At 44.5% G+C, this 144,179-nt stretch overlaps 2 protein-coding genes across 2 annotated transcripts; one reads left to right on the forward strand and one right to left on the reverse strand.

Moving 5' to 3' along the window:
• Positions 1 to 14,679: 14,679 nt before the first annotated feature.
• On the reverse strand, positions 14,680 to 66,976 carry Cdc40 (cell division cycle 40). Its single transcript, XM_032889177.1, has 15 exons — positions 66,521 to 66,976; positions 52,578 to 52,664; positions 43,238 to 43,367; positions 35,074 to 35,157; positions 33,456 to 33,595; positions 32,211 to 32,307; positions 30,481 to 30,620; positions 29,702 to 29,776; positions 27,729 to 27,774; positions 25,766 to 25,867; positions 23,574 to 23,689; positions 22,425 to 22,558; positions 18,999 to 19,075; positions 16,954 to 17,098; positions 14,680 to 16,193 (listed from the first exon to the last, which is right to left on the reverse strand). The coding sequence occupies exons 1-15, from the start codon at positions 66,707 to 66,709 to the stop codon at positions 16,016 to 16,018; spliced, it is 1,740 nt and encodes a 579-aa protein (XP_032745068.1). The 5' UTR covers positions 66,710 to 66,976; the 3' UTR covers positions 14,680 to 16,015.
• A 626-nt stretch (positions 66,977 to 67,602) lies between these two features.
• Positions 67,603 to 118,449, forward strand: Wasf1 (WASP family member 1). The gene is made up of 9 exons (XM_032889178.1): positions 67,603 to 67,706; positions 101,361 to 101,521; positions 106,187 to 106,321; positions 110,377 to 110,530; positions 111,891 to 112,008; positions 113,147 to 113,319; positions 114,654 to 114,833; positions 115,881 to 116,509; positions 117,529 to 118,449. Exons 2-9 carry the CDS (start codon positions 101,389 to 101,391, stop codon positions 117,684 to 117,686), a joined length of 1,680 nt encoding a protein of 559 aa, XP_032745069.1. The 5' UTR covers positions 67,603 to 67,706; positions 101,361 to 101,388; the 3' UTR covers positions 117,687 to 118,449.
• The last annotated feature ends 25,730 nt before the right edge of the window (positions 118,450 to 144,179 follow it).

Here is a 144,179-nt window from a genome sequence, read left to right on the forward strand (position 1 = left end):
AGGGTGACCTGAACACTGTAAGCTGAGATAAACTCCTTCCTTCCCGAGCTGCTTTTAAGGTAGGAGTAATTCTTTTATACTAGCTGATTGCTCGCACTTTCTAGTGCACCTGAACTTTATGCCGCCACCACCCAGAGATTCAGTAAATCCTTAAAACTGACTCGATCTGCAGGTTATTTAAAAAATTGGAATACTGTTTACAATATTTGCGTTCTTAAGAAAACTAAATCGAGCATGCCTAATGCCATACTTCACGTTCAGAGTGCTAGGGGGAAAATGCTACATTATCCGTGGATTAAGAAAGAAATTCTTGGAGATGGGGGATGTTAGAAGCACATGTCTACGTCGGCACCTGCGCTCACACGCCCACACCCCACACAGTCACATAAATAAAAAGATAAAAATAAATCTTAAAGAAATGATGTTTAAAAAACCAATGGACTCCTATTTGTCTCATGTAAAGTTTCTTTCTTTTCTTTCTTTCTTTCTTTTTTTTTTTTCGGAGCTGGGGACCGAACCCAGGGCCTTGTGCTTGCTAGGCAAGTGCTCTACCACTGAGCTAAATCCCCAACCCCGTAAAGTTTCTCAATAGCTTGTTTGTAAGAGTAAGGAATTATACTTGGCAAACTTAAATTCAGATACATGAGGTCATAGTGTAACACAGGATGATATCTCATTACTGTGAACCAGTGGAAGAGATCCGTTGTACACATGCACTTACACATACACACACACACTTACACACACACTTACACACACACCTACACACACCTACACACACACCTACACACACACACACACTTACACACACATACACATACATACACCTACACACACACTTACACAGACACACACACACTTACACACACCTACACACACACTTACACAGACACACACGCACACACATTTACACACACTCACACACTTACACACAATACACCTATACACACACAGACACACATGCACACACTTACACACACTCACACACTTACACACATGCACACATACATTCGTATATACATATATATGTATATACATATATGCATATTATTTCAGTCCCCTATCCCTGATAGAAAGGATGTGTATACACACACGTACATGCACATGCACACATATTCTCAGTCTCCATCCTTGATAGAAAAGCTTCCTTTCCTTCTCTCACTCAATAACTAAAAGTCTCTCTGCACAAGTCTGAGCTGCATGCACTGTATGGCAGTTTACATCCAATGAGGGACCAGGAGGAAGACCGGGGTGACTGTCCCAATACTGAGATGGATTGTCTAATAACTGAGCCTTCATTATCACCATATCCCTTCATTTCAGTCATTAATTAGCTCTCGCTTCCCCAGGGTCAAGGCTAAGAAGACCTCCAGGTTAGGGCCCGTCAATCAGGAGTGAAAACCACAAAGTCAGTATAATAAACAAAGGACAACTCCATCAACTGTAAAGTAACCACGTAAAAGAATAGTAACTCAGCTGATTTCTAAAAGCGATTTAAATATTTTTACCGACAGAAAACTTCAATAAGAAACGATGTAATAATTTTTAATAATTTTACAGGAAAATTCTATTTGTAAGAACATTTAAAATTTACACCCAAAGAATAGCTAATGAACAGGTTCCTAGCAGGCTCCGTGGTAGGCACTGGGTGGGGCCTTAGGCTGCGGATGTGGCCCTTACATGGAGCATAGAGACTTCTGGAAAAGACAGACGTCATCCAGCAGAGTAAAGGCAGAGAGCAGTGAACGGAGTGAGGAACCTGGAGACCTTGCCTAGGGGTAAGTGCCTCCTGGATCCCACCTCGGTCCTTCGGAAATCCGTCATATGCACTTACAAACACTTCAGTTACTGTATAACTTGTGGTTTCTCAGTAAGGCTACAGAGTACACTTGGTCTCTCATTGTTTACATATGTCCACCCCAGGGTGGCTATCTACTGATATGCCTGATACTCAGTCACAAGTAACACAGAAGACAAACAGAAGAGAAGCAAGCCGCAGGGTCAAGGCGAGTCCTGGAGGCTGCCTGCCTGCCCTAACTGGGCAGCAACCTGTCCGTGCCCCTTGATGAGGAAGCTGAGGCATTCCACCCTAGGAGAAAAATCCCTTGGACCTCAGGACGGCAGTCTAACCACGTGAGCTCTCTAGGAAACTAGATTTTGCTTGCTTGTTTGGTTTTGTATAAGTATGTTTGGAATATTTCATGGAATATTCCACGTTTAAGTTAATAAATAAAATAATCTGCACTTACTGTGCACGAGAATCTTTGGTATACAGAAGCTCTGTGGAATGACTAAGCCTAGCCTCTTCCATTGTCTCCCAATCCTCCTTTCGCTGTGTCGTTTCAGATGATAATATTTAAAGTTTATTTCCAGTACCTTTTATACATATGTAATTTTAATGATTCAGGAGACACTGTTTCCAAAAGGTGAAATGAGTAATAAAGACAAGAGTTAAGAGTCAAATTCAAGGCAGGAAAGGCATTCTATATTTTCAAGACTGACGTACAAGCCAAGGAAATGGCTCTGTGGGCAGAGGAACTGGTGGAGGCTTCCTCTAATGTAAGGGGCTCTGAGAATCAGACTCTAGGGACAGCCTCTCTCACTAAGAAGGATAATCATACGCTGTTTATTTATTTAGTGCTTGTTTCAGACCTGTGTCACGGGTGACATCAGAGGTCAGAGGTCAACTTTTACTTCTTTCCTCCCAGCGTGTGCTGGGGTCAATGGGATTGCCCTCAGGCTTGGTTCTAAGTGTTCTTAGCTGTGGAGTAGAGAGCAAGATGAAATCGAAGATTTGGACGTACGTCTTAGTTTTACGACATTCATGTAAGTGAGGAGGCAGACGGCAGGGCCAAGGGAACAACGAGACCCAGACATTGCTGCTAGCTTCTGCTTCTCGTCTTGCTGGGACAGCTCACTATTTTGTCTCCATGATTAGGTGACATGGTTGGGTGACTGTGATCATGTTCCTGCTGGGTCTGAACGTCCTTCTAAGCTTACCCTGAAAGCTAATAATCCGTGCCCTGGAGTTAAAGGCAAGGCATGGGAGGAGGCGAGTAGGTAAAGAAGGTGGAGCCTTCATGATTGGAATCCGGGTACTTTAAAAAGAGGCCTGAGGGGAGACGGCTTCCTCTTCCACTCTGAAGATTCAGCCGGCAGGAGCTGTGTGAGGCAGTGATCCCATCTCAGACACTCACTCGCTCTGCTCGTTCTCAAACATCTCAGCTTCTACCACGGCGAGCGATACATCTGCTGTTTATGAATTATTCAGCCTAATGCATTTTGTTACAGAAGCTTGTCCACTTGCCAGGAAAGGAAGTTATAGGATTATAATAGTTTATTCATTTAAAAAGAAAGGCCAGGTAAGAGGGGACCCCATTCTCATGGCTCTCCAGAAGGCAGAAGTGCTCGCAGGAGAAATGCTTGTCTGGGTCACACAAGGTCAAAGTCAAGGTCCTGAGACCAGAACTCAGGCTCCCCTGTCCCAACGCATGGCAGCATGCTAAACAGAACTGCGGACAGCCCTGAAGATTCTTCCATGGGCGCACAAGCATATGTGCATTTGTGTAGGAGGTGTGAGTGTGGAGTGGGTGTGGCTGCATGTTCAAGAACAGAGATGGGGCAGGACCTGAGACCAGTCACACCTTAGGACTTTAGTGTCTGTGACAGGAGAGGCGGAGGGCAGTCGAGATGAACCTGGGGTGGGAAGAGGAGCACGTTCTTGGAGGGCACGACTTTAAGGAAAAAATACTCACACGATCTTACGCCCATCAGCACCAGGAAGCTTACTTTGTGCCGGGGCTGAGGGTGAACAGAAGCGTCTCTCACATGCTGTGCAAGGACTGCAGCAGTGGAATTTATTTTAATCACGAAGGAACACAACTGTAAGCTGAAGGGTTATGATAACTGCTTGGTTCTAGAGGGGACATCCTCTGGGGGACACAGCGAAACTGGATGCAAACACTTTGAAGGGACTCCTCACCAATCCAGGCTACTAAGAGTTTCCTCAGACAGACAGACACAGAGAGACAGACAGACAGACAGACACGCAGACACACGGAATTTTAGCCTCGGTACTTGAGATAACTGGACAGCATTCCCTTTTGGAGGAACCGCAGAGGGGGATGGGACAAGGTATTGTCTCTCCCAGGTGCTTCTTAACCTGCAGCCGAGGACGGGCAGAGTCTGCTCCTTCTGTAACATTTTCAAGCATGTAGAATATGGGGCTGGAGAGACGGCTCAGAGAACCTGAGTTCAGGTCAAAGCATCCACACAGCGCAGACCACAGCTACCTGGACACATGCTGCACGCATGCACACAAACACATGAATAAAAATACATTAAAAAATATAAATTGTCCATGACTGAAGTCATAAAAGACTATATAAACCTTAGGAAATCAAGTCTATGGAAATACCAAAAAACCCAGACATATATACAAGAGCTGAAAGGAGAATTATACGAATTCTAGGTTTGGAGATACAAAATTAAAAGAATAAACTCCAAAAAACCACAAACTCAGGGCTAAGCCCTGCCGCCAGGAATAGCAGGCCATAAAGATAAAGAAAAGGAATGCAAAAACCAGCTCAGGCTATCGAGGACTGACCCATAAACCATCCAAAGACATCCCCCCAGCTTACTCAGAGTCATACTTTAACCAGATGTCCTCCAGACCCTGATAAGCCCCTACTTGTGCTTTTCAGCCATTGTGTCCTGCAGAGAGCATTCCAGGAAACCGGGCAGCCCAAGCCTAACCAGAGGTGTTTCAAATACAAATGCTTCATCAATTTTAACAAACTTTTAAAAATAATGAGGACCTAAAGACCCTGCCGTTCTCCTGATTTAATAGCTCTGTTCCAGGAACCAGGGGCCATAAAACCTTCTGGTGTCCCCTTATCTCCTGGAGCCATAAAACAATCCTGTAACTTGTGGTGCATCCCCCTTTGACATCCCCCCCATCCCCTGGGCTCACAGCCTCTGCCTTTAAATGCTCTTTCTCCCAGCCTCTCGGGGCCGACATCTCTGTCTCCTGCGTGGGATACATGTCGGCCCGGAGATCTCTGTAATAGGTCTCCGTAATAAACCTCGCCTTTGCTTATTACATCCAAAATGGTCTCTCTGTGTCTGGGGTCCGCGATTTCCCAAGACTTGAGTAAGGGTCTCTCTGCGTGGGATCTTTCATAAATGGGGGCTCGTCCGGGATCTCCGCGACCACCCCAGACTCCGAAGACCCCTTGGAGGTGAGTTAGATGTTTGTCTGAGTGTTTCTGTGTGAGCGGCGCCGCATTTGTCAGTCTGTGTCTGTCTCAGTTTTGGTTCCACCGTGTGTGTATATGTGTGTGTCTCGGTACCGGTGGAGTCTCACTCTGGTCTAGCTGGATTGTTTTCGATTCGGAACGAATCGAACCGGTTTTTGTTTCCAGCAGAGTCACTTTTGGATAGGGACGACTTGGTCCAACTCCTATTTCAGTAGTTTCTGGTCCGAGGGACTTGGATCGGTTTTCCAGGCAGCTGTTACGGAGGCCCGTGAGGGCACCGTGACCGCAGGGGACAGACGTGTCCGGCACTGCAGGCTGTCACTCTCGGGGGACGCCTTGAGGGTGAAGGGGGCCCAGAAGGTACTGGGTGCCTCCTTTCGGTTCACGGAGAGGAGATTAGACTTCTAGAAGTAAAGCCGCGGAGAACTCTGCGGAGTTACCTGGCTTTCGGTTTCCTGTAGAAAAGTCGCAGAAGGCGACCAGTATTAAGTATTCTTGTCCCTCTTGTTGTGTTAGTCTTCTGTGTTGAGTGTTTGTCAGACTTTGTAGACGAAATGGGACAGACGGTGACAACCCCCCTTTCCCTGACTCTTGATCTTGGACTGACGACTGTGTTTAAAATCTTGGACTGACGACTGTGTTTGAAATCATGAAACTGTTTGCTTTGTTCGTCAAAGAGTTTTACTTGGTCCTCTCGGTTCTTAAGTTAAAAGTTAAAAATAATTTGCTTGAGAGAAATTGTTTTCTGCCAGGGAGTTTTGTCTTTCTCTCTTGAGCCTCCTCCCCAGGAGAGAGGCTCCTCCCTTTGCTCCCTTGATCAGCCTAGCTGCTGTTAACAGTTGTGTAAACAGACATTAACAAAAACCTTGAGGAAGAAACCGCTCGTAAATAAAAAAGTTCCCCAGATTAGGCCGCTGGCTATTGAACAAGTATAGTGAGTAAAAAAACTTAATTTTATGGACCCCGCTCTAGTGGCGGTGTGTTGGTTGATAGCCACCGTTAATTTTTAAAACATAGTGTTTTTTTATCTGTGCTTGTGCTCGCAGCACACAGTAGGGGGGGAGCGAAACTAGCTGCGGAGCTGCTACAGTGAGCATGGGGACTTCTCAAGTCTCACCCAATTTTTCTGGCTCTTCAGGAGCTGTTTAAAAGAAAAAGGCTTAGGATAAAAAGAAACACTACAGAGAGATTTCTTAGTGAATTGCTACACCTTGGTTTGCGATCTCTGGGAATCTTATGGTGGGCAGCTGAGATAAGCTGAGAAAAGATTTAAATTTTGCTTGAGAACAAAGAATCTTAAAGGCGGAGTTTCAGCCGGTATGGCACTTAGTGCGTAGCTGCCTAAAAGATCAGAAATGCTGTCAACAGGCTATAAAAAAAAAAAAAAAAAAAAGGGACAGGCTGTGTTAAAAATGCTACATGAAGAATGATCTAAAAAGGCTAAAGGTGAGGTGGGAGAGGACTCTAAAGAAAACAAGAACAAGAAAGGAATTTCTGCTTTTAGTGGCCAGACCTTCAACTCTTGCTCACAGAAAGAGGGTGCTCATTAGGAGAAGTTCTTTAAGAAGCCTGCCTTATCTGCTGGCCCTATTCCAAGAGAGGAGTCAGTCTCCAGCATTAAATTACTTTTCTCACTGGTCATCATTAACATAGAGAATGCCTTTGATCCTATCCCCACAGCAGCCAGTTCCTGCCCCTGTGGTCGAAATGTCCCAGGTTGGGGGGACAGAGAAGCCCCTAAAATAGTTTCAAAGAATCTACAACAAACTGTGAAGAACTTTGTTTTGCCAGTCAGAATTTAGAATTCAGGCTTTGGCTGTGGCCAAGGTCAGGATTAATGTTTTCTTTTCCATGGGCCCTTAGCCCACTGAGACAGTTTGGTGAAGGACTACTACTGCAGTCCTGATATTCAGAGACATGGAGAGAGCTATAGTTTTTTTTTATTAAAGGTTGATACTATAGTATTAACAATCTCTTTATTAGATGTAAGACACACGAAGCCCCAGGTGAACTGGTTACAATTCTTTTGTCAGCTGCTTAGTATATAACACCCAGGTTCTAACGTCTCTCCATCCTTTTGTTATTAGGTCTTACTAGAAGCTTAGTGCCATTTAGAGGCTGGGTCTCTTGAACAATAAAGCCACTGAGCTGACACTAAGGGAGGTACTCCTTAAGGGAAAATCTAAGTCCAGAGAGACAGCCGGTTACAGATAGGCTGCCCCTCCGCTCACTTTTCTGTTTCACAGACACAAGGTCTTTTTGTCCCAAGAAAGCCTCCTGGCTTAGCTGTGTGACTAAATGCTGTTTGCCCTCTTCAGTGGACCTCTATTCTCGAGATTCCCTTGTTTTCTCACCATCCCATTTGAGATGCTTGTTAGTAACTGTTACAGGTTTTCTTTACCACTGAGGAAAGACGGAATCCTACTGGAGGCCAGGAAAAAATGTTCCAGACATGGATAGAAGGCCCTCACTTTTGCCTGCTCTCTTCAGACGCCTGAAGGTAGGGAGTGCTCCAGGTCTGCCGCCAGGCTCCAAGGGTGGGTCTCTGAGGGGCTAGAAAGTGCCCCACCAATCTGGCTAAGATAAAAAAAGGATATGAAGAAAAAGTTACAGAAATTTAAAGGGTTAAGTTAAGTTGCTGAGAGTTAATATAAGTTACAGAGAAAGAGGTAAAAAGAACAGGAAGCAAGAGAAGAGAAGAGACAAAAAGTTAAGAAGAGAAAGTTAGAGAGCTAAAAAAAAAATAAAAGATGAGAGAGGAACATATACTGGCCACAGTAGTTAGGAAACCTAGGAAGATAGTACCTGGCAACAGAAGAGAATTCCTGGCTAAAGATCAGTGTGCCTAATACAAAGAAAAAGGACATTGGGTCAGGGACTGCCCCAAAAAGAACAAGAGGGGCCACTGGAGAGCCTCTCGGTCCTAGAGTGCTGGCTATACACAGAGATAGAAGGGAAGCCTGCCCAGTTGTTTTGTGGATACAGGGACCCAATGCTCTGTGCTCCTATGCCCCCCAGTGGGCCAATATCCAAAGACCTTGAGTGCAAGGGGCTACTGACAACGAACAATACTTATGGACTGCCCGAAGAACAGTGGACCTTGGCGTGGGCCGGGTAACCCACCCACTAGTTCATGGTCATCCCTGACTGCCCCTATCCCTTGCTCATGAGAAAATTGCTCTCCAAAATGGCTTGCGTGGGCTAAAATGGCTGGGTGAGGCCATGTGTATACATATCTACAGACTGTGAATGTAGAGCTTAAGACCTGTCTCAGTGCACCAGTACCTGATGCTGGGAGATGTGTGGCTCAGTGCTTTTCTGCCTGGAACACATCACTCCTGCCAGCCGGGCACTAACAATTATCACCCAATCCAGGACTTAAACTGTGATAGAGTAGCTGATGTCTTGCCTTTGAATAGAGTGTCCCAAAAGATGGGACCACTGGTCAGCTGCCATGGACTAGATTCTCCACCGGTTGGGGACAATCTGGTCACCTTGCTGCCCAATCCTGACCTGGAGCCACCACAGCACGAGTGTCAAACACTGACAGAAGCCCATGGGTGGAGGAAAGACCTCTGCGACTGGCTGATCAACACCTGCTGAAAGCCGAGGACCTTGTCCACAGACGGGAACAGTTCTCTTCATGAATGAAGGTCAGAGACAAGTGGGTACTGCCATGGTGGACAACACGATGTCATCTGGGATGGCTGAACTTCTACCCCACCCCCCCAGCACATCAGCACTTCAGATGCCTTTACCATCTCTTGGATGCCCTGGTGAAGCCAACAACTGTGAGTATATCAGGAGAGAAGAGATTCAGTGACATGGGACAGTAACAAAACAGATAAAGTGGCTCGGGAAATGGCTATACAGGAGCCTATCCTGGTTGCAGGCCTACAAGAGACAGCCACTGAGAACTAGGATCGGACTAAGGGATGGCCTCACTTAGAAAAGGCCCAAATTGCTTAAACGAAAAAAAAAAAAAAGACAATGACGCACTTGAGGGGAAAGCTATACTTCCCAGAGAACAAAGAAAAGATTCACTTTGCCAAATACAAAAATGGACTCATTTAAGAGATAAGAAGTTTGTCCAAATAGTTAAGGTATATATAATAGACTTTAAGATTTTAGCCAGAGAGACAGTAAAAAGTATAAGGTATGTCAATAAGTGAATGCTTAACAAACAAACAGGACAAAGAGACCTAGAGAGTTTAATAAAAAGTCGAAGTAAACTTCACTGAGATAAAACCAAAAAAATATGATCACAAATATCTCATAGTGCTTGTAGATACTTTTTCAGGAATAGATAGAAGTTTTCCTCACCAAATGAGAGACGGCCTCCGTAGTCATCAAGAAGATACTAGAAGAAATCTTCCCCCGGTCTGGAATGCCCAAGGTAATCTGGTCAGAAAACGGCCCTACTTTCGTTGCCAAGGTAAGCCAGGGTGTGGCCAAATATTTAGAGGTCGATTAAAAATTACATTATATTTACAGACCTCAAAGTTCAGGACAGATAGAGTAAATAAATAAAACTCTAAAAGAGACCCTAAACAAATTGACCATGGAGACTGGCGCAGACTGGGTGACACTCCTTTCCTCTTGCTCTCTTCAGAGCAAGAAATACCCCTTCCAGATTCAGCCTTACCCCCTTTGAGATCTTATATGGGGCCTCAGCTCCTCTGACTGTATTAGATGATGTTACTGAATCAACATGTCATAGTGCCATAGTAATAATGATTTGTGTGCCAGGCTAAAAGACCTACAGGTGATACAGAAAGAAATCTGCTCACAGCTGACAGCAGCCTATGCTCCGGAGACCCCTGAGACATCTCATCAGTCATCAGTTCCAGGAGACTGCAGCTACACTGAGCCCAGACACTCGAGCCTCGCTGGAAAGGACTGTACCTGGTGCTGCTGACCACCCTGACAGCTGTCAATTCTCAGCCCTCATCAACCGTGTACTAGCTGTTGGGGCTGAGCTGGGACCCTAGAAGGAAATTCAGTCATGTTTGTCCTGGGTTCCATCGGGATAGGTGTAAAAATAGGCTTGATTTCTATTACAAATGATGTAACATTACATATGTTAGTACTCCTAACACTTCTTGGGACTGTGCCTCACGGATCACAACCTGTATAAGTTTAGAAGTTCTGAAAGACAGTCATGACCTTGGTGTATAGGTTCAGATAGTGTCCAGATTAAAATCCTGATGCTAAAGACTTAATAGGACACAAAAAGATAGAGACACTTAACAAGGTTGGTTTGAGTCTTAGTTCACTCGGTCTCCCTAGATGACTACCCTACTCTCTGCTACAGCTGGGCCATTACTAATAATTTTCTTGGTTTTAGTTTTTGGCCCCTGCGTGACAAACAGGTTAATTACTTTTGTTAAAAAATCAGTGGGTGCTGTGCGGTTTTTGATGGTTCTGAGACAACAGTACCAGTCAGTTAAGACAACTGGTGAGACCAAATACAAGACTTGATATCAAAATTCTAAGATTAGAATTATTTAGTAGAAGAAGAGGGAATGAAAGGAGAATTATAGGAATTCTAGGTTTGGAGATACAAAATTAAAAGAATAAACTCCAAAAAACCACAAACTCAGGGCTAAGCCCTGCCGCCAGGAATAGCAGGCCATAAAGATAAAGAAAAGGAATGCAAAAACCAGCTCAGGCTATCGAGGACTGACCCATAAACCATCCAAAGACATCCCCCCAGCTTACTCAGAGTCATACTTTAACCAGATGTCCTCCAGACCCTGATAAGCCCCTACTTGTGCTTTTCAGCCATTGTGTCCTGCAGAGAGCATTCCAGGAAACCGGGCAGCCCAAGCCTAACCAGAGGTGTTTCAAATACAAATGCTTCATCAATTTTGACAAACTTTTAAAAATAATGAGGACCTGAAGACCCTGCCCTTCTCCTGATTTAATAGCTCTGTTCCAGGAACCAGGGGGCCATAAAACCTTCTGGCGTCCCCTTATCTCCTGGAGCCATAAAACAATCCTGTAACTTGTGGTGCATCCCCCTTTGACATCCCCCCCATCCCCTGGGCTCACAGCCTCTGCCTTTAAATGCTCTTTCTCCCAGCCTCTCGGGGCCGACACCTCTGTCTCCTGCGTGGGATACATGTCGGCCCGGAGATCTCTGTAATAGGTCTCCGTAATAAACCTCGCCTTTGCTTATTACATCCAAAATGGTCTCTCTGTGTCTGGGGTCCGCGATTTCCCAAGACTTGAGTAAGGGTCTCTCTGCGTGGGATCTTTCAGAGCAAATAGTCCTCCCAGAAGAGGAAAACAGTGAATTGACAAACTTAATGGATTAAAAAGATTAGACAGAACGGACGAGAATTTAAAGTTATCTGGACATAGATCTGAGGAAGACACCTCAGTATAACACAGGGCAGGACAGTATGAACGTCGAATTGTCACATGAATTCTGTCATGAGCAATATGGACCTTAGGACATCTTTTAGAAGATGAGGCAGCAACACTGGATACCTGAACTCTTCTTATAGGAAAAACAAAATGGTCCTAGGGCCCTACTGTGCAGTCCGGTCCCCCGGCCCCTCCATGATCACTGTTTGAGTCACAGATGCTAGGGCATAGAAACAGCTTAAACGCCTGGTTCGGCTGATGAATGAACATGTGGTTCTGTAAACAACAGAATTCTGTTCAGCTATTATGAAAAACGAAATTATGAGACTTGTAAATAGATGGAGTTGGGAAACATGCCAAGTCAAATAACCCAGACCCCGGAGGATTAGCCAGATCACAAGGTCTTACTTACAGGCTATCACAGTGTTGAATTCTCAGATTTGTGTTGACTCGGAATACCTACAGAACCCAGGGGAGCAGAGAGACTATTGGTGAGAGGGGGAAGAGAGATCTTAGGGGTAAGGGTGGGGCATGGGGCTGAGCAGAGCACAGGTGAGGTAAAGAGGAAATAACGCAGCAGAAGGTTACGTTCAGAGAGGGATGAGGGTAGGGCAGAGAGGAGCGGGTCAGAAAAGCGGTAACTGACCCTAAAGATGCTTGGAACACAAGAAGCAGCTGTGTAGGGAGCCTGAGGAGTCTCCTCACCCCAAATGTGGGCAGCACCTTCTAACAGCAGCCCAGATAAAAGGGGATTAGCAGCGGGGGATTATTGGCCTGTTAGTGGTTTGGCCTTGCTTCTTACTGCTAAGGGAGTGTATCTTGTACTGCTACTTCTTTGCTGATATCAAAACCAGTGTTGCTGGCATCCATGGGTGACTGAGGACCAGCATCTTTCCAGAAACCTTTAAGGTCCTAGGTGAGCTGTGGACTGCTGAGGCCCCGGACCTCAAAGACCAAGCAAGTACATGGTTCTCAGTCTCCGGAGCGCGTTTCAGCTGTTGCTACCATTTCAAAGCTGACTTAACAGAGTCTTTTACCACATACATTTGTCCTATTGGTTCTGTGCCTCTAGTTGAAGTAGTTCTTAGTCTGTGGGTTGCAACCTCCTTTGTGAGTTGAGTGAGCCTTTCACAGGGTTTGCCCCAGGACCAGTGAAAAACACAGATATTTACATTATGATTTGTAACAGTAGCAACATTAGTTATGAAGTAGCAACAAAGATAATGATATGGTTGGGGACACCACAACATGAGGCACTGTATTGAAGGGTGGCAGCATTGGGAGGGTTGAGAACCACTGCTCTAGAGAAAGCTGGCTAACACACTTCTCTTTGATTTGTTGGCCAGGGGTGTCCTAGAGCCCAACAGAACTTGATGGTACGACCCGATTGCTGAAAACACCACATATTTTGGTCATAGGACATTGAGACTTGAGGATGGTACTGACAGGGAAACAATACGCCTGCTGATTGGCTCTCACAGCAATGTAAGGTGGCTAATGTAGCTTGCTGGAGGTGGGGGAAAGTCATCAACAGCCATTCTCAGCTGTGACCAACGACGGCCAATGTGCAATTGGGGTGCACATTGTCACTGCTGTAGTGACAACCACCCAATTCCTGCTTGGATCTAAGATCTGATCCCCAGGAGAAAAAAGAATGGTTAGTACTGTAAATCTTGCCGAGAACACATGGGTGGGGGGATTCATAAGTCTCTGCTTCTATTATTTTGCTAAATGGACACGAATCACATTGCTTCCTAAATTTATATCTCCATACTCATAAAACAGTGCAGCCCTTGGACCCCATTAGGGAAGTTTCTTTGTGCAATGGAGTAGTTAATGCAGAAATTCACAAACGGCCAGAGGGTAGCACGTCAGTGGACTCTACGGCTTTTCCCTGTAAATGCCGCCCTGAGCTGATTCTGCGCACTTACTCGCTGACCGTGTACATCACAATGTGGATTTGATCCAATGCTTGTGACAGGGACCTTCCAACCCCTGGCTCCTCTCCTGGCGCCTCTGTCCTTGGCTTTCTCTATTACGTCATGACTCACTAAGAATGGACGCTGCCAGTGAATCTGAGGTAGCGCACAGCTTTCAACCAGAGCCTTATCCCGAGACACGGAAGTGTGAACGTGGTGTACCTGATGAAATAAGGCGGCTGTGTTCCCTAGGTCTCATGCCGGGATCCACATTTAAGGGGGTGGCGTTTAACATTCCTTTCTGACACCAGAACACGCTTGGGCTCCCACCACACTCTCTGCTGTCCTTTCTGCCCTCTGTATCACGGCAAACACAGTCAAACTGTGCAGTTCAGTCAGCTGAGCTTCAAGGCGCTTCTGCAATTGTTGGGGTATTAGGATCTTCCTGGCCGCCGCTCAAAGACGCATGCTTCAGTGACATTACTCTCTTGTAGGCAGTTTATATGCATTTGACAGTTAGTGGCCAGCCCCATAATCTGGTTCTCAGGAGCCAGTTCCTGCCAGGTGTGGGTTGGCCCAGGCCTATAATCCCAGCGTTTGGGAGGCCAAGGCAGGAGAATCAATTCTAAACGAGACTGTCTCAAAACATACAGAGCGTAAACTGTTTCTGCTCAGAAAGAGCTTGTGTGCCCCTCCTTCATGGTCTTTGTCTTAACATTGGTCCCTTACTTACGGCAACAGTCCAGCTTCTGCTTTGGTGTTTTAATATTAATTCAATTCGGTTGGACCTTTTACATCAGCTCAACCGGTCTAACTGTTTGGGAAGAACTCTGTCCTGGGTCTGACCAGAAGCTTGCAGTGAGGAGAAGGCAGAGGCAAGCACTCACACTGAGCAATGCTTTTAGGGTTTCTAGAATGGGAAGGAACCTGCCTGCCTGCGCACCCCAAATGCTTCAGGAATGCTGACTCGGTTTGATCATGTGATTAGAATAACTTCACCAGCGTTCTGAACACACCCTCCCACCTCCCAACAGCACGTCTTTCTATGCGACCCGTTTAAGTCTGAGGGTGGTTTGCTGGTGTCGTCACAGACTTAGGACAGAAGGACACAGGGAACATCTCAGCAGCACTTTCTATAAAAAGAATGCTTTATTCAAAAATAGGATCTTTTCAAAAAGGAGAAAACTTTTATGTACAGTTATTCTGTTTAGAAACAGTCAAAAACACAGTAAGAGAAATCGAGATCTTGAAATTATGATTCGTTAACATGCAATACTGTTGTTGAAGTCTTTCTCTTACTACACTCCAGTAATTCACATTTGTTAAGATGTGCTGGGACGACAGAGAGCTTTTGTATGAATTCTTTCCTCCTGTATGCCACCCTTCCTGGAAGACACAGAAATGGCAAGGGCCAGGCAGTGCAATGGTCAGCACGTGATTTAAAAAGAAAACTCCCCACGGTTACGGCTTTCCAACAGGGGCTACAGGCATTTTCTGATAGTGTCAATGGCTTTTCAAAGATCTGAAAAGAAATTTAATTTTTTCTAACATTCAAAAGTTTTACTCTTTATATTCACAAACAAAATCAGAGTGATTTTAAGGACAAAACTGTGACTTTGAAGAAATTCCAAGTGGTAGTTTGGACTCTGCCATAGGCTGGCCAGAGGTAACTCATTATCATTCGTCCCAGTGGCGAGGCAGAGGCCGCGGCCCTGGTTTGTGAGAGCACGGCCAGGGCCTTAGACAGTGATTTCAGGTAACGTTCCCAGCCCTGGCTTGCTCCCTGCTCCCCCAGTGCCAGCTTCAGCGACAACCTCGCTTTCTGCTTAGGTCGCACAGCCCCGGCTCTGAGATGGGGAAGATTAGGAAACGAACCGCAGACTGCTTTTTAATTTTACATGGCTTCATAGTCAGAGGAAAGCTGCAGCCCCTGGTCACTGATTTACAAGTAAAAACAGACCACGCCGGCCATACAAAATAACGGAACGCGAGGAAGAACTTGATTCAATGGGCGGTAATTGCCGGGTGGTTCCGCCTTTGTTCCTGCCACCCTGGTTGCCTGGATTGGACAGTGTCTGGCGCCTTTATGAGCCGTTAGCTACGCCATTTTCCATAGGATCTCATATCCAATAGGCATTTTTTTTCTTGACTCCAAAAACGACAAACGACCCTTTCAGTGACATCACAGGGACAAACGCAGCTGCCTGCCAACAGTGACTACCTGTCGGACATACCGGTTGTCACTCATATGAATGACGTATACGTCTACAGAGAACAAAATGAAGCTGCTAAGAACTTGGCTGAGGCAAATTTACAAAGCTCTTAAAACAATAGGCCAACCTCATAAGGCCATGTAAGAACAGATTACCTATAAATCAAACTGTCACCCAACACGTTTTAATAATTAAATAGTTAAATAGGACACTGGATCAAGAACGATCCCAGACAGTGAAAGGACTACTCCCACTAATCCCACAGCTTGATGAGGCCGTCCCAGCCGCACGTGATGACCTTGGATGTCTCGTGAGGGTGCCACACGGCGCCGATGCAGACTTTATCATGGGCTTTGAAGCGACTGTAGAGTTTTGTAGTCTTCCAGTCCCAAATGTTTAATTTCCCATTTCCATCTCCCGAAATCACATAGCTGCAATGCAATGAAAACACAGCCTGGTTACTCAGCCACCTCAAACTGGTGAAACGGACAGGAGGCAGCCCCTTCGCCACCTCAGACACGGACGTAAGGCGCTCAGAAGAACCTGCATGCAGCGGTCTGCACTGACACATCCGCAGCTCTCCCTCCGCCATGCTGCCCGTCTACGCGGTGGGAAGTCTCTAGAGAGGCAGAGTGAGCGCAGAGCCGGTCTCACAGGCAGGGTGAGCACCAGACTCTGTCCTGCAGTTCTGAGCACCCTCAGCTTCCACACGCTCTGACTCAAAGACGAGCCCGAGCTAGGAAGCTGGGGCCTCATTACCACACTGAATATGAACACCGCAGGCCTGTCTGAATTCTGTACACCTATATATTTTTAACTAAGAGTTGGGAAGTGAACGCAGAAGTTTCACTAATTGTGACCTAGAAACATCCAAAGGCTGCATTTCCGTTCCAGTGTGGACAATTCCATAGGTAAGATGGCACCCTGTTCAACGCTACCCATCCAACCACAGTGACGTGGAACAGCAGAGGGAAAACCGTCATGGCGACATAGACAGGGGTTACTAGGGAGCTTAAGGGCACGGATCTATGCAATGTCAGAAAACACACTGAGGAAGACACCACAGAAAAGCCCATCTCAGTGCTACAGCTCAGTTCTGCCTTTATGCCTGCCATTTTGAAAGATTACACAGTGATTTGTGAAATACACTCTACACATATACGTCGTAAGTGAATATGGAGACAAACTTACCTCATGTCTGGTGAGAAGTCCACCTGACAAGCATAGCCTGCTACCATGTGGCCCTTAAAAATTTTCTTCTTATTCAATCTGAACCTGTTCTGTGCTCCAAATATTAAGATTTGGTTATCCATGGACTGGCATGCTAGCCATTTCCCTGTAAAATGCAAAAGTGGCATATTTTACAGAAAGATTTAAACATTTTTTAGAAGTTTATTGAAAAAAAATATTAGCTTTCCTTACACTTTTGTTCCAAAATACGTTATAAGACCAGAAAAGCAAGTTCCCATGGCATCTGCAGTTAGAGATCAGCCATTGGCAGGAGGATTCCTTTATCTAACGTAACGGACCCCACTGCTGCATGGACTCTACTGCCCTCGAGTTCTCCTCAGAGCAGAGCTGCTCACTTTGTAACACTAAGGAGACAACTCCCAAGCCCAGTGTCAACATAAACCAGTTATGGATGGAGCGTGCTAAGTGGAATTAGTTTATAGTAAGTCCAGCAATAGAGCTAGAGAAGGGAACTATTAATGAGCAGCTCCATGATAAACAAAGAATTATTAAATAAAACTGCACCAAAAAGGAGGCCTACAAGCATATCGAGTATTTCTTAAAAGTTACACTGCTTTTATCTACCCGGGAGTCAGCAGAACCCTGGCCCTGCATACAGTATTTACTCACATCTGATACTTGTAAGAATGGCCCAGAAAACAACCCCACCAGTGCCTACGTGAGGAGAAGGCTCTGTTCAGGTAGGGCTAACAGATGGCTAAAACCCAACATGAAGTCTTGAATCCTGACGACAAAGGGTGTAACACGGTGACTGTCAAAATGGTGCCTACTCGCTGCTTTCCTAAGAATGACAGGGCTCCTGCCAGCTGTCACTGAGCTGCACAGAAAGGCAGATGGAGAGCATCTTCTCCCTTCCCTCCATGTCCTCTTCCACCTCAGAACGCCTCTGAAAACATCCCCCTCACACCCTCATGAGAGACTGACCTTATCGGTGTGCCTGAAGCACAATTTCCTATTACTTAAAGGGTTATCTCACCAATTACGAAACTACTGATTTTTTTGTTTTGTTTTGCTGAAGGAAATCTTTTGGAGATGTAACTCCCTCTCACAATCCTCTGCACCTCTTCTTTTCAACTTGGGCCCTGCAAAATGGCTCCCACAGAGAAGCGGGGAGAGAAGGCCCTCTGCCATCAACAAGAATAGAGCATTAGGGCTGGAGAGGTGGCCCAAGCACTGGTTAAGCGCACTCTTCCAGGGGTCCAGAGTTCATTTCTCAGCATCAAAGAATCCGACAGCCTTATACAGACAGACATGCAGGCAAAACGCCTATGCACATAAAAATGTCACGCCATTAACACTCCCACGTGCGACTACGCCATGAGTGGGCTGCACAAAGCATGGCCTTTGGCACTCAAAGACAGACAGGATCCTCCAGAAAGGAGATGAGACTCCAGATGTGAGTGCTGACACCAGCTCAACAAGCTGTGTGGGCCGGAGGACTCAAGTCCCACCTCATATCGGCATGGCGGTCCATAAAATGTAGCGAGGATGAGGGTCCACCAGCAAGCTGAGCGGTGTGACCTCGCCCCATCACCACAGCCAAACATCTAAAGAAAATGTGCGTGAGAACCAACTTCTCAGTGTAAATGGGGTGCAAAGCTGCATTAGAAAACCCTTTACATGTAAACTGCTAAAATGCTCTCATTCTGAAGGATTTTCTATTCCCTTGAAAGAAAAGCACTTCTTAAATGCTTTATTGAACCCGATTTGTGTTGGAAGGAAAATTATTAAAAACTAAGAAATAAAAAACAACGTAAGCAATCCTTGACATTAACTATAAACCACCGATTCTTCTATTCTTCAAAACAAGAGAGTGGGCGAAGCGATTCACACATGAGAACCAGTAATTACTCCTCATTCTGAAAAGGTTTCGCTCCACAGGGATGGGGACACGCGGACTCCCTAGACGCAGGGCCCGCTCCTGTGGCTCCAGCAGCTCCTGTGTCTTGGACGCTCACTTGAAACGAGTTCTGTGATGGACTCACCATTTGGAGACAAAGTCACTGCCGGCATTGAGTGCATGCTGGGCTCTGCTATGTACTTGAAGTCCACAGGGATATCCCTAAAATCCAAGATAAATGGCATCTTAGAACCGGTACTCACGAAGGCACACTGGGAAGAGTGACCCAAACGCGAGCCACTGCCTTTCCCTCGAGCTGCCAGGATGGTTTGATTACTGAAAAGCTCTTCTGTTAGAACTGCCTTTCCCTGGAAGCTGTGACAGTGGCAGTGGTTCTGCTTTCTAACTGTTAGACTCTGGCCCTGCTCCTGCCAGACATTCTTAAATGTTGAACCCATCTTGAAAGGCGGCGTGGCCGGCAGAAGCGGGGTGCTTGAGCTGGCTTCTGGGGCACATTACTCACCTGCCAGCCAACCTTGCCCGTCACCCCAGGAGCAAGTGGGGGCACGGCGGCCGAGCCACAGGGGTCTGCACTTGCCAGTCTTATCTGCCCAGAAACAACGACCCAGGCCACAGGAAGTCCCTATGGCCACCGACATGCTTCCAGCTGACTTGCCGGCCACACTCGGTGGCATCTAGCATACCCCACCTCTCCCTCTCAGAGGCGTTAGAGCTTTGCTTGTGCTGCACTGCTAGAGAAAGCCAGCCCCTCGCTGTTTTCCTTTACCGTGTATGGGTGTCAGCGTTCTGTATGTGTGCGTGCGACTGTGGAACTCAGAAGAGGGCATCAGGAAGGCCTCAGACCCCCTGGCTATAACTGGAGTTACACAGACTGCTCTGAGCTGCCGTGTGGGTCCTGGTGCTCTTAACCGCCCAACCGTCGGTTCTTTTCTCCTATCATGGCGCTATGCTGAGGCAGAGGACACATGAGTCTGGAAAACCTCCTCTTACTAAAACCCTGGTGCTGGGACTTCCTGCCCCTGGGCTCGGTCTGCTCTCTCAGTCTTCCTCCCTCCAGAGTCACCAGCGCTCACTCTCAGGAGCAGCTCAGAGAGCCGAGGTCCCGAGTTGGTTTGCCCTCCATTGAGCAGGTCTGAGCTACCTCCTCTGTCTCCATGCAGCCCCATTCACCACCCAAACCAAAAGTTCTGCAACCAGTCTGACCTGCAGTTTGCACTCTGACCATTTCAGGCCCCATGTAACCTCAGGCACATCACTTGAACTGTTTTAGTCTCCTTATATGAAGAGGAAGAGCCCACCACACACAAGACTGCTTTGCACAGGAGATCAGACAGTGCATGTCCTGTGTTTAGCTCAGTGACTGACAAATGGAAGGCACTGGCTCCAGAGCTGGGTCCATCAGTGACGAGCCCAGTGCTGACTCTAAAGACGGGGCTACTAAATGGACACCCCCAGCGTGTCCTCGCGGGAAACAAAACAGCAGTGTGTTGCTCTGGAGTGTTTCTCAGGATCTGATGTAGTCAAAGCCTCTTATTAGTCAAATTCTCCACGAGTGTTTTAAAGTCTTCTAACTGGTACAGCATCTCAATATTAACCACGTTCTTTTATACCATCTACCTTCAAAGATGGGCTCTCAAGACCACCCAAGACACAGACGTCTGGGTGTCACTCAAACCACTAACGCCACACGCACGCACGCACGCACGCACGCACGCACGCACGCACGTACGCATGCCATACCACCCCCCACCCCACGCGCACCTTGGGGAGATGGCTCAGTGAGTAAGGATGCTTGCAGTGCAAGTATGAGGACCTGAGTTCAAATCACCAGCACCTATAAGCATGACTATGAGATAGAGGAAGACACCTGATGTCCTCGTCTGGCCTCTGCATACATGTGGATGGTCATGTACACACCCTCACATGTGTGCACACACTGTATGCTTACACCCAAACCGAACAACAAACCAAACCAAACAAAGACACTCAGTGTCCACATCAGATTCTAGGTAAGAAACGGCCTCTCCTTCTTTCTCTCTTTCCCCCTCCTCCCCACCCTTCTTCCTTTTCCCCCCACTGTGAATGGAACCTGGGGGCCTTGCAGTGCTAGGCCAGCACTGAGCTAAATCTCTAGGCCTAAGAAGTACCTTTTCTGAAGAAGACCTAATCACTGAACAGTGATCAGTAAGCCTGCAGCTAAATAGTAAGGTAAGATACAAAGTCCAGTCAGTGTCCTCGAGATAATCTGGAAGGACAGTGTAGGTGTAGAAATCGCCATTTGCACTGAATCTGAATTGACCTCAATTATCCCGACAATACTGAGGGCCTATTCTGCCTACTTGGCTCTCCCAGGGAGTCAGTCTGAGGAGGCAGCCTCTGGCAGTGGTTCAAGGCTGCCACTTTCTCTTAAACTGCTACTTCTAGGGGAGGGAGGGAGGTGCCCTTTCTAGTCCCAGCCAGGCTGTGTCTTCACTGAGTTCGCTGTTCTGTGTGACTAGAAGTACAAGCCGGGCTCCACCCAAGAACTGATTTTAATTAGAAAGATTACTACGTATTTCCTTCAACTAAATCATAAAAATATCAGGATACTTAATGAAACCAGCTTAAGGATTTACGATTTTGACTTTAGAAAAACAATGTTCTTTGGATAAAAGGAAAAAGTAGTCAATATATTCTGATTATATTCAACAAGCAGGATGTTTAAAGCTGATGATATGAGGCAACTCAGGGCCTGGATGGTTACAAAGCAGGCCAGAAGAAAACGATGTGGTGTTTTCCTTGGATTTGTTCTGAGGCCAGGATCTCTATGTGTGACTCTCACATAACTAAACGTAGCCAAATATCCTATACCTCGCCCGCCATTTTGTAAAGATGAATAAGGTATTAGTGAAGCATGTGAGGGGGGCTTGCGAGATGGCTTGGCGGGTGGAAGAAAGGGCTGCCGTGCAAACCTCAGGACCTGAGTCTGCTCTCTAGAACTCACCACTGGAAACGTGAAACACACACACACACACACACACACTCCCTCTCTCTCTCACACACACACACACTCTCTCTCTCTCCACTCTCTCTCCCTCTCTCACACACACACACACACACTCTCTCACACACACACACACACACTCAATGTAAATCAGGGCTGGAGAGATGGCTCAGCAGTTAAGAGCACTGGCTGTGGTTCAATCCCCAGCACCCACACGGCAGCCCACAACTGTACTCCAGCCCTAGGGGATCTGACACCCTCACACCAATGTACATGGAATAAATCATTTATAATTTATTAAAAAAAGAATGTGAGATGTGACAATTATCATGATCACAAACAACAACAATAATAAACCAAGTTTAAATCCATGTACTCTTGGGAGAGTCTTTAAAGATTGTGAAGGGTAGTTATAAATGTTTAGATTTCAATTTCCAAATTGTCAGTATTTAAATAATTAAAACACTTTAGCTGGAAGACAAGAAAATTGTGGCATATTATCAAGCTTTGGCTATAATTTTTTAATTGCTTGTTTCATAAGTCGGGTTTTTTCTGATGAACACTCACCATTCCCAAACTCGTAGGCTTTTATCATCAGACGTACTCACAAATCTTCGGTTCTCATCCACAAAGACAATCGTGTTGACAGCCCCCAAATGCCGATCGTACTCTTGAACAATCTCCCCACTGCGAATGTCCCACTGTGAGCAACAAGGGAAGGCACACACAGAGGTAGGGGCACTCATGAGGACAGCCAGATACACTTAGGGACAGACTCCTCGTGCTCCGTGTCTAGGCACTGACTCCTCCCACTCCATGCTTAGGGACTGACTCCTCCCACTCCATGCTTAGGGACTGACTCCTCCCACTCCATGCTTAGGGACTGACTCCTCCCACTCCGTGTTTAGGGACTGACTCCTCCCACTCCGTGTTTAGGGACTGACTCCTCCCACTCCATGCTTAGGGACTGACTCCTCCCACTCCATGCTTAGGGACTGACTCCTCCCACTCCATGCTTAGGGACTGACTCCTCCCACTCCATGCTTAGGGACTGACTCCTCCCACCCCATGTTTAGGGACTGACTCCTCCCACTCTGTGTTTAGGGACTGACTCCTCCCACTCCATGTCTAGGGACTGACTCCTCCCATTCTGTATTTAGGGACTGACTCCTCCCACTCCATGTTTAGGGACTGACTCCTCCCACTCCATGTTTAGGGACTGACTCCTCCCACTCCGTGTTTAGGGACTGACTCCTCCCACTCCATGTCTAGGGACTGACTCCTCCCACTCCATGTTTAGGGACTGACTCCTCCCACTCCATGTCTAGGGACTGACTCCTCCCACTCCGTGTTTAGGGACTGACTCCTCCCACTCCGTGTTTAGGGACTGACTCCTCCCACTCCGTGTTTAGGGACTGACTCCTCCCACTCCACGTCTAGGGACTGACTCCTCCCACTCCATGTTTAGGGACTGACTCCTCCCACTCCATGTCTAGGGACTGACTCCTCCCACTCCGTGTTTAGGGACTGACTCCTCCCACTCCGTGTTTAGGGACTGACTCCTCCCACTCCATGTCTAGGGACTGACTGGTACCTTCTGAGCACAGCACAAGTGGATGCTCAAAGTGGCAGGCATCAACAAAATGAACGCTGTTCTCTTTCCTCAGACAACCTAAAGCTCACAAATCCTGACAGATATACTGAAGAAGGACTTACCTGTACAATCTTTTTATCAGACATCCCGGCCACAAAGAGATTCTGCTTATCTTCATCGGGATTGAACTTGACGCAATAGGGTACTTTGCGGTTTGTAAATCTTGATATACACTGTCCTAGACAAAGAGTCAAATTAAACAGAAACGTAAGTCTGACTCCCAGAGGATGGCAGCGGCATGAAGACCTACTGAGTGGTCCTCACTGATTCTGAGGAAGGGCAGCTCGACTCTTAAAACCACCACATGGGTATTTTCCATAGAATTTTTTTTAAATGATTAAAAATATTTTTTTCAGGGGCTGGGGAGATGCTGCAGTTGGTAAGAATGTTTTCTGTGTAAGTGTGAGGACGTGTGTTTGAATCACCAGGCATGGCTGTGCATGTCTGTAAATGCAGCACTGGGGGCAGAGACATGAATCCTGGGAGCTTGCTGGCTAGTCCAGTGAGGCAGGGAGGCAGTGAGGCAGTGAGGAGGCAGTGAGGCAGTGAGGCAGTGAGGCAGGGAGGCAGTGAGCAGTGAGGCAGGGAGGCAGTGAGGCAGTGAGGCAGTGAGGCAGGGAGGCAGTGAGGCAGCGAGCAGTGAGGCAGTGAGGAGGCAGTGAGGCAGAGAGGCAGAGAGGCAGGGAGCAGTGAGGCAGTGAGGCAGTGAGGCAGGGAGGCAGTGAGCAGTGAGGCAGTGAGGCAGGCAGTGAGCAGTGAGGCAGGGAGGCAGGGAGGCAGTGAGCAGGGAGGCAGGGAGGCAGGGAGGCAGGAGGCAGGGAGCAGTGGGGCAGGGAGGCAGTGAGGGCAGTGAGGAGGCAGTGAGGCAGGGAGGCAGTGGGGCAGTGAGCAGTGAGGCAGGAGGAGGCAGTGAGGCAGGAGGCAGGGAGGCAGGAGGCAGGGAGGCAGTGAGGCAGGGTGAGGCAGGGGCAGTGAGCAGGAGGCAGGGAGGCAGGGGGCAGTGAGCCAAAGCTGGGAAGCTTTCAGTTCAGTGAGAAACCCTACCTCAAGGCAATGAAGTGTACACACACACACACACATACACACAGAGACACAGACACACACACACATACACACACAGACACACACACACAGACACAGACACACACACAGACACACACACACAGACACATACACACACAGACACACACACACAGACACACACACACACACACACACACAGACACACACACACACACACACACACACACACACACACACACACACACACACACACACACACACAGACACACACACACAAACAGACACACACACACACACACACACACACACACACACACACACACACACACACACACACAGACACACACACACACACACACAGACACACACACACACACACACAGACACACACACACATACACACACACACACACAGACACACAGACACAGACACACACAGACACAGACACACACACATAGACACACACAGACACAGACACACACACACATTCATATACACACGCCCTAAAACCAGTGTGCCATCCCTTCAGTTCCTGCAGTGGGCTATTTTGAGGACAGAGGCACTCCTGGTACAAGCCGTGAGAGAGCAGCTCACCACGTCAGGATGAGCGATGAGTCAGACACAGAGACAAGATGCCGTGGTTCTACCTACAAGGAGCCTAAGGACAGGCACAGGCTCTGGTGACAGAGCAGTTACTGTGATCCCTGGGATCGGTGCAGACAGGAAAGGGTGCGAGAACCCTACTGCATGCTGGGATGTTCTGTCCTGACCTTGGCGGTGTCTAACAGAGCTGTGTAAGTTTGCTCTATTAGAAACCATCACCAAACGCCCGTGCACTTTATGTGCACCTCGATGCTGAAGATCTGTAGGACGGTTGGCTTTTAGCCTTGGGGACACTGAAATCATGTAAGACAGGAGTTCTTATCAACATTGTCAATTTAGGCAACTGGACTAAATTTACTGTAGTCCAGTTCTGGGTACATGGGGGGAGAGAGAGAAAATCGGATGGTGCCCAGGACAGGCTGTGGCTGTCTGTCCTTCAGTGTTTGCTGTGTAACCATCCAGGTGAGAAGGGTGCTCCCCAGGTTAGACAGAGGAGCTCCAGGGTGCAAACACGCTGGTGCGTACCGCCGATTTCCAATAGTGATAGGTGGCACTGGGAGAAGGCACCCTTTCACCAGGGGACCACTCTTACGAGAACGCCAGCTCGGGAGAGGAAGCCGCACTCACCTGTCTCGGTGTCCCAGAGTTTAAGGTACCGGTCGTAGGCCGCACTGAGGAACTGTGTTCCGGCAGTGTTGAAGCAGATGTCTCTCACAGCTTTGCTGTGACCTGGAGGTAGAGCCAGGAGCTATGGTGAGGACAGGGGCTACCACAAGGGAGGTTAGACAGTGGCCTCAAGGAAGCCCTGCTGCATCTGCCTTCCTGACGCTGGGGCTGGGGAGGGGCTGTTTTTATTCCCGCGGTGGGTGAGGCACAACACTCGGTAAGAACTGAGAGAAGAGCTCGGCCTTTGTTTTCCATCTGTCATGGCGTCTCCTCAGCATGCAGTACACACACTGATGACTGTCTAGCCAGGGATTTACTGAGACCCAAAGTTCTAAGTATTGTCAGTGAAAGGAGTGGAGCGGAGACCTGGGAGGCGGCTCACTGAAGGAAAACCAAAGTGACCCGAACCGAAGTTCAGGAAGTGCAGCCTCCTTCAGCAACTGCTTTCCAGGGACCACATTACTTAATTTCATAGAAATGGATTCAGAGCCATAGCGTTAGCTGGATTTCCCAAAAGATGCTATTCTGACACTAAATTAGTTCCAGGGCGCTGATTCCAGTGTACTTAGACGTCAACCGTGCCAGAGCACGGTTCTGAGGAAAGTGCAGTGCAGCTAAACCGAAGCAGACAAGCCCTCCTCTCACTATGAGCAGGACGCAGATAACTTCCCAAAATGTGCACAGCTCAATCGTCAACCACGGGCGGGCGGGCTGGCTCCTGGAACCACCCCCAGCACAGAATTCCTGTCAGGCGGGTGCCGTGAAGGGGGGTGCCATGGTAACAAGCACGGCAACCAGAAGTCCCTGCTCAGAGTGGCTATTTGCAGAGAATTCCAGTTTCCCCCTGAAGAATACCCTGGCAGTACAGGTGAGGCTGGTGGAGATCAAGTCCACCATATCTGAGTGATATTTTATTCCCCTGGAGATAGTTAACGGTTCCCTAGAAGTCTCTGTGCCGCTGTGGTATCTTGGTATCTACTCACACAGAGGACCCACACGCGCTAACACCGCATGGGAGAACAGGCTCCCACTTTAATCGAAGGACAGTCGCTGTGAGCCACGGCCCTTCGATGCAGTTAAATTTGGAAAAAGTCACAAGCAGCGAGGACAGGGCACCCTTGTCAGAAAGGCCACTGTGGCACAGCCTGTCCTTCCTTTCGTCCACGTATCTTCAAGGTTTCCTCAACCACGTCTCTTAGCTCCAGCGGCCAGGCCCTGACCTTGTTTAAGGCTTCGCTCGTCGCGCCTGCTTACCGGGCACCTTCACAGTTTCTCAGACTCAGCAAGTCCAACCTGTGCCCCTCCCTTGCTAAACACAACGTCTGTTCATCAGCCACCGAGCTTCCGCCCCGTGTCGCTCACGGCCTGTGTCTGAATCTCATTACGTTCTCTCCTCTCACCGTCTCCAGCAGAGACTAATACAAGAACTGTGTGGTTTCCTTTCCTCCTAGGCTTGCCTCTCAGAGTGCCCTGCAGACTGCCACATAATCTCTGCACCCGTCCAATGCCATCACTTTCTAGGAAGGGCAGTTAGTGGCTCTCCAGTGCCATTACAGGACGCAGCCCCTTTTGTTAGCAGCATGACGGCTCTCCATAACCCGGCTCCCTTCTACTTCATCCACACTGCCTCTCCTCTACCCTGGCAGCGGTTACCGCACACGGTCCTAACGCAGCACACGGTCCTAACGCAGCACACGGTCCTAACGCAGCACGCTTTCTCACGGCGCTCTGCCTCCACCGTGCAGGCTCCCTCTCCCTTCCTCGTCCTCCTTGCCTACCTAGAGATTTATTCCTTCACGGCTCAGCTCACGCCTGTGCATACTTTCCTGGACATCAGGGCAGTAAAATTACTGTGGACGATGTTCTCTTTCTTGCAAAAGCATTCCTAAACAGATTTATAGGCAGCGAGAAAAAGAAATATTACCAATAAATGTTCTCAGACAGCGCCGGTCTCCATAAACTTCCCATAGCTGGAGAAAATAAAAAACACATGAAAATATTAACGTTTTCTTTATGGTGTTAGAAACTGGACCTCACGTACACTAAGAATGGGCTTTGCCAGTGAGCACAGCTCTAGCCCTGGGCTTCCATCAAACAACAGCCGTCATTTGCGAGCTATGTGTGTGTACCCATCTTTGTGGGTGGAGTGGATTTAATTACTAAATATCACCTACTTTGCCCGTCCGTGTTACATAACCGGTGCACAGTTATGTACGGAGTATTCTTTACACTTGGGGAGGCTTTTACATCACAGTATCAAGAGAATTTAGCTGCACATGCATTTTATCTGGGGACTTTCATTTTCTTACTGTTTTTTTCCCTATATTTTATGTATTTTTCTATAAGGAACAGTTTTTACTTTTGTAACAAACTAATTTTTAAAGTAATGAAATGTTACTAGGACTGCTGTTGTGTAACACTTTAATACTGAAAAGTGTCTTTACAAATATTTTCTGGGTAACATGTGAAGAATCTCTGTGAAAATAATATCTATGGTCTCCCAATTCTAATCATATCGAAAACATATAAATACAAAGGTTTCAAAGCTACATCATGCTGTCTACATCACAGTCGTCCTTGACAATGTTGCTAGTGCTCTAAGATAGAGAGCATTTCTGACCACTAATGCTCACCGGATAGAAGCCTCAGTCCCTGCACAAGCCAGGCAAGGCCCTCGGGGCCTGCTCCTTGCTGGGGACAATTATTTTCCTCCTCTTCTAGTTTATGCTCTGACAACCACGAAGCTGTTGTAGTTCCAGCATACATTGAATCAGCACTGGATCTCCTCATTCTCCCCAGCAGGCTCTGCTCTCCCTGCCCCTCCCCTTCCTTGGCCTGCCTATCCCATGCTTCCTCTAAGGCTAGAACTTGCCCCTGTGCTTGTCTATGTTGCGGTGAATTACATCGAGATGCAGTGATCAGTCCCAGGAACAGTGTGCATTTCAAACCTTTGATATTATAACCCTCTGCATATAACAGCTTCCTAATGAATGTCTACAGATGTCAGCTAGAGTCAGCTTTGTCTTGTTCCTTGATTCAACGGCCGATTGTAATCTCAATGGATAAAGTGAAAGTTAAAGAAAATTAGAGATTTACCGAGAAACTGTTTTAATCAGAGACAAACGGTTTCTATCACAAATGCCTGAAAGGCCGCTCCCATTAAAAGCAGGGGCTTTATATACCGATCGTACTCATCAATATTTAAAAAGGATAAAGCCTTAACGATCTGACTCTCCAAGCCACAAGGATACTATAGAGTTGGTATTTATGGAGCTGTCACAATGACCTGGACGCAGAAGAGACACAAAGATACCAACTATTCTTTAAAACTTAAGGTTTCAAAGAACGTTATTTATCGAGTTGACAAGAGTGACAGCTTGCTTCTCCTGCCTCACTGCGGCAGGCCGGGAGGAAGGTTCAGATGGCACCCGCTTCCTGAGAGCACCAAGAGCGGGAGAGGGCTGAGGGACTGCTGGTTGGTGTCCCAGTGCTCAGAAGGAAAGGATAAAAGGAACTGTACTGTCTACCTCTGGATGTGGGTTTCCACATGTCTCTTCTTCCTCAGCCGGTCTGAGGAACAAACTCAGTTACATATCCATAACCTCTATAAAAAATGCATTATTCCTGATTCAATATTTATGTGCCCAATGCCAAAGTGATTGGATTCCATCCTAATCAGCTGTCTGAGCTTTAGAAAGAGTCTAGCCAATTGGGCCGCAGAGCCATGTCTGACTCTACGCGTTTGGAAGCTGTCCACAACAGATACATCCATAGGGAGTAACAGAGAATAATTAGCCTCTAATTGCCTAACAACCCCACATTTATTTATGATGAATCAAGCAGACTTAACCAAGGCACTGGCTTTGGGGCATTCTCTCGGGGTGAACGAAAACTCACCTTAATTTTACAGTCCATGGAGCAAGACAGCAACAAATGTCCGGAAAGAGGAAACAGCCTGACAGCACTGACGCCCTAGACAAAGCACACACTGTCACTCGGAATCACGCTAGGGACAGCATCCATGCTAGGGACAGCATCGCGGGCAACCCTACATGCTGTTTCTCTTTATTCCAACCGTCATGGCCTGGACTAGGCGTCGTCAGCGTTCTCAGAGGCCTCATCTCGACACTGACTAGGGAAGGCTTCAGATGCTCGAGTCCCCCTCTGAGCCCCACGTCCCTTTCCCTTCCCTTTTCTGTAGTCCCCTGTTCTTGGCACAGATCTGGACGTTAACAGCTGGAACAGTGCACATGACAAAGAATCTCAGCCTCTAACATCTGCAAATATCTGCATTATTTTAAACTTTACCTCGCATTTGACAGCAAAGAACATCTACTCTCTGGCGTGAATTAACCCGGAACCGCAGCACTGTTACCGCGGCCGAGCAGCAGGCTCGGTACCATCTGCCCATTACTCACCGAGTGGTGCCAAGAGGGAGCAGATGGCAGCAGGAACTTGTGGGGAAAGGGACGGGCACCAATACGGGGGTGGACACTGACCCATAAAGCTTACACCACAGCCAACCTGGATGGCCTTGGAGACTGGAACCGCCAAAGCCTGCCTCATAGTCACCTTGAATCGGCTGCTCCTACTCTGCCTGCTTGCCCCGTGTCAGCAGCTGAAGCTTTGAGCTGGCTTCTCTTTGGGCTGCATAACGACAACGTTCAGTGCCTTACCTTTGTGTGTCCGGACCACACGTGGATTTGTTTTTTGGGAAGGTAACATTTCTCAGGCGGCACAGATGAGCGCAGGTTAACACCAACATCCTGAGGGATGTGGAGGTAGGACCTGCCTTGATAGTCATACATTTCTTTAACTAAAAGAAAACGGGGAGAGAAAGCCATAAATAAACATAAACCCTAGTCATGAACTCTGTATTCTTAAAATAGTAACACAGTCCCAGGTCTACTGTCCACGTCGACTCAGGCGGATGAGGCTAAACGTCAACACCGTGGGTTGGCTAAAATTAAGCTCTTGGAGCTCTTTCTATCACTATGCTGGAAGGTAGTAGTTTAGAATTTCTAAATGCCCAAGAGGTAAGAGGCCTTAAATAAGATCTGCAGTTCTCTCACTCAAGCTCACACGGTCGTGACAAAGACTTCACTGCGATACAATTACGAGGGAAGGAAAGATAATATTTAGGTCTCTGAGTCTCTGTTACACAACTCACAAAGGCGAGTGTGAACGCCCCTTTCTCCACCTTTCCACTTTCTACCTCTCGGCATCCTTTACAGCTGTCTGCCTTTCCCCATTTTAGGAAATGTCACACGGGGGTCAGGGGGTCAGGGGGTCAGTCCGTCACTCCTGCAACATGAACCCTGCTTACAGAAGCCTCCACTGAGACCATGTCGCATGCTGCACCCTGTGGTGCTGTCTGTACAATGCTGTGTGTAGTTCTAGACACATAATGGTTTCAGTTTGGAAAACAAAGTCTTTCAATTTTCCTCCCGAATTCCTCAGCGTGTACACATCCAGGCAGTATACCTCTGGATTGTGTCTGTTTGGTTCAAAAAGCAGCCGTTAGAGTGGTTGGTTTGAGCTTCATTGAAAATCACTAAATGAGTTCTGCTTGGAATTAGGACAGATTTTCCAACAACTTCTCAAAGAGCCCTAAATATTCGTCTGCCATTTTGTACTACGGATTCATGCAAAAGTGATGACTGTAAAATCAAAATATTGATCAAGTCTGAAGAACATTAAATGCTCTCTCCCTCCCACAGCACCAAACGTTCCCAAGATTTGGTTCTTATGTAAAAATCAATAAGAACGTCCATTTCATTAGGATGAAGGTTCACTTTCGTTTTTGCTGGTTTCTGCTTACGGAGCTATAGTTTTGAGCACCATGGCACTAACCAGGTGCCTTGGAAATAAGACTGAAGCTTGGGAAACCATTTGGTCTCCTGCAGCCTAAGGACTTGATGTGACAAAGTACCACGCCATCGGTACTGAACCATTCATCGTCTCAGCTTCCTAACTGTAACGATTCTTAACGAATGTCACACCGCAGTCCATTCGAACACCTAGTAAGCTCTACTCTGTTCACACGCAAACAGCTTTTCCTTCAGAAGTGGCTGCACGAGATGATGATCCCTGAGGATTTGGCTTGGATTAAAAATGAATAACTGACGCACGTAAGGAATCTATTTCAGGAAAGAACTTATGGACCATTCAAGATTCTTCTTTACTCGTTTTTAAAAATCCACTGATTCTTAAACAAAAAGTCTGTGCTTATCTTTAATCACACTACACCTCCCTTTCAGTCACATAAAAAGGTCTGTGGTGACTTCTGTAGGACGCATCAAAACAATGCTTACACAACGGCGGCCACCAGTACGTGCAACTGGTGTTATAGGGAGGGAGAAACACAACAGATTTTCATGACAATAAAGATGTTGAAAGCCACTACCATGTAGGATGGTCTTCTCCTCCCCAGGCTTCTCTTCCTCCTGTTTGCCTTTCTTCTGCCTCTTTGCTGTGATTTCATCCAACTCCTTTTGTTCTTCCTAAGGAAACAGTGAACCTAAAGTGAGTGCCCGACATCTCACCAGGCCCCACCACTGCTGGGGACACCTTCACAGCGAGGGCCACAAATACGTCTCCTAGGACAGCTACGGCAACTCTGCCACAACAGAGACGGTCACCTCTTACATAGACCGCAGACGATATTAAACACATGCTCGACAATAGTGTTAAATTCACACACACGCACACAGACACACACACACACACACAGACACACATACACATACGGTCACACAGATATACACAGACACACACACACTGACACATACAGACACACACACTCACTCACTCTTTTGGAATGCCTAGAAATAAATTAATCATGTGCTAGTCATGCAAATGACAGCCATCAGAAAATGTGGCCTCGGAGGACACAGAGCCGAGAGCACAACGCTGTTTTCCTGTTTTCGTTGCGTTGCTTTTACATTGCCAAGACAATGAAATCCAGCAATTACCGATTTGAGACCAACTTTACTGAGGAGATCTGGGAGGGAAGACAGGGAAACGGCAAATCCGTATCTATCATAAACAAGTCCAGGCATGCTATCTAAAGGAAGACAGCAGCATGTGCGTGCTCCAACGTCAACAGATGTGGAAGAGCTGGAGCTAAGGACAAAATTATCTCGGGTAGCACTGTGCTTCAGAACCTGGAACAGCGCCTTGCTCTCAGAGACACCGGGTTACAGAGGTGGGCCAGGATTCTGTAGTTTTATTTTATAAACTTCACAAGGATCTTTTAAAAATAATATAGATAAAACAAGATTTTCAAAGTAAATTAGTAAGTAAGGTCACTGCCGATCCCACTGTGAGAGCAAGGCTGACTCTAGTAACAAGGTCAGGGATCGGAAGGCCAGCAGGCAGGGGAACCCCTGAGGGATAGAAACTGTAATTCTACTAAAAACTGGTTCCGAATTATATATAACTCAAAGAGCATAGGAGACAATGTGACAGGAAAAAGGCAAATACAATTTTTGCAAAGAAAAGCAAAGAAATTGTTATATTTTCTCAGTCAGCTAAGGCTGAGAAATTCTGATGAGTCATGGTTCTCAAGGGAAATCTCACATCTGTCCACACAGGCACGACTGGTAGAGACACACACAGTGGAACCGACGAGGAAAACATCAAAGCTCACTTCTGAAGGCTTGGCCACATCTTTTTCATCCACGTATTTTGCCCATGGTCCCAAGAAACCATCAATATTAGATGCATCGTTTTCTTTGAACTTTTTCCTCTTTTCTGTTTTCTTCTGACCAGTTTCAAAAACAGTTAAGCCTGCATTAACAACAAACACAAACGGAGTGAGTGCACCGATTCTCTTTAGAAATATCAGCACATATGATTTTATATAGTTACGGTAGATCTAAACAATCAAATCCAAATGTCTGACTGCCACACAGACCCACGCGTGCTGACAAAAAGAAATTACTACTACTACACCACTACTACTACTACTACTACTACTACTACTACTACTACTACTACTTCTACTACTTCTACTTCTTCTTCTTTCTCTTCTTCTTCTTTCCTCCTCATTATTATTATTATTATTATTATTAAAGTTATTATTAGCTTAAGAAGGGGGAGAACAGCCACTGCTTGGCAGGAGACCGAGGAAGTAAGCTGTCACCAGTTTGCTAGCCTAGGCTTCTTAAAGACTCATGACAGAAGCCGGGGAGGTGTGGGGAAGGGAGGAGCTGCTCAGTCCAGGTGCCTTCTTAATGAATCAAAAACCAGTATGGTGGGACTTTTGCTTTGCTTTCAGAAACAGAGTCTCACGGTGCCTGAGCTGGGATTCTAGGTGTGTACTGTCATGTCCAGCAAGATATCAGCAACTCTGGAAACAAGATAAACTAATTTATGATTTAAAAGTGGAGTTAAACTCCAGCTAACGGTTACTAATTTCCTCTTACTCCCTGTGTATACATCAACACAAATCAAACCGGGTTTCACAGACTCTGATATTACTGCCATGTAATGTCAATCTAAACTTGGCCTCCAGTGTCATCGGCTTTAAAAAGATTGACAAAAGATGATGGTTTTGAAGGCTGCATACTGTCTGCAGCCACTCAACTCAAAGACTTAGAGCATCACAATCACAAGCTAAGAACAGAAAAACAGACCATGGAATGGAATGGAAAGAAAAGAAGCTCATTTATGTAAACACAAAGCAGTGCTCATGTTACGACAAAGCAACTACAATTCCATTTCGATATTACTTCCCACAGACGTGTAAGACAGCTTCGTAATAAAGGTCATCCTTGTACAACCATCACATTTTATTTTAGAGTGTTTTATAAATAAGTGCTCTGATGCGTCTTGAACAAAGGTGGCATTTGGGCTACGAGGGTTTGTCTCATTCCACGTACTAAGTGAATATGAACAGAAATATGCTTTAAAAGACACTGAAAATCTGCTATTACAGCAATTTTCTAAATTATTTTAAGAGGCACCTAGCATAGCATTTCTCTGTTGAGAGAGCCCAACTGCCAAAGTTACCTATATGTTAGCTGTAAGGCAATGATCTGTGGAGGGTGGCGTGGTGTCAAGTACTCAGGACCACCGAAGGCGATGGTGCCTGCCCAACACTGGCTGTTCTAAGTTCTACTGCTCTAGCCTGGGTCACTCGTCTCTTCAACTTAAATACATCCAGGAGCTAAACAAAATGCTAGTTTTCCCTGCCGACCGAGGCCTGCAAGGCACTGCGGCTGTCGACCCCAAGGCACTGCGGCTGTCTACCCCAAGCACATTACCTTGGTTCTTCTCAGCCTCTTCCACAGAACCGATGTACTTGGCAGACACTTGATGATTATCTAGTGAAGGGTCCAGTGCATAGCCTGAAAGCAAACAGGTACAGATGACTGAGCCCTCTTACGGCGCCCATTACTGCCCGCAAACACCCGTTTCGTACTTTCCTCTCCAGATAGCTACAAGTGTTTCATTCACACTGCTTAGCCCACATGTCAGGCTGGAGCACGAGCGACTGAGAGGAGAAAGCAGCATTTCTCAGGATGAGCCTCATGAGCAACCATCGCAGCACTAAGAACCTTGCTAGCTGTGAATTCACAGTTCAGTTCAAATTATCTCGGAGCTTAAAAATATAGGTGCGTAATGTTCAGAAAGCCAGAAGCTATCTCCTTGTCCTTCCTGTTAATGGGTGTTAATTATTAAACTGAAAAAGAAATTGAATGAGAAGTTACATATGAGAGACAGCTATTGCATGGGAATGTCCTTCCCATAAGGGCCGTTCCTATGTTTCTGCAGTGAAGAAGTAAGGCTATCTGCTGGCCCTCGAGTACAGTCCCTCAGACACTCACACTCACACAGCTGCATGTATCTGTGGTCTTCACCGACCAAGGGAACTGAGGAATTCTCAAGTGGATGTGCTGTTACAGTAGAGTTTGATGAGCCAGATCACCAGTCTGTGTCCTACAGCCCCACGTCAACTGTCATGAAGGCCACCACTGCCCTTCTTAAAGGGCACGTACCAGAGGACAGGTTTAACCTTCATTTTTCACAGTTGAAGTTTGAAATGAATTTCTTTGGGGAAACATAAAAAAGATTCGGTCTGCACTATCGCTTTAAACCGGGCCAAGAATGCAGGAGTTCAAGTCGTCCTAATACCAGACTAGAACCAACCATCTGGATATTAGCTCCTCTGCACAGCTTCCTCTTCTCCACCTTTAAAGATGTTCTTAGACAGAGGGCAGATCTTGACTGCCAATGACTCTGGCTTTGGCATCTGTGTGGGTAAACTGAGGCAGGAAGCTGTTGGGGGTCAGTGCTTAGAGCTGCTGACCGGGTGGACCCAGATGTTACAGGGGCGGCCGCCAAAGGCAGCCAGCGATGAGAGAAGCTGCTCAGCTGACTCTTTCCTGAGGGAACAGAGCTCATGTTACTGGGGCTGGCATGTTCTGCAGCCAGCAGGAAAACTATGAACTCTTAACACCATGGGGCTGGCGAGAAAGAGAAGGAAAGAGAGAAAATTCACATGTTCTCTCTCTCTCTCTCTCTCTCTCTCTCTCTCTCTCTCTCTCTCTCACTCTCTCTCTTTCTCTCTCTCTCTCTCTGGGTAAAACAAAAGGCAGAGTCTAGTAACTTCATACACACAAGCATACATGCATACCGACACATATACATACATGTATACAAACCTACTGATACGCATACACATATTCACAAATAGAATAGTTAGAGCAAAGCTCCAACAAGCAGGCTTTAAGTATTCCTTCCATCCATCCATCCATCCATCCATCCATCCATCCATACATACATACATACATACACATACATACATACACACACATACATACATACACACACATACATACATACATATATACATAAATACACACAATTAGTGGATAGAAGGATCAATGTGCCAACCCCTTTTGTACAAACTTTACAAATACACACAAAGTCGATGGATGGAAGAGACAATGTTTCAGTCATACCACACCATACCATACCACACCATACCATACAATACCACACCACACCACACCATCCCACACCATACCATACCACACCATACCACACCACACCATACCATAACACACCACACCATACCATACCAAACCACACACCACACCACACCACACCATACCACACCATACCACACCACACCATACCACACCACACCACACCATACCACACCACACCATACCACACCACACCACACCACACCACACCACACCACACCACACCACACCACACCACACCATACCATACCACACCATACCACACCATACCACACCACACCACACCACACCATACCACACCACACCACACCACACCACACCACACCATACCATACCACACCACACCATACCACACCACATACCACACCACACACACCATACCACACCACACCACATACCACACACACACACACCACACCACACCACACCACACCACACCACACCACACCACACCACACCACACCACACCACACCACACCACACCACACCACACCACACCACACCACACCACACCACACCACACCACACCACACCACACCACACCACACCATACCACACCACACCACACCACACCACACCATACCACACCACACCACCACATCATATCACACCACACCATACCACACCACACCATACCACACCACACCATACCACACCACACCATACCACACCATACCACATACCATACCACACCATACCATACCACACCATACCACACCATACCACACCATACCATACCACACCATACCACACCACACCATACCATACCACACCATACCACACCACACCATACCACACCATACCAATACCACACCATACCAATACCACACCACACCATTTCACGCCACGCCACGCCACACCACACCATTCTTTATTTTATTCTTCCTTCCATAGCTTATATATCCCAGCAAAATCTCTCAAGCAGTATACAATTACAGTGTGATTATATGTTAATTTTATTCTAGTAAACGATTATGAAAAAAACAATGTTTTCCAATATCTCTACAAGAAATAACATTACTTTAGCACAGGTAAAGAAACTAAATGATCCTCAAAAGCCCACGTACATACATAACTAAGCACCTTGATATGGATGAACAGAGTGTAAGCAAGGGAGTTTCCTCAGCCAGCTTCTCTCACTGCCGGGCAGCAATTTGCAATCACAAAGAAAGAAGTAATTATTTTACCACTTATCTTAAAAAGTAATCTTGTAAGAATCTTAAAAGAATCACAAATCTAAACTTGTTTATAAAAATCAGTCACATCTACCTTAAATGCTCAAAACGCACATCTATTCACCAGCCATTCGTAATAAGTCCTGTTGGGAAGCTGAGGGCAGAGATGGGCAGAAGAAACCAATCCTCACCAGTCCTGCTCAGTGAGAGTCCGTCAGTCAGTGCTGCCATTGTTCTTGTTCCCGACCATAAAGGTCCTAGCTTAACTCCTAAGAGTGGCCTTTCTGAACTTCACGTTGTTCCCTAAGATTTCCTACATCACAGCCAGGAGTGAAAACATCGAAACCCAGCTTCACTGACAACTTCTTTATTTTTCCAAACCTTTTCTAAGGGTGGTGGTCATTGCTGACAATCTACACCTCTAAGTTCTTCTCTAGGGGGGTGACAGAGTGGCTAATCTGCTCCAGGAGCAAGGCCTGAAAGAAATGAAGAATTAGTGCTCTGAATGCCGGAGACGCTGTCCAGTGTGGGACTGGAAGCCCCCTCAGCGTTTTCATATAATTCTTAGATTAAGATGGATGTGAGGGCAGCGGGCAGGGCAGAACTCTGTAACGGCCTGAAGTCCTCGGGACACATGGTCCTCTCCTCTGGGTTGTGTCACACTGAGGCCCACCCACGTGGCATGGTAACCTGTGGGCAGCATTCCGTGAGTCCTAAAGTCATTTGCTGTTCGTCCTGCATGGCCTGTGGCACTTGATGTCAGAAAAGTTGCTTTGGCATGGACTCTGAAACCGCAGGCTCAAACGCCAGGAGTTACTTTTTGTATATTAATTTACCTGAATTACAATAGAGGCTTCTCTGTCATCTCTGACATAGAAAAAGACTGTGAGTCACACTGAGCGCTGGTCTGCCGTCTTCTATGAACACGCTCGGTTACTGTGAGGCCTGGCTTTTCCAGGCACTCATTGGGTGTGGACCTGGGAAGACCAATGAGAGTGCACGGGGAGATGTCCTTTCCCTGGGTTCCCTGGGAGCACTGAAGAGCACAGTTACACACAGCACATCATGCACTTGGTGACGTGTGACATGCAGGTGTGCTACACATGAATCTCCTGGCTGGGAGTCTTCCCCTTTAACCGAGCCATTTCTCCAGCCCTGGACCTGCATTGTTCTAATGAGGCTTATGCAGAATCCAGACCAATAGTCTGAGTTTAAAAACTCCCACTTCACGCATAAAAGTCTATCCAGAGTTAGTGGGAATGAGATTTACGTTTCTATGAATGGCTCCACATGGTGTGGCAGGGGAACCGGGTGCTCCTGGTCATCCTTGTTCTGTGCCAGCCCCAGTCCCCTGTTCATCCCTCCAGTCTTGGGTCTGAGGAAAAGCACTTGGTCAGCACTTCCACCGTCCTGAGTGGGCCCCACTCTCTTCCTTTCACAAACACGGAGAGCAGAGCATGGCGACACCTCCTACCACAAGTCACGGGTGATACAGACAGCCCGACTAGCTTTCTATTAAACACCGAGCCCGACTACTTTCTAACACTACGGGACCTCAGCCCGACTAGCTTTCTATTAAACACTACGCCCGGACCTCAGCACGACTAGCTTTCTATTAAACACTACGGGACCTCAGCCCGACTAGCTTTCTATTAAATACTACAGGACCTCAGCCCGACTAGCTTTCCATTAAACACTACGGGACCTCAGCCCGACTAGCTTTCTATTAAACACTACGGGACCTCAGCCCGACTAGCTTTCTATTAAACACTACGGGACCTCAGCCCGACTAGCTTTCTATTAAACACTATAGGACCTCAGCCCGACTACTTTCTACTATAGGACCTCAGCCCGACTAGCTTTCTATAATCCGTGTCTCAGAGATCAATGCGCCTTCCTTGTTAATGCTCATGCATCTTTCTGAAGCTTATTTTGCATTTTGCCTTTCTAATAGAGTTGATATTAACTTTGTTTCCTTTTGGTAGTCATACTTGAAATGCCCATAACATTAATTTTATTATTACGCCCTCACAATTATAAAAAAAATTAATATTATAGGTGACTCAAAAGGAACTATAGATGATCTGCAAAGAATTACTTGTAAGTATACAGAAAACTCTTCAATCTCATGAGTAGTCCAGAAAATCAAATCGCAACAGCCTTACTATTTTGATTATAATAGGACAGAGGAAAGAGCGATCCCTGGGTCCTGGGTAGAAGCGCAGTGTTCACACGTGGCCTTCCATGCATCACGGGGTGGAGTAAGCTGGACAAATTCTTTCAGAAAGCAACTTAATGTACCACATTAAGAACAGTTTTTGATCTACTTTGGAAATTTATTTAAGAAAACAATAATAGATTATAAGGTTTTATGCATAGGAATAGTTCGTGCTATATTTTAAAAGGCATCTTACTGTATAACGCACAAATTGAAAATTTAATATTAAAAACTAGAACCAATTTGAAATCTAATACTTCAAGGATTTCTTACAGAAATTATCCTAAGAGACTTTAATTTTTGAAAATGTTAATTGCTGCTAATATTGAAGTTAATAATGACTCTGATGAGACTAATGCAATTGACTTAAAATCCTACTTTCCCATCGAAAGACTGATGAAGAGGAGCTCCGGGATGAAAGCTGAGCAGTGGGAAGAGAACAGCCCCTCTCTCTCTCTCTCTCTCTCTCTCTCTCTCTCTCTCACACACACACACACACTCCCACACGCACCCACAGACCCTAACACACCCCACACAGACACACCACACACACCACACACACACACCCTAACACACACACTTACACACACACACCACACACACACACACACACACACACCCCACACCCTAACACACACACACACACACACACACACAGACAGACAGACAGACAGACAGACACACACACACACACCACACACCCCAACACACACACAGACAGACACACACACACACCACACTCACACACACCCCACACCCACACACACACACACCACACACACAGACAGACACAGACAGACACATACAGACACACAGACACACACACACACACACACACACACACACACACACACACACACACACACAGGACCAGACAACAGGAGAAATACCAACAGCGGGCTAACAGCTACACTGTACGTTGATAATGGGTTTCTAGAGTAAATGAGACTGGTTTCACTGATAATCACGACTCTATGGGTTGGATCTAACATAATCTAAATGTCCTGCGGAGTATAAATCCATCCCCGCCATTTACTGAGACGGTAGGACTAAGCTGTTCTGTACCTCAGTTAGGACTTGATACTCAGGTAAAACTGAATTAGGGGCCATCTTCTTAGCCCTGCCTCACAGTTAGTGTACAGGAAGTGAGGAAGGCCCTCTCTAGTACTTTCCAGACGAGGGGCAGTGTCTGAAGCTTGGATTTGTTCTTTGTATGTGAGTGAAACATTAGGCACACGCCTAGGAGTCACTACCTGAAGTCAGGCAAGCAGGACACACCTCCCTTAGTCTCCAGGCTGTTCCATACACTCTAGCTGCACACATTTTTTATGTCTTAACCCCCCCCCCAAAAAAAAAGCCACCCAGCACAGCCTCTGCCCCAGCCCACTGCTGCCTCCCAGGAGAGGCAGAACTCAAAGGCTCCTTTCTTTTTTTTAAATATTTATTTTATTGAGACAGGGTCTCTATAGCTCTTGCTGTCCTGGAACTCATGATGTAGACCAGGCTGTCCTTGAACTCACAGAGATCCACCTGCCTCCCTCCCAAGAGCTGAGATTACAGGCGCGTTCACACTGCAATGGCTGTTCATTTTCAAATAAGTCCATTCCCAAACCAAAGCAAACTTAATGGCTGTAAATGCTGCTCTTGCTATAAAGTAATTTGAAAGGTAGATGTCAATATAATTTATTATTATTATTATTATTATTATTATTATTATTATTATTATTATCATCATCATCATTAAATCTTTGCTTTAAGGAGACTTAAGCTATCTAAATTATTACATATGGCTTCCTTCTAAAATCTATGAAAACAAAAACTGGTGTAGCTTAGAATATGTAAATCATGAGTTAAGTTTTTGTTTTCATTTTGTATACGGGTGCTTTGCCTGCCTGCATGGCTAATGCCATAGAAGCAGGAGGGCTTAGGGTCCCCTGGAACTAGAGTTACAGGCAGTTGTGAGCCACCATGTGGGTGCTAGGAATTGAGCTCAGTCCCTGGAAGCGCAGTCAGTATCCTTACCTGAGCCATCTCCCAATCCTTCGCCCCAGCCCACTGCTGCCAACCAGGAGACAAAAACTCAATGGCTCCCTTTTTATTTTTAATTTCTTTTACCTTATTTTATGTGTCTGAGGCAGGGTCTCTATAGGTTAGTTATAAAAGTGTCACACATCACTGTAGGCTTACAATGGACTCCTTACAGGAGCAATGGGTACGAGGTGTCAAGGAACTCTTTTAGGGTTATTTTGGTAATATGCAGGCCGTTCGGTTGTTGTTTGCTTTTGAGACAGGAGCTCATGTAGCCCAGGTTGGCCTAAACTCCTATGTACCAAGGATGGCCCTGAATTCTGGAATACCTGAATTCCACCCTACCACGTCAGCTGAGTTACTCTGCACTGGAGACTGAACCCAGGGCTTGGACTGCTGGGCCAGCAGTCTGTCAGCTGAGCTCCACTGCTAGCTGGTACGCAGGTCTCACTGTGACTGCGTACTTGCCGTGGGTATACATGACGCACAATGTAGGACAAATCCTTTCCAGAGCCACTTTTCACTCTGCTTAACTTAAAATAATGTCACCACTGAGAGAATATAGCTATTCTATACTGTGAATTTGTTACTGCTGTACTGGCTAATATCCTTAGTAATTAAGAGAAAATATTTAAGAAATACGATTTGAGAAACAGAACAAAGTAATTTATAAGATAATGAATGTTATATTTTCATTAACTTAATAATCGGCATGTGATAGAGATCTAATAACAAATGTTCATTACCAAGTACAATACCAAGGAACACTCTGGTTTTAGGACTGCAGATTATTTTCGGCACTGAGAAGATCACAGAGGATTTAAAATCACAGCTCAATATTTGAGATCACTTCCCATTCAGTATTTGTAGGTGAGCATAGGAAGGTACCCAGCTCCTTTGATGAAAGCTGGATGAATACATTTAAAAAGCCAGAAGACAGAATCAGCGAAGGCACACGTCACTCATTCTGAACGAAGCCGCACTGACCACTGTGTGAGTCTCGTCGTCGTCTTACCGTATGTGGCAAATGTCCTTCTTTGCTGTTCGAACATGAAGTCGTTGATGTGTGCTGGCTCTGCATACCCAGAAAGCATATTTCGAGGGGCAGCCATTTGCTGTGTTCGAAAGGGATTTTCTGGTCCAAACTGCAACGTTAAAAGGAAGGAAAAGTAGGTTACTGAAATTACAGTGTTTTCACCTCTAATCCACCACGGCGCACACGGCTCCGTGTGATCAGGCAATGGCTGGTCAGCCCCTGGGACTGGAGAAGACAGCATGTAAAGGGCTATGCGTTCCTACTGCAGGAAGTCTTATTTGAAGGCACTTCTCTGGACAACTGAGAGCTACTACAGATTTTTCTAACTCCTGACTTGGGGACTTGCGGTGACCTTTTGTCAGTGACAGCACTGAAATACACTTTTGTTTTAAAAGCCACATTTTCATCTACTACTTCTGAGTTCCTCGAAGGCAGACACTCGGAAGCCTTTACATTCAAATCAGTGTGTGCAAACAGAAAATACAGACATCACTAATCAAAAACCAATCAGAATCCTAGTGGAGGTACAGGGCAGGAAACAAACTGAAGGAGTGCTTGAAACAGACTCTAAGAAGACAGATCATAATGTAAATAAAACTTATCCAGTCTGAGAATTCACATTCACAAACTAAACAGTGGACTGTGTGGTTTATGGCATTGTGAAGTTAGACAGGTGACCTCCCTGCCGTACATGAGAAGCCCATGAACGTGAGGTGTTTCACCTGCTCCTGGGCCAAGTTTTACCGCTTATAAAGACCAAAGCCACAACAAACATGAGTCTTACCACTTAAACCACTCCCTGAATGTGCAACATAAAGTCTACCCTGTAAGACACTTGGCTAGGAAACTCCACACCGTGCTAGGCCAGCCCTATTAAATAAAGCTATTAGAAAAGACCCCGGGAAAGCCACTCTCTGAGACAGGGCCTCAGTCTTTAACCCAAGCCGCCCTCGGATTCCTGGTAACCTTTCCACCTTGAATTCTTAATTTCTTATTTGTTTTTATGAAGAGTAAAATGAGTGTCCACATTTAGAAAGAGCGAACTTAATGTTTTTACCTTTTTTTATTATTGTTATTTTGTTTTGTTTCACAATAAGCCAACGGTGGCTTAGAACTTACTATGGGGCCCACTCTGGTTTCAAGTTAGCAATCCTCCTGTCCTCATGTCCTGAGTGCTGTAACTATAGGCACACACCATTATACCTGGCACATAACGGTATTTATTTGAACACGGGAACACCCATTGTTCCTGATGAAATATGTTGATGTTAGGACAACTCAGATTACTACTTTAGGAGCGTCTTTTCTGTGACACATTTCCAAAGCCACAAATATAAATTCCTGTTCCTAACCAGCACTGTGCCTTCTCTAGGTTCATTGCAGCATGCGTGGAAAATTAAATTTAGCTGTCAGATTATTTACCTAATATACTTTTGCGTTAGAGAAAAATAAACCACTACAAGGCTGTTGTAGACTGATAACTTGCATTTCTGCTTAAAACACCCAATTTTCTACAAAGTTTTTAGTTGCTACTCATTCCAAATTATAAAGGACACAGCAGGACTTTGTAGCCCACATCTGCTACATCTGCTATTGGTGGAACACAGGAAAAAACAGCAGACACGACTTATTTACTCATGAATGTTATTACAGGAACAGAGACAGCTACAGAATTAGATATGGAAATGGCTGAAAGTGTCTGAGATGCGGACCTGGGCTCTCACATAGCACCTCGAAGCAGCGGGTGGTGCTTCTCGAGTGGGGAGCCGAGAGGGAACCTACGACAGACTGCCCCTGCCCTTGGCATCCTCCTAGCACTGTAGAGACTACCCCAGTGCTTTCAGGGGTTATGTGCTCAGGGAGGGAGCAGCTAATCATAAGAGGTGGACGGCTCCGTAGGCGGGACGCTTCCCTCACTCCACTCTAACAGACGGTCCTCAGTATCAAGAACATTCAGTTCTACATAGAAACATATTTACGAAAGCTAACCGATGGTCCTCAGTATCAAGAATACTCAGTTCTATATAGAAACATATTTACGAAAGCTACGTGTATTTTACACACGGCGCTGTGCCTGCAGCAGTCTAAAAATCTAAATGTCTTATAGGTATGTGAGGGCAGACAACAACAAAATCTAGAAATAATGACGCTGGAGTGGAGGAGGGTCCATGGCTTTGGGCCATCCTAACCGCCTGTTAACTGCCAACAATTGAAGCTGACATGAAACACAGACACACACACACACACACACACACAGACACACACACACGCACACACACACACACACACACACACACACACACACACACACACACACACACACACACAGACACACATACACACACACACACACACACACACACACACACACACACACACAGACACACACACACGACACACACACACACACACACACACACACACACACACACACACACAGACACACACACACACACACACACACACACACACAGACACACACACACACACACACACACACACACAGACACAGACACACACACACAGACACACACACACACAGACACACAGACACACACACACACACACACACACACACACACACACACACAGACACACACACAGATACACAGACACACACACAGATACACAGACACACACACAGATACACAGACACACACACAGACACACACACAGACACACACACGCACACACAGACACACACACAGATACACAGACACACACACACACACACACACGCACACACACACACACACACACACACACACACACACACACACGCACACACACACACACACATACACAGACACACACACAGACAGACACACACACACACATACACACAGATACACACACACACACAGATACACACACACAGACACACATACACACGGATACACACACAGACACACACACAGACACACACACAGATACACGCACACACACACACACAGACACACACATACACACACAGACATACACACACACAGACACAGACAGACACACACAGAGACACACACACGGAGTGGAGGAGGGTCCATCCACTTCAGGCCATCCTAACTGCCGGAGGCAGAGAGCACTGTTATGCAGGGAGGGCCCTGTTCTATGATGTCCTGCTCTCTGTGAATATGCAACTCTTTTAATTCTGGGGTGGCCATTTTAAAAAATGTATAAAAGAATAGAAAGCAATTTCAAGTTTTCTTTTCAAGTTTCAGTAGCTAAGTGTTAAGCTTTGGATATGAGGTATCAGGCCTCCCCCCAACAAAGACTCCTATGTTGGAGACTTAGCTCCTGGCTGGCAGTGCTCTCTTAGGGGGCTCTAGAAACTTTCTTGGGTGGGACCAAGCTGCAGAGTGTTACTGGGCACAGGGAGATTCTAGAGGGTTTTTTTGCCCTGGCATCCTGCTGGGGTCCCCTACCTGCCGTGGCCCAGTGAGATGAGGAAGCTTTTCTACCATACAGTCCTGAGACCACGAGTTCTGTTCAGGTCTACAGTGCCAAACAACCACGGAATCAGTTGAAATCATGAGTAAAAAAAAAAAAATATTTCGAGGGCTGGAGAGATAACTCGGTGGTTAGGAGCACTATGTGCTCTTACAGAGGACCTGGGTTCGATTCCCAGCACCCACATGGTGGCTCACAGCCATCTTTAACTCCCGTTCCAGGGAATCCCATGCCCTCTTCTGACCTCCACTGGTACCAGACACATAAGTGGCCACACTAACACACATGCAGGCAAAACACCCACAAAACCCAAAAAACCAAAACCCACCAACCCCCCTGAACCCCTCCCTTACGCTGTCTATATCAGAATTTTTGGTCACACAGATGAAAAGCTAACCTATATGGTGGGGTTAAGAGCTAACACATTCAAGTGACTTACTGCAATTTATACCAATTTATTAGTGAAGACATAGCGAGCGTCTGTACACGGATATATAACGTATTCACATAGCCAGGAAATTAACCTTGAGAATTCAGCTTTCAGTTAAAATCACATTGGAGAAAACTACAGTTAGCTGCAATTGTCCCTATAGAACATTTAAATGTAAGCGAGAAACCATTCATATTTGCAAACCATATACTGTAAGGGGTTACCAATCCAAATGTAGAAAAATTTCAAATAGATCAATAGCAAGGGAACAAGTAACGAAATAGACAAAGGACCATAACAGCCATTTTTAAACAAGACATAACCAGTAGGTAGATAAGAAAATCATCAGTAATCAGAGAAACCTAAATGCAATTCTCAGTGAAGAAGCACTTCACCTGTTAGAACAGCCTTTGTGTATCACGGACAAAAGCCAATGGATGTTGGTAAAGTCATTCACGCCCACTGTGGAAGGGAGTGTCCATTAGCACCGGATCCTATGGGGCGCAACATGGAGGGTCTCAAAGGTGAAACCCAGAGCTGTCATGTGAGCTAGCGAGGCTATTTCAGGTACGTATGTTCTCAGAGAAACGAATGACGTGTGTACTCCCATGCTCACCGAGGGAGTATGTACAATGGCCGGAGTGTGGAAGCATCTGAAGGGTCTATCGACTAAGACATGCGAAGGGAAAACTGAGGAACTAGGCAGTCAGGAGGCAGAGGCAGAAAAATTATAAGCTTGGGGCCTCTTTAATCTAAGTAGTGAGTTCCAGACCAACCAGTTATACAGTGACACCCCCATCTAACCACCCCTCAAACAAAACAAGAGAAGAAAATGTATCTATGCAGAGTAGAAAACAATGCAACCTTTAAAAAGAATGCCATTTGTGACAGACAGCACGGACTAACCTGGAGGACACTATGTTAAATGGGATAAGCCTGGACCAGAAAGACAACTACTGGATGACCTCACTAGTATGTGGAACTGAAAATTGCATGTTATAGTAGTCAGAGTTCTCTAGAGGAAGAGAACACAAAGTGAATATATCTAGAATATATATCCTAGGATATAATATTTATTATACATATTTATTAGAATGGCTTATAGGTTGTGATCAAACTAGTTCAACAACGGTTGTCTACCAATGGGAGGCCCAGGAGTCCTACAGTTGTTTATTCCAGGAGACCAGATGTCTCAGCGGGTCTTCACTACACCAGGATCCCAGAGAAGCAGGTTCCAGTGCCAGTGGAGGAATGGTCTTGCCAGTGAGAGCAAGGGCAGGTAGGCAGAGCATCCTTCCTTCTTACCGTCACTTATACAGGCCGCCATTAGAAGGCGTGACCAGATTAAAGGTGGATCTTATCACCTCAAATAGTTTAAAAAAAAAAAATCCCTGACAGGTGTACTCAGCTGCTTGGATTTTGGTTAATTCCAGATGTAGTTAGGTCAACAACCAAAACCAGCCACCAAACAGGTGGAAGAACCATAAGCAGGGGGCGCACCGGGTTCCCGTGGGTGCCACTGCTCAAAGGGTCAGCTTCAGCGAGAAGGGAGGAGCTCAAGGACGCTGCAGAGCTTTCTGAATAACAATGGCTTCTCTGAGAAGCAGCCTGAAGGTTTCAACTGTGAAGTGGTGATTTATGTAGAGTGGGAGGAACATTTTTATATGTGAAGATTCTCACACTAGGTCACAGAGATCTGCTTCTTATAAGAGGTTCTCAAGCTGGGCTTCCGTGGTGCTCTCTCTCCTTTAACCCCACACTTAGGAGGCAGAGACAGCTGGATCTCTCAGTTCAAGGCCAGATTAAAACAGAATTCCAGGACGGTCAGAGCTGTGCAGAAAAACCCTGTCTCAGAAATCACCACCACCACCCACCACCAACCACCCCTGACACCAACTACCACCACCACCGACACCAACCACAACCATCACCACCACCACCGACACCAACCACTGACACCAACCACAACCACCACCACCACCACCACCACCGACAACCACCACCACCACCACCACCACCACCACCCCTAACAACAACAACAAAGAAAGCAAAGCAGAGGTTCTCAGAAGCTGAGGTTCTGAGAAGTCTTCAGTATCTCAGCAGTGAAGCATAACATCATTGGAATTAAGAAAATGTATGCTGGTGGAACAGGTTACACGAAATCACAACTGTAAGTTTATATACAAGGAAAACCCACAGTGGTGAGAACTAATATTGTAGCTATTGCTAAATTTTTCATTAATATTCATGGTGTCATTAATGTTTAAAACTTATACACATATTTTAAAGCAAGAAGAATTTATTTACAGAATTATTTCTACAAATCATGAAAAGATTCTGACAGGTTTTTTTTGGCAGAATAATTCTATGTAAGTGAAGTCTTATTTTACATAGAATACTTCACCGCTGCTGCCGACAGAAGTTGGACACTACAGTATTTCTAAAGCATTAATATTTAAGCAGCTCTTATAATAGATTATTATAAAACTAGTATTTGTCCCCTGAATTCTCATTCTCTCTCTCTCTCTCTCTCTCTCTCTCTCTCTCTCTCTCACACACACACACACACACACACACACACACACACACACACACACACACTACCCTAAAAGCATAGCTGGTTTAAGGGGTCTGGAATTCTTCCTGAATCCAGTAAATTTAATATGATTAAAAAAACAAACCTAATTGTAGAGTAATTTTAATCTAACAACGTGGCTGCTTTTGCAAGGGATCACATCTAAATACCTTTTAGAGTTGTGTGATCCAGCTGGAATGACATACCTTTAATCTCTCTGGCTTCAATACACAGACTCTGGCTTCAATAAACACAGTTAGCACATACCTTTAATATCAAACAATGAAGGTAAAGTTAACGTGTAGAAGAAAGCAGTCATGTTTGAAAGCAGAGTCTAATTGAGGGGCAGACAAAGTGACGAAGCAGAGAAAGATTTGACAGAATGAGTCGGAGATAAGATAGCCCCCAACTCTCATGAGAACAGACAGGAAAGAGAGATTTAAGAGAGCTTTGCAGGAGAAACCAGTTTGAATCCATTGGCTTGGAGAGGAGATTGGGCCAAAATAGATAAGTTGAACCAGCCAGCAAGAGATCAGAAAAAAAAACAACACAAAACAAAACAAAACTAGAAAGGGTGAGTGTATTCAGCAGCAAGCCTCCTAGATGACAATTACATCTGGAGAATAAAAGATACTTTACAACTAAAAAATAACTTATCTCTAAGAAGCTAACAAAGAACCAAGTTCACGAAAGCTGCTGGTCTAAACATTATTCTCTTTTCACTTTAGTCTATAATTTGAGCAAATGATTCGCTGAGCAGACCACCTAGGAAAGGTTGTTGGCTGAAATGGAGGGCTGATATTTCACAGTGGAAGGGGTTTGGTTAGTTTTCAGAATTAGGAAATCATAGGCTGTCGTGCAGATTACACAGGGGCCTTCACATGCTTCTTCCAGTTCCTGATGCATAATTAATAGTGATCTAATCTGAGTCCACAAAACCATTACCTGGTGGCAGAATCAGAGACCTGGTTTCTGTTCTTCAAAAGAGGGGTGAAGGACACTTACTTCATAGGTTTAAGAAGTTCAAAAGCACAACAGTATGTCAGCACCTCAGTTTGTACACGTATACGATAAAAATAAAGGGTAGTTTTTCTCATCCATTAGTCTCTTTTTCTGTACTTTTTCTACCAATCAAACCCAAACCAGACATCTTGTCTAAAAATTCAATTTTGATGATATCACTGCTCCGCTTAAGACTCTCACAAACCTATCATCTATTAAAACCACCTCTCCACCCCCAGCTCCCAGATCCTTGCACTACTCTGGGTTTATATCCCTGTTCACATCAAGGGTTCACGGCTGAAGCACTCTGGCTGCAGCTCCTCCCTTCTGACTGAATCCTTCCCATAAAAGCCTGTATCATCAGTGCCATCGATAAAGAAACAACATGAACATCCTTTGTTAGATGCCTACTATGTGCCAGTGATTCCCAGTCACACTGTGCATCAACGAAGTATTCCCATGTCTCAGTAAAGTAGACATTGCCTTTATCTTAACTATGAAAATAAAAAACAAAAACAAAAACCCCAAGGTCTTACAATTGCTAATACCCAGTCACATCCCAAATCTCACTGTCTAAACCGGGGCAGCATTGTCCACTGTCCACTTCTAATGTGAATTTCATAGAGAAATATTTGTTTCTCCAACCAGATGTAGTCTCCTTAAACCTGTGAATGTGGACTGTCATTTAGAGGCCGGAGGAGACAGTCTCGTCTCTGTTTAAAACAACGCACAGCGCATCCTCTGTCAAATACGAGGCTGAAGAGAGGGACTGTTCATCATTCCTAACAGTGGGGCCTCGACGTTTAGGAACTTGAACTGAACCTGGCGGAGGTCCTGGTGACACTTCCCAGACTCTGCCAAGTGATCTGGATTCTGGTCCTAGCACACAAAGCTCATATCTGTTATTATCTGTTATACCACAGATGACTGTTGCCCTGGCAATTATGAAAGATTCTAGGGCTGCTTCCAAGCGTCCGTCCCTTCTTAAGCTCTCACCCGAGTGGTATTCCTAACGTGAGTGAGTTTACACGTCCATGGAGGCTCCTTAGATAGGGAAGACGGACACAAGGACTGGATGACTGACTTGCCAATATCATCACAAAATCAATTAATTCACACTTAGGCTTCCGATTGAAAGTTAAAAACTATAATTACGCAGCAGTATTATAATAACTCAAAGTTTAGAGAAAGCAGATCTTGTAGAAAACAAGCTTACAGAAAACTGTTATACGCCATACTGCCTTTGAATTTTCCCATCCTCTGAGTGCAATAAGCCCTACCCTACCAAAGCCCCTTCATTGCAGAAACCAGGAGGCACACATGCTGGCTCGCCCTCTCCTTAAGGGGCCAGCCAACCAACGATGTGTGTGTGTGTGTGTGTGTGTGTGTGTGTGTGTGTGTGTGTGTGTGTCTGTCTCCTTAAGGGGCCAGCCAACGTGTGTGTGTGTGTGTGTGTGTGTGTGTGTGTGTGTGTGTGTCTGTCTGTCTGTCTGTCTGTCTGTCTCAGGGAGAGCAGAGCTTACAGAGCTTAGGAGGGAAGGAACAACCCCCCCCCACACACACACAACCCCCTTCTTTCATTGTCCTTATGCAGGCCTCCAGCAGACAGACAGCATGGCCCAGATTAAAGGTGTGTGTCGATCCAGATCGAGAGCATATATATGTCATCCCGCCTCAAGATCTGGATCAAAAGCCTGTGTCTTCCTGATCCAATGTCTGGACCACGGGCGGGCTCTCCATTCCTGGACTGTAGTTCATTCCGGATATAGCCAAGCTGACAACCAAGAACAATCATCACAAGCATCCATTTATCTACCCCGTGTAATTTAAATCCTCACAGAAGGGAGCACTCATGGGAACTTTCTTACCTCAGGAGCAAACATGGTCTCATAGGTAGGATTATACTGAACTTCTTTGACAGCAGGGTCAAGGTGAACTCCGGTCTCCAGATCTTCCTAAAGGAAAGTCAAATGAGTGTTACAGATTTGCTGCATTTTATACACCTGAACACCGACTTCACAGCTGTTACATTAGCATCACAGCGGTAATAGAACAAGAGTCAAGAAGCAAAGGAACATACACATAGTATCAAATTTTAGACATAAAATATATGACTTTTTCAACATACTAACTTTATTAACTAAGTAAGTTAACACTGCCCAATCACTTCAAGTTAAGACGTTCTAGCTTCCTCATGCCATCACCATGTCAGATGCCAATACCCAGAAGCGCTCTCTAGGAAGTCACTGTCCTCTGCAGCCTGGGGATCAGGTAGACTGTGTTCACACTCCTTCCTGTCCTCCATTTCTGTGTCCCCAGTCTCATCCTCCTGCAGTGCTCCCTCCTAGCTCTCCTGCAGTGCTCCCTCTAGCTCTCCTGCAGTGCTCCCTCTTAGCTCTCCTGCAGTGCTCCCTCTCAGTGCTCCCTCTCAGCTCTCCTGCAGTGCTCCCTCTCAGCTCTCCTGCAGTGCTCCCTCTCAGCTCTCCTGCAGTGCTCCCTCTCAGCTCTCCTGCAGTGCTCCCTCTCAGCTCTCCTGCAGTGCTCCCTCTCAGCTCTCCTGCAGTGCTCCCTCTCAGCTCTCCTGCAGTGCTCCCTCTCAGCTCTCCTGCAGTGCTCCCTCTCAGCTCTCCTGCAGTGCTCCCTCTTAGCTCTCCTGCAGGGCTCCCTCTTAGCTCTCCTGCACTGCAAACCGGTCCTCATTCCTTCTTGTTAGACCCCAGTATTTAGAGATACCTTCTACCCAAGGACCCAAAGTGGCCAGTAGAGAGGGACTCAGAAACACCCCCTAGCAGGTGTTCCACAGCCACCACACTCTCCAACAGGAATGGAACACCCACTCAGCCTCTGGTGAGGAGTCAGGTGCAGTTCCAATGGGCCTGACTTGTAAGTTACATGGTCTTCTTCCCTTGCAGCTCTTACTAGTCTTTCTTTGTTCTGTACACTTGATGTATCGATCATTATATGCCAGTATCAATGCCTAGGATCACAGTCGTTCCAAACCCAGATGAGTAGACATCAGAGTAAAACACAATGAAAACCAGCCAGGAAAATATGTCTGCACCGGAACCCAGTAACCGCACCACCCAGGCCTAAGAAATACAGTATCACTGAAGCATAGGACAAAACTTCAGAACAGCCTTTCTGAGTGAGTGTGAGGTCCTTAAAGACGACACTGAATCCACTAATAAAACATGTGAAAATACAAACAGGAAATGATGAAGAAAACAACTGAAGACATGAGAGTAGGAATAGAATCACTAAGGAAATCTGAACTGAGGTAAAACTGGAAATGGAAAATTTAGGAAATCAACCCAAAACCTCAGAAGTGAGCCTCACCAACAGAAGACAGGAGGTGGGAGAATCTCAGATCCCGAAGACAAGATTAAAAAAAAAGGACACCTCATTCACAGAAAACCTTAGATTAAAAAAAAAAAAAAAATCCAAGCACGAAACATCCCTGAAATCTGGAACACTGAAAATCTAAATTATGAAAAACAGGAATAGAGGAAGGAGAAGAAGTCCAGGTCAAAGGCACAGGCAATCTCCCAACACAGCCATGGAAGGAAATGTCCTTAACCAAAGGAGGAGGTACCTACTAAGCACACAGAACACCAAACAGACTGGACCAGAAAAGAAACTCCTCACGACACGTAGCAGCCAAAACACTAAATGTCTTCTTTTACGGAGGCTACAATTACGCTGGTGCATAAACCACACAAAGACCCAACCAAAAAAAAAAAAGGGATTAGCAGACTAATTTCCCTTGTAAACACAGATGCAAAAAGTCTCAATAAAGTACTTGCAAACCAAATATAAGACGATATTAAAGTTCATCTACCATGCTTAAGCAGGCTTCATCCCAGAGATGTAGGACGGGTCAACACATAAATCAACAGACGGGACCCACCACACAGACTGAAAGACAAAAACCACGTCATCATCTCATTCAGTACGAAAGAGGCCTCTGACAAAATCCCACACCCCTTCGTGACAAAAGTCCTGGAGAGATTGGGGGGTAAGGGACGTACCTCAACGTCATGAAGACAACTTACAGCAAGCCCATACCCAACATCAACCTAAATGGAGAGAAACTCAAAGCAATTCCACTAATGTCAGCGATAAAACACGGCTGTGCCCCCTCTCTGCCTGTTCAGTACGGTGCTCAAGTCTTGTCAGCTAGAGCAGGAAGATGGTGAGGCAGATCCAGGGGACACAAACAGGAAGGGAAGACGTCCATGTGCCTTTAGCTGCAGATAATATAACTGTGACTCTAAAAACTGCCACCAGGGAACTTCTACAGCTGATAAAGAGTCCAGCAGAGCAGCAGGATGCAACATTAACAGACAAAAATCAGTCAGGCTTTCTGTTTACACACGACACAATACCTTTCACAATGGCCTCAGTTAAAATCGCGGGGTAACTCCAACCTAGCCAGTGAGAGACTTACAGTAAAACTTTAAGACATTAAAGAAGATTCAGCGAATGCAAAGGCCTCTCATACTCATGCGGTGGCAGCACTAACAGTGAAATGGCCATCCCACCAGAGCGGTCTACAGAGTCAAGGCAATCCCTATCAAAATTCCAACACAATTCTTCACAGAAATTCAAAGGACAACTTTTAGCTTCATGTGGAAACACACAATACCCAGGATAGCTAAAAAACAATTCTGAGTAATAAAAGAACTGCTGGAGGTGTCACCATCTTTGATTTCAAGTCATATTACAGAACTATAGTATTAAATCAGCACTGGCAGAAACACAGAACCATGTTGATCAATGTAACCAAATTGAATACCGAGACACCTGCCCAGACACCTGTTTATTTTTTTATAAAGAAGCCAGAAATACATACTTGGGAGGGAGGGGAGAGGCAGCATCTTCAAAACCTGATCAAACTGGATGGTTGCTTGTACACAGATATAAATAAATCCATACATCTCATCCTGCACACAACTCAACTCCAAATGGATCAGAGGCTTCAATGTAAGACCAGATACACTGAAACTCATAGAAGAGAGGGTGGGGAATAGAACACCATTAGCACAGCACTAAGAGTGATTAATAAATGGGACCTGAATGAAACTGAAAAGCTTCTGCACATCTGGGGCATCGTCAGTAGGACAGCAGCGGCCTACAGAAAGGGAAAGGACTCTTACCAACTACAGTCTGATGGAGGGCATTGAGAAAAAACAAAACCCAATCAAAATGCAAATCAAAACTACTCTGAGCTTTCACCTTACACCAGCCAGAGGGGCCGAGATCAATAAACAAACAGCTCTGGCTGGCAGCGTGCGGGTGCTGAGTCACTGCTGGTAGGAGTGCAAACGCCAGCGTGTGGGGTTTCTTGGGAGGCTGGGGATCTAACTACCAGATCCAGCTGCACCACTCTTGAACATATACTGAAAGGACTCTACAACCATACAGGGACCCTTGCTCAGCCAAGTTAATTGCCTCTCTCTCTCTCTCTCTCTCTCTCTCCCTCCCTCCCTCCCTCCTCCTCCCTCCCTCCTCCTCCCTCTCCCTCCTCTCTCTCTCTCTCTCTCTCTAATAACCAGAAACTGAGAACAGACTAGAGAACTGACAACAGATGAATGGATAAAAAATAGGAACCTTACACAATGGAGTATTACTCAGCTGTCAAAAAGTAAAATGAGGTTCACAGGTAAACGGATGCAGCTATAAAAAGGCCTCATTTCCTAGACATCTCTTGCTACCGATGGACCCTCCAGGGCCAGGGATGAAAACATCAAATCAAGTTGTTGGTGAAAGGGGCCTCCTGGAAACCTCCAGACAACTGAGGCTATGGGCCGCTCTCCACAAACAGATGGTAAGGCCCTACTGCTAAAGGCAGAACTACATAATTCATTGGACAGGGAGAAGTCCATCTGGTGCCAACGAGAGCTTTCGCCACTAATGACTAACGTTCATGGTAGTGACGGGTACAGTGCGTGCTGCCCGTGGAGAAAGGCGCATGCCCATCTAGCTGCCAACCCTCCCATTTACAATGGTGGCCTGCCTGATCCCACTGTGCAACCCTGGCACAAACGATGAGGGGTAACCAACCACGCTACCTGCTCAGGATTAAGGCCCACTCCATGAGATGGAAGCCAGGAGGCCAGGCCTGACCCTGCTCGGTGGCCAGGACCCTGAGACTAGACAGTCGTGGACCTGAAAGAAAACCAAATGCCACCGTTCTACTGAAGGAATGGAATGACACTTTGCTGAGCTCCTAGATCAGTGTCCTGCTCCGACAGCATCAGAGATGTTCTTTTGGAGTAGATGAGAACAAAGAGAGACCCACAGCTGCACAGAGTGAGAGACCTTGGGACACTCGATCCTAAATGGGACGTCTTCCTCAACCCCTCCCCTCAGGGCTCAGGGCATTCTGAGGAGGTGTAGGTAGAAAGGCAGCCAGTACGAGCCAGCGAGGAAGGAAGACATGGAGGGAATAAGGCCTTCGAGACACAGCAGGACGACGTACAGACTGCGGCCGTGTGCACAGGGCCTGCAATCGAGACACAGCAGGACGACATACAGACTGCGGCCGTGTGCACAGGGCCTGCAATCGAGACACAACAGGACGATGTACAGACTGCGGCCGTGTGCACAGGGCCTGCGAGGTCTAAGCCAGAGGAGGTCCCAAGTGTTGAGGGGGAGACACAGGCCTAAGCGCCCGGCCCTGACTGAGAAGCTGTTTCCAACTGATAGCCACCTGTACATAAAACGTAAGTTTTCTCTGTGGAACCTCACTAGGTATACGAACCACTTTTAAGGACTGGCACCATGCCCCACAAGAGATGACCTCAATGGCATGTTTGAAGGTTCCTTGTCTCATAATGCTCTGTGTGTGTGTGTGTGTGTGTGTGTGTGTGTGTGTGTGTGTGAAGGTGTGTCTCTGGGTCTGTATGTTTCCTGTGCTTTTCTATTCCCATTTGTTTTGTCTTACTCTGGCTTGTTTTTGTTCTTACCACTGTTGTTGCTGTTATTATTATTATTTTTTTAAGATGTCCGTTCTCTAATGACACGGTTGGATTTGAGTGGGTTGGGAGGATCTGAGGACCACACACCTCACTTCTGCCACATCACACTAACGGATGCTTTTTACAAAACCAAACCACGTTCTTTGATGCTTTCTCTGCCTTCTGCACTGTTACTGCCCACATCACGGGCATCCCGCACTGTTACTGCCCCAAGTCATAGGCATTGCCTTTGTAATGTGATGTCACCTTCTCACTTCCCTTGACCCATTCCCTCCTCTTGAAACAGTCTTTTCATGGAATGTTTTGTTTTTCACAGAATTTGTTGCCTATGGCTTTTACATTTTGTACCCTTGTAGAATGCCGGGCATGCTAGAGGGAAAGAGGTGGCAAGGAGAACCACAAAAGAATCACAGGACAACAGGAGAATGGTGGTGGGCAGTGGCGGGGGCATTTCTAGATCCCTACCAACAGGGATGCTGGGTAGCAGGATTATGAGTTCAGCTCAATGAAAAAGAATGAGGGGGTAATCATGATATGGTTATCTTAGAAGTGAAGTGGCAAGAGGGGACAGAATCCAGGACTCAGTTGGAAGCATTGGTGTCTTCTGAAAAGGGGGCTCTTAGATATAACAATGTAAGGATAATGGGGAGATGTCGGCAGTCAAAAAATGATCACTTGAGTTACTTTGTGTAGTTAAGGTGGTTAGGACACCTACAGCAACAGGCATTCAGTAGATGGTGACTGTGGGCCTGTTCTGTGTCAGGCACTGTTCTGGGCCTAGAAAGTAGACAAAGTTGCCCGCCTTTATGGAATTTTGGTCTAATGGGAAAGAAAGACAATAACCTAAACAATAAACAGATAACTTGCTATAACAAGAAAATGCCAGGCAAGAAGGAATTTAGCAACACTGTGGCTTAGTGCTGGGGCAGTGGATACACTGTTTATGTAATCTCTAGAGGCAGAACTTTCTCAGCACGTGCTCACGTTTCTGTCATGTTTACAAAGTTTCACACTGGCTCAGAACTTGCCAATGGGCAAGGGGGGCCAACCACAAGCCCCAGGGCCTCCTGTCTCTCCTTCCCCAGCCAGCCCTGTGCTTGATTATAAGTGTTCACCACTATACCTGGCTTCTTTTTATTTATCCAGGGCCCTAACTCAGGTCCCTCTGTTAGGGCAAGCACTTTATCAAGCTATTTTCCCAGCCTATCATATGATCTTCCTATCATTCCTGTGAGTCACGTTATAAGCAAGATTAAGTCACTTGTGCCAATAAACTAATGCCAATGAACTGATGCCAACGGGGTGTGGTAGTCTGAATGTAATTGGCCTCCACAGGCTCAAGAGTGGCACTATTAGGGGGTGTGGCCTTGTTGGAGTAGGTGTGGCCTTGTTGGAGAAAGTATGACTATGTGGGGGCGGGCTTGGAGGGCTATGCTCAGTGTGACACATGGTCCCCTTCTGCTGCCTGAGGATCAAGATGGAGAACTCTCAGCTTCTCCAGTACCAGTTCTGCCTGACCGTGGCCATGCATGCTTTCCACCATGACGATAATGGGCTAACTTCTAAACTGTAAGCCAGTCCCAATTAAACACTTGTCTTTATAAGAGTTGCCTTGATCACAGTGTCTTCTCACAGCAATGGAAGCCCTAACTAAGGAACAGGGGAAGCGTTAAAGCCACCATATGAGGGAGCAGCCTCATGGCTCAGAGGGTGACAGAGAGCCTGGTGACCTGAGTTTGAACCCAAGAACCTACGAGGTAGGAGAGAACCAATTCCAGCAGATGTCCTGTGACATTTAAATGAGCACTAACCTGCCCGAAGCAAATAAACACAAACATTAAAAAAGATAAAGCAAAAAACACAAAACAACAATAATAAAAATGAGACCAAAGCAGGAAATCAGCTCCCACTTAAAAAAAAAAATGTCCACTTACTAACTGGGTGTTAATCAGGCTTCATAGCTGCAAGTGACAGAAATCTTCCCAGACCGATGAAATAGACTGAATCCTTGTGAATTTCTTAGAGTTTCTAGGAAGGTTGGGGATGCAGCTTTGAGAAGCAGGCAGATGGAATCACAATCCAAAGCCAATCAAATTACAGGGCCCGATGCACCATGCACAACGGTTTGTGACTGGACATCAACACTAAACAGCTACCACCGTGGGATACTGGGACTGCTGGCCTGAGAGACAAAGCGCTGGTCACCGCTGCCACTCAAAATCCCCATTCCTTGCTCTGCCGTGGATGCGTTTCCTGCTAAAAGTTCAGGCGGACCTTCAGAACTTGTTCTCCATCCTAGACCCAGTCTCTTCTGGGAAGGTCCCTCCCAGTGGACAGCTGCCTAGCCAGTCAGACCAGCAGAATCAACCCAGGCAACCGATTGTCAGGAGTGACAATGTCGTCGCCAGGGCACTGTCAATTTAAAAAAATAATAAAGCAACAGAGAGCTCATACGGGTGCCTCTGGCTAAGCCCATGTCAGAGTGTTGGCCAGAAAGGGAGCTGAGTGGGTGGGAAACTAGAATTTCACTTTCTGATGGTGGGTGTGAGTGGGGACACTTTACAGCAAGACTCGGGGGAGGGAGCTGAAAAGCTAGGAGAACTAAGGACAGAATCTTTTAATACCTGTGCTAATTGATGTCAACTTGACACAAGTTAATGTCATCAGAGAGGAAGGAGCCTTCTTGAGTGAATGCCTCTAGAAGATGAGGCTGAAAGACATTTTCTTAGTTAGGGATCAATGGGGGAGGCCCCGCCCACTGTGGGTGGTGCTATTCCTGGGCTGGAGGTCCTGGGTGCTGTGAGAAAGCAGGCTGGGCAAGCCAGCCACAAGGAGCAAGCCAGTAAGCAGCACCCTTCCCTGGGTGAGTTCCTGCCTTCACTGCTTTTGGGATGAACCGTTCTATGGAATTGTGTGAAATAAACCTCTCCCTCCCAAGTCTGCTTTTGGTCATGTGTACCAATTAACATTGGAACCTTGAGACAATGTTAAACACACTACTGTAAAGGAAAAAAAAAAAAAACACTGCATAAACTGAACAAAACCGAAGTTAAATACTATTACCTCTTAATAGTCAACCCCTAGAAGAAGCTATCTACAAGGATCTAAAGCGCCATTCCTCTCTCCTCACTGGACTTTACACGGTAGAGTTGTTAGCAGCACTGGTAATAGATAGGTTGCCAGAGCTTCCTAATTAAGAGTCGTTAGAAGATTCTAAACTCTAATTATTTTGAATAGAGTACGGTGCAACGTCAACTTTTAAATACAAAGTGCAATTAAAAAAAAAAAATCAACCTTTTACAATAACAACCATGGCAACCAATAAGCGACAGATCATCCCCTTTCACTATGGCTGAAATTACAGAGCAACCGAACGGCCCTCCGGAGAAAGGTGGCACTGAAGATTTTCCTAGATAAATGTGGGCAGCGCCACAGCTCCCTTAGACCTCGGGAGGAGTCCAAGGCCAGGCAGGCGAGCGTGTGGAATCACCACAGACTTACAACGGATTCCTATCCAGCTCGAATCAGTTAAAGGGCAGTCACTGAGCAGCCAAATAAATGTAAACAGGTTAACTGTTGGCTTAAATTGAGACTACACAAGTCACTGTTGGGTCCTTTCCCCATTTCTTCTGGCGTACAGGTAAGAAATCAGGCATGAAAAGAACTCTGTAAACTGTAAAAACCTCCGATGTTCTAGTCATTATCATGGAGTTCCTATCAATTTATGGCATGTTTTTCTCTCAGGAATTAGAAATGACTAACATTCCCCAAATAAAGAGATTGGACGGGTGATAAAGTAGAAGAAAACAAATTTGGACACGTAGACCTCCAGGCCAGGCCCTGAACAAATATAGAGGGGAAAAGTAATTTAACTGAGGTTTGTGAATGTAAGAAATCCCACCCAAAAAGAAATCAACCTTATGCCACGGATCTAAGAGGCAGAATTTGCATTGTACTGAAGCTGGCTGTGCTAAACAAGGAATTCATTCAGCCACTGTCTGAGACGACTGTTTTTAGTTAATAAATATTTTTGTTGTTATTTCAGAGCTGCCTGAGCCTCCCGAGTGAGCCAGCATGCAGGCGTAAATAATTCTTGCAATCCAGGAAGGCTCATCACATCCTGTGTTCTGTCTTTGTCTGGCTGTGAAGTCCAGGCTGACCCTTAGCTCATGATCTTCCTACTTTGGCTTCCGGTGTGGGAATTACAGACGAGGGCCATGATGCCTAGCCCATCATAACACACAGCAGTGATTTCTAACTGGCAAATAGGACAATTTGTATCACAAGTTCAACAACAAAACAACAACAACAAAACAATAACAGCAATGACATGATGTCTAATCATCACTACACATGCAGTTGACGTTCCAGAATCAGAGGAGAATGGGGCTAAAGTGATACGTAGCAAAGAGAACTGTGAACGTCCCAGTCTCTATGATCCACACTCAGAGAAATCTAATTGCTGCTAAAGAAGCTCAGCAGAATTCTAAGTGGAGAAGGGAATGAAAAGAAATCCACAAATTACTTCACAGGAAAAACAAGGAAACCTCACAGTATATAAAAGGGTGGAGGGTATCTACCTATCAGCTGTCAAAAGAAGAAGAAAAACATTCACTTTCAAGGAAGACTGGAGTCACTAGAAAAAGACAGTCTGTTATCAGAAACAACTGAATAAGATAAGACGCCGTAAGTGAGCTGAGACAAATTCTCAGCGAAGTAAACTAAACGCAGTAAAATATCCCCCAAGGAGAGAGCACTGAACACCAACGCTCTGAGGACAAATTGAAGTGTAGCCACCAGCCGGCCCTGTGAAGGGCAGCCTAAAGAAGGCGCTGTGACAGAAAGCAGGTATCTCAGCAGGTAAGATGCAAGAAAGCCTGTGTCTGCGTGTGTGTGTGTGTGTGTGTGTGTGTGTGTGTGTGTGTGTGTGTGTGTGTGTGTATGCGCGTGTGTGAGTGTGTGTGTATGCGTGTGCGTACGTGTGTGTGCGTGTGTGCGCACGCACGTGTGCATGCGCGCGTGTGTGTGTATGCGTGTGCATGTGTGTACGTGTGTGTGCGTGTGCGTGTGTGTGTGTGCGCGCACACGCACGTGTGCACACAGACCAAACGACACCATCCTAAGCGGGTGGGCGTGGGGTGAGGCTGAAGCAGGGCTTGCACTGCTTAGAAGTGGAAGGTACTGAGTAGCTCAGCTGTGTAGTTTCTAGGGTAACCACTTGGAGAGCCTGGGTGCATCTTCTGCAAATGAGAGAAAATAAAGAAACGCTGACTAACGAGGTAATCTAGAAGCAGGGGTGCCTGACATGCTTTCTGCCTTTCTTCTACTGTGGCTGTAGCAGGACAGTCATAGTCTGATATGTACAAAAGTACACTTAAAAACAGACGGCTCACCTCACTGGCTTTATATTATCTCCTTTATTTTTTCCATTTATTATTATTATTACTATTATTATTATTATTATCATTATTATTATTGGCAGAGGATGGAGCTCAGGTAACAGATTGTCTCCTTAGCATACAAAAAGCCTTGGTGTGGATGGAATGGTGGCATAAGTCTATAATCTCAGCACTTAGGGTCAGAAGTTCAGGGTCATCCTTGGCTTCCTAGTGAGGTCAGCCTGGGCTACCCGAGGCCCTGTCTGGACACAAACAACCCAAACATCTTGCTGTGTTCGACTCTGCCTCAAAGGCAAGTTTGTAGTTATAGGTAAACTTACCTTTTTGTGCCTAGTTTTTAACGTAGATGCATTAAGGTCAGGGCCCGTTGTGCCACGTGACCTCGGTTACTGAGTGTTATTTAGTGGTCTAGCACAGGGGTTGGGGAACCCCAGAATATGGGCAAAATTTGGCCCACAGATGGCATTTTGTACTAACAAAATAATAATGGTATTTACAGTCTTCAAGTGTTGATTAAAGAGAAATGAACGTAAACAAAAAAAAGACTTGGCAGACTATATGAGGTCAACGGTGTAAACAATACTTGTAATTTGTCCTTTATGGGAGTTTGCTAATCCCCATGTATATGATCAGTTGTTTTTAAACCTTTGATATCTCTCTCTCTCTCTCTCTCTCTCTCTCTCTCTCTCTCTGTGTGTGTGTGTGTGTGTGTGTGTGTGTGTGTGTGAGAAACTTTACTCCTGAGACAGGGTTTCCACTGACCCTGGAGTTCAGACTCAGCTATACTGGCGAGTTAGGGAGCCAAGGAATATGTCGTCCCCTGATCTCCACATGGGTGCTGTGATATGCACCCCCAACCCCCCCAAAAGGGGTACTATAACAAGGCATACATTTATTTTCAGCCAAGTACTGTCGGTCACAAAAGAATCAGTCAAACAGACACATGTATCTGCATGCTTCACAATTCCTCCCTTGATAATTTTTTAACCGTTTGCATTACCTTTACTCCACAGGACCTTTTCTTCTCTGGTGCGCACTGCTCATCTCCTATGACAGAGCCCACCTAGCTGGGGATCTAGCCCTGCTCTGAACGAACCTCTGGCATCTTATAGGTTGATTCCACCTCATTTTCTTTACTGACTGAACAAGCTCGAAAGACAGCTTCCTTCCAATCAGTGCCTGCTCAACTCCAAATCTGATTCTCGATGTCTATATGTGGGTCAAGGCCTTTTCTTTTAGTTTTTCTCTTGTGTACAAGGCATTGGAGATAGAACAGTCTCTGGGTCCCAGGAACGAACTTAGAAATGTGGTTAAGTGATGCCCCTGGGCTATGATGAAGAGAAATAGATATAGAAGGAACGAGTACCGTGAGGCTGGGAAGCACAGCTTTGGATATGTGAGGGAGGGAAGGAAATTATTAGACTTTGGGGCTTTATACAGATTTCAGCAGGACTGCAGGCTTCACAAACTGTATAAGGAATGGAATGCGTATCTAACAGACCACACGATGCTTTGGGACGGGGATGTGAATGATGAGTTCTGAATTCAGAAATGAACAGTCTCGATGCACTGTGTAGGAAAGAAGCACGACGAGGCTGGAAGAAAGAAGCATACAGAAAGTTATTTCTGTTTTAAAAGAAATGAGAGACTGAAAGAAACAGTGGCAATGGAAGAAGAGACATTTGATTAAACAGTAACACTGGGTCATGGTGGGAAAAGTAGCTGTCACTCATACTTGAAGAGCTTGAAGAGGTCAAGCATAATTCCTAGGGGAATGAAGGATGCTAATGGGGGTTGTACTAAGGAAAGGAGAGAGGACGAAACTGAGTTGGGGAGAAAAAAAAAAAAACAAAACAAAACCAACGAACCAACCTAAAAAAACTGATGGAGGAGATGTAGCAGCTGAACAACTAACTAACTTCGGGGGCTGAGGAAAAGGAAAATGATGGGCTTGGGCCAGTGAGCAGGATGTGGATCAACCAAACTGCAGAATACAAACATGCACTTAGGGAGAAAGTAACTTAAGCGTTTAGCACACCACACAAAAGGGGCCCGAGAGAGCCATCCTGGATGAGATTTTTTTTTTTTATTAACGTTTAAATTGGCAAGGAGTTTAAGACAAGGGTTTACTAGGACAGCTGACTTGTAATCGGTTACAGCTAAAACTGCTTTGCATTTTTGAGAACTGGTAGCTTAACACACTTGGCGAATGAGTAAGAAGGCTCAGAGCTCATCATCAAGTGATGGATCCGAAGGGGCCACATGGCTAAGTGCTAGAGGTAGATATGAATACTGGGATCTTGATTCCTGCCTAGGTCAGCCTCTTCACCGTGGTCACCTGTGAGCCACGGCAAGTATATACAGCAGTTAAAAATATGAGAGACTATGTGGAGGGAAACTTGAAATAAGAGCCTAGACAAAGGAAACCTAAAGCTGACAGGGCTGGAAGAAGAACAGGGAACCCAAAGGCTGAGGATAGCTCAGTAGATGTCTTAGGAAAAAATGCATAGAGAAAAGGGAATTATTACAGAACTATTCTATGCAGAGATTTAACTCAGATGGCAAAACCACCTCATGACTGCAAAAGACCTAGGACACCATTTCCACTAAGCAATTAGTCAAGAAGCCAAGACTAGCCTACCCTGAGCTGGGGTAGGGGTGGGGGTGGCCCTGTGACAACGACGGGAACAAGGAACAGCACGGAAAGTTGGGATGTCTAAGGAACACACTGTTGTTCTAAAGAGAGTTCCCAGAGTTCTTTCATGCCAGATGTCCTTATTAAAGAAATAACATTCCGTAAATGGCTCATCAAAAGCTGTCAATGACTTAAGACACAAACAAGACACAGGGAGATCTTAGTTCGAAATCTCTGTAGTTTTCCTTTTCACACTCTTTAAACTGATCATTCGCATAGGGCTTACTACAGACTGATGCTCTCAAGGGACTCAAGACACACCAAATCTTCCCCTAAGTTTGGAAACTCTTGGCTTTGGCTTAAGCGGCCTCTCTTTCTTTGAACTGATAACGTTGTGTAATTTGCAAGTGGCGAAGTCAGGATTCCTGATGAGTTCCTCAAAAAAAAAAAAAAAAAAAAACAGTACCTAGCCATGGCTCACTTCTCGTGAGGGCACAAATTCTAGTTTGAAAGTCTTGATCCAATATTATCCATGTTCTGAAATCACATCTGCTTTAACAAGGCTACATTCTAGTCTACATATTCAAACTTTCCTCCTCTCTTGGACTACTTTTATCCGACAGAGACACGAAGGATCGGAGGTAGTGGAGGGCTGCTTCGTACTTCCAATCGTCAAGGAGGAAGTGGGAAGAGGTGTAAACGCTAGTTACTTACTTCTCAGCGCCGAGGTAGACCAGCATCTAACCGGAGACGAGCTGAAAGCAATTCCTAAACTCATTAGTGTCCAAAACACTTACCTTAACTGCCACCTCCGGAGCCGAGTCCACCGCCACCGTAAGAGAGGGCTTGGCTGAAGGCGATTTGGTCAAGTGCATGAGAGAGTCCGCGGCCGGCAGTGGACACCGACTGCCCTCACTGTCCGAGTCCGATTCGGACCCCGAACCCGAGCCATAGGAAGCAGCTAGAGCTGCAATCGCAGCCGACATGACTGCAACAGATACTCTCTGCTATGGCCAGGCCAGGGCGGAAGAAGCAGCGTCTCCCAGGTCCTGACAGATTGTCATGGAACAAGCTATTTACCTCCTTTGATAACAAATCATTTCTAACTCCTCGTAAAAACCTTAATGATTATTACGATGACTGTGTCAGGATTTGAGATTCGCGAACATTTATCTAAAGAAGCACGAGGGATTACAACTATTTGTAACTTTCAGGACCTCGCTGATTAAAGACCCGGTCCTGAGCTGGGTTTGAAGCCTCGCCGTACTTCACTCCCGGCGTACAGCGCGGCGAGGTGCTCGCGGCACCCTGGGAAATGTAGTTTGGAGCGAGGAGGCGGAGTCGGACAGAGGGGCTCAGCCTTCGACCCCGCCCCCAAAAGGATGCTTCATTCAATTGGATGTCATCTTCCCTCATTCCCGAGCCGGGCACCGTTCTCTCCGGCCCCCTCCCCCAAAGTGCGGATTGGGCAATACCACAGAGCCTCAGGACAGGGGGAAGCGCCGTCTTCTAGCCCACGGACCGGTAAGTGGGTGGATGCTCACTTCTCCCACCATGCCGCCGTCCGCCCTGCAGAATTCGAAGGGAGAATGCGAATTCTAAGTTCAGAGACCTGGGACCCGTCTGGCGCAGCTCCGCGGAAAGGTCGTGAGGCCAGGCGGAGAGCGCCCCGAGGCTCCCCCTGCTGCAGGCGCGGATCCCCGCGCCCGGTTGTGGAGCGTCGCGCGGGGAGGGGGCGGCGCAGGGCAGCGGCGGCTCGCGGTGTTGTTCGCTCGCGCGTCGCGCGCACCGCGGCTCGGGCGAGCAGTGGGCGCCCCCGGCGGCATTCCCGGCGGCCCGGCGCCTCAGCCAGTGCCCGGCGCGGCTTCCATCCCGCAGCCCGACGCTCCCGAGGGGCTCTTGGTGGCTCAACGCGGAGCTGGACCGGCGGCAGCCGCCGAAGCATGTAGAAGGGGTACGGCGCGAGCCCCCCACGGTTTCGCGGTGAGCACGAGTCTCTCAGGATTTTGTCCTTTTTTTTTTCTTCCGGGGTCCTGACGACGTAACTGTTCTCCACCGGCCGGAGCCGAGAGGGGCGTGTGGATGAGCCCGGGTCTGCAGCGGCGGCGCCGGTGGATGGGCGCGCCGCCCCCGCCCCCATCCCGGGCTCCCCCGCGCCCGCCGCCCAGCAGCCCGGGCTGCGCGTGGAGGACGAGGCGCGGGATCTCGGGCGCGGGGACTGGGCAGAGGCTGCACTGGGTGCAGCAGCTGCGGCTTCACCGGCGGCGCGGGGTTCGGGGTTCCGATCCCGCCGCTCCGCCCTCGTGCCTTGGCGCCGGCGAAGGCTGCATGCAGCTAGTGGCCGAGCCCCCGGCTCGCCCGGCGTGCCAGCGGCTCTGAAAAGCGAGCTCTGGCCGCGCGTCTTTGCGCCGCGGCTCCCTGTGCACGACAACGGTAAAGCGAGTCCAGGCATCCCTTTATATACCCGTTTGGAAGAGAAGGCAAAGAGGGTGCCGGCTCTTCTGATGCCTGGGAATGGGGAGGTTCCTCGGGCAGAGTTAGGGAGACGCTCGCTGGGCTCTGATGTCGGCAGGACTCGCCCATTGTGCCACCCAGATAATTATTCAACTATGCAGCATCCATTGCACCTTTCCCATTTTTCTTTTCCCCTAGCTACAGCATGCCCCCTAGCTTCCGTACTCTGACACCTTCTCTTGCACTTGCGGATGATGAACTGGAATAATGGTGAAAAGAAAGCCCATCCGATCCGAACATTCACGACCTGCCCCGTGTCTGACTAATTGATTGATGCCTAGCTAGAATAGGCACTTTAATTCGACTCATTGTGACCTTATCATTTATTATAGAAAATGTGCCCGAGATTCCACTTACATTTTTCCTTGATGTTCACATTAGCTAGGTCTATATGTTCAGTCATCGGCGTGATTAGTTTATAAGTTGTTCAGTTGGGCGAACGTCCGTTGAGATTTGTGAATTTAATTGGTAAACTTTCATTTTTTTCTAATTGTTGGGAGCGCGGCATGACACAATTACAGATGCAATCCCATTTGGAACTGATAGGAACAGCTTATCCTTGGATCTAAGTTTCTGTTAGGGAAAGTATTTTTATTTATTTTGAATATTTGGATTAAGTACAGAATTTTCCGTTTTTAATAAGAAAACTTTTGTACTTTGTAGAATATTTGAATATTTGATTACTAATCATCTCTTTCATTTGAATGAAAGGAAGGGTTTAATATGGGAGGAGAATCTTAACTCCCTAGCTTACTTGGATTTTAATTTCCACTTAGCTATTTTACAGTATATTTTATTACTGGTTATAGGTTTTTTTTTTCCTCCTAACTTATGATGAGTAGATCCGGTTTTGAATACCTTAAGGATGGAATATATTTTGATAACTTGAAGAAACTTACTATTTAAACGATGTCATTTAAGAGCAGCCCATTAGCCACTAGAGACATCTTTTCCTTTTTATCGGCTTTCCCTTCTCTATGTGCTTAAGCTTGTTTTGTTAACTCTTTAGATAACGGACAGAACTGCATTCACAGTGCAAGAGTTTGAAGGTGCAGTCATTATTTAATTTGTAAGCGTCATACATATAAGCTGAGAAATCATTTATTTGGCTGGGAAAGACCTGGCCGTTTACAAAATGGACATACTCTTGCCTTGGCTTCCTAGCATGTAAATGGAAACAATACTCTTATGCCACAAGATATTATGCATTAAATCCGAGAAGATATTTTCGCAGTACTTTTACACTAGCTCTAAGCATTTTAATGGATGAAACATGAAGCTGTTTGGGTATGCTTTTCCACAGCGCCTGGGAATGGCTGATTGACGTTTGAGTTAGCTTTGGCCCGATGGCTTTAGCTTGAATTTATTTCTCGTATTTTAATTTTAGACTTAATGCCTACATATAATAATTATACAGTTGATACTGATGAAAAAACTGGTAACAAGTAGGATATTGGGTTAAATTTGTTAAAAGTCTAGGAACTGTTGAAGATCTCTTTAATTTAATATTTTTGGTTAATAGATTTCATAATTGTGATCATTTGTAAGGCATACCGTAGGGCAGCTTTATCTCTTGGGTTTCTAAATGAGAGACGGTGCATTGGTGTAGTATAATACTCATGTTTTTCTTTAATTTTAAGAATAATTTAAGATACCTTTTCCAACAGCTTGATCTTCAGTAGAGAGTATATTTGGTTTCTTGTTAAGAGATTTGGTTTCTTATTAACTCCTTTATTTTCATAGCAAAAACTACTGTTGAAAGACGATATTACAGCCTTTACTAAGATATTAGACTTTTGGTTACTTTGTGGGAGGAAGTCATATAGATGAAAAGTCTCTACAAGTGGGCTTAGAATTCATTGATTAGCTGATTTTTTTAAAAAAGAATTATCTTGATTATATTTTATAATGTTTTAAATATAAAGAGCTAATATTTAGCTTTTTTTCTTTTTTTTTCTTAAATTGGGTAAAGAAAAAGTCTGGTTTTCTTGAGCTCTGTCAAGTCAGGGTCTACCCTGCAGCTTACTGTCACAAATCCAAAGATGGTGAACTTGCCTCGAGTAAGTCTGTGTGCCGCAAAGGGAAGGAGTAGAAAAGGAGTAAGAAACAGTTTACTGAAGAGGAATATATGTTTGGATTGCTTTTGGAACCTCTGTTTATAATCCTTTTACCACACATTCTTGAGCTAGTGCTGGATAGTGAGTGACGGAGACGTTGGCAGCCCACTTGGACACTAATGGTCTTGCAGCACCTTTCCTGAAAATGGACGTGAACGCTTCCGTTTCCGAAGCTATTTTTCTTTGTGACTTCAGTTTCCCACTGAAATTTTAATAAAAAAGATGTGTTTATATGAAGTCTTATGCGCGTTTGTGTAAATAAATGGCCTCAAGATTGAACTTCGTAAAATTAAGAATTGTGATTGATTTATTATATGCAGATTATCATTTTAAAATTTTTATCTCCTCTTTTTTTTTTTTTTCTCAGTGCTGGGAATAAAATCTAGGACTTCCTCATGTGCCACACACTCTACTACTAAGCTGCCCTTAATTTTGAATATTGGATTTTTGTAGACTGGTACTCTTATTTATTACATTTGAAAATCATACCGTGCTGTAGGACTTTGCAATAGTTCTTTTTCTCATTGCTGAGGTAGAATAAAAAGATTGAATGAAAGTAGCTTACAGGAGGAATGATTTATTTTACTTAGTGTTTGAAGGGATATTGTCCATCGAAGAGTCCAGGGTGGGGCATAGTGGCAAGACCATGAGTCACCTGACCACATAACAATCTGCGGTTCAGAATGAGAGAGATAAATGCTGGTCTCCACTTAGTTTTCCTGTTTTATTCAGCCAGGATCTGAGTATGTGGAATGGAGCAATCAACATTCAGGATGGGCCTCAGTTATCTGGAAACATATTCATACATAAATACATTTAAAATTGGTAACAATACTGTAAACCACTTCTTTGATCCTGCTAACACTTACAGCACTATTGGAACTGCCTGCTTCATCCGTGGGCAGGAAGAGGAGGATGCGACTCGGAGTTTGTATTGCTTTGCCTTCTGTCACACGGGGCGGCAAGTTAGGCAAATTGGAAGGGTGTAGGGTCTTCTCGTGATTTTACTTCTCAAGGGCTTTGGTTTTGTCAATTGCAATGTCAAAAAGGTTCAAGTAGAGGGCCCCTGCTGGTTTCTTCCCTAGAACAGAAGTCTGAGGTACTTAGAAAACTCTGTGGAACTCCCCTTTCTTGTGAGACATTTTCCCTTTTTAATATTTCTGCCTATACATTTGTCAGGGATTTTTTTCCTTCTAGTTCGGCCTCTGAAAAGTAGAGTTCTAAACTTTTCTTCATATGTCTTTTGGAAGCAAGGTGTTTAGCTCTTAATGTTTCTAATTTTGACGCTTTTTAAAATAAGCTCTCAGCACAATTAAATGGTATGGTGTGCTTTAATGGGGTGTGGTAGGGTTGGAGGTAGATCGAAAAATGAATTTTAAATGCTTCGAGGAGAGAGGCGTTTTGGATGTCTGTCCTTCCACCCCCTGCTTCATTTTTATGTTCCTAGTGCCTGTTTTTTAGCTGAAGCTAAGTGGATTTTTGAGTGGATGCAGTTGCTGTAGAACAGAAGGAAGGCGTTCTCTGTGAGAGTGAACAGATCTAAGTGTTGTGAGAAAATGACTCATGAAACAGCTGTTGGTCACTTATGTTGGGGGTTCTTATTGGCCTTACTTGGAGATTAATGATATTCAGAGATAACGTATAACATGTTCTCCTAAAAGGAAAGGAAGTACTATTATACGCTTGCTTTAAATGCAAGTCACTCCATAGGGTCTCTTACATTTATTTTACTAAGTCAGTACCATTGGTACCAAGTCTCATTAGAATTTCATTCATTTATTTTAATTATTTTATTTGTCCAGGCTCTAAAATACAAACTCTCAGCCTCCTAATGACTGTTCCCGTGCCATGTAGGCTAGGTAGATATATGGCCACATCTGGGACCAAGAGCCTTACATACAAGGAGCAGCTACAGTTTCCTGACTGTAGTCCCCAGTGACTTTGTCCATGGTCCTGAGACTGAGTTCACCAAAGATGCCATGCTTGTTCTGTGTCTTAATAATAAGTCTTTGTTCTAGCATGTACTGGTTGGACCTGTGGTTAGATAGTTGTCAGCTACCCACGAACATTATCTTGAGGTCACATGGCTAATAAACATGGAGGTGGATTGTCAGCACAGATGTGGGATTTCCAGTCCCTCTCTTTTCCTGCTACTCTAGACTGCCAGGAGCATCATTTCCTAAAACTCAGAACCTCAGAGGAACTCTGCCGAGTGGACATAAGTGTTGATGTCTCTTGAATTTGAATAATGAAGACACAGCTCTTTTTATATATGTCAAATAGTGGACCAGCTTCTTGCTGTTTTTTCCTGAGTGTCCAGTACTCTAATTGGCTAATGCTTCTGAATCAATTAAATCAGCTTAAAAGAAAAGGCTTTTGTGTCAGAACATGGATTAAGCAGGTTCTCTTTCTTGTTTTTATTTATTTATTCTTTGCTTGTTAAATTTGCTTGCAAATTTGTCTATAAAACTAAGCAGCTTTATTTTCTAGTCCTTATTAGAAATATCTCCTGTCTTATATTTTTTTCCATTTTTGGTAATTTTTAACATACTAAATGTTAAAATCAAAATAATGTACTAAAGTTTATTCTAGAAAGTTAATAGAAAATTTAAACAGAAAGACAAGTGAGTAACTTGTATCCTAGTGGACAATAAAGACTAACATTTGTTGCTACGAAATTATAAAAATAAAAATGCTGTCTTTTACCCTGCACTAGATCCAGCACTGTAGTGCCCCAAGATATTTGGTAGATATCTTCATCTCATTCAGCAAAGTGTCTCACCCGCTTTGCTCTATCCCTTATCACGCAGCCAATGGCTTCTCTCTGAGCCCGGCAACAATCTCTCTACCCATCTAGTTCCCAAGGCAGGTTGCCACCATGCCAGAAATATACATCCCAATTCCATGGTGGCCTAGTTGTCTCCAGCCACCACATAAACTTAAGTTGCCACAAGAAAGAACACACAACACAATAACTTCTGATCCAATTGATAAGGTATAATTGCCCACCCAAACATACAAAGCCCTGTACACATCTGTCCCTTAAGAATATTCATAACAACCTGTAAATGTGCAGAGAGGAATCTTAACATCTGCCTCCATGTTTTCTCCGCTACTTCTCCCTCCCCTCGGTTCCAGGCTCCTCCTCTCTCTAAAACTTCTCTCCTGCCCATCCTTCCTTCTCGTCCAATGACAGGCCTAGTTCTATCTCATACCTGCCTACACCTGCGTGATGACACCATCCTACAAACAGGTTCCTGAAATCAAAGCAAAATCTTTTGGACTTAGAAATCTTTTGTTTCTAAAGAACCTTTCTTTGACCTCACTGATTTCTTTCTACTTACTCCAGGCCCATTACCCTTAGGTACTTGAGTTGGAGGTTTATTGATTTAAGATCCTTCTTTGCTACTTCTTCCGGATTTTGAGATAGAGTCTCATGTACCTCAGAGTAGCTTCAATCTTGCTTTAATAGCTGAGGATAACTCTGTCTTCTTTTTTTTCTCCGGAGCTGAGGACTGAACCCAGGGCCTTGTGCTTACTAGGCAAGCGCTCTACCACTAAGTTAAATCCCCAACCCCTCTAGTCTTCTTTTTATAACATCTAAGGTGTTAGAATTAAAGGTATAACCTCTAGGCTTGACTCTTTTTATTTCCCCATAATAATCATTGTTTTTTGAGATATCTCACAGATTTGAGAACATACTTTCCTTTAGTTCTGAATATTCAATAATTTTCCTTTGAGACTTTTGAACTATGGTATTCAATCTGCAAATGTTTTGATATTTTCTATTGTCCTCTGAGGTATGCATTGAATTCCTATTCATATTTTTCACCAATGTATTTTATGACCTGAAATGTCATCTGTCTCAGTGAATGGACCATGTGAGCTAGAGAGGAATATATTGTGTTTTGGGATTAAAGTACTTTATACATGTCATTTCGGTCCAGTTGATTGATGGTGTTCTTCAGTTTAACTGTATCTTATTTTTCTGCCTATTGGGTTTGTTACTACTAATGAGGAATTCTGAAGCCTCTAACTCTGTGAGTACATCCAATCACTTCTGGCTGTTTTGTTGTGTTGCCACACAGGTTTGGACGTTCTGTTCTGAAGAACGTGTATATTAAAAGAGATGGCTGTATCGTTTTAGTAAAGGTCCCTTTGTCTTATTATAGTATATTTTTACATTCCAGATAATTCCCGGCACTCAGAAGCTTCCTTTGTTAAAGCTGGCTACTTCAAGCATTCTTTAGGTTCATATTGACATAGTTAACATTTGTATTTTCCCGCCCTTTGAAGAACTTTTTCTGTCACTTGTTAACAGAAGTGTTACTCACTGGTGACCGACTCCCCTGGTTTCTATTTTTCTTAAAGTCCAATGCAAACCTTTAGGTTGGGAACTTTGTTCTTCCAAGATTTTCTCCATCCTTTTATTTTAAGTCTATCTCTTTCTAAAATAGATTCCTCATGGATAGTGTGCAGTTGTAACACTTTTACTCACTGAATATCTCTGTCTTTTAATTGGTGTATTTGAACCATTCACATTTAAAGTAATTAATGATAACTGGCTGGATTAATCATTATCATAGTTTTAACTTATATTCACTGCATTCATACTTTGCTTTCTTAAAAAATCTTTATCTTCTCTGACATCAATTGAATATTTTATAAGGCTCCATTTTTCTCTCCATTCTTAACATATCAGTTATTATTTTGACAGTTTCTTTTAATGGCTACCCAGATTTTTTGGATACATTTATGGTTAACCTCAGTCTCTATATAAATACAGTAATGCCACTCACCATGTAGTTTCGGTACCTTTTAACAGTGTTCCCAATTCCCCTGTCCCATCTTTTGTAATATCATCCTTTGCCTCTCATTTTATTTAATTATATCGCACAATACTTTGATGTATTATTTTAAATGAACAACCATCTATGTAAAGATTTTATTTTACCTTCCTTTATCCTCTGATCTCCTTCATATCCCCATGTAGATCTGGCCTGTTTTAATATTTTCTCTCCCTCTGCAGAAGTGTTTTGTCATTCCCGGACAGCCATATTTACTGGTGACACGTTCCCTTGGCTTTGATTTGTCTGAGAAGGCAGTTTGTTCAGAGTTTGGAGCTACTGAATACAGAGTCTCAAGTTGGTGGCTTTGTTCTTTCAAACCTTGCAGCATCTCATTCCACAGCGTTTTAGCAGCTGCTGATGGGAGCTCAGTGTGTAATCCTTACTTGTCCGTCTCTACAGAACTAAAACGGTTTTCCTCTTCAGGATTCTTTCCCATGCCTTTCAGACTTAATTTAATTATCTGATTAATGCTCGGAATCCAACCTAATGCCTCGTCCATGATAGGTAAGTTCTCTAGCACTGAGCTGCATTCCCAACCGACTGTTGTCTTTTGCAGTTTGCATGCCAGCTGCTTAGATGAGGAGTTTCTGGTCTTTGGTGGTCTCTGTGGGCCTATCTTTTGGTTTCTGTCATTGACTTTAGAAAACTTTTCATTTGATATGTGCTGCATATCTTGCACAGTTAATGTGAACCTCACATCAGCTGTAAAGGTGTAGTTCTTTTCCATTTTGGTTGAGATTCTTTTCAATAAAAGTATAATGCCTTTTTCGAGGGAAGAGCTAACATTTAAATATAGAGCATGACAGAATTTTTATAATTCTAGCCAAATATTAGAGCCTTATATCTCTATCTGACTCAGGCTCTTTGTAGACATAGAGAAGAAAACAGAATGTTTTAATTTACTTACTCAATTGCAGTATTGGAGATGGTCGTTAGGAATTAGTTCCAGAGTTCAGGTTATATGCAGCATACCAGATAGATCGGTTTGCCATTAAAGATTTGAATGACGTTATGTCACATGACTTCTGGAAAAATGAAAGCAAGCATCTATTTACCCTGGGCAGAGCACTGACAGACCGAAGAAGGGGCTGCTTTTAAATCCTTCTGTGATTGTCGGTGTTACTGGAGAGTGGATGACAAGCCAAGAAAACCACTGTCCCAACTCTGTCAGCCTTCCATCTCCTGTACACGCGCACAACCAAGACCTCACGTGCAGTTAGGAAAGAAAGAAGCAGCGACTGAAGTCTCTCGGGCGACTTCTCCCCCACACCTCCAATCTAAGGTGCTGGTGACAGCTTCTTTATCATAGCCTAGCACACATGTTCCATCACTGTATTGTTCTTATTTTGCTGCCCGATTGGGACCCAAGGTCAGAGCAGCTCTGGTTCGTGATGGCCATAATCTTGCCACAGTTAGAGGAAATATTGTCACGAGGACACACTGCAACTGCTATACTGATGGTTCATCCACAATCAGGAGTTGGCTGTAGGATGTTCCGTAGGTAAAAGTGATTGCCCTGTGAGCCTGTCAACAAGTCAGATCCATGGGATCTACACTGGGAGGAGAGAACACACTCCCAAAAATTGTCCTCTGACCTTCGAGTATGCCAGCTCCGTCTCTCACGTACACTTTGTATCCAGAAGGCCTGAATGAATTGATTAGTAGGCGAATCTAGCAGTCGCTTCCATCTAAATTTGCTTTAGTTTAAAGATAATCTTAAACCCAAATGATAGAAATAGTTAATTGCAAAGAATAAATTAAGTTTCCTTTGGGGAGAAAGTGGAAAGTCACGGATGTTGATTTGGGGTCTTTTCGATTTGGATTTGTGACATGTCCTTTTTTTTTGAGCTGTTTGAGTTTCTACAAATAAAGGAGAATTGGTAGTTCAAGATCTGGGAATAGATGGGTTTATGAAGAGAAGGGGGGAATTTAAAGACCTGGCATGGAATAGAATTTGCCTCTGACTTACGTTCAGAGAGTGGAAAGAACAGAAGAGAGATGATGAACACACACATCATCCTCTCTCACATAAACACAGAAGGCCACAACTCTGGGTCTTTGAAGAGAAACCAAAAGGGTCGTGAGTGGGGAGAGGCAGAGTCAATTCTGTGCTGTTGTTTTGAGAATAGAGAGTGAAAGGAGTATGGGAAAGACGTGTTTAGCTCTGAGCAGACAAAGGCATAGTGTTTTTTAGGTAAGAAAGGGCCAGTCCTAAGATGGAGTCTTGGAAGTAAAAATGTTCGAGAATGTACCCAGGCACGTGGCATGCGTAGTGGCAGGAGTGGAACTAGTTCTGTCTTTAGAACTGGAGTGATGGTGCTAGAGTGCTCGGGATAAGGGTTACACTTCTGAAGGCCTTGTTCTAGTCCATGTGCCTCTGACATGCACCGTAGCCAGTGAATGGTACAAACCATGTTGAAGTATGAGCACCGTGAAGGCATGAAAAGCACATGCATCACGTGCCGCTACTGACAGCTCTGTTAGAAATAAGACTTTGATTATGATAGTTAACCATCTTGGTGCTTCATGTACAGCAATTAAATACCATGAAAGTCACCATGTCATTGTCATAGAAGGAAATGAACCAGAAGGAATATGTCTCTCAATAGATTTCTACATAAAGACTTTAGGTTCATTCTTAGCATTAAAAAGATTACAAGCTGGAAAGGTGACCCAGTACAGGTCTTGCAGAGGACCTGAGTTCATGAGTTGAGCTCCCAGCATCCCTAGATCCGGTGGGATCCAATGCCTCTAACCTCTGGGCATGTGCACCCATGTGCGTGTATACACATCATATACTTTTAAAGATAAATCTTAAAAGAAAAATTCTGTTAAGTATAAGAACGTGATGTTAATGCTCTTTCATACATTTTGTATTTATTTCACGTAGTAGAGATATGAGAGAGAGAGAGAGAGAGAGAGACAGTGTGTGTGTGTGTGTGTGTGTGTGTGTGTGTGTGTGTGTGTGTGTGTGTGTGTGTGTGTCTTGTGGTGTTTGCCCTTGTGTGCTGCAGAGACCAGATGCTGACATTGGCTATTTTCCTATATCATTCTCCACCTTATGTGTGCATGGGGGTGGGAGTGGGAGGCAGTAGTCTCTCTTTGAACCCGGAACGAGCCATTTCTGCAAGACTAGCTGACCAGTTAGTCATACCTAGAATATACCCCTTCTGAAGTTCTTGGGGTTACAGACATACACCATATGCCCTGCTTTTCTGTGGGTCCCGAGGACCCATCAGATCTTGTGCTTGCACAGCAAGCAGTTTACCCATGGAGCCATCTTGCCAGTCCTCTACTTTTCAAGTCTTGCTGTCTTGCCAGACCAGCACTGAACCCCGTGAGTGTTCTCACCTCAGCCCCCTGAGCAGCTGCACGCGTGTGTGCCACTATGCCCACTCAGTAAACTCACTCCCTGGAAGTCGGCTGTAGGCTGGGCATGCTGTCTTAATCCTGTGACTGTAGACTTGTAATCCCAGCACTGAGGAGACTCAGTCAGGTGTGTCACCGCAAGTTCAGGGCTGGCTTGGGCAGCAGTGTGAGAGGGGGCAGTTTGAAAAACAACAAAACCAGGAAGTTGCCTGTGAGAAATTGTCAGGTCCAGAAACTGTTGGTTTAAAAACTGCTCTCATTAGAATTCTGTGGTGGTAAAGAGAGAGGTATTATAGAAAGACATTTGAAATGAGTGCACTAGATACTAATGCTGTATTTTAAGTCCATGGGATAGGACCACAGACAAGACTTCTTATTTTTATGAACTATCCAGTAAAGAGTATTTGCTTTGCTTTTCACTAGCTTAGCTGTATTAAATCTGTGTGTCTCCACACTGCTCATGTTAAACTTTAAAGTGGTTCATTGAAAATGAAGACACTTAATTTGATTTTTCTGTTTGTACCTGATTTTCATTTTCATCTACCTCACAAATACTGCTAAAATGACCTTTAACTGCCTTTTGAGAAGGAAGCATGACAGTATCTAATTGTAAGAGAGCCAAGGAAGCCAGTATAGCTCATATGAATGATCTAGATTATGTCTGGGAAACAGAGACGGAGACTGGGTTGGGAGGACCACTGTGAACGCGCAGTGTCCTGGAAGTCAGACTGCTCCCATGTTGAATGAGAAGCTGAATCCACTTGGTCAGAGCTGACCCTGGTGGCATGATTGAGAGTATGAATGGAGCAGATTTAAGTGAGAGCTGGAGAAGTCACATGACTTGTTTGAGGAGAACAGAGGGGAGGGGAGCTAAGGAGAAGTGTGAGACCAAAAGAAACCTGTTTTCTTTTAAATCTCTCTTTTTTAACATGGATGAAATTGTAACAGCATTTTGCTGATGGCAGTGATTCAGTAAAGGGAAACGGTAGAGAGGAAATCCTACCGCTTCGGTAGCTTAGAGAACTGTCCTGGAATTTACTCACCACAAGCAGTGGTGTCTAAGGGAGGCAGTGTTTACTTTTGATGTCAGTATATCATGATCTGGCATTTTATGTGTAGATTATCTTTAGTAATGGCGCCGTTGGTCTGGTGTAACCACGCCAGTGTGCCATTGCACAGCCACGATTGTTTTCAAGGGAGGTGTACAATTGTGATGTCCACAGGGTGGGGACAGCAAAGGCCTGTGGTTCTGTGCTTGTCTGATCTGCTTTAGTCTGTCTGTGTCCAAGATTTTCCGCCTGCACATTTCTAGAAAGTTTTTTTTAAACTGTCGTGCCTACTTATCCACTATCAAGTTGATATTTAATATTGATAATCTTAGATCACTTATATTTTTGTTTGTAGATAATAGAAAACAGTAAATATTTATAGCATGAGCGTTTTTTAAATTGGAATGATTGGTTGTATTTGGTTAAAAGTTTTCAGGGCTCTACTGCAATGTTACTGACATGAGGAACTGATTGGGTGAGTTTTAACTTGGAGATTCACGTAGGAGGTCCTTGTTCTCCCTGTACCTTCCGCCAACCCCATTCCCCCCTGGACCAACTGGAACTGGTTGTCTGCTGCTCCCTGTTCTTTGCATTTTAAAAGCTTTATGTAAATGGATACATAGTATACATACATCTAACAGACTGATTGGAAGAGTTACTGTGCTACGTCTGTCAGGGGTTCATCATACTGCCGAATATGCTTCCACTCTAATGAGTCATTCCACCCTTACTCATTCTCTTGTTTATGGGCTTTGGATTCTTTTCATGTTTTGACTTTTAAAATATATTTCTTTTAGCATTCCGGTACAAGTCACTTTTGGACACATGCTCGCTTGTCTCCTCATGCTAACACTGAAGCAAACAAAACCCAATGATTCCATTTTATGTAGCACCTAATACACTAGGCTGTGAGTGGGCTTTATTAAATGCCTACAAAAGTCTTACAGTGAAGCAGTTGACTACTTTCTAATAACCCACGTCCCTAAGGGCAAGTAGGGTGAGGGTCATTTTCATTCTATGAAAGGTGACTACCCTGAACCAAATTCTGGAGTTTGGTAGTAGGTACAGAGTGGGTTCAGAAAGTACGGGCTCTTTAACACTGTATGTAGCCTGGAATGGTAGCTTATGCCTGTAATCCCAGCACCAAGGCAGTTGGCTGCAGGAGGAGCAGTTCAAGCCCAGCTTGGTCTAATTAGGAACTTAGGGCCACTGTGAGTGACATAAGACTTTGAAAGAAAACAAAACCACAAAAAATATTTATAAGCTCATTGGGGGACGTGGGGAGGGCTGGTGGGAGGTTTAAGTTCAGGGTAGCAAAGTCCTGACAGTGCCTTAGCTTATCAGGACGGCTTCCTGCATAAATCTCCAAGTTAAAACTCATCCAATCAGTTCATTCTGTCGATGAAGGTACATTCTATACCAGTATAAAATTATCAAAGGTTAAAAATATTCTAAAACAACCCTCAAGATTTCCACAAAATAAGTATATTTAAATAGTAATATAGCCAAGTTAAAACACATATTTATTTGTTGGCTAAAATGTATACTGCTATTCCCTCAGTTGCTAGGAATTAGAGGACTTTTGCTTTCATTACATGTGAGTGTATACTTCCAAAAAGAGATTATGTAATCCCCAGCAATCAATATTTCCTAAGATTAAAAAATATTTTTGAATAAAGTTAGGAAAAGTACTTTAGTAATTATAATTAGTACTTTGTGCTAATTACTATTTGGTAAATTTTTAGAATTAGCTATTTTGCTTTTATACTAGTTCCATAAAGACCTGCTAGTCTTTCATAGACCTTAAAAATTCCCTCTCTTTACTGCCTGGAAATAACCATTGTTAGTTACTGCCTTTGTGCTAGAAATGGGATGTGATGCTCTGAAACCCCCAATTCCCATGTTTCTAATGAATGCACCAATCCTATTTCTGGGATTTGGAACAGACTGTTAATGTCTTGTAGAAAAGTAGGGTGAGAAAAGTCACACTAGCAGTGACAGGATGAGCCCTTTGCTTCTCAGATCAAACTACCACTCTAGATGCTTAAAGCGAGTCATCGCATACGTTATGATTGGGATTAGACCTGTGTCTTTCCTTTTCATTTCCTCTGGGGGGGTGGAAATTTCATGTTCTCTTCTTTTACTCTGTACTGTTCTTAGGGAATGAACCATGTGATCCTGCACAAAAAAAGTAAAGTCAATGGACTCACACGAACACCCAAAGTGCGATCTATTGGGATAGTCATGAGTAAAACATTATTTCTATCCATGTAGAACTTAGATCTGAAGATGAAACAACAAAGACAGACACAGGGTTACATTCACACATTTCAATGCAGGCAAAAGCTGCTATAATGATTTTTTTTCTTTTTTCTTTTTTTCGGAGCTGGGGACCGAACCCAGGGCCTTGCGCTTGCTAGGCAAGCGCTCTACCACTGAGCTAATCCCCAACCCCCCTGCTATAGTGGTTTTTAAACAGGCGTCTTAGCTACGGTTGCACCTATCAGGAGCAACTTGGTGAGGAAGAGGTTTATTTGCCATCCATAACTTTGTGTCCAGTGATCTGGCTCTGTCTCTCTCTGCTGCCCCAGGTGATGTCATGCCAGTACATACATGTAGGCAAAATACTATACACATAAAACAAAGGTAACTAAATAATGTTTAAATTTGCCTTTGTTACTAGTATTTACAGATTTTAAATATATAATCTACTTCATGTCCAATATTAGACTCCAGAAATTGTTCCGGAAGTCATCCTCTTGTTAGTTTTTCCTATGCTTTAAAGAGGAGATCTTGTGTGCAAAGAAACTTTTCATGAGACAAGATTATCTTCTCGAACCTTTACCATTTAGCGCGGTGACTAACACAATAGGCATTCAGTTGAGATTTGTTAAATGAATTATATTCACTGAAAACAAAAAGTACACTTTCCACAATCGGACTTGGACAATATAATTCCTGTGGCATTTAAACAGCTTCTAATTTAAGTTGACCATGGATGATTTGTAAGACAGATAGGCTATACCAAAGTCATCAAGCATATTTGATTTTAATTTATATCCCAAATTAACATTGAGAAGGCACTTTATAGAATTACCACCGAGAATTGAATTGTATAGCTAAACTATCTGACTGCCAGGATCTCGTGTAATAAATTGATGTCATGGACAAAACATTGACCTAAGTAAGACCTAGAAAATACAGGTTTTTGTTTTGACTCTGGGGCGATGATGTTATTTTGGGGTTGGTTACTAGTTTTAGAAACTTCTATTTCCAGCCTAGTGTGGTGGCTCACACCTTGAATCCTGGTACTTTGGAGGAAGAGGCAGTCCAATCTCTGAGTTCCGGTCCAGCCTGGTCTACATAGCAAGTTCTAGGACAGCCTGGGCTGTTACACAGAGAAACTCGATCTCAAAGGAAAGGAAAGGAAGGGGAGAGAAAGGGAGGGAAAGGAACTTTCATTGCCCTAAATGTAAAGAAGTCTTTCTTTCCTGGAGACTTTGTCTAATGAATAAATGTAGTTTAACAAGTAAATATATAAAATTATATACCAGCAGACTGACTGCGATATCATGGAGAATTCTTGATAAAGTGGTCTATGGTGGATTGTGAACCACAGTGAGCAGCTGATGACTCTGCTTCTCTGTCCTTTTTTTTTCTCCTGTTAATAATAAAGCCTTTATTAAGATTTTTTTCCATTTAAATTATAGGAAACTGATACAGAATTACAGTTGCAAAGTTATTAAAATAAGTTTCAAATACAGGAGTGTGCAGATTCTCCGACCTTTTAAGTCTCCATCCTCCTTGTCTATCATAGACAAGCCAGCAGACTCCTGGAAATTACGTTTGACTCTTAGCTTGGGCATTATGCCTTGGGTGTTTCTACCTGTGTCAAGTCTCAGCCCAATAGATAATGTGCAGTCATGGAGAATGGATGGGAGCCATCCTACCTAGGCCACTGTAGAGTAACCAGCTACTTGGCAGTCGGTCATAAACACAAGTGAGTGCAACCTAAATTTTTGACCCATAAAATCAGTTGTATTCTACACTGTGAATTTTGGTAGTGTTGTAGCATAACAATAAGAACTGATAAAGTCAGAGTTCATACTGGATATGGATACAGTTAAATAACAAAAGAATTGGATTTTTAGGATGCTGTATTTATTAATTGTCATATTTTGTTAAGACAGGACCTCATATAGGCTAAGTGGCCTTGACTATTTATTTATTTATTTATTTATTTAATTATTTATAAAGAATGAAGTCATTGTTATTTGCAGGGAAATGTGTACAACTGGAGACAATAACAAGTGAATTAAGTCAGTCTTAAAAATACTATATATTTTCTCTCATTTATATATACTTAGGTTTACATAGATAAACAAACCATGTATGCATATATGACGTGAAAGTGAAGCAGAACTGTCTAGAGGGACGAAAGAGTCTACTGGAAGAGGAGGGGTGGTAAGGGGGAGATAGGAGTACGTTGTGGTTTGAATAAGAATGGCCCCCATAGGCATATACATTAGTCATCAGGGAGTCACACTACTTGAAACAGATCAGAAGGTGCGGTCTTGCTGGATGAAGTGCGTCACTGGGGATGCCCTTTTAGATTTCAAAAGCCCAAGCCAGGCCCAGTGTCTCTCTCTTCCTGCTGCCTGGGGATCCTCACTAGAACTCAGCTGCTTCTCCAGCACCATGTCTGCCTGCTGCCTCCATGCTTCCCCATGCAATAACAGACTAAACCTCTGAAACTACAGGCAAGCCCCACCCCAGTTAAATGCTTTCCTTTAAGGGCTGCCGTGGTCATGGTGTCTCTTCACAGCAGTAGACATTGACTAACATAGAGGGTGTAGGGCAGAATATACACAAAACTTAAATGTTTTAAAGTTTTGCTGAGAATTTGAAACTTTATAATTGTCAGAGTTTCTAAGGCACTTTAACTTTTTAAGTTGCACAATTTTAATGAATAGCTTGACTAGGTCTTTTGTTACCATAAATAACTATGTGAGGCTAAGAAACTTGTAAACAATGGCTCATGTGTCTGTCCCATTATTGAGAATCTGCATCTGATGACAGCCCTCTTGCTGACAGTCCTAAGACAACATGGGCCATCCACATGGTACAAGAGAAGTAACACAGGTGTGACCTTACTTAACCGTACTCAGCTCTGGAAGACTCCAGTTCTAAACATGGTGACTACATTGTTTTAGTCCTCCTTGAGTCTCATGTGAACCATGGAGGGATACACAATGCAAATCATATAAGTACTGATGCCCAGTTAGCCATAGATCATCACAAGACTAATGAGTTACTTGGTGGTACAAACAAGGAGGGTATACGCATGGGCATGTGGTAAAGAGTACTGGAGCTGAGGACACCTGAATATCACTGGGATGTTTTGTGCCGGTGGATGGTCTGTTAGAACTGGAGAGTAGGGACGAGTGCTGGGAAGCCTTGTCTTCCAGACAGGACATGGCTGCTGCTCTCATGACGTTGCTGCAGCTGGGTTTATCTACACAGATTTGCACAGGCTTGAACTCATCCACATTCCATCCATCGTGAACGGGAGGAGGAGCTGTCTCCTTCGGTGGTGTAGTCCCTGGTGGACTGCTCCTGTTCCAGTGAGTAACCCTCTCCCCAGGCTCATGCAAGCAACCTTAATTCTACACAGTGGGCATCATCCCCACAGAGAAATAAATACATGAAGAAGCAGGTCAGTGGGAATGAGAAAGGAAAATACATTATATACAGGTCTGAAGTTATCTAAGGATTAATTTTAATAATTAAAAAAATAAGGTAAATATTTGGTTTTTATTGTTTTATCTTTTATTGAAAATAGTTTTTTTTTTTTTCACATATATTCTGATAATGGTTTCCCCTCTCTCTACTCCTGGTTCCTTCCCACCTTCCCTCCCCATCCAGATACTCCCTCTTTCTGTCTTGTTAGGAAACAGACAGGCTTCTAAGGGTTAATAATAAAACAAAACAAAACAAAAACTAACATATTGCAATAGGACCAGACAAGCAAGCAAACGAACCCAAGAAAAGACATAAGAAACAGATCCAGATGTACAGACCCACTGGTTTATACACTCAGGAATCTCATAAAATTACTAAACTGAAAAGCCATAGTATATACCTAGAGGACCTGGAGGGTAAAGAAAGAGAAAAAGTCAGAGTGAAATAAAACATATGGGGAAAAGTAGACGACTAACAGAACCTCCCTCCGAAGGTTCCTGTCAGCCGTCTACTGCTGGGCTTGCCGCCCACCCTTAAGAGTAACTACTCTTCTCCATTGAGACTCCCTTGGAGAAAACTAAGGGTTTTTTTGCACATGGTTATCAGGGATGAGAGCCTGTGTCCACCTCCCCTTTCAACTCCACGACCCCAGCACAGCAGTGCAAGCCCCATGCATGCCGGCGTCCGCAGTCTCTGAGTTTATATGTGCTTCAAGCTTCTTGATTTGGAGGACTCTGTTTCCTGGTGTCCTCCTTCCCTCTGGCTCTCACACTCTTTCTGTCTTATTTGTAGGGTACCCTGGGTCCTGAGAGAGGAGGGATTTGATGGAGATGTCCCCATTTAGAAACAAGTGTTCCAAGATCACACTGTATAATGTCTGGCTATGGGTCTCTGTTTGTCCCCATCTGCTGTAGGAGGAAGCCTCTCTGATGGTGACTGAGCGAGGCTCTGACCTATGAGTACAACAGATTGTCATCATGAGTCTTTTTTTAAACGACAGTCTTTTAAATTTGTTAAATGGATCAATTAAGAATACTGCTATTGCCGGGTGTGGTAAAAACACCTCTATTCCTAGTACTTGGGAAACTGAGGCAGGTGGATTTCTGAGTTCAGGGCCAGCATCAGCTACATAATGAATTCCAGGACAATTAGAGCAATGTGATACCTTGTCCAAAAAGAACAAAACCAAAAAGTTACTTTTTTAATTTTTTACTTAGAAATTAAAATACTCTTTGAAAGGCTTCTTTGACTTAAAAAATATTTATTTCATTTGTGTGCACTCACACATGGAAAGCCTTCTGGGTATTGAACTCAGGTTGGCAGGCTTGTTCTGCTATCACCTGACCTGAGCCATCTCCTCACCCTGGTGCTTGACCTAAAGCTAATGCTTGTCCGTCATAGATCTCCTCAGCATTGCTAGCTTAATGTTTTCCTAGCAAGCAATCTTTAAACTTATGACTTAGTAAGAATGGCGTCTATCTAGTCTAGATGGTTTCAGTTTGACAGTTAGTAGAATATGATTAAGCAGGACTTGATTATATTCATCTTCTAGTTTTCTATTATAAAAAACAGTGGCTTGAGCTTAAATGCCAGCCTCATATTTTACTATTCTTAACTACTCAAGGAAAAATGGGTGTAAGGATAAAAGAGTAGTGCTGGTTGTTACTGATCTTCCTGATTTTTAGTTAGTGAGGAGAGATTTGCAAATACAGATTGACACTAGCTGTTGGAATGAAGATGTAAGAGAAACTGGCTGGACAGTTTGACATCATCAAGATAAAGCGATATAGTAAATTACTGTAGCTCTTAGGAGCTTCAGATAATAAGCAGGTGTTAACTTAAAACCACCCAATTTCTACTTTGAAAATTGTGTTTTAATAAAAGGAGAATTATCTTGAAACATTTCTCTTATTAGATTAAGTGTATAAGGGCAGTATTAATCTATCCTCATCAGTTTATTACTGATAAAATATAAATGCCCCTAAAAGAGTCTTCTAGCCAATCTCCCTTTAGTTTATCTTAGAATAAAGTATTTTATTTTATTTTTTTTTTTTGGCTTTTAGTTTTTATTATGTACTTGACTTGAATTGATGTTTCTTCATGCCATGTTGTTATTTCGTAAGTACTGTAGTGTAGCCAATAGAATGTCTCAAATGGAGTTATTCTCATGACAGACATGTTTAAATTGAACTTAGCATTCTGAATAGGTAGAACTGTCGAGATGGTATTTTTAAATTCAGTGCTGCCATTTTAATACTAAGCAGTTTTTTTTAAATGGCTAAAGCCATATTTGTGAGCCATTTAAAGATACAGATGCCCCGAAAGTGTTTGCCTGCCCATGAATAGTGTTATTTATGCTCTTTACTGGCCATGGCCCAATCCTAGGCTCTACCAGACACCATCTGGTGTCAGTAGGAATGATATTTGAAGACCCTTATCAAGTGCCAGCGGAACCAAAGATGTGGAAGGATCTTGTAATGTCGTTGCACTGCACTGTCCTTTCCTCAGGATCTGGCTGTCCTGTGGCTGTCCCCATGTCAGTGGTTCTCATCTGCGTCACGCAGCTCTGCCAAGTACTGTGGCCAGATCACAAGGAGCCTAATCTGGCAGCCTAATTTCTTCATATTCTGTCCATCTTTGTCTCCTCTGTCCCTGTCCCCACTGTGTCTGTCTGTCTGCCTGTCTGTTTTTCCTCTGCCACCTTGATTGTGCTTCTACTTTACCAATTGAGACAGGGTCTCTCAGTCAAACTCAGACCTCACTTGTACGGCTAATTCTTGCTAAGGAGATCCTCTGTCTCTCCCTTCTGAAGCTAGAATTACAAGTAGGTAGGTAGCCACGCTCACCTGGCATTTATGTGTGTCCTGGGAATCCAAGCATTTGCTCAATCACTGAACCATCTCCCTGATATTAAAATTAGACTAGATAAAACTTAATACTAAAGCAGCCTTGGTCAGGCTTGAATGGCTAGACTGCTAATGTACCACATCAGGTGTTAGCAAGGATGTCAGTGACCTGGCTGAGGCGCTGGAAGGGATATAAACTAGCTCACGCACTTTGGGAAAGTGGCAATTTTTACTAAAGCTGTGCATACGAGTGTGTCCAGAGCCTCTGATTCCGTGAGTCACTCCTTCTGTGTTAATTCCGTGAGACACACTCTTTAAGTCAAATGTCTGTCACCTTGCCCTTCTAAAGACTGTTTGTTCTTCCTTGGAAACTAAAGTTCGCAGTCCACAGTTTCAATACATTTTCCTTTCCTGCGCCTACGTTTCTTTCAAACAAGTTTCTGTGTTTTACCTTTCTTATACTTGGTTTAAAATGTCTTCCCTCTTCCATTTTATCTATCATGACACATCAGGCTGTCCCACAGAGCTTTCTGCAGCTCTGTAAGTACCCTCTAGGTAGCGGCCACAAGCCACGTACGGCCATTGCGCGCTCTCGGTGATTATGGATAGGTCTGTGGAATGGAGTGTGACATTATTGTAAATCTAGATTCAGCCACACGTGGCTAATAGTTAATATTTGAGTAGCACATTTAGTAGGTTCTTTAGCCTCTCGCTTGCCTTGATGTCATTTTCTCTACTACTTTAGTCTAACCTACTTTAGACCTTAGCTGTGTTAGATTTGACGGCTCTGCAAGTTGAACTTTATGTCTTTCTTCCTGTTGTTATGTAAGCTTCTAGGTGGCAAAGCTGTTTTAATTATTTTCATCTTCACTGTCTACGTTTTAATCCCGCGTATATATAATCTCCAGCTATTTATTGAAAGGTGTAGTCATCCGAGAACCGGGAAGCATCATTTGCATCCTCAAAATACCCTGAGAAATGTAGGAGATCGGCGGAGGTGGGAGGAGCCTCGGCAGACTACAAAGTGGATTTGAAACAGTAGCAGGTTGAGAACAGAATAGGCAGTATATGTAAAATGTGGATCCCTAAATGTTGAGCCCCCTTTAAGGGGAGTCAAATGACCCTTTCACCGGGGTTGCATATCAGATATCCTGCATAACAAATTCATAACAGTATTATAATTCATAATAGTAGCAAAATTACAGTTTGAAGTAGCAATGAAAATATTATGGTTCGGGGTTGGGGATTTAGCTCAGTGGTAGAGCGCTTGCCTAGCAAGTGCAAGGCCCTGGGTTCGGTCCCCAGCTCCGAAAAAAAAGAAAAAAGAAAATATTATGGTTCGACGTCAGCACAACCTGAGGGTCGCAGCTTTAGGAAGGTTGAAAACCACTGGTCCCGCCGTTTTTAATGTTTCTTCCTGTCTTGAGAGTAATAGGCTTTTCTGAGTTAAAAAGCTACTCAGTATGAGGATTATAGTTGGTAGTGGGGTCTTTTCTTCGTTTTTGTTTTATTTTTTAGTTTGGGCTTTTCGTTTGTTTGTCGTTTGTTTGTTTGTTTTGTTTTGGAGATGCCCAGGTTTAAAATGAGAACCCAGTTCTGTGCAGTAAACTGCCAAGATGACAAATATGTCAAGAATTTATGATAGGTGAGAGAATAGCGAGAATTTCTTTGGGCACTGAATAAAGCTAAGGGATCATAAACCATCTTTAAGTGATGACGTATTCCCAGTAATTAGCAAACCCAGAAGTATGACTTAAGGGAGAGCGAACGTGATGCAATGAAATGAGGTAAGCAGGGAGTTGGAGTTTGTCGCAGGTCACTGTCCCCGTAACGCTAGTCATTAAATATATAATTTATATGCAGTGAGGCTAGAAAGGCTCTCACATCTGTGTGCTTTAATTTGTACCCTTAGACCCTAACAGAAGCACAAGGTATCCCTTTGCTTTTGATGGGCCTAGAAGTAATTCTCTCGTGACTCATCTTGCTGCTTCTGAGTCAGCCAGCCTTTGTTTTTATCTGCACTCCCGAATGCTTGCTCACTCCTTTGAACACTCCTTGTTTGACTGATTTCTCCAGCCTTCCCAAATCCCTCTCCTATTGCTTGAGAATTCTCCTATATGCTCTTCTGCCTCTGTGAGCAGCAAATATCCCTAACATGGAGTTATTTTCAACCTTTTCTCTAAATCTTAGCCTTCTATCTCCTTGCTGTACCTGAAATTTGTCCTCAAAGTTCATTTTATCCCTGCCGTCTTATGCAAGAGCATGAACTATGCCCATATATACGTCCCACTTGTGTTACGTTTGGAAGCCATCTTTGTCTGAGATGCGTCCGTATCCACACATTTTCTCACTTAAACAAATAGAAGTCAGAGAGGCTGCCAGTTCTGTCTCCTAAAGCTCAGCGTGGTAAGAGATTAGCGGTGCTGTTTATTGTGGTCCTGCTGTGCATTAAGGACTTCTCTAAAATTTGTACATGTGGTAACCACTTACTTTAGCTGCCATATCAAATATCTTGAGGTAGATAATGTTTTCCTCATTTTAAAGATAAGAAACTGGGGCACAAAGAAGCTAACCTGTCCTGGTTCTTAGAGAGCCGAGAACGTAGTAAAATGCCCTCACATGAGGCCTGACATTGGCCAGAATCCAGTTCCAGCCGGTCAGGTACTGAGGAGGATGTGTGGACGTGGCCTTTAATCACACCGCAGACTTCTCTGGGGGAGAAACTTAATTCTCTGGAGCTGGTAAAAGGAGGAAATGCGCACGTGCACGCGCACACATACACACACGCACACACACACGCGCGCGCACACACACACACACACATACACACACACACCCTACCTAACTACCTTCCTACCTACCTTATTGTTGAAGTTCTTCGTTCACACACACACACACACACACACACACACACACACACACACACACACACACACACACACCCTACCTACCTACCTACCTACCTTCCTTCCTACCTACCTACCTTATTGTTGAAGTTCTTTGTTTTTCCCCTGCAGTTTATATCCCCCAAGGAAACCTTTCAAGCCATATAAAAGCTACAGTGTGGTTACATTGTTTTTTCTTCAAATGAACGACTACAATGAATACAAGTAAAACATCGTGTTTCCCAATACCCTTACATGATTAAACATTGTACACATTATAGGCAAAAACCAATCCCAAGGACCCCGTTGCACTCATTCATGTCTAAGCAGCTTGTGATAGCCTAACAAAGTGTAAGGATGTAGGATATCTTCTCAGCCGGTTCTCTCACTGGCAGGCTCATTTAGCAGTTACAAAGGAAGAATCAATCATTTTATTACTTACCTCAAACAATAATCTTAAAAAATCTTAAAAGAATCACAAATCTAAACTTTTAAATATGAAAAGCAATCAGCCATTTCTACTTTAAAACCTCAGGGTACACAGCTACTCACTGACACTTAAGTCATAGAATCAGGAAGCTGAGGGCATAAGTGGGTACAGGAAATTAACCATCGCCCTTGATACCAACCCGTCATTAGCAAGAAGGGCCCATCAGCTAGCGATAGCCAGGCTGCCATTGTTCTTGTTCCCTGACCTCAAGGAGCCCCTCACTTGGCTATCAAAAGTATGCTTTTCCGAACTTTACATTGTTCCCCAAGATTCTCCACGTTAAAGTGACTAACAAAAACATCTTAACCTACTTTGCTAACAGCCTACCCCTCTAAATTCTTTCTAAGAGTGGTGCTTGAATCATTAATTTGCCCCAGCAGCAATTCATGAAAAAAGTGAATCACTGTATTATAAGTACCAGTGACACTGGCCAGCGAGGGGGTGGAAACCGCCGTAGAGTTTCATAGATTACCAGGGACCTGCTGACCGTGAGGGCGCCCACGTGTGTTATGTTCAGAAGTAATATTTGGAAGCCATCTTTGCCCTGTGCTAACTATCAACACTCTAAGAGGCTCCCAATTCTGTTTCCTAATGTGTAAAGCCAAGCGATGCCCCATTACTGCATGAGGCCTTCAGAACATGGAGTCCTTGGGGCTCTGCCTCTCTGAGGCCCATCCATCATGGTCATGCTAGCTCGTGGGCTGTCTGTCCTCCACGAGTTCCAAAGGTGCTTGCTGTTCCTCTCGCATGCCCCCCCTCCACCCAGAAAATTTTATTCTCCTGTAAGACATATTTTGAAAAAAGGTATTTCAGAAGCCTTGAGTTTTTCATATTAAATCAATAGCAACTGGACCGTGGTGAAAACCTGTTCTAGTTTTAATTATTACAAAAATTTTTAAAGTCATAAAAATGTCTACACTAGAGGAAAGTTGAATTACAGTATATCCTACAGACTCTAAAGGAGGAATTAAAATGTGTTTTTCCCAGTGTTTGTGAAGGAAATGAAAATATAAATTTGAGGAAAATAGATTATTCTGGTATGTACACTTTCTGTGTGTACATGTAGGTCAGAGGGCCTCACTACTGTGTGCACTGTGTATGTGTGTGCATGTAGGTCAGAGGGCCTCACTGGTGTGTGCACTGTATGTGTGCATGTAGGTCAGAGGGCCTCACTGGTGTGTGCACTGTGTATGTGTGTGCATGTAGGTCAGAGGGCCTCACTGGTGTGTGCACTCTGTATGTGTGTACATGTAGGTCAGAGGGCCTCACTACTGTGTGCACTCTGTATGTGTATGCATGTAGGTGAGAGGGCCTCACTGGTGTGTGCACTGTATGTGTGCATGTAGGTCAGAGGGCCTCACTGGTGTGTGCACTGTGTGTGTGTGTGCATGTGGGTCAGAGGGCCTCACTGGTGTGTGCACTGTGTGTGTGTGCATGTGGGTCAGGGGCCTCACTGGTGTGTACACTGTATATGTGTGTGCATGTGGTCAGAGGGCCTCACTGGTGTGCACTGTGTATGTGTGTGTGCATGTGGGTCAGAGGGCCTCACTGGTGTGTGCACTGTATGTGTGTGTGCATGTAGGTCAGAGGGCCTCACTGGTGTGTACACTGTATATGTGTGTGCATGTAGGTCAGAGGGCCTCACTGGTGTGTGCACTGTGTATGTGTGTGCATGTAGGTCAGAGGGCCTCACTGGTGTGTGCACTGTATGTGTGTGTGCATGTAGGTCAGAGGGCCTCACTGGTGTGTGCACTGTGTATGTGTGTGCATGTAGGTCAGAGGGCCTCACTGGTGTGTGCACTGTGTATGTGTGCATGTGGGTCAGAGGGCCTCACTGGTGTGTGCTGTGTGTGTGTGTGTATGTATGTCAGGAGGTGAGTCACTGTATGTGTGTGTGCTGACTGTGTGTATGTGTGTGCATGTAGGTCAGAGGGCCTCACTGGTGTGTGCACTGTATGTGTGTGCATGTAGGTCAGAGGGCCTCACTGGTGTGTGCACTGTATATGTGTGTGCATGTAGGTCAGAGGGCCTCACTGGTGTGTGCACTGTGTGTGTGTGTGCATGGAGGAGAGAGGGCCTCACTGGTGTGTGCACTGTGTGTGTGTGTGTGTGCATGTAGGTCAGAGGGCCTCACTGGTGTGTGCACTGTATGTGTGTGCATGTAGGTCAGAGGGCCTCACTGGTGTGTGCACTGTATGTGTGTGCATGTAGGTCAGAGGGCCTCACTGGTGTGTGCACTGTATATGTGTGTGCATGTAGGTCAGAGGGCCTCACTGGTGTGTGCACTGTGTATGTGTGTGCATGTAGGTCAGAGGGCCTCACTGGTGTGTGCACTGTGTATGTGTGTGCATGTAGGTCAGAGGGCCTCACTGGTGTGTGCACTGTATGTGTGTATCTGTAGGGCAGAGGGCCTCACTGGTGTGTGCACTGTATGTGTGTGTATGTAGAGCAGAGGGCCTCACTCGTGTGTGCACTGTGTGTGTGTGTGCATGTAGGTCAGAGGGCCTCACTGGTGTGTGCACTGTATGTGTGTGTGTGCATGTAGGTCAGAGGGCCTCACTGGTGTGTGCACTGTGTATGTGTGTACATGTAGGTCAGAGGGCCTCACTGGTGTGTGCACTGTATGTGTGTGTGCATGTAGGTCAGAGGGCCTCACTGGTGTGTGCACTGTATGTGTGCATGTAGGTCAGAGGGCCTCACTGGTGTGTGCACTGTATGTGTGCATGTAGGTCAGAGGGCCTCACTGGTGTGTGCACTGTATGTGTGTGTGCATGTAGGTCAGAGGGCCTCACTGGTGTGTGCACTGTATGTGTGTGTGCATGTAGGTCAGAGGGCCTCACTGGTGTGTGCTCTGTATATGGTGTGTGCACTGTGTATGTGTGTACATGTAGGTCAGAGGGCCTCACTGGTGTGTGCACTGTGTATGTGTGTGCATGTAGGTCAGAGGGCCTCACTGGTGTGTGCACTGTGTATGTGTGTGCATATAGGTCATAGAGCCTCACTGGTGTGTACACTGTATGTGTGTACATGTAGGTCAGAGGGCCTCACTGGTGTGTGCACTCTGTATGTGTGCATGTAGGTCAGAGGGCCTCACTGGTGTGTGCACTGTGTGTGTGTGTGCATGTAGGTCAGAGGCCTCTGGTGTGTGCACTGTGTGTGTGTGTGCATGTATGGTCAGAGGGCCTCACTGGTGTGTGCACTGTATGTGTGTGTGCATGTAGGTCAGAGGGCCTCACTGGTGTGTGCACTGTATGTGTGTGCATGTAGGTCAGAGGGCCTCACTGGTGTGTGCACTGTATGTGTGTACATGTAGGTAAGAGGGCCTCACTGGTGTGTGCACTGTGTATGTGTATGCATAGGTGTCACTGGTGTGTGCATGTATGTGTGCATGTAGGTCAGAGGGCCTCACTGGTGTGTGCACTGTATGTGTGTGTGCATGTAGGTCAGAGGGCCTCACTGGTGTGTGCACTGTGTGTGTGTGCATGTGGGTCAGAGGGGCCTCACTGGTGTGTGCACTGTGTGTGTGTACATGTGGGTCAGAGGGCCTCACTGGTGTGTGCACTGTATGTGTGCATGTAGGTCAGAGGGGCGTGCTGGTTGTTGCGCTGTGTGTGTGTGTGCGCGTAGGTCAGAGGGCCTCACTGGTGTGTGCACTGTGTATGTGTGTACATGTAGGTCAGAGGGCCTCACTGGTGTGTACACTGTATATGTGTACATGTAGGTCAGAGGGCCTCACTGGTGTGTGCACTGTGTGTGTGTGTGCATGTAGGTCAGAGGGCCTCACTGGTGTGTGCACTGTGTGTGTGTACATGTAGGTCAGAGGGCCTCACTGGTGTGTGCACTGTATGTGTGTGTGCATGTAGGTCAAAGGGCCTCACTGGTGTGTGCACTGTATGTGTGTACATGTAGGTCAGAGGGCCTCACTGGTGTGTGCACTGATGTCAGTCCTCACCTCCCACTTTTACACAGGGCCTTATTGTATAGGCTTCTATCTTGTCAGCAAGCTTCTGGGCATTCTCCTGCCTCTGCCTCCTATCTCACCTCAGGAGCACTGGGATTGCAGAAGCACGAGCTCTAAGTGGTTTTTGGAGGTTGGAACTTGGGGACCTTACATTTCCACAGCAAGTGTTTTCCCCCACTGAGCCTGAGCCACTTAAAAGTTGTGAGAGATGAGTGCCACCGCTCAGATTTCAAAGTAACATTCCTTAAATTATTGAAAAGAACATTACTGTAATAATACGGTTATGTAATAGATTTGTAAACTTTCAGTACTGGTTTATTAACAGGAGAAATACACACTTGCTTGAAGAGTAACATGGAATCACATAATAAACTGTTATCTGGATCAGATTACTGCTTGTCCTCACTGTCTCTCAACCCTCTGGGAGTTGGAGTTGGTCCACAGCGTCAGTGTTAGGATTACAGGGTAGCGTATTTCATTGGCTTTTACTCCATTTCACATAACAGTTTATTCTTTTCAGTCTCGGCCTATCAAAATGTAACACTATAGTATTGTCACATGAGATACAAAATAAAATTACCTGGTTTTTTGTAAAGACAGCATTATTCTTGGGACAGTTTCTTTGAGAAAAGGACAGAGCATCTCAAAGCAATTTGGTACCTCAGTTACCCAGCATGAGTCACAGTTCTTTATTCTCATATATTGGCTTTTTAAATCTTGAATGCAGGATTTTAAAGATCTGTGAATAGGGAATAGTGTACTATTCCCAACAACGAGGAAACTTGTTATTTTATATAACCTTGACGGTATGCTACAAGCTTCTTTTATTACACTTTTAAGCTCTGTTTTTTTTTTTTTTCTTCCAGTCTTTCATTTGCAATAATGAAAGTCTGGACTATGAACACTTGAGGCTTAGAGGGAAGCAAGCTGTAAGACCCCTGGTACCCTTTTTAAATGGTATATTTTATAATATGTTTTATAATAATTTATTGTTGGGGCCTGTTAGTTTACATAATTGAATTTGTGTTTCAAAATTAGATTGGTTATATATAATTCTTTTTAAAGACTTATATTTTCTTAATCAGTTTTGCCTTTTACAATTGTAGAACATCTTGTTATTTGTACTGTATTTTAAGAAAACTTTTTATGAATAATTTTCATGATCAAATTATTTAATTAGTTTATTGCATGTAATTAAGTCAGTCCTATCCTTTAAGGTAGCAGCAGGACATTTCTTTTAACAGTCGTTTTCTTAAGTGGGGAGATGGCTCAGCAGGTAAGTGAAGACTGCAGGGGTTTGGAGCCCTGAGTTTAAATCTGCACGCATAAAAGGTGGGTGTGGTGTCCCATACCTGTAACCTCAGTGCTGAGAGAGCAGAGAGAGGCAGATCTAGGAGCTCACAAACCAGCATTCTAGCTGCAATGACAAGTTCAGGTTCGATGCACAACCCTATCTCAAAAAGTAACATTAATAATAGTCATAGCAGGGTAAAGAGCCACATAGGAAAATACCCAATGTGGGCCTCTGCACACATATGCACACACTTGGGCCACATGCACACACACGCATGTATGTACCACATACGCAAAAATTTTCTGTCAAAATTTCTTAAAATATTTAAAGTACTGGAACTTTTTATTTGAATAATTATTTCATACTAACCTGTTCCCATCGATCACACAATGCATCTCTATGTTGAATAACAAAAGCCAGTATCCTTATTCATAGGATAATTGAAAATAATTTTTAACTAAGAAACAATTTGAAATGAATATAGATGGTTTGACTGACCTGAGTCCTAAGATTTAGTCACTTACTGCTGACCTCATTATAACATATTAGTAAATATGCCCCTTTGGAAATTGTTTTCCCCAGGTTATATTAGTGACTTTTCTCATTGCTCTGATAAAGTAGTGGCCAAAGTAACTTAGGCAAGGTGTTTGGTGGTTGTTTATTTTCTTGTCACTGTTGTCATGTGACTGACGGAGAAGGTGTTTGGTGATTGTTTTTGTTTACGTTGTTGTTATCATGTGACTGATGGAGAAGGGATGGCGGCAGTTTTGTGGCTTCAGGGTCACGTAGTGGAGAACTTCGTGTGGCAGCTAGACTGAGAAGCAGGGAGGACCAGCAAGGCAGGCTACATCCCTCTAAATCCCACACTCAGTAGATCCACCTCGGCCAGCAGGGCCTGTTCGAGTGTTCTGTAGCCTCCCAAATACTGTCACCAGCTGAGGACCCTTTAAATGCATGACTACATGGAGGACATTTTACATTTAAACTACAGCATAGTTATTGATTATAATTATAGTCTATTAGCTGTTATAGAAATTTTTATTCCCAACCTGGGGTTTCTACCCCATCTTTGACCAGTTCCTGAATAAAAGACACACGGAACCTTTATATTTACAATAAGCCTTAAACAGCACAAGAGCTGGGCAGATACCTACCCTCTTTGTTACTGCAGTCTACTTTCTTATCCATAACCTGGAATTATTACTACTTACTGGGCTTCATCTGGGCTGCTCTTAACTCCAGATGGCCAGCCCTCAGGGCCACGCTTTTATGGCCCACCTAACCCATGGCAGCTTCTCCTTCTGCCTCCTGTACCTTCCTCTTCATGGTTCTCCTCTGACTCCTAGACCAGGAATCCTCAACCCCACCTATATCTCTTCTTCCCAGCTGTTGGCTGTTGGCATCCTTGTTTACCCATCAGAAATAACTGAGGGTCAGAATTACGGGCTACATGCAGATTCTAGGTCTTGGGAGCCTGCACTTAGCATTACAATAGACAGGAAGACCAGACCTCAGCAGTTCCCCTTTTAGTCCGATAAAAGGCTCTTTCCCTCAGATACAGATTGAATATCATTATAACAATTATCAAAACCATAAGGTATCATATACATTTATAACATCCAGTCCATTTTTTTTAGCAAAAGTATTCAGAGAAAGTATTTTATCATCTAACCTAACTTAATGAGTTTATAATTTTGTACCTAAATCATCTTCTATTTTAACTTGTATTACCATCCTAAAACAGCATCTTTTCAAATCTAGAACATCTTCAACGCTAAACAGCTTAAGTTTAATTGTGAGACTGCAGCCCCGTCAGATATTTGAGAAGGAATAAATATCTGAGGATTCAGGAAGGGCAGAAACACAGCTTCCAAAGTTTAGACAATTGGCAGAGGCAGCTGACTGACTGGATAGTCCCCAGTATTCCTTATAACGGTGAAGCGTCTGTCTTCAGCCTTCTGGCCCAGAACTTCTGCAGACCTTAAGTGAAGCAGGAACTATGAAGGACTTGCTTATCCTGTCTTGGCAGTTTTACAGTCAACTGTCCTACACCCGTTTGTCCTTTTTGGACAGCATTCTGTCTGCAGATAAAACTAGGGCATTTCTTGCCCAGTGGCCAGCTTCCTACAGTTGAAGCAACTCCACGTGGAGGTATTGAAGCTCATCTTCTATAAAGTGGAATGGCGTACAGTCAGGAGTAGACATGCCTCGTAGTCAGAAGACTTTTTAATAATGAAATAACCTTAAATGCCATATTCGGTAGATCTCTGATGCTTTTGAAGACCATCTATCTGTATATAGCATAGCTGAATTACTAAACATTTTTAGCTGCTATTTACTATTTGAATAATCCTGTAAACATTTTATTGTAACTAAATTAGAATCTACTATGACCATGAGTCTGACTGTCTGACTATTAACTTGCATTACTTAGTTATTCTAAAGTTTGTAATTGCAGCTATTAAAGGACTGAGTCTAAGCCTTGTATTCTTAAGAGAGTTATATAGGCATAATACCTATCTAATAGTAACAAAATTAACTTTATATTTGGTATCAACATACAGAAGTTTATACCAATGAAAGCCTTAAACCTGTATCAATATACAAATTCTGTACCAACGTAAGAAAATATGACTTCAATTCTGCATCAAAATATGAAGATCTCTACCAGTGTAAGATTATGGCTAGAAAATGATTTTGTTTAAAAGTAGATTTAATAATCCATCCCATTTGTCTAATTTCTCATAATATTACTATAGCCCCCTTTTTCTTTTAACCCCCTTCCCTTAATAGGGAAGAAGGAAGGGCAGAGCAGAGGAAAGGAGAGGGAAACCCCTGAGTCTAAGCTCTCTAGTTAGTTTCCTCCCTGTCTAAAACTGTAAGAATTTGTAAGTCACCTCCTAAAATGGAGGTTTTTGCATTATTTACATGAACTCCTTTAAAATTCTTAAATAATTCTTATAGGTTAAGTTTTTGAGTTCTGAAAATGCGAGTTTGTATAACTTGATTTTGTGTTGTTTTTTTTTCCCCCCTAAAGATTCAGCAGCATTGTGGGATCTCATCTTGGGATAGTTTGATACTTATATATTGCTTTATGCTTCCATACATAGGTGGCTTCATTAAAAATCATACTTAAAAACACCCACAAAGAATTAAAAACTCTCACTGTTTTAAGTGCGCAGGGGCCTTTTTTAAAAGTAAAGTTTACTGGGCGTAAGTAAACTATAGCTTAGAACATTAGAAGCAATAAGAATTGGGTTTTATTTCTCACTGAGGAACCTGCCGGGAGCATTTTGAACAGTGACTTGTACGGCCTACAATAGCTCGGCGAGCAACATGAGCATCTTCCTCTGCCTTGGCCAGCGCGCAGCTCGGTTCTGCCACGATTGGACCAGCCTCCAACAACGACGTGTTATCTTTCCCTCTGAAGTGCGTGCAGCCTCCCAGCGCTAAGGTTCCTTGGGTGTGGAATTCTTCCAGCATTTCCTTTCTACAGAACATGCTCCCTTTTTTCACAAGGGCGTTCCTCATTTGTGACTATACGCCGACCTTCACTAAGCTCTTCCCGTCGTGTAGCTAGTCTCTCAAGCAGTGGCAGGGGTGGCATTTCCAGCCATCTGTCTGTCCTCTTATCCCCCTTGGATTGCATTTGAGTTTCGCTCTCAGCATTATCTTCTTTTGTTGTCCTTTGCTGCTCTTTTGTCTTTGTGACCCCTTTCACGGCCTGTTTTGGGAAGTTTTGTGTGGGTTTAGGATGGCAGGCAAGAAGGCATCCCAGGTGGAGCTTTGCTGCCTGTGGTTGAGTAATGCGTACAAGCCAACCAGCTTCGCGGCGCCCGGCCTGCACCGCACCCAACCAGCTTCGCGGCGCCCGGCCTGCACCGCACCCAACCAGCTTCGCGGCGCCCGGCATGCACCGCACCCAACCAGCTTCGCGGCGCCCGGCATGCACCGCACAGGAGCAGCGATTTGTGCCCAGGCCGCCAGTAATCACGCTGGAGTTCATACATCTATAGTTAATATCATTCTCTGGTCAGTGAAATTTGAACCATGGTGTTGAGAGACCTGTGCTGTTTGACTGACCCTTGCTTGCTGAATTTTTGCACGGGGAGTCACCCAAATGAGGGGACAGGCTGAAATGCAAAGAAGTTGGTAATCAGACGTTCGGTAGATTTGATGAGGTTTAGGGCGTTGCTACTGGGCATGGCTGGTATATACAGAAATATAGATGTGACACTCCTTCCCCAGCTGTTTCAGACTCTCTCTCCTCTTACACCAGCTACATAGTACACATCTCCACACACGGTGAATAGCAACGGTGTGGATTCCCCACGGGTCAGTTGATGCTGAAAGTAAGTTTGAAAGGACGATGTAATTGGAATAATTGCAAAGAAATAATTAACAAATGAGTTTGGCTTCTTTGGGTCGAGTGGCTCCGTTTCATCTCATACCGTAAGTACCTTTATTCTTCCGTGTGTCTTTCTCTGACTAACGCCGGCCTCTCTTTCTGCTTCTCACAGGTGAGCTGGCACAGCGGCTGAGCTCAAGATGCCGCTGGTGAAAAGAAACATCGACCCTAGGCACTTGTGCCACACAGCACTGCCCAGGGGCATTAAGAACGAGCTGGAATGTGTGACCAACATCTCCCTGGCAAATATAATTAGACAACTGAGTAGCCTAAGTAAGAATTTATGTCACTTGAAATATTGCAAACCAGCGTTTGCTTTGGAGTTACAATGTTAAAATGCACTTGTTATTAATTTAGGAGGGATGTTTCATCTAAAGATGATAACGTCATTATGAAAATTCAGTCACTTTAAGTAAAGTCAATGAGTTATAACAGTAATTTCTTCCTATTAAGGAAATAACAGAGCCTCTCAAAACAGCACACGGTGATTACAAGTCGTAAAACTGACGTGAGGTGGGGTTTGATCTGAAGGGTAGAGCCAGAGCTGTGCGATGCTTGCTCGTTGTCTGTTTTCTGTTTTCGTAGAATTCAGCTATTTGTATTTGGGACCTCAGGATCTCTTTTTAAATATAGTTTGTTAATACCAGGAAGTATTTTCATAGTATCAAACGTGTAGAGATCAAAGGAAGGCCAGCACTAGTGCTGGATTAACTAGTGAGTTTGTGTGACGTCACAACATGGGATCAAGAGTCTGAAACATACCATAACATAAACAGCAAGAAAACGCAAGTTCTGGCAGGCAAGATGGACTGGAGAGAAGGGACGGCATTAGGCCTAGTGAGACAGTTGAGTCAGAGTGCCTGCTCTGCCACCATAGTGCATAGGTTCAAATCCCTAGCATCCACATAGAAAGCTGAGTGTATCTACGTGCGCCTCTCACTCCATTATTGGGGAACAAAGATAGCATTTCCCAGTGGCTTACTGGCCCGGCACCGTAGCTGAAACAGTGAGCTTCCAGTTCAGTGAGGGACCCGTCTCACATGGACCACGCGCGCGCGCACACACACACACACACACACACACACACACACACACACACACGGTACACAGTGTGTCTTCTAATGGAAGGGATGAGCTTTTTATTTAGACATCCATATTTCACTTTGAATATGAATTAGCTTTTCCTGACTAGATAGCTCTCCTGAGTATATCTCTACTAGGTTTTCCCCTGTCATACCCATCTGAGATTCCTAGTGCTCGGGTTTGGCTCTTGTCCTAATCTTTAAACTCCCGTCTCCTCTTGGTGCTCATTAGGGATCAACTCTAGATCCCTCCACAGCAGAATTCACTGATGGTCCCTTAGCTAAGATGGGGCGTTTACACATTTTCCCAAACCGTATACATTTACTCACAACACTTAGTACTTCATAAAAGCTATGTGTATAACCGTTAACTGTTACTTACCAGAGAAGTCTATATGTATTCAGTACAGAAGCAAGTTTTTTCAGTTCTTTTCAAAGATTGGTTGTGATTAAATTCACAAATACAGAACTCACTTATACAAAACTACAAGATCCTTTCCCACATGGTCCAAGAAATTGTTAATCATACGTATGTATGTATGTACATATGTATGTATGTAGAAGTAAAAAGGCTTGGGTCTTTACCACTATAGCTAGGACACTATAGGAAGTTACACAGTCACGCTTTTTATGTCTCTGTTTAGCACACCCATCATAAGTACAATTACCTCACCCACTAAGCATCACTGCTTAGCAGCCCAGTGCACAGTGGTTTATTGGTTGGTGACCCTCAGGCTCACATAGTTAAACCGAGAGTCTGCCTTGGCTTGCTACCTCTGCCAGCATTGAAAGAGAGCACAGGAAAGATCAAGGTGCACATTTGCAAGTGTGACCTCTAATAAGTCAAATCTCATTTTTGAGTGTTCTTTTTGAGAATATAAAACCCTCGCATCACCTGTGAAATAGCTGAGGGCATAATAAAAGGCTGTTCATTTGAAATGAATTTAAGTCTGTCTTTATTCCTGTTGGTGGCTATTTTCTCAGGTCAGTTACTGAAACCACTAAAATTACATAGTTTACCTGTTCAACAGGAAAACCAGTCTGAGTTTTTAACACTAGTGAAAACTAAAGTCTTAAAGGTCTCAGATATTGTATTGACATAGAATTAGCCATGTTTTTAAAAGATTTTGCTGACTTTCTAGGGCCTAAAATTAGTTGATTTAATGTTATAAAACTTCATACACAAATCTATTTCATGCACGTGTTAGTATATTAATAATAACCCATATATTAATACTTAAAAATGACACCAGTAACTTTGGGGAAACATTCTTAAATTTAAATAAAATTTGAGTTTAATAATATTGTATTTTAGGTATGTGTGTGCCCAGTACAGAATTTAGCACTAATATGATTTGGTTGAAATTCTAACCTTTTTATGTAATCTAAGGATGAGAGTGAAGAATCTTTGACTCTGGGAGAGGACAAGTAAGCAGTGTCAGTTAAACACATGGTTTATTGTAGCACCAAGTCATAGAAACGCTCTAAGATGGAGTTACAATTAGGCTTAATGTTTGAATTCAGATAATTTGAATACAGATAATTTCTAAGCTACCCATGGAGACTGTAAATCAGAGAAAATCGCATGGATTCAAAGTGTAACAACAGTTTATTGCCCTGAAATTAACCTTTCATGGTTTCCTACTTGGCATAATGAGAAACCTAAAATTAAGCTAAATTTAAAAGGCTTCTTGGCTCCTTAAATAATCCCATACACTAAAGAACCAGACACAGGGTGGCCAGTCGACCCCTCTCAGAACCTGTTTGCTTTTACTTCAATAGTTTTGGCACATTTGATAGTTCCGTTTCTTAAACCTGTATGTTTCGAAGGATTGACAGAAGAGGCCTGAGTTCGGTTAAAATAAATAGCTCACAGCAGAGAAGGAAGGGTAGGCTGAGCAGAGACTGCAAAGAGACTGTCTGTGTCAATGCAGATATCTACATATTCTAAGGCCTTCTGTGGCTTAGGACAACTCATTGACTTTCATAATTAATTCCTGGTCCTGAGGCCACAAGGAAGTTTAAGTTGTAGTGTGCTTTATACTCCATTTAAGATGGCAAGAAAGCCTTAGAATACATTTCACGCCAGTTTTTATTCAAAACAGTCAAAATAACAGTTGAAACACTTATAATTTTAAGTTTCTTTAAAAAAAAAACTATCTAAATCAATTAAAAGCTATGAAATGATTGTGTGACAGTCAGGCCCTGGGGCTCACATTTGTAACTCCAGCGTTCAGGAGGCTGACGAGAGGTGATCGCTGCAATTGGGGGACAGCCTGGGCTACAGACTAAGGCTGCCTCAAAAAACAAGAAACAGGTGAAATCGCTCTGGACACTTGTGCGTTTCAAAGCACCGACAACACACAGTTGCTGTGAGCACAGTGGTGGACATAAACGACAGCGCCTCCCGTGGCTTCTTAGTAGAAATACATAACCCAATTAAACGTTTAATGATGCTTTCCTATTAGAAAACAATTCTGCTTTGTAATAGATAGCTAATGAAAATTCAACATTCACGTTCTATAACTTGCTTCTGTTTTGTCTCTTAACTGTTGTGGTTCTAATCATCCAATGGTTGTCTTTTCCACTCTCTCCCTGTGGTTCTCGCCTGTTTATACTGCTTAAAGGAACTAATAAAGTCTAGTTTTCCCTCTCAAATGTAAATAGTTTGATGGATAGTATATAATTCCATTTCCTGTTTAACCAAACACCTGAAGCTGGGTTCCTACGGGGAGAAGATCTATTTAGGGCACACCTTTTGAGGTTGAAGTTGGGTCTGAGCAGCCTTCCCTGCCCGGCCTCTTGATGAGATCACAGTGTGATGGAGAAGCAGAGGGAAGAGCTAGCCGAGGCAGGGGTGGATGGCATGGGGTAGCTCGATCACAACTTCTCACTTGGAACTAATCCAGTCTGCGAGAACAGTGCAAGAGCCCACTGAGAGACGCTGCCATGACTTGGTCACCTTGTACCGGACCCCAGCTTATAATGCCCCACCATCTCAGTGCCACTTCAGCACAGAAACCCGGAGTGCCGTATCTAATCCATAGACTCCAGGTAGGGAACAGAGTAGAGGATAGGTGACCTAGATTTTGGCAGACAGACATTGGACAGATGAGGCTGAATACCCTGTGTGGTGTTAGAGGTTTGTGGCTCTTGTTCAAAAATAACGTCTTGCTTAGCTGAAGAATCTCCAATGGATAAGTAGAGAAACCATTCAGAAAAGAATGAGCAGGCGCGTAGCTAACCGAATGACCTGTAGATGCAGGAGCTATTCTTAAAAGGTGTCCCACACCCAGCGTCCCTCTTCCCTTCTCGCCTCAGACTAAGACACCTGCTGCCAAATCGGGTTTTATACCAGGCTGCTACCCGGCATTGTGTTGCTTATGTCCTCTTTTCTTAAATCTTCTTTTTGAGATACATACGTTTATTCTTGTTTAACAGACGAGGGGATTAATGCCAGCTTCTTATGTGAACGAAATAAAGATTTGAACTTATTCTGCTTTTTAAATCGCTTTCCATATTTATTTAAACATCATCCTTGTTTAAAATTTGTGAACTTCAGAAGATTTCTGGTTGCTTTTGGCTTACACTTTTTGGTAATAAGGTTGTGTGCACATCACTAGAAAAATATGGAAGAATTCTAGCTTTTTGATGATTTTAAAAGAATTATAATAAGAGGAGGTAACTTGTCTCTACCAAGTGTTGGTTCTGTGTCTTCTGAGACAGTAGTAGCCTGTCTCGATTCTGCTGTCTGTCTTGAAAGTTAGTTCCAAGTGCAGCAGACTTCAGCTGCTAAACTGCTTATCGTGAATGGTGGTGACAGTAACAGTTACGGTATATTTTGTTTTTTGCTTAGGTAAATATGCTGAAGACATATTTGGAGAATTATTCAATGAAGCACATAGTTTTTCCTTCAGAGTTAACTCATTGCAAGAGCGCGTGGACCGATTGTCCGTTAGTGTCACACAGCTTGATCCTAAAGAAGAAGAACGTAAGTTTTTCCTCTTTCTATATTTCCCTTTACGTAGCATTAGGACAGAGGAGGTGTGAGAGTGTTTCCCAACAGTATTAAGTGTGAACATGCTACCTACCTCTGACCTTTGTGTCTGTGCAGAAATGAGTGTGAACACGCCATCTACCCTTGTCCTTTGTGTCTGTGCAGAAATAAGTGTGAATATGCCATCTACCTCTGACCTTTGTGTCTGTGCAGAAATGAGTGTGAACATGCCATCTACCCCTGACCTTTGTGTCTGCAGAAATAAATCTGTGTATTATCTATAAGAGCCGTCAGCCTGGCTTTCCATTTCTCCATTAAAAACCATCCTTGTTGTGTGTGCTATCCATCCCCTAATTTTTTTCACATAAAGACATTTTAATTAGACCCCTAAGTTCTGTCTCCCTTAGTCTTTTTGCACTTTTTGTCCGAGAAACTAAAGTTACATGAAAAGTTTCTGAAATCGTAAGGTTTGGCTGTAATTTCTTCTCCCGAGCCTCTGAGCAGTATTGCTAAACTATTACCTCCATGGTTAATTGATGGCCACTACCTGTTTTAAAGAACATTTCCCCCCAAAATTGTTCTATGCTAAGAGTAAAACAGAAATGCCAGGGTTCTGTTTTTGTCTTTTTGTCTTGTAACACTGCTGGTTATCAATGGTAGAGATGTTAGTGGTAAAAGCAGACTTCGTGCGTCTGTAGCTACCCTGCATGCTAATATTCGTTTGTTTAAAAAACACCTTGAGACGTTGATAATTCACAAATTCCTTCCCTTTTTAATCCATAAAAAGAAATGAAACCAAGACTATAATGTTTCCTTCTATGCTGTAGAAGGGTCTCAGCCTTCCTAATGCTGTGATCCTTTAGTACAGTCCCTCGTGTTATAGTAACCCGAATCATAAAGTTATTATTACTGTTACTTCATAACCGTGATTTTGCCACTGTTACGAATTAGAACATTCATTGGGAGGTAGAGGTCCACCTAGGATTTGCAACCAAGGGCTGAGAACCACTGCTATAGGGAGTGAGTTTTTCATAATATATTCGTCCATTTTTTTTTCTGAATAACATCTTGAGTACAAATTCAAGTTGTAGATCTAAATTTAAACAATGAAAACATTAAAGAATATTTTGAAAGCAGAGAGTAGAATGTTAGGATGAATATCTTGATAATTAAGCAAAGCCCTTTTGACACGATGGAATGCGTATTTATCGGTCTTTAACTTCCCGCAGCCATTACGTACAGTTCAGTGACGTCGTTTTAGCATATTCAGCCAAGTATGGTTGGTTTTAGAACACTTTTAGCACACTGTAAGGAGGCTCCACTCCGCACTTCTCTCCCCCTACGTGTGTCTTAGCACTGACCATCTGCCTCACTGCATTTCCTTGTTCTGGACGTGTCAGTGAGTGACTGACATTTAAGTGGGCTCGTGATCAGGGCATCTGCGCTCTCTTCATAAGCTCCTGAGGGCTGATGACACTGAGATCAGAGCCATGTGCATATTTTCTTGGAGAAATATCCATTCCGTTCTCTGCCCCCTAGTTTTCTCTTCTAAACCCAATCCATTTGCCCGTTTTAAGATTGGATTCTCTTTTTATTGTGAAGTGGTTAAGTTTTCTTGTCTCCTGGGTCCAGGCCCTCTGTGCCGTGTCTGTTTGGCGTCTGTCGGTTGTCTTTCTTGGAGGTTTCCTTTGAAGTCTGTTTATGCACCTTAATCACGTAACTTAGAGTTCTTGAAATATGTCTTTGGTACTGCTGAGAAATACATTATAATCATAAATACTTTCAAGTATAATTTATGTCAACATTTTCTTTTTAGTATCTCGTTATAAATGCATGCCAGTAATAATACTTGTATGAATTCAGTCTCATTTAATTTAAAAATGCTATTTAAAAATGTTGCATTTGCATTTCTTGATTTTCTTTTTTGACAGTTTTACATATATATATATATATATATATTCTGGTTACTCTCATGCTGTTAAATGCTAATAAATGTCTTAGTCTTAACAGCATTAATAAACTTCGAAGTAAAACTATAGCTATCAGCAAAGATTAAAGGTGTGAGTATTTTAGAATTATAAATAACTTGCTTTATTTTTTCTGTTATTTCTTTAAATTATGTGAAACATGGCGAAAAATTCTAAATCTAAAAGCCAAACACTTGTTTTGGAATTGTTCTGTCGAGATTTGTGATTCAATTTGGGTTTTGAAATTTAGAGGGAATTCAGAGAAAAATAACATGAACATATAATTAAACTACAGAGTATAATAAAGGTGTTTTGTATTATCTTTAAGTGGTAGCAACCATGAAAACTGCCAGTGTAATTTAGAAAATGTGTAAAAAATGTTATAAATGAATAGAATTTTATTTAACTCGATTCTGCTTGCAAGCATGTTGAGCTGACATACTTACCGTGCATGTATTACTACTGAGGTAAAGTGGGATGTTGTTGGGTGGAAGGGACCTTTGTCACAGTGTCCGCTTTATCACTAAGATGACATGGTGAGGAACTGAAGCTGGAAAAGTGCTTACTCTCTTGCACGCGTTTTAGATCCTTCGCCAAAACAGCTTGGGGCATTTGGCACCAGGCTCTCTGTTTCAGTTCATAGTTAGCGGTGGTGAGCAGAGAGAGGGGCTGCAGTGAGTGGTCCACGTTTACTGCCCCAAACACAGGCCGCTTCCAGTAGCCTGAAAACAGTATCGTGCGAGAACCGGCCTCAAGAACACATCTCGGTTCTCTGTGCTGGTGGCTGCTTAGCCTCTGTTGTTGGGCCTCTTGTGTATTTTATAGCTTTTCTGTGTTTAAAGAAGGAATGGTAGTCTCTCACTGAAAGGTTAAGTGCCATGAAAATCAGTGAAAACACTCATCACATACAGTCTTTACCCATTAAATACCTCCCGAGCCACTCTGCTGAGAGTGGGGGACAGCTCTGAACTCTATCCTCATGTTTGCCCGTATGTCACAAGTTAGATGTGTGGACCTGTTGAAATGCATGCAGTTATGCTGTGACCACGATTGGGCCATTGCTCCCCTTGTGACATACAGATTCACATGTCCCTGAACCGTCCTTAAGAGATGTTAGGGTACTTTAGGGAAAATGATGGAAACTGCAATTGACTGCTGACATTGCTCTGAGTGTGGTATTTGTATATTGACAATACAAATACATATTCAATATGCAAGGTAGTTTCTTCTATTGATTTTGGTTTTATTTTGAGTCTATAAATTAGTCTTGGGACTCATGGCAAATTTGCCCTCCTCTCCAAGTGTTAGAAGCCACCATACTGGCTTTGCTCAGTTTTTTTTTTTTTTTTTTTGGTTCTTTTTTTTTTGAGCTGGGGACCGAACCCAGGGCCTTTGCGCTTCCTAGGCAAGCGCTCTACCACTGAGCTAAATCCCCAACCCCTTTGCTCAGTTTTTTAACGTGAAGAAATCACTATGTCAAGACTACAGTGCGTTGATGAATTTTGATGTATACGTTATTTCAATATGCTGGAGAGCACAAAAGTAGACGAAGCTAATTTTCAATCATCACAGATGTGATGAGGCTCTAGCAGTTACTAATGTACAAGATACTAAACCGATAGTCTCAGTCTTCAAAAATGCATGGTTAGGTTGAAATCGGTGTGGTACAATAGAAGAGTAAGGTCAAAGCTAATACAGATCACCCATGTGTAATATTTATAGTATAGCGGGGAGCACAGTAGCCCTTCAGGCCCTTCTGACCGTAAGCTAACAGGGAGTAAAGGTAGATGGGAAAAGACAGGAGAAAAGTACAGTGTTTAAGTTAGGTCGGGTGGGCAAGAATAGCGATAAAGAAAAGGAAGTGTTGGTCGGAGTTTTTGAAAGCAAAGGCTGTGTTAAAAGCTCTTCTAGAAGGTCAGGCGGAGAACGGTAAATGCAATAATAAAACACTCAGAAACGACCCCTGACTTAGGGCACACAACCTTCCTGGCATACCGGCCTTGAGACAAGTATGCAGTATTAACATGTCCTTCCGTGGAGTTGTCTTAGGAGCAGGAGACGAATTTGTGGTTTTTGTTTTAGTGTCCTTACAAGACATAACGATGAGAAAAGCTTTCCGGAGCTCTACAATCCAGGACCAGCAGCTTTTCGACCGCAAGACTTTGCCTATCCCACTGCAGGAAACGTACGATGTGTGCGAGCAGCCTCCGCCTCTCAATGTCCTCACACCCTACAGGTCAGCAGATAAGTTAAGCCCGTTGCCTCCCCACACTCCAGACTTGAACGCTGAATCGTGCACACTTTTAGCTGCTTTTGAGTGTAGCCGACAGAGAACGGCCTTCCTGCCTACGACCTTCACAAGCCTTTACTCACAGAGGAGCTTAAAGGCTCTGACATCCAGAAGCTGGGCCTGTTGGAGTGATGACTATGAGCGGCCACCAGCGAGGCTCTTACCGTGGTATTACCGTGGGACTGTGTCAAGGAAGTGGCCGCTGTCTTTCTAATTTAGATCGCAATCATAAGAAAGTAAAGCTGGAAATCCCCCAGTACTGACAGCCATCATCCTTGCCTTCTGTCTGTCCTCAGTGTACAGCAGCCCTTCTGTAATGAATATGTAGGTTTTAATACTTTGCACCATTTATTCTAGTGAAGTCTGGAATTACTCAGTGTTTCTTGGGAACTCTTTCACAGGGTTTGTTAAATAGGTAGTTTAAGATGTACAGCACCTGGGCTGGAGAGATGGCTCAGAGGTTAAGAACACTGACTGCTCTTCCAGAGGTCCTGAGTTCAAATCCCAGCAACCACATGGTGGCTCACAAGCATCTGTAATGGGATCTGATGCCCTCTTCTGGTGTGTCTGAAGACAGCCACAGTGTACTTATATATAATAAATAAGTCTTTAAAAAATAAAAAGAAAATAGTAAGATCATTTAAAAAAAAAAACAGAAGTATAGCACCTATCCTGAAAAAACTGAAACTGAAATTATGATTTGAAGCTGTAGTTCAGCATGCATGCAAGTGCTAACATGTAACAGTTACATGTTATATGTAACATGCTGAAAATTAGGAAACCCCTTGGATTTGGTGAGACAGTGAGTCCGTTAGAACACTAGCAGAAACGAGAAAAGTTCTCTGTTTGAAGCAATGCTCCTGTTTCCTACTGCCCAAAGGACTTGGAAATTTAGTATTCAGCAAAAGTGGGCCTCACAGTTGAGCAACAGTACTTTAAACTATTAGTCAACCCTGAAAAGCATCTGCTTTTCCATTTTCGATAGTTTCCTTTTGGATTTACTTAGAAAAATGTATTACGATAATACCGTATTTTGGCAATGCTTATTTTGAGATGCAATCTTCTCGTGTCATCTGGAGTGGCCACAAACTTGTGACCTTTTAGTTTCTTGCCTTGAGTGCCAAGATCACCGACGCGCACCATGCCTGGCAAGGCACTACTGTGTGCACACACTGTGTGCACACACTGTGTGCACACACTGTGTGCATGCTGTGCTCTATGATGAGGGAAGCACACCTCAGTAGTAAGCGTTGGTCTGGTTGTTTCTGTCTCACTAATGCGCTGTGCTGGGTGCGCTGTTTTCCAGGGACGATGGTAAGGAGGGGCTGAAGTTTTATACCAACCCTTCGTATTTCTTTGATCTGTGGAAAGAAAAGATGTTGCAAGATACAGAGGATAAGAGGAAGGAAAAGAGAAAGCAGAAGGTATTACGAAAGATTCAAACACTCGAAGTTATTTTTTATGTATTCATGTGTTGTCGCACCCGAGAAACGTTGTTAAGTTACACCTTGGCAGCCTTGTTTGTTGGGTCCGTGCCTTAAAGTCATTATAACTACACAGATCCCAGGAAGGCATCGTGCAGGTGTGAGTGAAGTTGGTAAATTCAGCCATTGTCTCTTTAAGCCCCACGTGGCCACGCTGTGTTCAGCAGGTTATTATGTTTGCACTAAATTCCCGACCGGTCTATTGCAGTTCACTCCCCACTTTGATAAAGTTTTCCCAGTCTGCCTTACTTCATATCTAAAACGATTTTCAAAGCACACAGAAGGAAGAAACCAGCTCTGTTTTGGCACAGCAGAGGCACAGTCTGTCTTCACCATGCCTCTGTCTGTCTCCGCTTCCCTCAGTCCCCATAATGCCCTCTTGTTGCATGCTCGTGTGCTGGACAGTGCCTGCCCTTGTGTTGTAGCTGGGTCTGCAGACTGGTGACTGGCAGGCCAGAGCGCTCCCGAGAACAGGTTTTGTTTGCTAAGCACAAGGGTTCTTAAACTGTGCTTGAAGTAGAACCTTTTCATGGCTGTGCCTGTCACCCTCACAGCACGCCCGGTCTTACACCTGACACTTTTTCATGTATGTCACCTGCTTTCTCCTTTGGACATTTGATATTTGTTGGCCCTTCTCCAGGCCTTTATACTGTCTCCCCTGGTTTCACTCTCTGGCCATTTCCCATACAGATAACTTAGTGTCTTAGTTATTTCACTGGGGGTTGACAGTTCCACCCACGGTAAAACGTTGATACTTACTAAAAGTGGGTATAGAAGTAAGAGCTAGTGACTCTTCCCATCCTAAGGACTCTCTGCCTTCAATCTAGGCACACACCATTTTGTATCTAATCTCTCAGTTTGAAATTGAGTTACCAAACCGTGGTAAGAAACTGGGATTACAGTGAACTCTGATCAGTTTTAACTCTGAATGTGCAGAAAAATGGGTCTGTGTTTTGCTACATTATGCTGACATTGACATTTTCAGTATTGGCCTCAGGTTTTATTTTGATTGCTATAACCTCCTTTTAAGGATTTAGCATTTTACCACCTGGCTTTGTTTTTATTACATCTGTTATAGCAGAAAAATCTAGACCGTCCTCATGAACCAGAAAAAGTGCCAAGAGCACCGCATGACAGGCGGCGAGAATGGCAGAAGCTGGCCCAAGGTCCGGAGCTGGCTGAAGATGACGCCGATCTCCTCCACAAGCACATTGAAGTTGCTAACGGCCCAGCCTCTCATTTTGAGACAAGGTTTCTCTTACTTATCTATTTCCTGATGAATGGTAAACATTGGATTTACCTGCAGTACCTACACTTCTATACTTCCAGATCTTAAGCTTTTGAACCCTTGAGTTGCAAGGCTTTCTAACGATAAAAATAATTCCAACCCTGACCACCGAACCTGCTAAGTTCTAGCCTGCTCGGGCAGGTCATTTTCATATTTGGACTTTGTGTTGTCGTTTGTAGAAAAACAGTTTAAAGTGTACATTTTTGTTTTAGCTTTTATCCGAAGGCTGAAGTACTGCCTCGTGTCTGAGGTAGAGTGTATTAGAGTGCCATAAGAGCGTGTATCTGCAATATTTTTAATTTTAGTATTGGTTCTTGTCTCATAGGAAGCAGGAGTTAAGAAGAAGTTTGACTTTGTTTTTTCTCTGTCCCCCGACTTCCTTTCTTTTCCACATCCTTAAGTTCAGATAAGTCAGGGATTTCAGACAGAATTACTTTCTTTTACAGACATGCAGGTTAGATCCTGTTCCTTTCTCAGTGGCCAGGAGCCCTATCTAAGTAACATGCTACCATAACAGACAGGCTTTCAAGCCTCTGTGGAAAAGATAAACCTATGTATATGTGGCCATACTGATTTTATTGGAAAATAGCGTAATGTTTCCTTTGAAAACACATAGAAAGTCTTGGAGGCATAACTAAAATTTCGGGGCCTATTTTAAGAGCAAACATATATCTAAGAGATACTATTAAGCTGCTTAAACTGAAAAGCAGAAATTAAAAAAAAAAAAAAACCCGTGTAGTAAGCATTTCTGCTACGGTTAGACACAGGTGACGTCTGGCCCGTCTACTGTGTAGGTTCAGGAGCTTCTGACATGCGCTGTGCACGTCTGTTAAGCCAGCTGTGCTCCCAGAGTGTGCTGCCATCACAAACCCTCACGTGCTCACCTAGAGTCTTGTTTATCTAAATCTCATGTTACCCGGCTGTCTTCTGAGTTTTCTTGCCTCTCTCTGACTCTAGAAGCAGGGAGAGTTGGTTCTTATTACAAGACTTTTGGAAGCCATTAGTTTAAGACAACAGAATGTCCGAGTGGTGATAAGTTCCACTTCGCTCATCAGTCATTGGTTAATACAAGTCACACAGAAATAAACTACGGCACTGAAGAGATTGACTGTGGAGAAGTGTTTCTAACAGACACACTGGTGCTGTGTATTTCACACTGATGCTGTGTGTTTCACACTGATGCTGTGTGTTTCACACTGATACTGATACTGTGTGTTTCACACTGATACTGTGTGTTTCACACTGATACTGATACTGTGTGTTTCACACTCATACTGATACTGTGTATTTCTTTAAGGCCACAGACATATGTGGATCACATGGATGGATCGTACTCACTCTCTGCCTTGCCGTTCAGTCAGATGAGTGAACTCCTAACCAGAGCTGAGGAGAGGGTCTTAGTCAGACCCCATGAACCACCTCCACCTCCACCAATGCATGGAGCAGGAGATGCAAAACCCACTCCCACCTGTATCAGGTATGTGGGGACAGCCTCATGACGCTTTGTCTCGGGGATCAGCCACCTTTTCCTTTCAGTAATAAACACTTTAGGCTTTCTGGATAAACACTTTATCACAAGTCTGCCATCTTTGTGTGGGAGCTGCCCAAGACCATCCATAAATGACAAACCTGGGAGCCAGTCGCCTTTAGACATGACATGTGGTCACTTTCCTGTCGTTAGAGCTGGCATGGTCTCCTGGGGACGTTTAGCTAATTGCTTTCAGGATCAGTGTTTTCGTGTGTGATTACAGCCTTGTTAACTGGCATGATTGTATATAGTTATTAACTAGCATGACTGTATATAGTTATCAAGGAAAGATGAAGTCTTACAGTATGACGGTGAAAGATGTCAGTCTGATATTAAACATATCGTAGCGACCTCAGGATGGTAGGAAGTCGCTCGTGGCAGTATTTCAGTAAGGCTGTTTTAAATTTTATGCGATCAGTTGTCCAACTTAGAAAAAGAGGTTTCCTGATAGAGAAATAAATACAGACCAGCTTTCCCATTTAAAACAGGATAAGCCACCAAAGCCTCTATCACTGGCTTATTTGGTCTGTCAGCCCTAGGAAGAAAGAGGTGTGAGTTTCCTTTGTGGTTTTTAATGAGCTGGCATTGGCTTCACTGAAATGACATAATGATGTGTAACAGCCTCGGTACAAAACGCTACCATCACATTAGCCAAACACTGCTGTAAGTCAGTGCAGTCGGTGTGTGTGCATGGGGGGGTGGGGGTGTCACAGCATAGAACTGAACACTATTTACTGAGGTAAGCAGGGAACTCCCGAGGAGACGTGAAATTACAACGTCGAGGCTGTTGGGAAAGTTTATTATAAACCAAAGCGTCAGGTGTGAATTCGTGCACTTCTACTTCTTCTTTGGAATAATGTTAAATAGTTGAAGGCCTCCATAGGAGCCTGTTAGTGGGTTTATTACTGTGGTGCAGCTACAGTGGTTTACTGCTTCTGCAGTCTCCTCCTTCCTCAGCTTGCCGGTCACTTACGTCTAGGGTGTCTGTCGTTTCAGCTCTGCTGCGGGTTTGATAGAGAATCGTCCCCAGTCCCCAGCTGCAGGCAGAACACCCGTGTTTGTGAGCCCCACGCCCCCACCTCCTCCACCACCTCTCCCGTCTGCCCTGTCCACCTCCTCACTGAGAGCTTCCATGACCTCAACTCCTCCCCCTCCCGTGCCTCCCCCGCCTCCTCCTCCAGCCACTGCCTTGCAGGCCCCAGCAGTGCCCCCGCCTCCAGCCCCTCTTCAGATCGCCCCTGGTGTTCTTCACCCAGCTCCTCCTCCAATCGCTCCTCCTCTAGTACAGCCCTCTCCCCCGGTAGCCAGAGCCGCCCCAGTGTGTGAGACTGTACCGGTTCATCCACTCCCACAAGGTGAAGTGCAGGGGCTGCCTCCGCCCCCGCCCCCGCCGCCTCTGCCTCCTCCAGGCATTCGGCCATCATCACCTGTCACGGTCGCAGCTCTTGCGCATCCTCCCTCTGGGCTCCACCCAACTCCATCTCCTGCCCCTGGTCCCCATGCTCCATTAATGCCTCCGTCCCCACCTTCACAAGTCCTGCCTGCCTCTGAGCCAAAGCGCCATCCTTCCACCCTACCCGTGATCAGTGACGCGAGGAGTGTGCTGCTGGAGGCCATACGGAAAGGTAATCTCAGCTCGCGCGGCAGCGCGCCAGGGAGAGCGCATGCGCAGTTAGTGGAGCGCTGGAGACCGTAAAGTGGTCCACACCTATAAGCTTTTAGGTGGTCGTGTGTTCGTACATATGGTAGTTAGGAAGCAGGCTAGCTAAGTAGAACTTAGATTTTAAATGACTTTCAGGAAAAACAACACATTTAAATAGGAGGGTTTCTTCAAACGAATGAGAAGCTGACAGCATGTGGCTCAGTAGTTAGGAGTGCTTGCCTAGCATGTGCAGAGCCCTGGGCTGGATCCCGAGTGCTACATAAGCCCGAAGGCTTGTAATCCCAGCCCTGGGGAAGTAGAGACAGCGGGGGAATCAGATGTTCCTAGGTGATTCTTGGCTACGCTTAGTCCCGTACCAGGCTAGGCTACAGTGAGACTGTCTAAAAAGAAATTTACAGCGTTGGGCTTCTATGATACAGGGAATTTAATAGAAATTCTCTCTAGTACTTATATTAACCTCCTTAAAATGGCATTCCCAGTGTAGAACTAGTATTTGGGTATTGACACTCGTTTTGCCAGATACTTCTAAAGGATTAAGGTTGGTTCTTCTCTTAGAAACCAGAAAGGCCATGTTGATTTATTTCTTAACATTTTCCTAAGCAGGAGTCCAGAATTAATGGTGCCTTTCCTTCAGGCTCAGGGGACATTAAGGCCACAGATTCCTCAGTGTTTATTTGCCCACAGAGGTGATAGACGGGTGTCGTCTGGTTACCCTCTTAGGGGGAGGTAGAATAGAGCACGGTGGACAAACAGATACTTGTAGGACCAGCTCGGTGGGGCGGGGTCAGTATCCAATTCACAGGTAGATGATCATGTAACCAAAGGCCTAGCAACTCAAATATGATTCCTGTACGTTCGTTCTCAGTGGGGGTTGCTTTTTATCTTATCAGCGGTCCTCAGACCTTTTGGGTTTAATCCAGAAGGACCGCGTCTAGCTTTGCGATCTGACTTAAAGCGATTGATCTGGCTTTGCTCCGTCAGGCATTCAGCTTCGCAAAGTGGAAGAGCAGCGTGAACAGGAAGCGAAGCATGAGCGGATTGAAAACGACGTGGCCACCATCCTGTCGCGCCGCATCGCTGTGGAGTACAGCGACTCGGAAGACGACTCGGAGTTCGATGAAGTAGACTGGCTGGAGTGAGAGGGCCGAGTCGCTGTGGACGACTCGGAGTTCGATGAAGTAGACTGGCTTGAGTGAGGGCCGTGTCGCTCCGTGTTGCAAGGCTGAATGCACATGTCCTCCGTGGCGCTTGATCTTTGAAAATGTTCGGTCATTCTAGTGTTTTGCTTCCTATTCCCCATGATGAATAACCCTTCTCCTCCATAATTTTTGATTTCTATGAAAAGTATTAGCATATATTTCAAACTAAATATTTCACAGTGGCTTATCTTCATCCCCCCCCACCCCGGAAAATATAATTTGGCCCAATAAACTACTAAGTATTAAGCATGGACAGCGGTTATTAGAGTAGCAGATTCAGTTTTTGATAGACCTTAATTGTGCACTTTGTGATATTTTTTTCTTTTACATTTGAAGAACACAACCGAGAATGGAATCTTGAAGGCAGCTCTGTCCGTGGTTGAGCCTTATTCCGTTTCTTGATGGTCTCAATGAAGACACACTGCCTCGATTACACGAACGCACTCAGAAAGAACATGTAGCTTGTAGTGTTGGATTCTCTTAAAGGAGTGGTTAGTTTTCGTTACCATTTTATTGTTTTTAAATACTTGCCTTATTTGAACGTTTAGCAGAACCCCTCCCCACTTATCTATTGTGTGGTACAGTTTTGCTTGCCTATAGAAGTTTAAATTTTTCCATGTGAGATACTCAGAATAAGCATACGTGTAACTTACATAATGTGAGAATTACAATCTGATGTAATAAACGGTTCATTTTAAAGGCTCTCGGGTGTCGCCCTCTGAATGAATCCGCAAGCAATCGTGTGAGAGATTTCAGGGAACAACTCCAGCTCCATCAATTCCTCAGTTTTAAAGTACAAGTGGCCTCTTACGTAAGGGAACGTTTATGCCATGATTTCTGGAGCTGCACACTTCGGTGTCTCTGTCCCTCGTGGTCTTAACATTCCAGGTTGCCGTTCCCTTCCACCTGCCGTGTTGTCAGTGTGACAGCACTCCTGCCGCCTGTGTGATGGCGAGTGGTTGGTGTTGCATCGGTGCAAGGTGACAGGAGGCACCGTTAATGTCGGCTTACTTGTGTTAAAGGTGCTGAGGAGCCAGCTGTGACTTGCTGGCCCGCAGTGCTGGCAAGGCTGTCAGGATGAGCGTATGAGGTCAGTGTGCGTGCGTGGTAAGGTCTGCTCTCAGTAGAACGACACAAAAGCTAAACTAAATGGAGCCTGGCTAGGTGGTCTGTCTGTTGGTTGGTTGGCTGGCTGGCTGGCTGGCTGGTTGATTGGTTGGTTGGTTGGCTGGCTGGCTGGCTGGCTTACTGGCTTACTGGTGGTTAGGTGACTAGCTGGCTGGCTGGCTGGCTAGTTGATTGGTTGGTTGGTTGGCTGGCTGGCTGGCTGGCTTACTGGCTTACTGGTGGTTCGGTGACTAGCTTGCTGGCTGGTTGGTTGGCTGGCTGACTGGCTGACTGGTTGATTGGCTGGCTGGCTGACTGGTTGATTGGTTGGTTGACTGGCTGGCTGGCTGGCTTACTGGCTTACTGGTGGTTTGGTGACTAGCTGGCTGGCTGGTTGGTTGGCTGGCTGACTGGCTGACTGGTTGATTGGTTGGTTGGCTGGCTGACTGGTTGATTGGCTGCTTACTGGTGGTTCAGTGACTAGCTGTCTGGCTGGTTGGTTTTGCTTTGTGTTTTCGAGTGACCTCACTCTCAGCCCTGTCTATACCCACATCTTGCACTTCAGTTGCCAGTTCTCACCATCGAGATTTGTGCTGTGTTCCTGCACCCATGTAACTAGGAGCCTCTAAGATATGCTTTGACCTGGGACATGTGACTGAAGTGAAGTTGTTACCAGTTCTACGTGGAGGCCTTCTCCTGGATGTCCCTCCCCTTCTCCGTTTCCCATCTCCATGCTGTCGTACAGAGCAGAATCCTCGTAGAGAATGGCACCAAGAAGAGACCGTGTTAAAGCAGCCAAGCCCAGTGCACCTGCCTCCTGGCATACGGTAAACAGGTAAGCAAACCTGACCCGGACACATGAGCTCATGAACGAAAACGTGAGTGCTTACTGGCTTGCATCTAAGCTTGAGGTGAGTTCTTTCATGAAACATTGTTGGGGAAATAGGTTGATTTATAAGGACACTGCTAACATAATAATATGGGAGGTATTCAAGCAAATAACCTGTGATCTTTGAAAAGTAGAAATGATGAACGAAGTTGAACTATGCCAATTCAATTTGTGTATAAAAAATTCCTAATGGCGTAACAAAAGCTTTGATTCACTCTTTTAGGTGGCTTAGTTTAGAGCAGTGTTTTTCAACCTTCCTAATGCTGTGACCCTTGACTACAGTTCCTCATGTCCTGGTGACCCCCGGCCATAAAGTTATTTTCATTGCTACTTCACGAATTTTGTAACTTACAAATCGTAATGTAAAGACCTGATTCGCAACCCCGTGAAAGGGTATTTGACCCACAGGTTGAGAACCACAGGTTTCGAACAAGAGTTTAAATAACCACTCCAGGTTCCTTTCCAGCCTTAGGAAAATATAGTATCAGATTTAACTTAAAATATGACAGTTTGAAGTCTGTCTTCTTAAGTGTACTTATAATTAAAAAGTTGTAACTTGCATTTTTTTTAAGAAATATTTGTATGTGTCTATACCTGTGATGTGCATGTGCGGGGTGGGGCACACATGTCATGTACACATGTAGAGGCCAGAAGGCAGCTGTGTCAGTCCTCACCTTCTACCTTGTTTAGAGAATGCACTCGCACTGCTGGCCACTGCGTGCACCAAGCTCACTGGCCTGCAAGCTTCCAGAGTTCCTCTGTCTCCAGCTCCCATCCGAACACAGGAGCGCTAAGATCACAGATGTGTACCAGTGCACCGAGGTTTACTCTTGGTACCCAAACTCTGGTCCTTCGACGTATGTGGCAGGCACGTTGCCCACTGAGGCCTCTCTCCAGTCCCTAGTGTGTATACTTTTTAAATAAAGATTAACTAACCAAGTAACCAACACCTAATGGTGTGGGGTTTGAGCAGTTAAGGGAAATCCAAAGGGAAACTGGTAAAGATTTTCTAGTAATAAGTAGATGTCTTTTCACTAAAGCCCAGGGTGCTTATTATCATAGCTTATAGAGACTTTTGTTTTTGAGAATGTTTCTGGAAGATAGAAGCATTGACTGAAGAAGCCAGATTTCCAAGGGAGAATCAAAACAACCTTTTAGTGTAGGGTATTCGGCTTACCTTGCTGAGAGAGGGTTTTGTTTTATGTTATTAACAAATTATCTGGGGTCAGTTTACTTTCCAAAAGAATGAAAGCTACTGGGTAACGCCCACCTTCTTGTGGCTGAACTCCCTCCATCTACAACAGAAGAATCAGGATGAGTGTGGGCCACCAAACAGGCTTTACTTAGTTACTTAGCCTGTTTCTGTTAGTTACTTAGTTAGCCTGTTTCTGTTAGTTAGTTAGTTAGTTAGTTAGCCTGTTTCTGTTGTTAGTTAGTTAGCTAGCCTGTTTCTGTTAGTTACTTAGTTAGCCTGTTTCTGTTAGTTGTTAGCCTGTTTCTATTAGTTAGTTATTAGTTACTTAGCCTGTTTCTGTTAGTTAGTTAGTTAGTTAGCCTGTTTCTGTTGTTAGTTAGTTAGCTAGCCTGTTTCTGTTAGTTACTTAGTTAGCCTGTTTCTGTTAGTTGTTAGCCTGTTTCTATTAGTTAGTTATTAGTTACTTAGCCTGTTTCTGTTAGTTAGTTGTTAGTTAGCCTGTTTCTGTTAGTTGTTAGTTACTTAGTTAGCCTGTTTCTGTTAGTTACTTAGTTAGCCTGTTTCTGTTAGTTGTTAGTTAGCCTGTTTCTATTAGTTATTAGTTACTTAGTTAGCTTGTTTCTGTTAGTTAGTTGTTAGTTATTTAGTTAGCCTGTTTCTGTTAGCCTGTTTCTGTTTGTTAGTTAGTTAGTTAGCCTGTTTCTGTTAGTTAGTTAGCCTGTTTCTGTTAGTTAGTTGTTAGTTAGCCTGTTTCTGTTAGATAGTTGTTAGTTAGCCTATTTCTGTTAGTTAGCTAGCCTGTGTTTACCTACTTCAAACCTTCATCTCCCCTTCTGCATTTATGGCCTCCTTTTTCCCAGCAGTGGTGAGTCAAGGTGGCAAGAAGTATTTGCAGCAGAGGTGTCAGGATGCAGTGCCGCCTTTGCCTACAGAGAGAGAGGGTGCTCCTCCTGAAGAAGCCAGATTTCCAAGGGAGAATCAAAACAACCTTTTAGTGTAGGGTATTCGGCTTACAAGGCATGTTATGCGCTCACCGTGGGTCCCCATAGCTTATAGGAATGCGAGCGGGTGAGATGAATCCAAAAGACAAAATTGTGTTAGTTTGTGTTGTGCTGTATAAATTATGACGTGCCTGCCGTGATCTGACCTTAGAAAGCCCTGCCCTCTCTTACACATCCATCCATTGCATATCATAGGGCCTTGAAGCCTCTCTGGTCATCACACCGGAACTAGGTTCCTCTTTTAATTTCCTGAATCAGATACCCATCCTCCTGTGTGCTGCAGTTCTGACCTGTTCGAGCTTGCCACATAGATTTCTCACAGGACAGCCAGGCATTAATAAGCAACTCCCATATGATTCTAATGAAGTTTCAGAAACGGGCCCCTTTTCGTTCTGTCATCAGAGACTCTTAAAGCACTCCTTCCTGTTAAAACGTCTCTGTCTTAAGCTCAGTAACAGTTGATGGGAGACAAATCTCGGTGTGATCGTTGGGGTGTGGGGGGTGTGTGTGCTGGTGCCTGTTCGTGTCCGTGTGTGTTCCAGTAAATAAAATGTATAGGAATGGCTTCTGACTGAAAACTGGCAATCATTAATATTTCTAGTAGTTTTCTTTAGGGTAGAAAGCAAACTTGATTGTGTTTTATCGGGAGTTCTCATGAGTTAATTTCAAAGGAGAACTTTTAACTCTACCCTCAGTAACCATGGCGCTGTTGGTTATATTTTCACTTTCACTCCACTACATTTTACCTTTTTTAAGACTGTGTTATGTCTATGGGTGTCTTACCTGCAGTTCTGTACGTGCACCACTTGTATGCACGATGTCCACAGAGGCCAAAAGAGCTTGTTGGATCCCGTGGAGCTGGAGTGACAGACAGTTGTGAGCTGCTGTGTGTGTGCTGGGAACTGAACCTGGATCTTCTGCAGGAAGCTTCACGCATCATCTGTAACTAAAACTACTAAGCTGTGTTTCCAACCCTGCTACCCTTTCCTCGTCTTATCAGCTGTTTTTAAAAAACAACAAAATAACAAAAAACCCTCCCTAAAGTGAAGTATAAAGTAAATTATTTCAAGCCTTAAATGGTTAAAGAAATTCCTTTTTGAGTCCATTATCTGTCAAATTCACTTAATAAGAACTGCATATAAGCCAGTAAAAAAGATACTCATTGTGCAAGTCAGGACTTAGAGATAGCGTTTCTGTAATGAAATGTCAAATTAGGGGATTTCTAAGCTGGGTATAAATAATTGTGGTTAATTAAAGGCAGCCTGTTGAAGCCAAGCAGAATGTATAGGCCCTTGTAGTACATATAATACACCCCCCACTTATTCATTGCTGGATGAAGAATACGTTTATTTATGTCCTCCATGGCCGGACTGTAGAAAGCGCCAGTAATCTCTGTTGCTTTTCAAGCCTGACAGGCAGGCTCTGAGTGAAGGATGAATACAGCCTTGAATGAGAATTTGAGACACTTTTTTTTTTTTAAGGCTCGTTATCAATACCTTTTCTCATTATTGTAAGGCCAGCTGCTCTGGCTTTTTTTCCTATAAGGGGAGAAAACACAGACAGTTGAGCATGTATTGAAGTCGTCCCCCCACCCCCCCACCCAGGGTATGTCCTCTCTCCTGTAAACTGGAATGATTTTGAATTTTTTTTACTGTGTGTGCACGTATATCCTTGTGGGATACTGTGTGTGCTATACTCAAAGAGTTTTTGATGATTTTCTTGTTTATCTGTCCTGCCTCTAGGCTGACTGCTTCTTTGAAAATGTAACACAGATATCTTCATGGCTAATAAAATTCCCCATCTACCTCTCTGACCTGAAACAACAAAAAACACACAAGAGTTATTTAATCTCAGTATGTTTTCTATTTGAACATCTTCTGGTATTCTTTAGTGTACATTTTATTTGTAACCGTGAAGGCCATGAAGTGTATTTCTAACTTTAATGAAAATTCATAGGAAACACTTGGACCATTCTGAAAGGGCACATCTGTTAGAGACGATGTGTCTTTATTTTCTGTACTTACTTTTATTCTATTTCTATGTATTGAGTAACGCTTTTTTTTGTAATGCCTTCAAGACTGAAACGGTGCTGGGTGTTGGGGCCCTGGCAGTGAATAGACGGTACCCTCCTTTCTGAGTACACACAGCAGAATGAACATTATGTTGGGGAAGTTTGCCATACAGAGACTGCCTCGGCTTCTTTTCAACCGCAGTGACAAAACACTGTGACCGGGACCACTTAGAGACAAAAGAGTTTATTGGGGGCTCCAGTCTCGAGGTGAGACCATGACCATCGTGGCAGTCAGCATGAAAGCAGTAAGGCGGGCGTGGGGCTGTAGTTGGAGCTAAAGTTTACATCCGGATAGACAAGCACGACAGACGGACAGATGGATGGACAGACAGACAGGAAATGCTGTGGGCTTTTGAAACTTCAGAGCTCATGCCTAGAGATATATTTCCTCCAACAAAAAGCCACACCTCATCTTCCCACACCGTTCCATCAAGGGGAACTTGAGTATCCAAATTTATGAGCCCATGAGCAATGTTCTCATTCAAACTGCCACATTCTGCTCCCTGGCCCCTTCCAGGCTCATGGCCATAAAATGCAAAATGCACTCAGTCCAGCTTCAAAGTCCCCGTAGTCTTTCACTGTATCGATATAGTTTTTAAAAGCAAAAACAAACAAAAAACCCAAAGTCTCTTCTGAGTCTTGAGGCAGCCTCTTAATTGTGACCCCCTGTAAAATGGAAAAGCAGATCACCTGCTCCCAGTACAGTGGCTCTCACTACACATGGTCATTCCAAAGGGAAAGAATGGAACATAGGAGGGAAATGCTCGGCCGAAGCAAGACCAGGACCCAGCCGGGCAAACTCCAGATGCTCTGATGTCAGAGGGTTCCACTCTTCCAGGTTTGCTGTCTGCCCCCCCCTCTCTCTCTCTCTCTCTCTCTCTCTCTCTCTCTCTCTCTCTCTCTCTCTCTCTCTCGGGCTGCATCCACTCCCTGACTGTAGCTCCTGTTGGCAGGCGTCCCACCGTGACTCAGGCATCACCAGCGTTCTGAGGCTCCAAGGCCGCCCAGGCTTCACTCTCAAAGCTTTAGCAGTGGCTTCTCAGAGGCTCCCCTGCCACCGGCCTGGCTTCAGAGGCTTTCCTTAATGGAGGGGGGTTTCACCGCTCCCCTTCTCCTGTACCCGTTGTGAGTCTAAAGTCAGAACCGTGTGACAGATGGTGCCAGTTCAGCTGCTGGCTAGGGGTGGAAACTGCCCCCGTTCCTCGCATTACATTTGCATAAACTTTGGTGCATAAAGCGTTCGAAACATGTGCATGTATGTAGCGTTGGAAACCTAACTGGATGGGATCTTGCACTGAAGGCACCACTCCCTGTGTTCCATCCCCCTTCCTTCTCTCAGCACAAGCCTCAGCTTAGCATTGACGCTCCTGGTCTTCTTTTTCTCCTCAAGCTGTGTTTCTCTGTGCCCTGCTTGATCTTTCTCACCTGCCTGAGGATCGTCAGTAATAACGAAATGACAGGATCGATATTAAGCTATGTTGAAATCTTTTCTGCCAACAAGATTAGTTTACATCTCTTGAGTTTAGCCTCAGGCAGATTCTTAGGCAAAGGCAAAAAGCAGCCATATTCTTTGCCAAAATATCTCGAGAACGCTCTCTGTCCCAGTTCCTATTGTTCCCCCTGACATCTCTTGAGCTTGGGCCTCTATCGTCCATGCCTTCCAATTCCCTGCTAGAATGATGCTTTAAGCCCTGCTCACATACAGCATGCAACCGTTTTCCTACAACAGAGTCTCCCAGGTTTTTTTTTTTTTTTTTCAAAAAAACATGTCAGGCCAGTCACAGCAACAGCCCGCTCCCCGGTACCAACTTCTGTCTTAGTCACTTTTTTATTTCGGTAACTAAGTATCATGAGGAAGGCAACTGACTTAGGCTTTCTAGTGCTGCGATGAATAGACTGGACTGGGTTATTGGAGGGGAAAGAGTCCAAGATGTCTGCTAGGGTACAGGCTATAAGAGACGATTGAGGGAGGAGCAGGCTTGGAGAGATGGGGTGGAGTTTCAGGTAGATTGGGGTGTGGCTGGAGGGAGGAGGATTCACGAAGAGTGAACGAGTAGAAACCTTGTAGAAATTATCAGTAAGCAATTACTGAGGTGGTGGCCATGAGCTTACCATGTGTCTAGTATGCAGTCCGGGTAGGAGTCGGTTGGTCTGCTTTCCAGCAGCCTGACCTGATCCGTGGTTAAATTTCAACATTGATGCTCTCGCACACAGCTGGTTTGATCTCCTTTTCTCACGAAGAACACTCACAGGCCCTTCTGAATTGTCAGCTCGTGCCAGGAAATCAACCTTCCATCGAAAGATGTCACAGCACCTCCCTGGGTTTGGCATCACCACAACTCCACTCACACCCTCTCTTCCCGTCTCACCTGCAGTTTCCCTCATTTCCAGAGTAACAACCATGGCTGCCCTTTCTTCCGTGGACATCTTTCCAATCTAGAAATCCCTGTCTAAGCGTCCTGTCAGCGTCCTGTCAGAGATGATTCTGCTAGGATGATGATGTAGCTCGGAAGAAAGAAGGAGCAAAGGGCAGCCCTTTGGGATTTGACTTTCAACCTCTTTCACGTCTGAGTTACCTTGTCTGCCCAATTCACTCTGTCAGCAGGGATCTATTTTCCCTTGAAGACATACTCCTTTGCTCAGATAATAACTATGTGTGGTCCTATTCATTTTACCTCTTAGAGCATGTTGAGATGAGATCAACATTTTAATTATTGGATTGGTTGATTTTTTCCACAGTTCTTTGGCAATAAACTTTCTACCCTAGCAAGGCTTTTCAGAAACATCAGGTGAACAGAACATGTGAACTGCTTAGCAGTACTTAGAAAACTGCTCAGAGCAAAGGGCCAGTAGCAAGCCTTCCTTCTGATGTCCAAGGCTGTCTCTCCCTTCTGATGTCCAAGGCTGTCTCTCCCTTCTGATGTCCAAGGCTGGGCTCTCCCTTCTGATGTCCAAGGCTGTCTCTTCCTCCTGATGTCCAAGGCTGTCTCTTCCTCCTGATGTCCAAGGCTGGGCTCTCCCTTCTGATGTCCAAGGCTGGCCTCTCCCTTCTGATGTCCAAGGCTGTCTCTCCCTTCTGATGTCCAAGGCTGGGCTCTCCCTTCTGATGTCCAAGGCTGTCTCTCCCTTCTGATGTCCAAGGCTGGCCTCTCCCTTCTGATGTCCAAGGCCGTCTCTCCTCCCTTCTGATTTCCAAGGCCGCCTCTCCCTCCTGATGTCCAAGGCTGTCTCTCCCTTCTGATGTCCAAGGCTGTCTCTCCCTTCTGATGTCCAAGGCCGTCTCTCCCTTCTGATGTCCAAGGCTGTCTCTCCCTTCTGATGTCCAAGGCTGTCTCTCCCTTCTGATGTCCAAGGCTGTCTCTCCCTTCTGATGTCCAAAGGCTGTCTCTCCCTTCTGATGTCCAAGGCTGTCTCTCCCTTCTGATGTCCAAGGCTGTCTCTCCCTTCTGATGTCCAAGGCTGTCTCTCCCTTCTGATGTCCAAGGCTGTCTCTCCCTTCTGATGTCCAAGGCTGTCTCTCCCTTCTGATGTCCAAGGCTGGGCTCTCCCTTCTGATGTCCAAGGCTGGCCTCTCCCTTCTGATGTCCAAGGCTATCTTTCCCTTCTGTTTGGTGCTTGGCTGTTTTTATTATAAGAAATACTTGTAGGAAACTACATACATCTTCAGCTCAGTATCTGTCAGTGATACCCCCGTCCCCACCTTAGGTCACAAGTCAGAATATTGCCATTACTCTAAAGTCCTCTCAAGACCCCTCCTAACCACCACTTTGTCCCAAACTCCAGCCTCAGATTATGAGATGACATTTAGCTGTAAAAGAAGAAATCAGCAGCCTCCAGGAAGCAACCTAGGGCAGCCATTCTGACCTTAGCCTGAGAAACTCGTAAACAACACACCGTGATGAGGTAAACTTCATCGAGATTAGAAACTCTTCCCCAATGAGAAAATCTAATCTCGAAAATACTGCTGTCTAAATTTTGGGGTACGCATAAATAACTGGGCTTTGCATTTATTTACACGTTTGTTTCACATAGATATGCCGTGTGTGTGACGTCTTAAAACTGTGGGATGTAACGTGTTTTCATGTCTGTGCTTGGCTTTATGGTAGTTGATGATATAAATGCCACAATTGATCCGTGCTACTGTTGGGAACTACAGATACAAGGAAGGACGTCACAGGACACTTACCCTTTCCCAGAACAGCTGACGGTCTGAATTCACTTCAGAGACTTTTGTATTTTACGTGGAGATTATGATCTGTCTGGGATTGACTGCTGTAGTGCTGAAAGCGTAGATACAGGAATCCCTCCATACTTACAGCCCACACCCTCAGCTGCGCCAGTTTTCATTGCAGACTTATAAAGGATCGATAACCAGAATGCAAGCCCAATTCCCTTGTTTTTCTGGGAGGCGGTGCTTACTAATCTTGGTGCTTTGCTTTTCTCTATAAATCTAGTTGAGCGGGTGGATAGCAGACCAAGGCATTCAGAAGCTGTATAGCCAGACCATTGCATCCTGTTTCTGCCGCTGCCATGTGCCATCTGTGCTTTGGCCTCTGGTAAAGCAGAAGCAGCTCAGTTCCGCATCTCTAAGAGCTGGGCGTGATGGCGCATGCGCACAGGAGGACTGCCTGGAGTTTGTGCCATGCCTGGTCGACAAGCAAGTACCAAGGCTATATAGCGAGACCACCTTAAAACACACGCATAGTCTCAAAGAGTCTGTGTCTCTAATGAGCAGATCTTCAGCCACCTGGGTGCAGTTACTGCGCTCCTTCGTTCTGGACGCTCTTTCCGTATCCTAGGGAGTACTTCCGGTGCATTTTTGCGGAAGAGAGGTAAGGGCCCACAGGTCTGCTTGCGTGCTTTGGCCTCATCATTGGTGGGAAAGCAGCCATATTTCCTTCTAAGGGTATAACCTGCAGGGCTTTCACAGCCGCCCTGGACCACACAGGGAGCATTCGTTCAGTCTCTCTCCGTTGAGATTTCGTCCTGATACGGAGTTGGATTTTGTCAGTCCTTTTTCCTTTCTCTATCAAGCCAATGGTGTACTTTTCTCTTAATATTTTAATAATATTAAATGTGCATGTCTAGAAGTAGATGCTTGATTACTATTCCTTTATATACGGTTGGAGTTAATTTGTTAGCATTTTATTAAGAGATTATAAGGATGCTGACCAAGAAAAATAAGTTTCCTTTCAAAAAATTTTTTTCAATTTTTTGTTGTTTCACACTGTCCTCTTAAACATGTCCTTGCCTGTTTTCTCAATTTGTGTAAGATTGGCACTGTATCCTTTTCTTAAGAGTTTGAACTTGTTCGGGTTAATAGATTCCCCCATCTCCCATGGGTCTTTTTGCTCTGAACAGACACCACGACCAACGTAAGTCTTATAAAGGACAACATTTAACTGGAGCTGGCTTACAGGTTCAGAGGTTCGGTCCATTATCGTCAAGGCAGGAGCATGGTAGCATCCAGGCAGGCATGGTGCAGGAGGAGCTGAGAGTTTTACACCATCCAAAGGAAGCCAGGAGCAAACTGAGCATCCTCAGGCAGCTAGGAGGAGGGTCTCCAAGCCCAGTGACACATTCATCCAACAAAGCCACACCTTCTAATAGTGCCACTCCCTGGGCCAAACACATGCAAACCATCACACATGGGATTTTATGTTTAAACAAAGTAACAGAAAGACTATTTATTTATTTATTTATTTATGGTTGTTTATTTAGATTTCAATGGAGTCACTTGCTCCTGAAGTGTTGAATCTACTGACATAAATCAATCCTAGGATTTACTTACTGTCCTCGAGTTGCAGACTCTGTTTAATATTATGCTTTCATCTCATTTATGGTCCTTGGAGTCCAAGGGCCTCTTTTATCTATGCCGTGGTGTCTTTACTCCGTTTGGATCATTCTCTGCCGGGTTTTCTTTCTTTCCCTCCAGAATGGCAGGTCCCTTCCTCCATGTGGGAAGTTCTCACTGTCTCCTCTCTTGCCCATCCCACTGTAGCTTCCATACCACGGCCTGTTCCCTGTTCTGTCTTAAGATGTTTTTCTGCCCACTTCAGAATTCAGTGACTCTTTGAGCCTGCAACCTCAGTTTCCTGTGGACATTTTTTAATGCTCCTTTTTATGTCATTGAACGTAGTAAACTGACTACGTTACAGCCTGTGGCTTATGATGTCCCTATGTGGGACCCATACTCAGTAAGGTTGAATTACTGCTGACTTCCTAAGGCCTTTCTTTTGGTTCTGTGACATTCCCATGGTTCAGTCCTTTTAGAGTCTTGGCCTAAAATAAGGAAGTTGATTGGCTTCTCCTTCAGGCTAGCCCCTGGCCTCCTAGCACCAGGAGGCTCAAACAAGTGCTTTGTCTCTCAACAGTTTCCTCTAGAACCATTAGAGTCATTTTTTCCTGGGCCAGTTTAAACATTAGTTATCAACCCTCCACCCCAAACCTTGACCTAATATTTCATCAGTATCCTACCTCCCATGTGACTTCAAGCACAGGCTTCTAATTTTGTGTCCACCTTTTCTAGTGGTTCGCACTAAGAGATTAGCAACCCCTAACCCGCCATACTCAGTAAGAAGCATACCACCGTCAAAAGACGATGGTCAGCTCAGTTAATCAAAATCAAAACTAACATAGAGTCCATTTTTGTTACTTATAAAGGCAAAAACGATTGGTCATCTTTTTCTGCCTCGAGTGTTGAGTAACCAAAAATGCAGCTTTCACATTTTAACTGGGTTTTTTTAAACTTGCAATTAAACTGTTTGCTGCACGCAGCTGCATTTTAAGTCCTGTCAAAACAACAGCAGCAACAACAAAGGAGACGTGGATAATCCAGGCTATTTTTAACTCGCAAAGGGGGTTGTTCAGAAGCATAGATACAGAGGTTTACGTGAGAGGGGGATAGCGTGTCCAGAAGTATTCTGAGGGCTGAGAAAAATGAAGTAATGGAATGTGTGGTCCTTTTGGTGGCTAGTTGATTGTCCAGGTCTTACAGGGTACCACTTGGAGTTGTACAACCTCGTCATCAGTTGATTCCTGGAGGCACTTGTCTGTTGGATACGTGTTTGAAGTTCAATGCTATTTTAACCTTGAATTACCATAGAGTCTTTGTTGGTCATAGATGCCCTCCTCACAGGTTTTCTGGTACCAGCTCTGTGAAGGGCAAATCATGTCTTTCTTACCCTTCTCCTCCTACTTCTTGGTCTACTGACTCTCTGTTAAAATATTGGCTTCCTGGAATCTTTTTATAAAACCATTCTGGATATGTCTCCCTTTCAGATTCCAAGAGGTTAAAACTATGCATTCTTCAGAGAATGCATTGCCATTACTGCCATCATCCCTGTCTGTCATTTTGGTGGCAGGCACTGTCCTGAACAGTTTATATGATTCCTTTCCGTTGATTTCGTTGATAATAGAAGAAGATGGGTCATGTATTGTTCTCATTTCCTGGACGAAGGAGCTCAGGCTTAGAGCTGCAACCTGGCCTGCGTCTCATCACTGTCCATGTGGTATCAGGACAAGATTTGCATTCAGCGCCACCCCCTCCACAACCTGTCTGCAGTCGTCGTCATTACTGGGAGCTGCTTTCACAGCTTTTGCCTTTTTAAGGAATACTTTAGTGGGCATCATTCCCTTTTGAAATAATACTAGTGTGTCGTTTGTCAGGATGTATTATAATTACTTGCTTTGAGTCCTCTTTCTGGTAGACTCTAAGAATGCGTGTGTGTGTGTGTGTGTGTGTGTGTGCGTGCGCGCGCGCGCATGTACACATGGCATGTACACATGTTGGTATATGTGTACAGTGTAAGTGCAGGCATCTGGCATTGGTGCCACTGTGCATGTGTGGAGGTCAGGGGACAACGTTAAGGTTCATCTTCGTCATTCACTTTAAGGCAGGGTCTCTTGTTTTGCTGCCGTGTAAGTGAGGTTACCTGGCCCACGTGCTTTGGAGGATTCTCCCGTCTTCACCTTTCCTTCCTGTGAGAGCCCTGGGACTACAGATGCACACGACCATGTCCAGTCTTCACATTTGCACAGTGAATCTTACCAGCTGAGCCATCTCCCCAGCCCAGTACCTTAAGAAATATCTCTTGCTAATGTATTCTCGGCCTTCAGTCTAGGTTGAAGTTATAGGAAACTGTCAGAAAATGGTTGCTAAAATAACTTTTTTTTTAATGCTCGAATTAGCGTTGTTACCAGAATTAGCTACTGTGAGATGCTAAAAATACAGAAGCAGAAAGATGTGGCTCATTACAGTGCGTGCAAACAAGAAGGTGTTGACAGTCCTTGTACTTGAATGTTGCTTTCCTGTTCATTTTTCCCATCATCCAATTAGTATCTACTAATACACTAGCCGGAAGAATGCCTGCAAACATAAAGAATACTGAGCTGAGTTGGGGATTTAGCTCAGTGGTAGAGCACTTGCCTAGCAAGCGCAAGGCCCTGGGTTCGGTCCCCAGCTCCGGGGGGATACCGAGCTGAAATAGCTCCTTACAAATGATAATCTTTACAAATGTGTTCACCATGAGATAACATCTTACGTTTTCTCATGGACTGTGTGTAGCGGTGCCTCTTTTGAAAGGTTGCTGGAGGGAACTTGGTGATGCTAAACAAAATCTTCTTTGCATCCTGTGTCTGTTGACCTCTCCTCAGTTTAGCCCTCCCTAACACTGACTGGCCTGTCTCCAGGCTTCAGTTTGCTTTCACTGTTAGTTACGGAGTGAGGAGGCATAGCCCGTCTGTTAGTGGTGCTTATCCAATCGCTGGTCTCTGGTCCCTTTGGGAAACTTTGCAACCCTTGTCAGCTCATCAAATAATTCATCTTTCCTCCGGGATCCCAGTTGTCCGTGTGCTCCAAAGTTTGATGCTCTCCTAGGTGTAGGTGACCGGCTCTGCCTGTCTGTTTCAGATGGGGATCACTTCTTCCACTCTGTCCCTGAAGTCCACTGCAGACTCTTTGTTTGGTTTTCGGCTGTAGCAAGTCTACATTTGGAAGTCTTCGCTCTTACTAGACTTAGCGCCCATAGAGTTGTTTATTTCATTCACTCTCTCTGCCGGAATTCCCTCTCTCTTCTTGCATTCTACGTATCTTTTCTACTGGATCCTTTAAAGGGTTGTTGCTCTTTAAATTTCCTTTACGATAGCTCCCACAGATAAAGGCAGTGCCTGGCGGTAATCTTTACAGATTTGTTGACCGTGAAATAATGTCTCTAGTTATCATTTCCAAGTTTTCCCCTATGCTTGTCTGTTAGCGTCCTTTGCCGTTTTCTTACAGAACGCTCCTCGTTCGCGTTTATATTGCAAACTGATATGAACCGTAAATGTAGCCTCCTGATCTGTAGCCTTTCCGCTCTGCGTTGGATGAGTTCTGTCATTAGATTCTAATCGTCAGATTTACTGTTATTTTCTTTTATGGCCTGTGCTTGGCATCCCTTCTACCCTGAGGTCGTAAAGATGCCTTCAAGCAGTGTCTCCGAGAAGCTTTAAAACTTAGCTTTGCATATCAATCTGTTAAGCCTTTAATCGTGTAGAATTTGGGTTTGTTCAGGGAACCTAGTAGTTTTCTTTATGAATAAAAGCTGTTTTATCTACACTGAATTAAAATGCCACCTCTCTCATAGGTCACATTCTCACATGTGACGTGCACTGGTGGGTAGGTGACTGCTATAGCAGCATAAAGTTTTGCTCATTATTGTCTTACCTTGTGGGTTATAACCTGTGATAGACAGTAGCATACACAAGCCCAATTAAAAAAAAATTCCTAAGAAAGGTATTCATGGTGTTTGTTAGATTGATCCTAAAGTTTGTTTGGACAAATAAAGAACTAAGAATAGTCAATATGGGGTGTGTGAGATTGTTGGGGTCGGGGGTGAAGTGCCTGCTATCAATTCTGAAAACCTAGGTTTAATTGTCAGGCCACACATGATGGGAGGAGAGAGCTGAGTCCTGCAGATTATCCTCTGATCTGTACAGATGTGCACTCATTCAGTGGATGGATGGATGGATGGATGGATGGATGGATGGATGGATGGATGGATGGATTGGTGGGTAGGTGGGTAGGTGGGTAGGTGGGTGGGTGGATGGATGGATGAATGGATGGATGGATGGATGGATGAATGGATGGGTGGGTGGGTGGGTGGGTGGGTGGGTGGATGGATGGATGGATGGGTGGATGGATGAGATGGATGGATGGATGGGTGGATGGATGGATAAGTAAATGGATGGAGAGAGAGAGAGAGAGAGAATAGAAAATAAAACATTTACATTCAAATGTATTGTGGCTTGGCTTTTTGATTCTCATATTCTAAAGGGAACTTTGTGCTTTTGAAAGCGTGAAGTTCCACAGGAACCGTCAGTAAACTTTCAAATGCAAAAGGAAAGTCAAGATGTGAATGGCCTCACCTCAGCACACGAAGGAAAGGGGGAAGCAACCCAGCCACCCAGAAGCTTGTGTCTCCACTGGAAAGGACACAAGAGAAAGAAAAAAAAAGGGGGGGGGGAAGACCTGTGAAGGAAGAAACAGCTCCAGGGGACAAAAACAGACAACAGAGTCAAGAAAGCCCGTTCCCCTGTTCCCGAGGGAGAGACCTGCTTTATCCTGCACCCTCTACTGTTGAAGATGAGATCTTGATGAGTTTCTGTTCCCTCGCCAAGCTTCTGTTCCTACCTGCTGCTTCCTGTGTGATCCGCCCACGATAGACACATGCCCGAGCTATTTCTGTTACATGATCCTGTCACTAGAGTCCTTTGCGACTTAAGGTCTTGACCACTGTTCATCCTGGCCACTTCACTGACATTCTTAGAGTGAGCAGCCTGAGGAAGGAAGACAGACGAAACCTCCAGCCTCAGCAAAGGCTTGCCTGATCTGCTTTAAGCAGCAGGTACCCTAAGCACCACTCTTCTGTCACAGCCTGCTGACGTGCACAGCCCACTGATATCTACATCTGTATCTGTCACCCACCCATGGGGAGCTAGAGGTCCAGGAACCATCACAAACATCTGACACTCTAGCCGCTGCCCTTTCCTTCCCGGGTATCTCTGGACTTCCTTCAGCTCCATGGAGTTCAGCTCAAGAATAGAATAAAATCCTGGACCTCGTTTAAACAGACTGCATCTAACCGTGGCCATCCCATTGATCAGGCTGTCTGAGATCTGCCCCGCACTGCATTCATCTGATGGGATTGACTCCCAGCCTCGCTGTAGAATTCCCTGTATTCTGGATACCGTGTGTGTCTTAGCAGGAGGCTTAGCTCTCAGAACCAAAGTTTAGACTCTTAAACGCAGGGGCACTTTCTACTCCGAATACACGGGCCGTATAAAATCTTTCCTCCTGTAATTAATGCAAGAGGACAACCAATACCAGAACTGAATTGTTGTGGTAAGATTAAAAGAGCGGCGGAACCGGTTCCCGCGTGTTCTCACTCGGCTCGGATCTGTGGGAGCTGCGCGCTCCAGCTGTTTCTCTGCCAGCCGCTTTCACGCACTGTCCCTTTGGTGGGTTAAAGTCAAAGTTCCTGAGACTTGTAATTTAGCAATTAGATTTACATGTTAAATACTCAATCCGCAGTACATCCCCAGAATAAATTCACTGCCAATTAATAGAGATAGAAACCGCCCACCTAGACAAGCTAAAATTGACCTGGACCACCTGGATGGGAATCATCGTCCTCCATTGTCTCCATCTTGATTCCGCTGCTTCCTAGGCTTTTCCCCGCCTACCGTTCCTTCTCATCCAATGATAGGCCACGCCTTATCCTGGACCCGCCTTGCTGCATAATGACATCATCCTCCATGTCCTAGGCCCCAGGAAGCTCCTGTGTACTTGGCTAAGGCATTAACTTCTGTGCCTTCGAGGCTCTGCCTTCCGCCCTCCATCAGTTCCGAACACTGGGCACTGACTTTGTTCCTTAATGTTCCTTGGGATTAATTCATGACTTACAGAAAAGTTGTCCAGATAGAAGAAAATCAAGCTGTCTCAAATATCCTAGTAGCTTTTTGCCTTACATCACTTACTGACTCGGAGCTTGTGTTATTGTTCATGTGCACTTTTAAATTATTTTTAATATGTTTGTATGTGTGTGTGTATATGTGTGTGTGTGTAGCACATGTGTGCATACATATCTGTTCAGGTGGTCATGTGTGTGTGCATGTATATGTATGTATGGTGTGTGCCTGTGTATGCATATCCTTGTGTATATGGTTGTGTGGTATGTATGTATGTATGTATGTATGTATGTATGTATGTATGCATGCATGTGGGGGATATGCCTGTGTGCATGCATCCCCTTGTGTATGTGGTTGTATAGGAATAAGTGTGGAGTGTGTGTGCTCATGCACAAGCACGTGCAGGTACATATTCGAGTGTACAGATCTGATGTGGATGTGTGTCTGTGTCTTCCTCTGTCGCTCTCCACCTTTATCAGAGCTCTGGCTGGTCAGCTTGCTCTGGAGATGCATTGTCTCCTGAACACTGGGATTACAAGCAGGCTGCCGTTCCCACACAGCATTTCCGTGGCTCTGGGAATCCAATCCACTGAGGATATGAACTCCTGTCTTCAAGCTCTGGCAGGCACCTTACCGGAGCGGCCATCTTGCCAGCCCCACACGTGCACTTCTTGTCAAACATTCAGGCATTGTTTTTAGGCACAGCTTGCACTGAGCTCCACCTTGTCCCAAATCCATTCTGTCATGAATAACATTAGCCTAGATGTGTGTGTGCTGAGAATGCCTATGAGGATTTAAGGCACTTGGTAGTTGAGAGTTTGAGTAAGGAAATGACATAGGAATAATGACATTTTATATCAAGACTCGATATGAATATAACACATGACTGTCTCCAAAGCACGGTTATTAGAGATGCAGTTTAAATTATACTATTTTGCTCCTACCCTGGCTTAGGATATAATAGTTTCCTAGCTTCTACTGTTATTTGGAACAAATTGTTTTAAAGGGACTTCACTGTTCACTGTTCTGTTGCTATGAAGAGACACCATGACCAAGACAACACTTATAAGGGGAAACACTTAATTGTGGGGCTTGTTTTCAGTTAAGAGGTTTAGTCTATTATCATAGCAAAGAGAATGGCAGTATGCAGGTAGACGTGTGCTGGGGTGGTAGCTGAGAGCTTTACATCCTGATCTACAGAGAGAGACAGACAGACAAACAGACGGACATTGGGCATTTTGCAACCTCAAAGCCCACCCCCAGTGATACCCTTCCTCCAACAAGGTCACACCTCCTCATCCTTCTAATCCTTTCAAACAGTCCCAGTCATTGGTAACCGAGCATTCAAGTAGATTAGCCTCTGGCTAATTAGAACTGCCACAGTAATGTATGTTTTCATTAGGAGCTTGATGACCGCCCATGTGGTCCTCCACTTGATGGCAACACCTGTAAATGTCAACAGTACAGATAGTACTCGCTGCCCCTAACAGTAATGAGATAGTATCTGCGTGTGAAAGCCACTTTTTAAAAAGTTGATAAAAGATTAACTTTCTAATTATCTGGGATTCTGGGGCACGGGGGTGGGAGGCTTGACAATATTCTAATGACGAGTGCTTAAGGCAGAAGATATTTTCCAAGTGTTTTATACTTGACCAAAGCACAATTTTGTTAGGGTCCAATCATAGTTTATAACAAGTGAAACCGAACAGAGATTGTAGCCCCCTTTGCTTGAACTGGTTTAGAGGCTTTGCGTCAGATGTACTTTAACTCCATGGTTAATTTTAAGAAAACAAAGGGAACTGGTTTTAATTAGGATGGCAGCTTCTTGGGGTGGGTCCTGAAGTGAGGTCAGGCTGTAGAGCCCACCTTCCACAGCTCCTTGCCTAAACTCCACATGTGAAATGGCAAGTAGTGTATGGTTCCATCATATCATAGGTTGCCTTAATAAGAGGTCAGAATTCCACTTTTACAGAAGAAGCTAGAAGGCTTTGTTTAGTTGCATAGGTAGTAAAATTCATAAACACCCACTCATCCCTACTTGTTCTAGGAAAGTTATGGCAGCCAATACAATTGGAGCTGCTTGCCAGCACTGAAAACAGTTTTTCAAATGTAATTACTAAAATTATGTTTTTACATAGAAACTGAGTTAAGTATTTATATTTGCATGATTGGGGTTATACCTGCTGTAACAATGAATGAAATTTTAAATATATGCTGTAAATTAATGCAGTGGCCGATTTTCCTTACCTTAGCTAGTTCCTCAATAATGACACAGAGAGACCAAAATTTATTTGCAACTTAAAAGCACAGTATCGAGGCATTATAATTCTATTCTAATCTAATCTGGCTACCTCCCATCCAAAATCTCCAAGATATTTGCATTTTTTTTAAATTGGTCTGTCTCTCTGGGCTTGAGGTGTGTTCTCCCTTGATGTCTCTCCAGACCCCTTCATCATGGCAAATCTCTCTTCCTCTCTTTTTCTCTCTCCTCCCATGGCTGGCAGAAATCCCGCCTTATTCTCTCTGTTGTCTAGTTATTGGCTTTTCTAGCTTTGATTGACAAGGCAGAGATGGTGAACACTGTTTACACAGACTCGAGATAGGAGATTCTTAACATGAGCACCACAATGCCAGGTCTGCATTGAAACCAGAGTGGGATAGAGCAATCAGCATTTGGATAAAATGAAGGAAATCTTTACATGGTGCACAAGAACGTTATGCCTACAACCTGTGAGATTTTTAAGAATTTTTTTCCTCGACCCCTAAAAAGAAATCATTGTGTTGTATAGATAAGCAACAGGTTTGCGGTCCTCCTCGGCAAGGGGTTTTCAATACTTTTTGGCAATGGGTTTGAGGTCCTCCTCCGCAAGGGGTTTGAGGTCCTCCTCCGGAAGAGGTTTGGGATCCTTCTCAAGGATTTCTTCCCCTTGAAAGAGAAGCTCAGGGGTTCTGTCCCTGCACTTCTCTCCCCAAGCCTCAGCCCTTGGCCATGGCCTCCTCTCCTACTCTGGTTACTCTTGGGTGTGAATGGCCAGCCCTTCTCCCTCCATACAGCGGAAGCTCCTCAGAGCTCAGACAGTTTCCTTGGGCCCTTCTGTCTTTCTTTCTTTCTTTCTTTCTTTTTCTTTTTTCTTTTTTTCGGAGCTGGGGACCGAACCCAGGGCCTTGCGCTTGCTAGGCAAGCGCTCTACCACTGAGCTAAATCCCCAACCCCCCCTTCTGTCTTTCTTGAGCCCCACCCTTTTCCCTACCTGTAACCCGTCATGAAGACCTTCACTCTTGTAGAAGGTAAATCTATGGTTCACATGAATGCCACTGCTGCCTCAGACCAGTTCCCAGCCCTGAGCTAGAACAAGTTCCTCCTTTCAGACAGAGTCTCCCTTTATCTTGGGGGTCGGGGGGAGATGAAGCTGGGATATTTTCCTGTCTGGACCCAAGTTTACCCCTTTGACATTGAAAATGTTCTAGCTTGATAGACCAGTCAATCTGGACTGCCTGCTGCTGTCTTCTGAACTCTGCTAAGAACAGGCTGTTCCCTCCTAGCCTGTGACCCCTAACTCCACATCTAATACACTTCCAGAGCCACCAGCCTCCTTCAACAGGTGTCAGCCTATCCTGCCTGTTCCATTCTAACAGATCCCTAGCCTCTCTGTGGCAATCCTGTCATTCTGGGTCCACATCTCAGTACCAGACATTCAGTCTCTGCCCTTGGAATATCTAAGTGCGCCATGGAGGGCATCCTGCACAGCTGAATTGGTTAGGTATATGTGAAAGCGTTAGGAGCCTGCTTCCGGGAAGACAAACTTTTCATATGTGCAATTTAGGAAACGCCATCCACAAGTAACCAGGCAGACCAATTATATCCGTACCCACACTGGAATTCCACCCTGGCAATGATGGTGGATCAACTGAAGCAGCACACATCATGGTTGAAACTCGCAAACCCCACATGAAGGAGCACAAAGCTGCAGGAAATAGCCTGTCATGTTTACAGTTTGAGAGCTACACAATAAAAAATGCCGTGTACTTTTTAGAGATATGAATACATATGTACACATATAAAACAGGTAGGAATAGATATGTGCGTTCACATATACATTTGTGATATATATATATATATATATATATATATTATATGTACATGCATGGAAAATCCAAGAACTGCTAGTAGTTAAAATGGGCAGATGTTGGGGCTCTGAGGGTTACGCAAATGCTCTCAGTTGAGCTATGTCCCTGGCTAGAGACCAGTTATGCTAAGAGTCATCGGCTAGGATTAAACTAGGGTAAAAAAGAAACACGTGTGTGTGTGTGTGTGTGTGTGTGTGTGTGTGTGTGTGTGTACATGTGCACGCATGTGTGTAACAAGATATATTTGTTGAGAGATGACATCATTGGAAGACAGACTGCAGGTCCTGCCTCCTGGTTTATCTCCTTATCGATCTTCCTCCTAGCTGCCTGAGTCGCTGTCCATGGTTCTGGAAGAATCTGCTGCCTGGTGGAACCCACGCAGTCCCAGCTCCTCTGAGCAGAGACGAGTGTTTCCCCACGCGTCAGCAGCAAACCTCACTTTATCTCCAATGGCTTCTTATTGTATGTACACTACTGGTGAGTTAATGTGCTAGTCACTAACAGCGTATCGTGTGCTACAGGATAAGAGATGTTCGCAGACAGGAGGGCTTACACAGAAAGAACGATAATCAAAAGGTGACCGGTCATTTTGAGAAGGTTTGAGCCCTTTCGACTCATAAAGATAACTTTATGGATCAGGGGGTCTTATTTGTATCATGGTCTTAATATTGAGAGCCTATAAATGGTCTCTGGACAAACAAAACTTAAGAGACACATGTTTGTCCCTCTCTGCGATGGGCCAGCTTAGCTCTCCTCACTCCTTGTTGTGTGTTCCCTGCCTCTGAAGAATCTTGTATCTTCTTTGCTAAACTCACAGTAGGAGAATGATCTTGAAGCTCTCGGCAGCCCACTGCTCAGTTGTCCATCGCCCAACAGTTCACTTCCCGGCATAAGACCTGGTTCTTCTAGAAGATGCAGAGAACACTGACATGGGGTATGGAAGCCTAGGCTGGCACAAGCTAATGCTTTGTGAGTTTCTTGGGAAGCTGATTTAGAGAAAAATGTTCATATTAAGCATTAATTTATTTCCTATGTTTTAATGTGAACTACCCGTCAGACATCTGAAATTTATCAATATAGCTTATTAGGGCTTGGTTCAGACCCTTTATTTCCAGGAAAGAGTTACAGTATTTCAAAGAAGATAGGCGATCTTCAGAGTTCTTTTGGAATACTATATTTTCAATACCTAAAAACACTGCTATGGAAGCGATTTTTTTTTTAAAGATCACAACTGTCTTATGATAACATGTGACTTTAGGCTAAGAGACAGGAGTACTAAATTCACTCTGTTCCTTTAATGAGATCTTGATGCCCACCATAAAAATAGAAGCTCTTCATAACAAGTAATTTTCCCATTGTATTTTAGAGAGGAAAAAAACCACCCGACTTAAATGCTGAAACACTGCAGATACGCTGTCTAAATGGCGATGCTTTCCAATAAATATCCTCAGCCTCCAGATTTAAATGCTGAAGATTACTGTCACTCTTCAACAGATCAACAAACATTAATTAACATTTATGCGATGGGAATTTCATTTAAAGAGAGAGCACTTGTTATGAATATTCAACAAATATTTGTATGGCTCCACCGTGCAATATAAAAACATCATGGCTTAAGAAAACAAAAACAAAATTTCATGTTCTCTCTGCTCAGCTGCTACCTACGTCTCCTTAGCTCCCAGTTTTCACCTAAGCCTTTGAGGTCACAGACCTACTGTGTGCTGAGAAGATATTTCAGATTTACATGTTACCTCCCCCTTTGGTATACACATTAAAAATATACCTCTTACTTTGGTATACACATTAAAAAAAAATGGTGGCCCGCGTGTACTTGTCCTCTGACATCTACGAGTGTGCCTAGCCCAAACGCAGACATTCATATGCACACCAAAATATTGAAAAATCAAATGAAATAAGGCTTATCCTGTAAAATGACCACATTGTAACAAACTAAAATTCATTGCAAAATGGTGGAAAATCTGAAGCGGTATGAAATGTTTTCCCTGTCGGATGAGAACACGAGATGTTCCTTCCTGTGCCTTGTGTCATCCCATTAATGTCCTCGCTTTATAGACATCATGGTTCACAATCACAGTGCTTCTTCTGGTTATGATTGCTACCCGGTGCAGAACTCAAGATGCACAGAGAAAGTAGGGAACAGTTCAGCAACATCCCACTGCATTAAACTGCCTCAGAGAGGCTAATTAAGTGACCTGTGGCTGGTTACCTATGTAGTAGTCGTATTTGGACACAAATACCCTTGCCGCAGTGGCCATGCTGCTTCAGGCAGGGAATGTTTCCAGTGCTGGGTGCCTGGACAGGGTAAAGTGGTGAGTGTTCTCTCTGGCCGGACCTCTGCTAAGCCCAGGCAGAGCAGAATTACTTCCCATTGGGTGGGCATGCCTTAGCCTTTGGCTCTGGTCTGAGGGCATATGGACACTGATGATAAATCAACTGACTCAGTTTCTTGCATCTTGCTGATGGGTGGAGAACTATTGCCTATTTGGAAGAACCATATGTCTCTATTAAAGCTTTGCATATGGCTGTGGAGTCTTTCTGCTTTCTTCCACAAGACAGCAAGCATTCCATAGACTTGGTAAGGCAAGGCCTCTTGTGGACCACAGCAAACCTCGCCAAAGCAGCCTGTCAGGAAACAAGGAAGAGAATTATTCATCTACTGATAGCTTTTAAAATAACTATGGATTTCTAGAAAGTCACTCATGAATCACACGGTTCCAGACTCCAGCAGCCTGCCAGTGTGCAGTAATCTATACCGAGGCAGGCCAGGCATTGGAACTAAGTGGTCAGGGCAGCAGAATTAACTCAGTAATGGGCAACCCCTGTGTGATTGGAGGACCGCTAGCTTGCCTGAACAAACCTTATCCAGGGGCCCATTAATTTCACTTTCCTGTGCACATGTTTTTCCTTTCTTTTAAAGGCTTCATTCCTTCCTGGGATTTCTTTCTCTGAGAGAAGGAGAAGCCTGTGTCTTTGTAAGCCTACACCTCATGCTGCTCACCGCTTTAGCAGGTGCCAGACAAGCGGCCATGTAGCAGAAGCTGAGGATGGAGTAGAGGCAGAGAAGGGTGAGACAAACTCCCTCAGAGATTTCTCTTCTATCTGGGTACCTCTTAAATTTTAGTACAGTATTCAGCCTACAAAAAGAAGAAAAAGGAGGAGGAAGAGGAAGGAAGATGAAGAGAAGAAAGGAGGAGGAGGTAGAGAAGGAGAGAGGAGGAAGAGGAGGAGGAGGAGGAGGAGAAAGAAGAAGAAGAAGAAGAAGAGGAAGAAGAGGAGGAGGAAGAGGAAGAAGAAGAGGAAGAAGAAGAAGAAGAAGAAGAAGAAGAAGAAGAAGAAGAAGAAGAAGAAGAAGAAGAAGAAGAAGAAGAAGAAGGCGAAGAGAAGAAAGCGAAGGAGAAGGAGGAAGAAGAGGCTTTGATATCCTTCCCAGAGAAGTTTGGTGGACCCACCCTACCCTTTTGGACACTGGGCTTAGAATCTTGATTATAAAGTGTATAGAATTGTTCCCTTCCTCCCCTGAACAGATTTTCTGAGGCACACCAAATTCCTCTTTGCATTGTTCCATTCCTCCTTCCTTTAAATTCTAGCTACTAACCACAGCCCCATCCCTCATCCTATGCCTCAATCACTAGATGAAAGATTACTCCCGGGGATCAGGAACCACAGATTATAAATTCCCTTGAGTCTCAGAATTTCCAGTTGAGATTGGGAAGTCTCGAGTGGCCTGTTACCTGTGAACATCTGCCCTCCTTCACTGTATGTGTGGAACCACTGTATAGAGCAAGGCATGTTCACGCAGGCAAGCAAGACTGGGCTACTCAGTCCTAAGGCTGAGGGAAGGATGGACAGTAAAATGTGAAGAGCTCCCTCTTCTGGTAGGGCAGAGAGCAGGCATTCCTAAGCACTCTGAGCAGGTCCACAGGATTAGGATTGACTCAAGGTTCTGACCAGTGTCGAAAGTTGAGTTCATCCATGCACGTGTACCTAATCCTCAGACACTGTTCTTGTTGCTCTGACAAAATTCCTGACAAGGCACTCAAAGAAGACGGGGCTCATATTTGATTCACAGTTTGAC

The sequence above is a fragment of the Rattus rattus genome, chromosome 18 (genome assembly GCF_011064425.1).
Source record: "Rattus rattus isolate New Zealand chromosome 18, Rrattus_CSIRO_v1, whole genome shotgun sequence".
NCBI lineage: Eukaryota > Metazoa > Chordata > Mammalia > Rodentia > Muridae > Rattus > Rattus rattus.

Coding starts and splice junctions, on each gene's coding strand:
- Wasf1 (XM_032889178.1), top strand. CDS start 101,389: ATGCCGCTGGTGAAAAGAAACATCGACCCTAGGCACTTGTGCCACACA. Junction 106,322..110,376: donor TGATCCTAAAGAAGAAGAAC/GTAAGTTTTTCC, acceptor TTTTTGTTTTAG/TGTCCTTACAAGACATAACG. Junction 112,009..113,146: donor AGGAAAAGAGAAAGCAGAAG/GTATTACGAAAG, acceptor CATCTGTTATAG/CAGAAAAATCTAGACCGTCC.
- Cdc40 (XM_032889177.1), bottom strand. CDS start 66,709: ATGTCGGCTGCGATTGCAGCTCTAGCTGCTTCCTATGGCTCGGGTTCG. Junction 52,665..66,520: donor CTCCGGAGGTGGCAGTTAAG/GTAAGTGTTTTG, acceptor ACTTTCCTTTAG/GAAGATCTGGAGACCGGAGT. Junction 33,596..35,073: donor AGAGGCTGAGAAGAACCAAG/GTAATGTGCTTG, acceptor TTGTTAATGCAG/GCTTAACTGTTTTTGAAACT.